At 40.1% G+C, this 141,857-nt stretch overlaps 10 protein-coding genes across 17 annotated transcripts in view; 5 read left to right on the forward strand and 5 right to left on the reverse strand.

Annotated features, from left to right (window-relative positions):
- The first annotated feature begins 1,443 nt into the window (after positions 1-1,443).
- Positions 1,444-11,720, forward strand: ric8b (RIC8 guanine nucleotide exchange factor B). 2 transcript variants are annotated; one of them, XM_086298334.1, is made up of 10 exons: positions 1,444-1,763; positions 2,160-2,207; positions 2,293-2,922; positions 4,924-5,018; positions 7,260-7,410; positions 7,683-7,781; positions 7,876-8,020; positions 8,160-8,304; positions 8,570-8,689; positions 10,418-11,720. In XM_086298334.1, the coding sequence occupies exons 1-10, from the start codon at positions 1,680-1,682 to the stop codon at positions 10,524-10,526; spliced, it is 1,626 nt and encodes a 541-aa protein (XP_086154460.1). In that variant the 5' UTR covers positions 1,444-1,679; the 3' UTR covers positions 10,527-11,720. The 2 variants fall into 2 exon arrangements, with proteins under 2 accessions (XP_086154460.1, XP_086154461.1); XM_086298335.1 differs by having other exon boundaries at positions 1,447-1,763; positions 7,686-7,781.
- A 336-nt stretch (positions 11,721-12,056) lies between these two features.
- Positions 12,057-24,467, reverse strand: LOC147324504 (NAD-dependent protein deacetylase sirtuin-3). Its single transcript, XM_086298336.1, has 8 exons — positions 24,177-24,467; positions 17,664-17,886; positions 14,936-15,154; positions 14,535-14,767; positions 13,242-13,342; positions 12,997-13,158; positions 12,694-12,906; positions 12,057-12,589 (listed from the first exon to the last, which is right to left on the reverse strand). Exons 2-8 carry the CDS (start codon positions 17,876-17,878, stop codon positions 12,401-12,403), a joined length of 1,332 nt encoding a protein of 443 aa, XP_086154462.1. The 5' UTR covers positions 17,879-17,886; positions 24,177-24,467; the 3' UTR covers positions 12,057-12,400.
- A 2,434-nt stretch (positions 24,468-26,901) lies between these two features.
- On the forward strand, positions 26,902-33,340 carry tmem263 (transmembrane protein 263). Of its 4 annotated transcripts, none has more exons than XM_086298341.1 (3): positions 26,902-26,972; positions 28,436-28,506; positions 31,977-33,340. In XM_086298341.1, exons 2-3 carry the CDS (start codon positions 28,440-28,442, stop codon positions 32,270-32,272), a joined length of 363 nt encoding a protein of 120 aa, XP_086154467.1. In that variant the 5' UTR covers positions 26,902-26,972; positions 28,436-28,439; the 3' UTR covers positions 32,273-33,340. The 4 variants fall into 4 exon arrangements, with proteins under 4 accessions (XP_086154467.1, XP_086154465.1, XP_086154466.1 ...); XM_086298339.1 differs by lacking the exon at positions 26,902-26,972 and adding an exon at positions 26,999-27,180; XM_086298340.1 differs by lacking the exon at positions 26,902-26,972 and adding an exon at positions 27,212-27,537.
- Positions 33,341-34,908: 1,568 nt separating this feature from the next.
- Positions 34,909-37,812, reverse strand: LOC147324506 (zona pellucida sperm-binding protein 4-like). Its single transcript, XM_086298337.1, has 8 exons — positions 36,973-37,812; positions 36,594-36,778; positions 36,404-36,501; positions 36,165-36,325; positions 35,885-36,077; positions 35,428-35,590; positions 35,265-35,340; positions 34,909-35,184 (listed from the first exon to the last, which is right to left on the reverse strand). The coding sequence occupies exons 1-8, from the start codon at positions 37,766-37,768 to the stop codon at positions 35,084-35,086; spliced, it is 1,773 nt and encodes a 590-aa protein (XP_086154463.1). The 5' UTR covers positions 37,769-37,812; the 3' UTR covers positions 34,909-35,083.
- A 3,976-nt stretch (positions 37,813-41,788) lies between these two features.
- cax2 (cation/H+ exchanger protein 2) lies at positions 41,789-55,191 on the forward strand. 2 transcript variants are annotated; one of them, XM_086298344.1, is made up of 20 exons: positions 41,789-41,986; positions 44,635-44,787; positions 44,878-44,984; positions 45,077-45,191; positions 46,602-46,718; positions 46,796-46,857; positions 48,172-48,324; positions 48,536-48,727; positions 48,816-48,915; positions 48,994-49,135; positions 49,218-49,401; positions 49,695-49,794; positions 50,190-50,323; positions 50,416-50,447; positions 51,820-51,932; positions 52,055-52,200; positions 52,274-52,368; positions 52,447-52,525; positions 52,630-52,738; positions 54,732-55,191. In XM_086298344.1, exons 1-20 carry the CDS (start codon positions 41,917-41,919, stop codon positions 54,803-54,805), a joined length of 2,277 nt encoding a protein of 758 aa, XP_086154470.1. In that variant the 5' UTR covers positions 41,789-41,916; the 3' UTR covers positions 54,806-55,191. The 2 variants fall into 2 exon arrangements, with proteins under 2 accessions (XP_086154470.1, XP_086154469.1); XM_086298343.1 differs by having other exon boundaries at positions 41,790-41,986; positions 51,820-51,965.
- Positions 55,192-56,143: 952 nt separating this feature from the next.
- Positions 56,144-62,945, reverse strand: LOC147324508 (kelch domain-containing protein 10-like). The gene is made up of 10 exons (XM_086298345.1): positions 62,695-62,945; positions 61,673-61,765; positions 61,226-61,447; positions 59,402-59,556; positions 59,173-59,321; positions 58,969-59,053; positions 58,818-58,884; positions 58,686-58,733; positions 58,471-58,610; positions 56,144-58,382 (listed from the first exon to the last, which is right to left on the reverse strand). The coding sequence occupies exons 1-10, from the start codon at positions 62,777-62,779 to the stop codon at positions 58,173-58,175; spliced, it is 1,254 nt and encodes a 417-aa protein (XP_086154471.1). The 5' UTR covers positions 62,780-62,945; the 3' UTR covers positions 56,144-58,172.
- Positions 62,946-69,349: 6,404 nt separating this feature from the next.
- Positions 69,350-78,121, forward strand: LOC147324509 (ubiquitin-conjugating enzyme E2 H-like). The gene is made up of 7 exons (XM_086298346.1): positions 69,350-69,678; positions 72,741-72,817; positions 72,919-72,993; positions 73,096-73,135; positions 73,324-73,376; positions 75,231-75,359; positions 75,590-78,121. The coding sequence occupies exons 1-7, from the start codon at positions 69,626-69,628 to the stop codon at positions 75,712-75,714; spliced, it is 552 nt and encodes a 183-aa protein (XP_086154472.1). The 5' UTR covers positions 69,350-69,625; the 3' UTR covers positions 75,715-78,121.
- A 17,328-nt stretch (positions 78,122-95,449) lies between these two features.
- LOC147324510 (S-adenosylhomocysteine hydrolase-like protein 1) lies at positions 95,450-110,358 on the reverse strand. Its single transcript, XM_086298347.1, has 17 exons — positions 110,244-110,358; positions 103,608-103,704; positions 103,097-103,234; positions 102,829-102,929; positions 102,497-102,599; positions 102,312-102,406; positions 100,730-100,836; positions 100,527-100,643; positions 100,254-100,317; positions 100,078-100,166; positions 99,883-99,953; positions 99,664-99,758; positions 99,483-99,581; positions 98,986-99,054; positions 98,793-98,871; positions 97,947-98,067; positions 95,450-97,859 (listed from the first exon to the last, which is right to left on the reverse strand). Exons 1-17 carry the CDS (start codon positions 110,316-110,318, stop codon positions 97,853-97,855), a joined length of 1,527 nt encoding a protein of 508 aa, XP_086154473.1. The 5' UTR covers positions 110,319-110,358; the 3' UTR covers positions 95,450-97,852.
- Positions 110,359-114,701: 4,343 nt separating this feature from the next.
- On the reverse strand, positions 114,702-122,909 carry LOC147324511 (muscarinic acetylcholine receptor M2-like). Its single transcript, XM_086298348.1, has 4 exons — positions 122,801-122,909; positions 118,162-118,384; positions 117,082-117,945; positions 114,702-115,699 (listed from the first exon to the last, which is right to left on the reverse strand). The coding sequence occupies exons 2-4, from the start codon at positions 118,351-118,353 to the stop codon at positions 115,376-115,378; spliced, it is 1,380 nt and encodes a 459-aa protein (XP_086154474.1). The 5' UTR covers positions 118,354-118,384; positions 122,801-122,909; the 3' UTR covers positions 114,702-115,375.
- An 11,375-nt stretch (positions 122,910-134,284) lies between these two features.
- The window catches only part of LOC147324512 (guanine nucleotide-binding protein G(i) subunit alpha-1), a 12,203-nt gene continuing 4,630 nt past the window's right edge, over positions 134,285-141,857 (forward strand). For 2 of the 3 annotated variants that reach the window (XM_086298349.1, XM_086298350.1), the window contains exons 1-6: positions 134,285-134,786; positions 137,500-137,542; positions 139,455-139,596; positions 140,491-140,648; positions 140,783-140,911; positions 141,737-141,857. The exon at positions 141,737-141,857 is cut by the window's right edge and continues 9 nt beyond it. In XM_086298349.1, coding sequence (XP_086154475.1) covers positions 134,669-134,786; positions 137,500-137,542; positions 139,455-139,596; positions 140,491-140,648; positions 140,783-140,911; positions 141,737-141,857 — 711 coding nt within the window. In that variant the 5' untranslated portion in view covers positions 134,285-134,668. Of the gene's footprint in view, positions 134,787-134,843; positions 134,953-137,499; positions 137,543-139,454; positions 139,597-140,490; positions 140,649-140,782; positions 140,912-141,736 lie in introns of those variants that run through there. The other variant, XM_086298352.1, reaches the window with a different exon arrangement.

A 141,857-nucleotide genomic window follows, 5' to 3' on the forward strand; every position in this document is an offset into this window, starting at 1 on the left:
CAGTTATTATAGCAACCACATCCCGTTTTGTTTTTAGAAATACATGAAAATTAGTTCCTTGCATAAACCACATTAGACTTCTTATGCAGTCCAACAGTTTGTGTGAAACTCAATCGGGAATACTGTATTATAATTAGAAAAAAACAGCTAATGAGGAGAGAAAACATTGAGTCTATGGAGCCGATGCTGGAGACAAGGCATGCTTTAAACTGAGGTGCACAGTCTCAAAGCAACACAGACTACACATAATAATAATGAAATATAATTTTAAAAAGTGAAACAAACACAGTTGCCAGGCACTTTACTGAGTACGCCTGTTCAACTGCTTGTTAAATGCCTGGTTGTTGGTGCCAGAAAGCGCTGGTAAGAGTATTTCAGAAACAGATTATCTGCTGGGAAAACCACACAACCATCTCTTAGGTGTGGAGAAAATGGTCCAAAAGTTTGAAAATAACGATCAGCAGTTCTCTGAGTGAAAATGTTTTGATTGCATCAGAGGTCAGACTGCTTCAAGTTACATGAAAGCAACAGTAACTCAAATAAACACTCTTTTAAATCAGGGTATGCAGAAAAGCATCTTCTGCATACGAGGGGCGACATCAGCAGAAGACCACTGATGCCACTCCTGTAAGCTACAAACAGGAAACTGAGACTACAGATGACATGGGCTCACAAAATTTGGATGATAGAGGACTGAAAAAAAATGTTGGCTCATCTGATGAGTCTTGATTTCTGCAGCAAAATATGGATGGTAGCATCAGACTTTGGTGTATTCAACATGAAAGCATGGATCTATCCTGCCTTGGATCAGTGTTTCGGGTAGCTGGCGATGTAATGGTGTAAGGCACACTTTAGACCCTTTAGTGCCAGCTATCATATGTGGGTATTGTCACTTATCCGTTATGACCACAGTCTATCTATTGATGTTACAGTTAGACCTAAAATTAAAATAAAATAACTGAGATGACTTTGTGAACTGAAAAAATATTTTAAAAATTAATTGATTGCAACCCTGATGAGGTACTGATGAACATGTTTCACTGATGAGCAGTAAAACCAATAAAATTAATCTAAAACAAGAAAAACTACTTTGGAAACTAAAATTAAATAAAATTAATAATATCAAAACCCGAAAATGACCAAAATGAGAACGAATTTTTCCTCGTTATTATTTCGATGGGAGAAAACATGACTTGAAAATAAAATGTCAGAGACAGAGTCCGGTTTTATGGGGGTTTATTGGTCAGTAAACTGATATTTTTCCAGATCCGACACACTTTGATTGATCAAAATTTGTTTTCACAAATTCCAAATGAATTTAAGAATTTCACGGGGTTTTTTTTAGGTTTTTTTTTTTAGTTTTTCCAGTTTTCTAAATGTTTATTAAAGTTACTTGGATTCATTCATTCTACACGTCTTTGTTTATACGCAAAATACACGTCATGTATCCTGCCAGATAAACTGCGGCTCTCCCTATGACACATTTTGCCATCATCGGACTGTTTACTGGAATATGTGAATAGATAAAGTGGGAGCAGGTCTCTGCTGCAGCTGATGGAGGCAGTCAGGGGAGTTTCCCTGTTGACAGTAGCAGCCCTGAAACAAGTTAGCCTGTCATCCAGCTAGCTGTGGCTGCACATCACTCACCGGTAACTCTCCGAGCTTTTCAGGTAGCCCCCATGGATCTGAATAATATTTTATCTCAGCTTGAAACTGCCAGCGAAGAGGACATCGAGAAGCTCTTGCAGCAGTATAATGTAGAGGTGAGTCGCGCGTTTGCTCGTTTTTCTTCAACCAAAACAAACGCCCGTGCTAACGTTAGCTAGCCACCTAGCCAGACAGCTAGCTCTGGGTGACATGAACATCTTTCTGGGCTGCTGAGCCGAAATGTTTGGCTCCGTCAAATGAAACTTGGTTTCGCATTAGCAGAGAAAAAAGAACACACACATTGAGCGAAGCAAAAGTATGCAATATGGCCTTATTTACAGCGCAAAGAGTAGAGCTAAAAATGCTAATCATGCATCATCCGTGAAAACTTTGCATGTTTCTCTGAGGTTTCCAACTTTAAATCCGTTTCATAGCTTCTAATATGTGATAGTGCACGCTTGACACGAGTCGATCTTGTTTGCTGTCGACACTGAGCATCCTTTCTGTTGCAGAACACCCAAACCTTCACTTTTGACCCAAAGGAGGAAACCCTGCGGAGTGTGAGTACCATCTAGCCCAGCAGCTTCTTATTACATGAAATGTGTGATAGTGACGGTGTGTGTGTGTCTCTGTGCGTCCTTGCAGAAGCTGTGCCACGGTGTGCTCACAGTCCTCGGGAGACAGGTGCAGCCCAGCTGTCAGAAGACATGCTTGGAGACCCTCCGCATCATGTCCAGAGATAAGCGTGTCCTGGCTCCTGTAGCCACCAAGGAAGGCATGTTGACCCTGGCAGGGATGGCGAGGCTGCGGGCTGGAGAGGAACAGGATGCTGACAAGAAAAGCTCTCAGGAACAGACACTGTCAGAGGAGAACAAGAGGGTGGTGGTGGAGGCCCTAAAGTGCCTTTGCAACGTTGTATATAACAGCCCTGCGGCTCAGCAGGTCTGCGTGGATGTGCAGCTGGTTCGTGGTCTGTGTGCCAGCCTGGCCACGGCCCGTACGTGGTCCCATGAGGTGGGCCTGTTCACACTGCGCCTTCTCTTCCTGCTGTCTGCCCTCCAACCTGCCGTGAGGGGGCTTTTGAGGAGAGAGTGGCATGCTGTTAGACTGCTGACAGAGGTGTTGGAGCACACGCTGGATGTGCGCTGGGTTGGTCCGTATGAAGCTGCCCGTCCAGATCCGCAAGCTGTGTCCATGCCTGCAGAGAATAATGAGCGAGCGATGGAAGCACTCAAAGCCATGTTCAACCTCACACTGTCTGAAACTGGTGGTGAGGTGAGTATGCGGTGGTTATACAAAACAATGTTACAGTAAAGGCTCACTCGGTGCTAATCGTTTGTGACTAATTGCACTACAGTCTTAATCTGAACTACAAAGATCATATATGCTGTTCCCAAGAGCAGCCAAATTGCATCTGTCATGAACTGCTGGTTCTCAGGAAGTCGCTCTTCCTCTCAGTGATTTACTGTGAGTGTGTAACCACATTAACTCAGCCTGAGTAAAAAAAAAAAAAAAAAAAATCAGTAAGAATGGCTTTTATGCAAAGCTCCTCTGGTAGCTTTGCATGATTCTCAGTCAGAATAATCCTTATTTATCTCAGGTGCAGCACTACAACAGAGAATGTGTTCATTCACTGTGTGAAACAAGCTGCCCATCCGTTATGCCTGATTTAGACCTTTGCAGGAAATCTATACCATAACTTAAGAAGTAACTGGAAACCCCTTTTAACCCAGTGCTATTGGCCAGTTAAGCCCCGTCGAATCCTCCTGTGCATTCCCAGCTTATTTTTGCCACAGTTTTTGACATTATCAATGAGAGAATAATGGTCATCAACTCGGTATAAGCAATAATAATCATAGCATAAATATAATTACTCACAAAGTTTAGCAGATTCCTGTAAGGAGACTACGAAACTATAAAAATGGATGTGAGGGAATATGCGAAGAAGTGGAAAAACCTGAAGGATAAATATGTTTGCCTCTGTAAAAAAATCTCCCCAAAAACTGATCACAGCTATGAAACATTGTTACATGATCACAGTCTAAAACGGCCCTTAAAGACCATAGTTCTAAAATTGCACAGCAATGTTAAGTCAATATGTTTTCTGATGATTTTGCCCTGACCTTCAAATAAATTTGAGCTGGAATAATATTATATATTAAAGATGTTAACGCCTGATAAAAATCTTATTGGCTTTAAAAGTGAAGCCTATCAGAAAAAGTTTGAGGCTGCCACTTTGACCATCATTAAGGAAAATTTGTCCTGCTGTGTTTAGACCAGTCTGAAGTTAGGCTCATTGCTCCTTTATTACAAAATCAGTAAGTCCTTCCACCCACACACACACAGGCCACTCAGTATGAACATGACTTGAAAAAAGGATGATACTTGGTACACATGCTTTTCATTCATGATGTACTTATTGTATGATAATTTTTGCATCTGATTCACTGTCAAACTTGGTCGTCTTCTCTGAGGAGGCATTTCAAAGGAGAAACGCGACTGCAAAGGCAGCACCTGAGGCAGTGTAAGTCCTGCTGACGCTACGTTTAGTTTTAAGATTCCCATTTGGCCCTGCTCTCCTCTTAGAAATCCAAACTTCCTCTTCCTCAGTCTCACCACAGCCTCTCTGCTCCTGTCACTATTAGACCAGTAACTCCTCCTCGCGTACTCCTGAGTTCTCAGGTTACTTTTTGTTGTTAAACTAGTTTTTTACTTTCAGCCTAGATACTTGCAGCTCTGCGCTGAGCTGAGAATCACCCCATTCTCATATTCAAAATATCATCAGCAAAAGTACCAACACAGCAATTTCTTACTTATTTTCTTGATGTATTGGTGTCAATCTTGATATTTATATTTAGGCACTTTTAACTGCCCTCCCTAATTTGTCACTTAGTGACGTGAATAAAAGTTAATTAAGGAAATAAAGAAGAAACTTGCGGGAGCTAAATGGTAGATGGTGCTGATAGGAGGGAGAAACAAATGAAAATGACACACATAGTGACCCCTTCATGCCTTTTTATTTTATTCCTACTCAGTTACACAATGGCAGCATATCCCGGTAGTTATAGCAGTAGCTACTTTAATATTAGAATAAAAATAGCCACTTTATTCCGTACCACTGATGCGTACTTGCACGGATGATTGATTAACTGAAGGTTTTAGCCTTTGCTTCCAGCCTCATGCCCTTGTAGCGTAGGTATTTTTACCGTACTGCTTTGCTGTGCATAAACAAAACCCCTGGTTGGACTCGGTGTTTTTGTGTGCTCGGCTCGACAGGAAGACGATCACCAGCTCCGGCTCATTGCTGCCATCCTGCGTCATCTCCTGATGCTGAAGACCGAGACCGAGGAGAAAACGGAGGAAGCACACAGGTGGGAATCTGTTCCTCGCTGATCTTCATATGTTAATAATTTATTGTAGCGGACTGCACCTTCGTATTTGATTTAAACCAATATACTTGTTTGGACCTCTTAAACACAAAGAGGCTCAGTCCCTTTGTGTATCCGTGTCCTGTAGCTTTCATGTGTGAATGAGTTATAGCCTCAGACATGACTTGAAAGTGATTTACATAGAAAAGCAGACTGCATCGCCGTGTCTGTGTAGGAAAATCACCTTGTGAGATTTGCGTGTGTCGATAGCAAAGTGCTGTGTAGTTGTATTTTATATTATCTATGAGCTTTTTTCTGTCATTGTGCGACAGCAGTGTTTCTCATGGTAATTTCACACAAGAATGCCAAGAATGTGTGGTCTTAGCCTGAAATTTAAACAGTGTCATGTAAAAGTGAGTGATGATCCTCTTGACCTGTCAGATTGGTGGCTGAATCAGTCGTGGGAGGTTGACCCATTGACCGACCCAGCTGTAATTTGAATGCAGTGTAACACAGAGCTAATTTGAATAGAAAAGGGTAGCACGAAGGAGAGAGTTAGTTTTAAGCCAAGCTGGCAGGCGTTTTAAAGTTTGTTAGTCGGATGATCGTCAGACTAACACATAAATATTTTCAAATGTAGAGTGTTTTGGTGCTACGCGTTTATGACTGACGGACTTCTGGTATCAGACTCAGTAATTCCTACATCTGTGCTCCCTGGTTACGCCATAAAACTGTTGTCTTTTTAAACTAACCGGCTCAAGGATCACCTCATTTCCAGAACTACTCTTACTATTTTTTTTTCTTTTATTCCTACTTTTATCTCTTTGGGTACCAGTAATTGTAAGTATTGCTAACTTGAGAAAAATAAAGTATTTTAGATGATCTCTGGTGAATCTCTAGTTTAGGAGGTATAGATGTTAAAATGCAAACTTACCACATGACAGAGACACGATTTGTCATATTTTTATTCCATGTGCTCTTTTTGAGCTCCTAGTGATTTTTCTCTCCTTCTGGTCTCAAACTGGAAAGCATTAATAACAACAAATGCGAAGAAAGCAGAAACGTATCAGAAAACAAACAGGAAAAAACTCCTTTATCTGTCTATTGCTGTTCCTCCTGGGTATAGGTCAGATTTGAGTGAAACTTGATTACAAAGATCACTAAACGATGCTTCAACCAAATTATCATTTTTGCTGTTCCATTTTACCAGCATAACCTTTCTGGAGACGACTTACAATCTCGCCAATCGCTTGCTCCTGATACACTGAACAATATTCAGTTTCAACAAATTGGCAAAGACAGTTTACTCCAATTCAATTCAAATCAACTTTATTTATATCGTGCCAAATCACAACAGCTGCTCTATATTGTAAGGTAAAGACGCCACAATAGTAGAGAGAATACCCCAATCACTTGGCGACAGTGGGAAGAAAAAACTTCCTTTTAACAGGAAGAAACCGTTGGCAGAACCAGGCTCAGGGAGGTGCAGGCATCTGCTGTGACCGGTTGGGCGTGAAGGGACGAAGAGAGGACAAAAAACAGACTGTGGAAGAGAGCGAGATATAATAACTAACGATTAAATGCAGAGTGGTGTATAAACAGAGTGCAAAGAGGTGTGAGAAGATGAAATGCATCATGGGAAGCTTCCGGCTGCCTAGGTCTATTCCCATTTAACTAGCGGAGGGTTCATACTCATCTGGACCAGCCCTCACTAGAAGCTTTGTCAAAAAGGAAATGTTTAAGCCCAATCTGAAAGTCGTGACATAAGATTCACACGTTTAAGAAGAAAGAACTTTAGAAAGTACCAAATGATAGGAAAGGTTGAACTATTGCATTGCTATGCATTTCACTTATATATCATTAGACTGTGATGATTTCATTGGTGGGGATTAGGACGGAAGGGGTCCTGTGGGTTAACAGTGCCATGACATGCGGGTGCACTCACATATTTTCATGGTTTCTGCTGAGCATGTCGTCTTAATTCTCCCGAACTCTGACACATTCATTTGGTAGTGAACTACAGTGACCTGTCCCAGATGTTGTTATTTAATACAGCCAATGAGTGAGAAGAAAACATGTCACTTTCTTTGTGTGCTTTGCACCTGTGAATTGTGGTGAATCCTGAGCAAAACCTGGTATGTCTTTTCAAAAGTGTTTTAACCTTTTTGTATTTCGATTTTATTCTCCAAATACCCTAAAACCTCTGGATAATTAAAAAAATATAATGTTTTTAACTGTTTGCAGCCATGCCGTGAACCTGCTGAACAACCTGCCCGTGTCCTATCTGGATGTTTTAATTGACGTCCCCGTGCAGGGAGGGCAGGAGAAATATGCCGGAAAAAACATGGACGCGATCGAGGTGTTGCTGGACTTCATGGAGAAAAGAATCGACAAGGTAAAATTCAACTTCTGTCACGATGACGATGACGCGAGAATAACGGTTTAGCATCCATAAAGGTGTTCTAACTCCACCTGGATGTTTTTGTTTTTATTTATGATTAGAAGGAGAAGAAAGCCTGAATAAAGGTCATGTCCCTCAGGTTCTCCTCTGTTATTCAGTGTCTCCGTCATCTTATTTCTATTAGCTGCGTGCTTGTGTGTTAAGGATATCTATCCAGCCCCTGAGTTTGTGGAGACAGTGAAGTTTTTGTGGTCTGTCACTCCAAGCAGGGGTCCAATTACAAAGAGGGTTTGACTCCAGTACTCAGCCTTTTGACTGAAGGATCCAGACACCACAGGGAGATCCGCAGATATATCAAAGCTCAGGTAATCACGGTTTGTGGGCTCAGCTTTAGAGGCGTGTTAAAATAGAAATATTGATGCACTATTAAGCCTTATATCCTTTTTTTTTTTTTTTAAGGTACTTCCCCCACTGAAAGATGTGAAGAGCAGGCCAGAGATTGGCACCACCGTCAGAAACAAGCTGGTTCGCCTCATGACACATGTGGACATGGGCGTGAAGCAGACAGCTGCAGAGTTCCTGTTCGTCCTCTGCAAAGAAAGCGGTGAGTGATTTAAAATGGAGAAGAAGGGGACGAAAAATGTGGCCTTTTCGGTTGAGTGCAGTTTATGAGAATAATTACCTTAACACATCAGGATTTATGTGTAGCAATACCACCTTTTAGTAAATGTGTTGTCTTGCAGTGGACAACCTGTTGAAGTACACGGGGTACGGAAACGCAGCAGGACTTCTTGCGGCTCGAGGACTTCTTGGAGGAGGGAGAGGAGAGACTCAGTACTCTGATGATGAGGACTCAGACACAGAAGAATACAAATCTGCCAAACCTTTGTGAGTCCTCCACACTGGGATTACAATAAGGTGTCACATATTTAACTGTTGTGTGTACTACATTTGTGCTGCACCGATTCAAAAACTGCTGGTCTAGTAGCTGATGTTGATCCTCCCTCTCTCTTTAAAAAAAAAAAAATTATTTCCTTTTATTCTCGTGGAACAAACTCCAGTAATTTAATCCCAGATATAACAAATAGCTGCCATTAGTTGAATTCACTTTGCAGCTATACATTCAGCGTTCTCATCTATTTCTTTTTTTCAGCATCAACCCCATCACCGGTCACGTCGAGGAGCCGATGCCGAACCCCGTCGAAGAGATGACCGAGGAGCAGAAGGAGTACGAAGCCGAGAAGCTGGCCAACATGTTCGACAAGTTGTCAAGGTAATAAACTAGAGAGCTCGCTAACTAGTAGTGAGGCATGCTTCAAAATCTACAATGTGCTGTTTACAACACTTAGAAAAGTACCAGAGGATTTTCAGTTGCAAAGTTTTTGGACCGAAAACAGCTGTGTGTGTTCTGACTTCACCGCAGTTTCTGATGGACTGAAAAAGGTTTAGAGGTCATTTCATGCTCTGCCTCAAAGCGCAAATATATAAAGCAATCTGCTGTCTGGGAATTTGCTTTTTCATATTTTAGATTAGCTTTGGATGCATGAATGTGTTTAAAAAAAAGTCTGTGTAAAATGGAAAATTCAGTATGATAGATGCCTCAGAAGTCTTGTCGAAATATATTTTTTTCTTTTACCACGCCTGCTCAAAATATAAATACAGTTTCCCGAGCAAAGGGTCGTGCTGTGTTTGTGTTGACCTTTCCTCAGCGAGCGCAGAGGCCAACGTTAGTTTGCACAGCGCCTGCACAAAAGTAACACTGAGCCCGCTCCCTGCCAACCGAGTCATCGTTGGAAGAATCTCTTGCCTTTTAGGTGTAGCTTCAATTAGGACTGGACTTTGTGCACGCCGCGTCATTCAGCCGGTGTAAATGGGGGAGCTGCTGCCACAACGCACCAGCGGCATCATTACCTCCGCTCCTTAATTATCACCTAATTGGCTCACACAGTCGACTTGTCGTTTCCCTGTTCCTTTATTCTGGTTTTTAATAACACACGTCCTGACTTTATTCTTCTTTTTATTTGACAAGCAAGCCGGTGGTCAGACAAGGAGTGGACTGAGACAGAAGCACAGCTAGACAAAGCTATTCGGGTGAAACGTGGATCAAGAGACGTAGGTGGATAAATGCGCAGGCATAAGAAAGCCGTCCTCGCCTTTGTTGAGCCAAAAGAGGGCGTTGAGCTGTAATGAGGCACGTGCACCCAGAAGAGGAAGATTCCTTTCCGAGGCCGCATCCCCTTTCTTCTCTTCCTCTGCAATGAAGGAGAGGTGGTCCCTTGATGCCGACTCTAAGGAGATCGGTCAGGTCCTTGCAAGAATGTGCCCCTCTAACTGTTTAACTGGTGCTCCAATTAGCACATACTCTGCACCCCCACCCCACCCCTTACACCTGCCAGACTCCCCCCGCCCAGCCCTCTGTCACTCCCGAGGAGGAAGGAAGACATTTTTCGCCCTCTCTAATTGGAAGAGATGATGGCACATGTTTTTGTTTGTTTTGTCACGCTGGTCTGTATTGTAAATGAGCCAGTGATACCGGGTCACGAGATTCTGGTTCTCTTTAAAGAACTTTAACCTTTAAGAATTAAATGATATTTAATTCTAGGAATCAGAAGGAATTACATGGCCATTTGTGTTTGAGTCTGTCAAATCTTTTGACCGATAATTCTCTGATAAATCATCTCGGAGGGAGTGGTGACACACGGTGCAGGTATAATTGGATTAGGGTGAAGGGGCAGCCGTGGCTTTGAGGAGATTAGGCTGAGTACTGATCCTGTAATTAAACTGCCACTGCAAAGGAGGGGAGGGAGGATGGCCAGACAGGGGCGAGTGTCCATGAAAGGAGGGGAGGGAGTTGTTGAGTGAGGGTCCTTGAGTTGTGTATGCAGAACGTGCAGACGCATGCAATTGAAAAGCCCTTTTTAAAAAGAAAAATGTTCTTCCAGCTTTCCTTTAGCATCCATCCAGCACGTCATATCTGATATCTACTTCTTTGTGTCCGCAGGCAGCACGTGATTCGACCGATGGGCGTCAAACCCGACGGGACGTTGGCACCTTTGGAAGAAACTCTCTGCAGTCCACCTGAGGAAAACTCGGACTCAGACTCGGACTAGTGCTGCTGAATATCTCAGCCACGTTTTCCAGACTAAGCCCGATGGGCCCCACCCCCAACAAATCTCGAGCTGTGATTATTGAAGGTGGGTTCTGTAGCTGGGCTTGAATTTGTGCCTCCATCCTGAATGAGCTGCTGCTGAGTGTAGAGCTGTGTCCAAAAACTTCAGGTGCTGGATGGGAAAGTCCCATTTATCACCTCGGGGGCTGTAACTGGGACAAGTGGTAGTGATTAACAGAAAGCTGAACAAATGGTGATGGTGAAAAATAAAATATTTATGTGTAAGTTTATATCAGGCTTTTATTGCGCTTTGCAGGGCAATCAGCTCCTCTTTGGTTTTTCTTAGTGATATTGACTGACGGCCACTTAAATGCAAATAAAGTGTTATTTTGCAATCATGGACTGGACTCTTAGCAAAATCTTAGCCTCTTTTTTTTTTCAAATAGGACAGGCACTTGCTGTAATAAATGAAATCAAACCAGTCCTGAAGTAGAACGCAGCTAAACATTTCACAGCAGGCTCCAGAGGCTGTCTCGCGCTGAAGCGGAGTCGTGCGTGGCAGGAAGACTGCCGAGGAGGAGTTCACAGTTACTGCTGCATCTTTTGCTTTAGTGCTCCCTGTGGGGAAAGAATATACTTTCTGCTGAGTTTTGCTTCTTGCTGGAAACACTGTTTTGTTTAAAGTGTAGTTTTGGGTGTGAATAAACATTCCTTCACTTCTCTTTTTTAAAAATATATACATATAAAAAATATATGACTAGAAGGTGCACAATTTTAACACGAATCATAGTAAACACTGTTAGCGGTAAAGCTGCTGGTACTGCTGGAGCACAGGACTGATGTGTTTGTGGACGGTTTAAACCTGCAGCTCACTTTGTGTAATCAGTTTTTACCATGGACAAAAGACAAATGTTAGTGGTAGTTCACTTTTTTCTCTCTGGTACTCGATGACGTTATGGAGAAAAGAAAACAAGTTTCATTAAATTTAAGACTTGAGGCAATGCAGCATTCTCCACAGGTCGATGGTGGTTTTTGCCTGTTCGGGCTCTTGACAATGAAATGTGTGAACTACGATGATTGTTTTCTAATCTCTGTTCCTTTTGTCATCTGCATGATGTTGAATCAAAAAAAAGAAACCTATGAAAATGTTGTTTGACACTAAATGTGTGACTTTATATAAACAAAGTAATATATTTTCTGTGTCTTGGTATAATTTAATTCTATGCAGATCTCACATGCTTGGCCGGTTATACACATAATTTAACTGCTTGTTACATCAGCGTTTCTCATTGTTAATCAAATTTGTGCAAGTTGACTTTACTCTTTTCGATTTGCCAAAGTTGGTTATCATTTGCTGGGTTTCTCATGTCTGTATTTTTCCCCGCATCGCTGTAGATTTGTTTTGTGCTCAGCTGTAAACAATTATTCCACCACATTCAAGTTTTCTGTTCGTGTTTTTCTAAGTGGAAAGCATTTATGAAATGGCATCATATCATTTCCACAAAAGTTAATAGACTGAAGAATAAATGTCTTTTTTTGGACAAAGTGCAAATTACACAATACTTTTATTAAATACGCTCTCAAAGACAGTGTTATACTGATTATAAAACATTAACACATTACACTGACTTAAAACACCTTAAAATTAATATTTTTGATACAAGGCTCAAATGTCTACTAGTGTTCTTGATGGGTGCTGTTTGAACTTGATTAACCTTTTGACGCGTTCATATAACCATGATACAAACATCACATTACTGGCTCTTAGCTGAAGAGGTAAGACTCTAATCTGATTAGAGGTTACAGTTAACAGAACAGTCTGCCATGTGAACTATGGATAGTGGAAACTTCAAAATCCTTCAAGTGTCGTAATATTTAGTTGCTTAGGGTGGACGATGCAGAGCTCTTGCTGTCTGTCTCAGAATCTGTCTCCTCGCCACCGCTGCCTGCTGCTCTCTGAGCTCCTGGTATGGACCTGGATGTCTCCGTCCTGCCTTGAGGCTCTGCTGTTGCTCTGATCGGACATGTCTGTGATGGCGGACTGCTTACCAACGCTGGGATGGTCTGCAGAAAGAAATGAAAACCACAGGACTGTGTAACAATCATTCTGCAGCTTTTTTCCTTTTTAACTGAGACATGTATGACCTGTGAGAGCTTTTAGAACCCACCAGTGTTTCCTGGTTCCTCATCAGCTCTTCGATCTCGTTGTTCCAGCCGAGCATTTCGGCAAACTTCCGCACAGTATCCTCCAGGTTTCCTAGCTCCATGTGGTCCCCTCGCCGGAGCGGGACCTTCTCAAAGGGACCCACAGCATGTCGGTTCAGGAGGAGACGTGGCACAGTGGAGCGCACCGTGTTCACCAAGCTGGCAAATGGCTCAATCTGAAACATTTTATTTAACATTTAATGGAATGTGCCTTTACACAAACAACCTGTTTTTACTATGATATCATATTAAATTTTAATGTTTACCTGCAAAGACGTGCCCATAATGATGAGCAGGTCAGCTTTTGGGAAATCTTTAGTGTGCAGGAAATACTTCTGAGGAAGGTCCTCTCCGAAAAACACAACATCCGGTTTGACCGTTGCGGCACAAAATGTGCATATGGGGACGTTGTCATTCATTATCGCCCGCTGTTAGACAAAAAACACGCAGGAAAGATTAACGTGGCATCAAGCGCATGGGATTCATATATAATATAAAGAGGCATACGAACCTTGGCCTCCTCAGCGGGGTAAGGAGTGTAGCACAGGTGACACGAAGCAGTGGCAAAACTTCCATGAGCTTCTACGAGTTTTTCATCAGGGATGCCACACACTGAAGGTTTTCAAATATGATCACATTAGGAGCGAAACAGGAGCATTAATGCAAACAATCTGAGTTTGTCCTATTTGACTTTTATTAAAGTCAGACAATAATGAGGGGGAATAAAAATCTTACTCTAGCTCCCTCAAGACAAATCTTAACATCAGGCGTGCTGACTGAAATCTTTTACATAACAAGATATTCCACATAGTGAGGGTTTATAATTATTGTTAATTAATTGTATTTTTGGTGGGTTTTTAGGGGGATATCTAAAAGCTGTTTTTTTAAGCACAGTGTTGCATTTTGCCCAGATGTCTCTGTGGATTTCTGCTTCTAAATTTCTTTAAAAAACAAAAAAAGAAACTAATTATAACATTGATTTTAACTGCTAAATATACTTTTAGGCCAAAGAATTCAATAACAGCAACAAATTAGCTTGAACCGACTATGACACAGGAGAACGGAGAACAGGCAGCCAGCTTTGTGTCCTGCAGAGCAGCTGTCACCAGTACCTTTGTTTGAATATGAACTCTCAAAATGTGCTGCTTTAGAGCAGTGACGGACTGAGTTCTCACCTTCTTCTGCATTCAGCTACAGAAAAGATGCCATTGCAGTTGAGTGTTGTCTTAATGTTGATACGCTGCTTGTAAAGAGAAAGCCAGTGTTGATGGCGTTTCTTCGATCGCTTATATAAAATCATCCACAGAGCACAGATAACATCACTTGCTGTACGGGGGAAACCTGTTTTTCCTGCACTGGATTCCTTGGCCTTGAAAAAGTAGATTTAGCTAAACTCAATTTTTTTTTTAGCTGCAGCCACTTTGTAAAACCCGAGATAGCCGCTACATTGACAAATCCCCCACCAAAAAGGTAAATTAAATTACACATCTTCTCTGACTAATGCACTGAAGAACTCACAGATAGCGAAGTACACTGAAAAATGAAAGCTACCAAACAGCAGTGGACAGGGAGCCCCTTCAAAGACACCTTATTGTTAAATCGTCAAACAACAACCCTTTACAATTCATCCCTGCTGGCAGATGCTTCAATAAAAAAAAGGCAGCCAAATCTTCCAATCCTGTAGCTGGGTTTTTCAAAAAGTCACATTAATGGTAATGAGGCATCTCGAGCTTAAGTCAATGCACAAACCACTGGGCAGCTTCAAAACAACACTGATGCTGTAGCCCAACTGTTTCTCACTCACATTTCTCCAGTCCGTCGATGTTCTGGGTGTACAATCGGAGCAGGAGGCCTTTGTGATGAAGCATGCGGATGAAGTAGTGTATGTAGTTTGGACGATGGCTGCCAGGATACAGAGCCTTAGCCAAGGAGAAGAACGGCTGCGGGTCATTGGAGAAGTAGTCGATGTTGAAAATGGCTTCTGGGTATGGGATGTTATACTTTTCCAAGTTTGCGTAAAGACCTGTTCCTGGAGTCCTGAAAAATTGGTACATTGGTACATTCTGAAACACTGATTTTCTGAGGTTCAAGTAATGCAGATAAAAGTGAGCCAGTGGTGGATTTCTTCTTATGGACAAGAAGGTTGAGCTGCTACACAGCTTTCACAGTGAAAATCTGCAGATTGGTGAGGTTTTAGACACCAACCTAAAGTCTGGGATCCCACTTGCTGTGCTGATTCCTGCTCCAGCCACCACCACTACGTTCTTACAGCGGCCGAGCTTCACCAGCCGAGCCACAGATGCCAGGCCTCCCTGGGATGATGACTTAACAGCGGGCGAAGATGGAGCAGTCTGATCAGATCTTGGTGCAGAGGGCTGAGGTGCCGGCACAGAATCACTGCTGGCTTTGGGAACCTTTCCTTTACTGGAGAAAAAGACAGTGTGTGCTTTACTTTGCAGCTTTCATTATTTCTTTTTATAGTCTCGTGTCACATGGACCACACCAACATTACTTTAGACAGTTATCAGTCAGGCCATACCGCCAAGGAGGTGTAATCTGCCCCAAATTCATTATGTTTCCGCTCATTGTTGCAGGACTCTCTTCAGCACTGTGAGTCCTAAACTCCTCATGAAGTCCGTGTGTCATTTTTGTTTCATAAAACAGTGCTGAACTTCAGTAAGTGCATGTGATGCAAACACTGGCTGTTAAATCTTTCACCTGGTGGCTCAAATAATAGAGCAGTATGTAATAGTAATGCAGTGACTTCACAGCTAGTGAATGGTCCTACATCCTGCATGTTCTACTCAAAGACCACAGGCACCTCAACCAAAAGGAATCTCAAACAGATCTGTGATCTTCAGCACAAATCCAGCATCCATCAATATTTTATTACAATTATACCTGTCTGAGAAGGCCAGCACGCCTCAGAATGTTAACACTAGGGCTGGGTCATATTATAACGTTCACGGTAATACCGGTATAATGTTAGGCGACGATAGGAAAATGAAATATCGCGATAGAATATGAGTAAAACGCGCACGCGCAGTGCCTTTGTTTTCATACGCACATGGCCGATTGTTGAGTGAAACAGATGAACCAGAATTGGTTTGTAAAAATGGAGCAACTTCAGTGATGTGGAACTGGTTTGGTGTTTGTCCGTCAGATACACAACAAAGCACATTTTTTGCAGAACATGCAAGCGGCCGTCGTTATTGTCGTATTTGTCGGACTAAGATGCTCTTAAATCTGGGAGTAATCTGGGTCCTAAACTCCGTACTTTCAGGTCAAGCAAACACTGCAGCATCACTGAGAGTTAAACTGTCTAAATTCTTTCATCTTTAATAAAACGATCAGCATTGCTGCTTTACCAGGTGTAACTATGAAGTTTAACTTCCAGGCATCCATGAAAACAAAACTAACGGAGTTAGAAGTTAGCAGGAAGCTAGCGGAAGTAAGCTCGCTAGTTTCGCTAGTTGCCTAAGCATGATATAGCATGTTCTGACTGAGAGATTTCTGGAAAAATTCAAAGGTACAGCTCTGCTATCACTTCCAACATAAATGAAGACAAACTACACAGCAGTGAGGTTTGTAGGGTTACTGAAGTTGGGCTAGCTGGTATATAATGATGTGCTACGTTATTGCTAGCGACACAGCTATGTTAGCATAACATAAACAGTGAAGCTGGAGGACGAACACTAACACTTTTACACTTATAAAAGTTAACGTGAAGGTTCCTCATGGTTAGAGACAAATGCAATCGCATGGCAGGATGCTGTAAATGCCCCAAACTTCAGTCACGAGAACAACTGAGATAATCCATCCACAATACGAGGTTAGTCATTAATATACTGCAACAACATGGGAATAGAGCAGCTGCCAGAGAATTCAACATTAATGAATCAATGGTACAGAAGTGGAGGAAGCAAGAAGAATGAGTTTAATAAAGTTTGATTTATCTGACTGCTTTGTTTCGCGTAATGTGCCTTATAATCCCGTGCACCTCATGGTCCGAAAAATACGTACTGCACACTGCAGTTTAATGTTGCAAAGCACCTCTTTTTAACTTCAGTGAATATTATACATGGTTATGCTCAGTATATGTCAGCCCATTTCTACTGGAAATGCCTATTGGTTAAACTTTCAGCAAGGAATTTGCATTTGCACTGTTACATTTTTATAAAGCTTTAATGTACATAAAAACCAGCTTCTTGTTTAAGTGAAAATAAATGGAAGGTTGTCTTTTTGCGCTAGTAATGTTGTGGAGTTGTATTTTGTCTCGCATCAATTATATCGTCAGTTATATCGTTATCGCAAATTTTCAAATATATATCGTGATAAATATTTTTGGCCATATCGCCCTGCTCTAGTTAACACATCTTTAAATGACAAAATATTCATAATTTCATCTCTGTCACGTTTCCCAAATGTTAACCAACAGTAAAACCCACAGAATCAAACAAAAGGATTTAAAACTGAGTGTAAAGAAACCAAGACTCAAGACATTTTGGTGGGCGTGGGCTGAAGCATACTTTTAAAAATAATAATTAGTTCATAGGCAACCATTTCACTGCTAGACAAAAATACTTGATATGAACACTTCTGTACATAATGATGATGATCATGCCTCAGTTTTAAAGCATATTAAGGCCACACTGCTGCAACACTTGCACTCCAATTTCTTGATCATATTATGTTTTTAAAACCTGATTATTTTTATTTAGTGCTCATAGCATAGTGACATTTCTATGTATATATTAGTAAATGAGGGCCATTGTCTTGATGTTTCCTGATGTTCCTGTGGAAAAATGGCTTGAGAGAGCCAAAAGTTCTCCAAGACACTGAACATTTTCCTATTAATTAATACACTGCTGTACTGGACTTGTGTGATGTTAAGTGGTTTTCTTTATACAGGATCACTGTTACATGTCCTTACCCTGTAAACAAAGCATCCTGTCCACTCACACTCATCTGACTGAGGTTCTGAGCCAATGCCGAATCAGTTTGCTTCCTCCTTTGTTTTCCATACAGGCTCGGCCCGGAGTCCGGGGGCTCTATGTGGTTGGTGTGCCTGGCCTGAGAGCTGCGGGTTATCCTGGTGACTGAAGCTTGGGAGGTCTTTTTATCCCAGCTGGACCTGGACCTGTTCATTCCAACACCTGTTGGCGAAAACAATACACAAATTAAACTTCAGTGACTGTTCATGAGCTGTAATTCAAATTTCTTCCCTCTGTCTTATTTGTATGAGATTTGTCTGTGTACTGATAGCACAATGGACATTTTTTTTAAAGAGGCAATTCATAAGCTTGTTTTTTTTTTTTCCAATGCACGTTTTCCTTTCAATTCACATCTTTTTCTGCTAATTAGTTATGAATGTGTATTCTCTGATTTTCCTTCCTTCTCCTCCCATATTTAAAAAGCTGTTACACTCAAATCATCGGGGCATCCTTTTCTCTTCAGTTCCTCTACACACTGAGAAGCTGAAATGTTTTAAAACTGTCAACTCTTGAACAAAAGGTAATGACTGCAATATATTTACCCCCCCAGCAGCTATGCCAATACAACCCACAGCTGTGGCAGCTTTACTGTTCAGTCAAAGCAGAGAGAGGAGCTGCGAGGTGGGGGGTGAGAGTTAAAAAGAGGGGGAGCAGAGGTGAAAGAGAAGCGTAGGTTGACTGTGTGTCAACAAACCCAGCTGGGAGAGAAAAGAGGATGCCCCCTAACAGCCCCCACAAATGGGCAGACAGGGGTGAGGGGGTGTTCAGAGATAAATGATACAGAAGCAGGATTCAATAAAAGGTAGCAGAGGAGAAGAAGAGGACAGAAGGGAGGAGGGGGCTTCTCCTCAAAGCTATTCTAGGCCTTCAAAGAACTTCCACGAGGAATGACCACAGAGAGGTTGTGAACAAGAAAACAAAAGATGTACAACCCATAAAACAAGTCCATTTCAGAAAGCAATGGGAGCAGCAGGGAGATACGATGCACCCTCCTCCAGAAGCTCTTTATCACCCTCCAGAGGTGAGAGGAGAAGAGACACCTCTGCAGGACACTACTTTGCTAAAACTACTTTAACATTTAAAGGCTTGAAGCAAAAAATAAACAATAAAAATTGAGAAAAAAAAATGCAACTTTTTCCCCCTCTTAAAATAATGCATTAGTGATAAAGAACATGTTAAAGTTCACATTCATCAACCTGCTTTATATTTTAGACACATTCTTTCCCTCCATAAAAGACTGAAGCTCCCACATTACCTAAAGAACTATTAAAAACAGCAGGAGGCCGAGGGTCTTGGCTTTGTCTGGCCCCCTCTCAAAAAGACACTGCTGAGTACAGGCAATATATCACCAGCCCAATTATTAAGATCTCGCACAGACCGTGTTGTGTTGCAGCACTCAACTCAACAACATGATATTAACTCTTGTAGCAGAATCACATCTGGAGATGCTGCACAAACTGCTGTAGTGAATCTTAAGTTGAGCAAATGACTCTAGCAAAAAGTCTAAACGTTCCACAGATGCCGTTATCACTCTTTAATGACAAATAAATCCCTGAATAAATGACAAAAGGCTTAAAACGGATTTGAGTGCCCCCTTCTCTTTGCTTGGCCTTTCACTCTGCTTGTTCTCACTCTCCCTAGTTGAAAATCTGAGCCCAGAGAGTCCCACTACCAGACCACCAGGCCTGTAGCTGCTCATATGAGGGTTACAGTCATCTAATTAGGTTTGAGGACACCTCACTGATCACCACGAAACCCCCCTAAAAGAAAGTTAGGCTGATTGATAATCCTTTTAACATATAAGAGACTGAGAGCAAAGGCCAAATGCCAACCAAGAAGTTTGTATAAAGGGAACAAAGGCAACAGCATCCCCACGATATTTACTGATCAGTAGGTAAACAAGTTCTACCTAAATACTGTGTTAAAAAGGAACACAAATAGAGATAAATCAAAGGAATAGTAGAGTAATTTATATTTTAAAAATAAAAAACAGCAAACATTTCCATAAGGAACAGGATTAAGAATGTTAGTTTCGTGTTTAGTTTTGACATTCACAGTGCAATAATGTTAAAGCTGCTTAGGTATGTTTTTATGATTACATCATCGTAATGGTGCTGCAGTTTATCCATTTTCTGTGAGCGGTGCAACTGAAACTTCAAAGAAAGGCTCAGGTGTCCCTTTGATTAAATTTAGGTATGTTTAATGAGGGGCTTCCCCCTGCAGCCCCGGCATTTAACCCTCCACTTGCAGCAGAGTTGACAACTGCCGACTCTGAACTCTGCCCCCTCCCCAAGCAGACACAGCAGCCTGGTCTCCATAGAAACCACTTCATTACTTAATTGGAGAGGCAGCAGCTATATGTCCTCCCACCCCACCTGCTCACTAATGACATATCACTCTATGTAGCATCTTTGTTGGACTCTCAATTGACACAAAGCAGCAAGTCCTAATTTGTGCTGCTATATTGTTTGCATGTAGAGAGGAAGGTGGGCGGTGGAGAGCTAAATTTGCCCAGCAGGTCGATGGCTGAATAATGACTCTTGCCTTGCTGCTCCTCTGAAGACGCACTCGCCTTAAATTAAGAACCAATGAGCTATCAATACAAGCTTATAGCTTGTACCGAACAACCTACATTCTCTTTAAAGTCACTGCATCACTTTAAAATTCAAATGACATTATTTTCACAATAGTGAAGCTTAGTAATAAGAAACACTTTCTAATTAAACAGTTTAATTCTACATTATTTTCACTCCATATGAGAAAAAAATAATAATTTCAATAATTTGAAATATGTCCAAAAATGTTTGAAAAACAACGTGTGGTCACTTGAAGGTGAATCTATGAAAATGCCAAAGACAACACAATTTGACAGACATAATTTTATTTATTTATTTTTTTTCCAACAAGGTGAGTCACAACAGGAAACCGGATAAGTGAAGAACCAGAGAAGAAGTGGCTAGAATAAACATGATCTACAACAGTTACACAGCATCTGAAAGCTGTGTCTTTAAGAAATAGGGAAAAAGAAAAATCCAGCAGACTTTACACAGGACCTGAGATGTACACCTCTCACCTTAGCTGATTCGTCTACTGTTCACTGAAGTCTCACAGAAATATTCTCAGAAAGGATAGCTGTCTAGAATCTATTCTTAAGGAAGGGAAACAGGGAGAAAACGCTGAGGTAGCCAAATTACACAAGAACTGCACTGAAAATCAGTGGCAACAGGTCTTAATTAATGTAAATTTGAAATTTCTGATTAAAATTGTCGTCAATATGTTTGAAGAACCTAAAGAGAGAGGTACAACTGTGTGTCTACAGTCATCTGTAAAACATGGTGGAGGCTCTGTTAGTGCTGTGTTACACACAGTGAGGGTACACTGTCACCTGCTGGCACTTCTCAAGCATTACACATAACATTTTAGTAAACAACAAACTAACCACAAACTAGGACTGTGCAAGCACCAAATTTCTATCTCAGTTAGAAATTTGGCTTCAGTTAATTATTAAAAACAAAACAATGCAAAAACAGTGACAAAAATTACCAAGATTCTTGCCATAACAGAGAAGCCCAACCATAAAAATGAATGAAGAAACCGTGATTGTGGATAAATGTTAGACCCCCAAGTAAAGGCGGACACATATGGCACCAACAACATAGGGATAATTTCAGCTACACTGTGGTAAGTGCATTGTATTGACTACAAACCTCTGTATTCTCCAAGCTACATCAGTACAAACTGATATAGTTTGTACCAGTGGGCTAGTTTGGATCTGCTGTGGTTTTATACATTTAAACAATTTTAGGGTGCAGACTAACACCTGCACCAAGTGCAAACATTACTGGGGGTTTTTTTTTTGTTTTTTTTTAAATATTTCACTGGAGAAAACAAACAAAAAAACAAAGCACTTTGGGTAAACAGTCAAGGGTCATATGAGCATCACTTTCCCCTACATTTAGATATACATGAATCTGTTCTGTGTCAAAATCATTTCTGGCAGTCACATTTTTAACTCATGGCTATGAAAACACTGATGTTTGTGTGTTTTATAGAATAGTTTGGTGATATCACAATGATCCAACAACTTCAGATTCTGAGGAAGTTCTCCTAGTCCAGGGGTGGGCAACTCCAGGCCTCGAGGGCCGGTGTCCCTGTAGGTTTTAGATGTGTCGTTAATCCAACACAGCTGAAGCCTGTCCTAGTCCATGAATGCAAAGGATCCACTGATCCAGACACCCTTCTGTGTTTTTTTATTTTTTTATTTCAAAGCCCAAATACTTGTAAGTGTTAAAATGACAGGAAATGGATGTATAAGATGAGCCTGGTGTCAAAAATGATATGATCCTTGAAAATTGACCCAGAAATATGTTTTTAAACGTTTAACAGAAAAATTCTAGTCCAAATTTGTTTATGAAACATATTTAAAATAACAAAGTTGACCAGTGTTGCACATGAAGCAGATAGTTACACAATAAAGAAAGATGCACCACGCACACATGCCCACACTTATCAGTAATTAACACAAAAATGCAAGAGACAATACATCAGCTTAAATATCTAAGCTTTCACGCAGACTTTAAAGTCAAAGAATAAACATGAGTTTGAAGGCATACTAAAGGTGGGAGCCAGTTTAACATGAGGTGGGGGGCAACTTATTCAACAATTTAGGGACTATAGCTGAGAAAGTTAGACTTCCCCTCCCTGTTCTTAAGGCTAGTGTTTATAGCTGGTTAGCAGATCTTAGGGCCCTTGCAAATCAAGTTTGCAGATGACACCACCGTTATTGGACTCATCTCGGACGGGGATGAGTCTGCCTACAGGAGGGAGGTTGAACGTCTGGTGTCCTGGTGCAACCACAACAACCTGGTGCTGAATGCCCAGAAGACAGTGGAGAATATTGTGGACTTCAGGAAGCACACAGCCCCACTCCCCCCCCCATCATCCTGACTGACACCCCCGTCACCTCTGTGGACTCATTCCGCTTCCTGGGTACCACCATCACCCAGGACCTGAAGTGGGAGCCCACCATCACCTCCGTCATCAAGAAAGCCCAGCAGAGGATGTACTTCCTGAGGCAGCTGAAGAAATTCAACCTGCCAACACGGACGATGATGCAATTCTACACTGCAATCATCGAGTCCATCCTCACCTCCTCCATCACCGTGTGGTACGCTGGAGCCACTATCAGGGACAAACAGAGACTGCAGCGTGTTGTGCGCTCTGCTGAGAAGGTGATTGGCTGCAGACTCCCATCTCTGCAGGACCTGTACACCTCCAGGACACTGGGGCGTGCACTCTGATCACAGCTGACCCTTCACACCCTGGACACAGTCTGTTTGACCTGCTCCCCTCAGGCAGGAGGCTCCGGTCCATTCGCACCAGAACCTCTCGCCACAAGAACAGTTTCTTCCCCTCTGCTGTTGGACTCATGAACAATAACCGTATGACTGTTCCCACCACTAACACATGACTGTGTTCACTGCATCATTCCATGTTTGGCACTGATCACCACCTGCACTCATGTATATATCTATCTACGTAGCACTTTTAATTCTTATTCTTATTTTCATTTTCATGTCTATTTTAGCGTAATTTATGACAGTATGTTTGCACTGAAGCACCGCAGCAATTTCCTAATGTTATAAACCTGCTCAACATTTGGCAATAAAACCCTTTCTGATTCTGATTCTGATTGGAGGCACATAAGGTGTTAAGAGATAAGCAATATATGGTGGGTTCAACGCAAAAAATAAATCTTAAAATCAATCCTAAGATGCAGGGGAAGCTACTGAAGAGAGGCCAGATCAGAGGAATAAGTTGCATCTTATGCTTTCTGTTAAGAAGGTGAACAGCAGCATTTTGGACCAACTAAAGGTGTGAAAGGGAGGCCTGATTTACACGAACAACAGTTGAGCTGTAATAAAAGCACATATAACATCCAGGGTGCCAATGCTTATTTCGGTTTCTCTGTCACAGGTGTTGATTTGCTTTTTCTGGACAAACCCCGATGTATTTTGAATGCTTGTAGCTCAGAAAATCTTTACACTGTCACTAAAATGATGGGTGAGACATGTTAGCGTGAAACTTTCCACATTTTGGAAGCAGACATCTAGATAGGCCTACCACTTTCTCAGAGAGGAAAATCAGCCCTTTCTTCGACTTAGCATAAGTGCAAACTACGTCAGATCACACTGAAAATGTGGGGTTTTAATTCACTTGAAGGGCCCATGGACTCGTTTCATGAAACTGTATGTGGATCCATTTAGTAAAAAAAAAAAAGAAAAAAAAAAAAAAAAAGCTTTCCCTAAAATCAATTTGACGTCATTTCGCTTCATTCTGCAGGAAACCATGGGAATTGATATTAAAAGATGGAAGTGCAGTGGTAGCACTAACAGTAATGCCACTGAAAGGTTATAAGAGGGCTTTCATTTCATTTGCATGTCATTAGCTACCTGTGTCTTTCCAGACGGCAGAGGTTCTGAATGACGAGCAGACGACGACGACACACTGCAGACTTTTGTTGAGCCACTCGTGATGTTTTACATCCAAAAAAATAAACAAAAACTTTCGAGCTTCCCGTAAAATGTTAAAGCGTAGCCCTCCAGCTGCGGCAGCCAAACAAACAGCTGTTTAAACTGTATTAAGGGTGTCTCCTTCTTCTCAAAGCCATACAGTGAGGTTGCACGCAGCCTGAACGGGAAGTTTTTACAGAGCGAGATGTCACTCTGCTGCCGTTTCCGGGTACTAAATTACTGTGTACGAATACAGGCGGGAAACTAAACAGGAGTCACGTGACACCACGTTTCCGGTAAAGTCCTATTCAAATTAATAGTAGGTCTAAAAGTCACCCAGCGATACATTTTGGATGTTCAAAGAGGTGTTTGTAATCTTTTTGGAGGCTGTAGCTTGATTTGTTGATATCATACAGAGAGATGTTTCCTTTATTTAGCCTGTGCTCACAAACATGTGACAAGACCAGTAAAGACACAAGCAAAAAAAAAAAAAATGGCCCTGATTAAACCCCCATATTATAGTACTGTAATAGTTAAAAGAAATAAAAAAAAGAAAAGAAATTAATTTAAAAAATGAACCAAAACTAAACATTTTGTAAATATAAAAACTATCATGATTGACTACAACAGTAGTTTCTCTTTGCCAACATAGAAAGGCTGTGTTTGACAGCACTCATTGGATTGATCGATACGCAGAAAAATGGGAAAGTCCAAGGAACTCAATTAAGATCTAAGAAGGAGAATTATAGATTTATACAAGTTGGGAAAGTCTCTTGGAGCCATTTCTAAACAGATTACAAGATCATTAATTCAAGATCAACAATTTAAACATCTTGTTCTGGCAAGACAAGGCCAGGACAAGATATTCAGATCTGTCATCTGTTTGTAATGTCTGGAAAAGAGCCAAACTGTTACCCTCAGACGACAGGAAAAGTTTAGGAACAACCCAGCAGCCACCGAGGCTCAAACCTGCCATGACCTGGAAACTGCTGAAACATCAATGTCCTCTGCCCACAATTAAGTGAATTTTTGCATCACTATGGAACAAGATTGTGTCAGTCAAGAAACAATCCCCTGCTCTAGAATCAACATCTTCAAGCTTGACTGAAATTTACAGCTGTCCATGCTGTCCAGCTGTCCTCTGAAGAAAAGTTTTATGGTCAGACAAGGAAAAATCTGAGCTCTTTGGCCACAATGACAAGAGGAATGTTTAGTGGAGTAAAGGTGAGGCTTTTAAATCTGCAAAGTCTGTACCAGCTGTCAAGCATAGTGGTGGTAGCATGTTGTTTGCAGCTATTTTGCTACCAGGGGTACTGGTACATTACAGAAAATGGACAGAATAATAAAGGAGAACTCCCTTTAAATTCTTCAAGTTTACCTCAAATCAACAGCTTGATAGTTGAAACTTGGACAAAATTGGGTGTTTCAAATGGACAATGATCACAAAGACACATCAAAACTGGTTTTGGAGTGGAAAATGCAGGCAAACATTAAGCTGCTATAAACATCTTTCCAAACCTTTCCAAACCATAACTCTATTGAAAATGTGCAGACTACACCTGAAAGTTAGGTCCATGTATCAAACCAACAAATTTCAATTAACTACCAAGCGTGAAATGAAGAGTGAACAAATATCCAACGGAAGCTGTAACCAAAGCTTTTTGATGGCTACCAAAAGCATCTGGTCAAGGTGCAACTTGCTAAAGGAGATTTAACCAAGTATTAGTGAAGGTCTATGAATATGCAAGCCTGTATGTGTACTTTTGACCAAGTGTGGATTAGACTACTCCAGGGGTACGCAACTCCAGGCCTCGAGTCCTGCAGGTTTTAGATGTGTCCTTGATCCAACACAGCTGATTTAAATGGCTAAATTACCTCCCCAAAATGTCTTGACATTCTCCAGAGGCCTGGGAATGACCATTTGATTCAGGTGTGTTGAAACGGGGTGATGTCTAAAATCTGCAGGGCACACGAGGCCTGGAGTTGCCTACCCCTGGACTACTCTTATCTTAATGTTGTGATAAATGTTTGGATAACTTTCACAAACTCTGTGACAAGATTTAAAATACAGGACCTATACCCTTATTCACTTCAGTTCGGTTGATACTAAGTTTTTAATGTGTATATTTCTAAAATTAATAGCTTATTATCATATTTCATACCACCTTTCACCTTTAACAAATTTCCCACGTGTGGGACTAATAAAGGTTATCTTATCTTATCTTATGCCTTTACGCACAGAGGTTGCATTTGTTTTCAGGTGAGACGTGACCATCTATTTAAGACAGACGATCTCTGGTAAACCTAAACATGTACGTCACTTCCGCCTCGAAGGGAGGAGGCGGTCTCGAGGTATTTATGTCCGTGTCCCATCCCACCAAAGTCTGGTTGTGTTTTGAGGCTGCGTATTATTTAAACCCATTGTTTCTACTACATATAAATGTATATTTCGAAATACGGTGTTCCCAATCATATCCAAAATAAAAACATTTTTTAAATGTGAAAACAACCCCCTGTACACTTCTTAACCGTTTAGATATAATCGGAAAACACTGTTTAGGTTCTTAAACGTAAGGGCCTCACTGCATTATGAAATTATGCTAATTAATTTCGGAAACATGTCAAAAAGTGGACTAAAATTATAAACAGGAACAGTCTAATTTTAGATCCAGTATTTGTGAGCCGTGTGTTTTTCTCACACGGAGAAGCAGCTGGGGATCCATCTGCAAACAGTGCGTAAGTCTGTTTTTTTATGGGTGGAGACTGAGGTCCTCCTCCTCCAAAAAAAAGAGTCAGACAGACAACACAAGCTCGCTTCGCCATCAGCAGCTTCATTGTTGAGGATTTTGGTCCTTTTAGAAATAACTGTGGTCATTTTTTTTTAAAGAACACAGCCTTCCCCAAAAGTGGGTCGCTCTCTTTGCTAGCTGTACGCTCGCGCAAGGTAAGTGTTGGGTTAGCTGTTTGGGATTCAGTTTGTTTGATGACAGTCAGCCATGAAAACTTCAGCAGAAGCACGAGCGTCACTTTTGAAAAGAAAAAAAGGAAAAGGAAAACACCTCAGCCATATTTCCTTAAAACAACTCCCGAGCGAAAACACCGCAGACCCTTACTTTATACGGGACGGCTAGTTTAGAAATGACGACGCACTGTCGACTATTAGCGGGAGAAAGCTGCTGAAAGTGGCGTTTCCCTGGGGAGAGATGTGACGTTTGAGCTAGAAGATTCTACAAAATAACATTAATCAGCGCGTGACGTTCAGGCTCCGCGTATAAGTCACACAACTATGACGGTTATAAAGGTTAGTAATACAAGTTAGCGTACTCTTCGAGTACTGACTGGAAGTTACTGTCGCATTTTGCACGTAGAGCTCGATCTGTTTGAACCCTATACAGAGTTGTTTCCACGACAGCTTTCAACCGTTATCCGTCGTTATGTTTACAACCCATTTAAAGAAGATGTCTTTTGAGCAGGTTTTTATAAGTTCTTAATGGTCTGTTTTTGAAATGGCCCTTTATTTATTATGTTTGTTGTTTTGGCCAACGTCTGTTCTGAAATAGGCTTGTGCAGACATGAAAATGCTTTAAATAGTTGTGCACAAATTAACTAACGAATTCAACAATAGAATTGGAGTGATTTGGAGTGAAGGTGTACACAGTTCATATTTTATCTCTTTGTGCTTTTTTTTTTTTAACCTGCTCTGTGAGAAACACCTGAACAGGTCCGCCTTGTTTTAAGGATACGGAGCACGCCCAAAGCAAGCTCCTTTATTTTCTGTACACATTGTGCATCCAGCAGCCAGTTATTTACACTGACGTTGTAAGTTAAAGCTGTCTTTGTAGACTGTCTTACATACATACATATTTTATTTGGAAGAAAGGCTTTCAGTAAGCTCAAAACATTGTCACAGACGTCAAAACTTACACCAACGTGTTTGTGGTGGAGCAGTTTTGCACTATGTACTTTGTTGTTCATAATGTTAAGGACATAAACTGAAAATACAGCAACTTATCACATTCAGCATTACAGCTAAACGTGCTTCAACATCCACGGAAACACTTCAGTCAGTAACAAGATAACTTTCAATAGTTTCAGTGGGATTTTCAAGTTAAGGCAGTCTCTGTTTAGCTGTAGTTCAGTACACTTCATATCTGCGTTGCTGTGTGACATGTTGGTAATTGTGTCACTTATTTTCCCAGAGAGATGAGTCAGGCAGAGCAGGCGCCTTCGGACATGCCTGCATGCCATGAAGATGAGCCAGCAGCTGCAGGTAAGTATAGCGGGACACCTCCTTTGACGTATGCTAACACGTCTTTTAAGCTTAGCATAGTAGCACACTGTTTGGTTAAAGATGTACACGTGGGGGAAATTATATGTAATTAGGACCGTTTTTACCACAGTGATTAGCTGTTTCTCCAGGAATCAGCTATTAAGGGCACTGTAATTTTATTAAAATTTGATTAGCGGGTGTTCACAGGGTAGCCTGTATACAACAAAGAGATTTTAACTGCTCTGTTTGAAATCCTCATGTCCTTTTGCTACAGTTTGTCAAAACTGGGAAATGTTATAATTAAATATCCCGTATGAAGGGGGAAAGTCGTAATGGCTGTTCCACACCGCCAACATGTTTTCTATAATAGCATTGCTGTACTGGGCAACAGTGTTGTCTACATTTATACTCTTGTTGGTGCGTCACCATTACTCTGCCAAAGTCCAACTCTTTGTATTGGACTTTTATCTAATAAATCTTGAACAGCGGTTACTTTTACAGAAACACAGGTAGGGCTGTGCGATATCATTGATATTGTCGGCAATAACAGTGGTACAAATTTTTAAAATAGATAAAAATATCATGTTACGATATATTTTCTATGTTTCTTGGTACTCGCAAAGAGACTAGCCAGGGATGCGTGAGAGCAAGAGCTTCCTTTTAGCCTCCAGTGACAATTTAGTACCTAGGAAGGGAGGTACTCCAACCGCCTCTAAAATATCACAGTACTTTGCAAAATATGCAAGAAACCAGTTTCTGCTAAAGCTGGCAACAACAAACTTCTTTCACCACTTGAGGCAAAAACACACCGTTGAGTTCAGCCAGATTATGAAAGAGGAGATGCTAACACCTGTGGATGTGTGACCCAAATGTCAACATATGACTCCACTGAGCCTTGCTAGTTGCACTTCATATGACAGGAAAAGCAATCAGTAGATGGAAATTACTGATGTTGTTACATGGTGAAATAGCAGGTTTTGAAACAGCTGGTTCATCCCACGTATAGAAAATACTTCAGTTTTCATTTATTTTTTTATCATGTGACATATTTGTGCAGGTCCTAAAGAGTTATAAGGTTACATTACTTTAGTATTTGTTTGTTATTATTAGCTATTTGCTTTGAATTTCCAGTGAAAAGCACAACCTAGGCTAATTTTGGGCTAAAATTTGTCTTCTGCTCTGTCACTGAATACAATGTCGTGTCACTGCTATAGTGCTGCTGCTGCTGCTTGTGCCAACTTGTTTCAGTAGATTTACATTTTAAATTAGGAAGTGTGTCATTAACTATAATAGCTCGTTGGAAAAGAAGAATGGAAAATGCCTTTTATTTACTTATACTTATAAATTCTGCTGGATGTAAGCGTCAGTAAAATGTTCACCTTTCTTTTTCTTTTCTTTTTTAAAATTTCATCAGAAATTTTATTGCAATTTTTACCCCAAGTAGGACTGGTACTTGGGGTAGAATGGAACTGTTATACTCTTAACTGAGCACTCAAAGCACTTTTCACTGAAAGACACACACACTTATACTGCATTTTTTGTCACATGCCTTCAAGAGCTTTTGTAACAGTCACACACGTGCAAGCGCACGCACGCACGCAAAGACATGCACAAGCACACGCACAGAGACTCCAGCAGATGCATTGGGGCAATTTGGGGCTCAGTTTCTTGCCCAGGGCCACATCAGCATATGGACTGGAGGAACTGGATAACCTGCTTTATCTCCTGAGGCCCAACCACCAGTTACAATATCATTATGGCTGTTGATTAGATTGTAATTTGAAGGTTTCAGCCTGAGCTCTGGGACATCTTGATTAAATGATTATATATTTAAATAAACAAAAATACAAAAATTAATCATTAATAAACATGATAGTTTTAATTTTATATATATATATATATATATATCTCTATATCACCAAATCACGAGCAGTCACCTCAAGGCACTTTATATTTTTAGGCAGAGGAATCTACAGTAATACAGGAAAAAAACCCAGCAATCAAATGACCTCCTCTGAGCAGACACTTGACAACAGTGGGAAGGAAAAACTCCCTTTTAAGAGGACGAAACTCCTTCCTCAGCCATCTGGTGCAATTTAGGGCTGCCACGATTAGTCGACTAGTCACGATTACGTCGACTATCAAAATCGTCAACGACTGATGTCATTTGAAGCTTTGTAAGATCACAAAAGACGCAGGAATAAGTAGTAGGATTTAAGAGTGTAATAACGGACTGAAACAGAAGCACTGCATGTACAAGGATGCCAGCTGCCGTTAAACCCCGAAGAAGAAGAAGCTGTGTCCCAGAATTCATAGCGCAGCCCAGCTCAGTTTCCAACAATGGCGGCAGCTACTTAGTTTTAATATTACTCTTATTATTCTTTCTGGGTCACAAAATAAACGTTTAACATATTTTCAAGCGAGGATGTAGCTGTGTAAACCTCAAATATCTGCTCAGTTCATCAAGACACCACATATTTTCAAAAGCGCTCCGATGTTTTCGGAGACATCTGTTACCCACTAGCTCGATAGCTAGCCGGGGTTACAGGCTCACTACTCAGGTTAAACATACATAAGTCACTTAGATAACTTAAAAATGTTATTGTTTGGCTTTTTTAGTATTTTATTTGTTCCTGAGATTAAAGTTATAGTTTTTACACAGCTGAATAAACGTCAAGCAGACAGCTGGTTATCAGAAGTGTGAGACACTCGAGAATATACTCCGGTGTCCTGTTATATTTTAGATAGCAAGGAGTTTATTAAACTTCACCGAAACAATCTGCAAATTTCATAAAAATTTAATAAACTATCTTGTCTTTATTTTTAGTTAGCAGTCTTTCGCTACTCAGGTTAAATATATGGAAGTCACTTAGATAAGTTAAAAATCTTATTGTTTGGCTTTTATCAGTATTTTATTTGTTCCTGAGTAAATTGGTTTGGCTGAGATTAAAGTTATAGTTTTTACACAGCTGAATAAACGTCAAGCAGACAGCTGATTATCAGAAGTGTGAGATGCTCGAGAATATACTCCGGTGTCCTGTTATACTTTAGATAGCAAGGAGCAGACTGCTGAGTTTATTAAACTTCACCGAACAATCTGCAAATTTAATTAAAATTTAATAAACTATCATCTTGTCTTTATTTTTAGTTAGCACATATCTTAAACACTTAAAGCTGTAAACTAATGATAGTTATATAAGAGCAAATGCATGCTGGTGCAATAAGCTGTACGTTTTACGTCCAATGGATGCATGATCTGATTAGTCGACTAATCAGTGACTAGTCGACTATCAAAATAATCGTTTGTGGCAGCCCTAGTGCAATTATGTCACAAATAATTTAGATTTATATGTGAAGCAAGAATTGTTGCTGTGGGTGAAGTGTTATTTTGTATAATATAGTTCAGGATGGCTCAGAGGATTTAAAAAAAAAAAAAAATGTAAGATGATATTTTTGATGTTTCTAATCAGACAACAAGGACCATCCAGTGGCTCAGCCGGGCATGTTCGGCAGATTGGCGGGGGGCTTATACGGTGCCACCAAGGGAGCTTTGGGAGCAACAGTAGGCGGTGTGACCTGGATAGGAGGAAAGGGTCTGGACCTCACCAAAACTGCTGTCACCTCCGTAGTCGCCGTGCCTGTGATGGGAGTAGGACTGGTTAAAGGGGGAGTGTGTGCTGTTGCTGGAGGAGTAACTGCTGTCGGCTCCGCAGTAGCCAGCAAAGTTCCTATAGGGGGAGGCAAAAAGAAGGACAAGTCTGACTGATGCAGAGACGCTCAGCTGAGTGGTAACGCTGGCACGGCGTTTCACCTGATTCAGCACTGTTGAGCAGGAAAAGAGCAACGTGGGACTCAGAAGTTCAGTGTGCACGTTTTGCTGTTGGTTTTGTTTTGTTTAGTTTCATGTGTGTGTTTGTTGGTAAAACCTACATCCATAAAATTAAATGGCTTTTTTTGTATAGAGCGGCATAATAAACACTCCACTGCTGCTGTTAAATGCAAACACCAGACCTTTCGGCTGTGCCAATAAAATGTTCGTATGATGTTCAGTGATGGTCCGCTACACTGCTTCCATTAGTAACTTTTGTACGGGAGGAAAACCAGCACTTATGAAGTCAAATTTACTTGCAAGACAATCAGCGATCTGTGATGATGTGTTTATTCATATTTTACTGTTAACTGGCAAACACTGTTACTTTATGTGGAAATTCTTAGGTTTCCTTCATGTCCTTTCATTTACTCAGTTGTTCACAAATCAGAAGGTATGTCTAATCAAAGATATATCAGACCTGTAAAAGTCATTGCTGGTTGTTGATATTTCATTGGTGGGTTTTTGACTGATGTCTTTTTTTCTGTATTTTTCAGCTTAGTGAAATGTTTTGTGCTGTCATACCGATCCTGATTTATTATAATAAATACAGCATTACAGTCTAAAATTCAGAGCTTGTTAATTGCAATGAAACCTTTTCCTGTTTCATACATTCACTACTTCTGTTATTTAAACATTTTTCCACACACTGTCTGCAGTCCAGTAAAGTTTTCATCAGTGCTTTGTTTGTTTTTTGTTTGTTACTTTGTTTACTGCTGTGTGGTAAAACTCTGACAGCTGGATTTCTTGGAATTACATTCTCAGTTTCAAGTGTACATTTTAAGCTGAAAACCTGTGAAAGTGCATACCTTTGAGCTCCAGTTAAGTAGCTTTCAGGCTTTGTATCATGGAGAACTGAGGTTCCACAGCTTTTGTATGATCAGTGTTACAGATTGTTAGAAGCCTTTTCAAACATGGCAAATATATACTTAGAATTTGTTTTTGTAATAAAATATCTGAAAGTCATTTGTTTTCTGTTTCCTCTGTTACTAAATAAGATTTAATATATGTAAGACCAAATTATTGCATTTACTAGCGTTACACTATTAATACATTTGTGATTTAAATTCAGAACTGCACCAGCATCTCTGAACATTCATCAATATATTTTGTAAAATTCATGTCACAGTTTAAAGCAGCCTTATTCCTTCATGTTTTTGTTGTAGTCTACTAATGTTACTTTAAATACAGGGCTTTAACATTTATTTTATTTTTCTTCTACCAGTATTTGTTCGTGTGTTGTTTTTTTTTTTTTTGTTTGTTTGTTTTTTTAAGCACACTGAAAAGGCACAATTTTTATTATTTATTTTTCAGTTTATAACATACACTTCAGTAACTATACTTTGCTAGTATTGGGTTGGACCCACTGTTGTCATCAGAACTGCTGTTTCATAAGGTAAATTCAATGAGGTGCTGAAAATTACTCCGGGATTTTGGTCCGTATTAACATGATAACATGACGGAGTTACTGCTGATTTGTCAGCTGCACATACATGTGTGACAGTCTCCCATTCAACCACATCCAAAAGGTGCTTTACTGGATTGAGCACCTTAGAATCTCTCACCTTATTATCTTATCCTACTGGCATCTGAATGTTACAGCCGACATCAAATCTCTCTCTTCATAATTTTTCCATGTAGTCACTGGATTTTTCCAACCATTTTCTGTAAACCTGAGAGATATTTGTGTCCAAGTAAGTCAGCAGTTTCTGAAATACTCTGACGAGCGTGTTTAGAACCATCAACTATGCCACATTCGAAGTTTCTTAAATAATCTGTCTTCTCCATTGTGATGATCAGTTTGAACTTGAGCAGACCACCTTGACCACTTGCACCTGCCTAAATGCATTGAGTGGCTGTCATGCCATTGGCTGATTCGATTTTTTCATTAGCGAGTAGTTAAACAGGTATACCTCACAAAGTGACTGGTGAGTGTGTATTACGCTAATCTTTCTGAAGATTTTAAACTTTCTGCACAATTTTCACCTTAGTTTATAATTTGGAACATAAATTACGTTGCAAATTTATTTAATTTCTGTTTACTTTTGATCTCCCCAGTCCTGTCCGTCTGGTCTCTATGTGTTCTGCCTCCATGTTGCCACGTTCATCTCATCGTCCCTGTGTCTCCCCAATCTGTCATGTCTCAGGATCTGTTGTTTAGCTTTGGGTTTTTGTCACCTGTTTACCAGTTATAATGCTGTGATTGTGAGTTTAGTTCTGCATTCTGAGTCCATATACCTGCTTACAGATTTGCTGTGAACCAATATCTAATATCTTGTTTTTTTGTTTTTGTTTGTTTGATAACAGACACCTTCCCAAAATCATTTTGGGAAGGTGTCTGTTATCTGTTAATCTTTTCTAAAAATTTTCTTAAAATAAAGGGATGTGGTTGGGGAAAGATGACTTTTTGTATTTTATGTAGGATTCATTATAAAGGCATGACTTGGGTACTACAGAAATTGGTTCTCCTTTTTAGGAATGTCACTGGTAAAAAAGGTATAGTACAAGCAAAAAACAAACTAATTTGCATCATGTTGGAGCCAATACTTCTTTAATATAAATCTCAATGACATCATTAGACATATTTCTTCCTACAGCACACTTGAATTCTTTTCTCCTACATTATAATCTAATTTCCACTTCATACTACTAATAACCGTTTCATGTTGCAGATTTTTTTTTAACTTGTTCTCAGCAAAGTTCTTGAGGTCAAGCTGTCAACTGCTCGGGAGAAGTCATGATCAGTGGCCCAGAGGAAACCACAGTCTTTGGTTCATTCGTCTTTTGGTCTTCAGCCTCGACATCTCTCCCTACACATGGAAATAGAAACATGATCAGATTGAAGGTCATTTTGCATTTGAATCTTAGAGACTATGAATTTATATCTTACTTGTCCTGTGGCATGCTGGCTCACAGCTGACAAACTGTCCGCTAACACACACGGCTGTGCTACAGTGAATGTACAGCTGAAGGAATAAGGATAAGCGTGTTGGTTAAAAGGGAAAAATATTTAGTTAGTGCAGAAACACTGCTCAAACTGATGTACTAATTACCTTTTCATGCAGTGGGTCCATTCCCTTCTGGTCCTTTACTGAGGAACCCACAAAGGTGAACATTTTGAAAACGAAACGCCGGTAATGACTGGGGAAGTCCAGGCCAGAGTTAGCACTCACTGGTACCAGTGAGGACAAGTAATTATCATCCCGGTATGGACATCTGGATGGAGTGCATGGAGAACAATTTTATTTAAGAGAACACTAGCCAACAGTTTTTTTGTCTTCAGCAATACCAGCTACGGGTAAGATCGATTATAAATAATATACTGTGTGTCCACTACAGACGAACCTTTCAGCTTATTAGATTATTGGATGATTTATCAAAACCATGTCTTTATTTCATTCCCAAATATTAATAAAATTATTTTCTTCAAAAATCTAGCATTAAATACATTTTGATTAAAATTCTACATGTTGTCACAAACAGGACTGAGCACACTGGTATCTTAATTACCCGTCTATCAGAATGTCCCACTGGGGGAAGGAGTGAGGGAAAGGGCTTGTGGTTACCCAACAGCGACCAAGAGTCAAGACAAGCATCGGATCTGTCTTTTTGAGAAGCTGAACCTCCACGTACACAGGGTCCCTCAGGACTTTGGTCACAGGGTAGTCTGCTTCCGTATAGAACGAAGTATAGGCCACATCCACTGTGAGAGCAGACACGTCAATTATTATTACAAGATTTTACATTATCTTGCAAACGAATGGACTCTTTTAAGTTGGAATACACTTACATTCATTACAACCCTTTGTAAGGCATCGTCCATTGGCCAACCTCAAGACTACATTAATGGGTCCCATAGCAGAAACTGGCAGAGGGGGATTTTGTAACGGTAGGATTTCTACAATCACAGTTTCAACATCGGTGCCGATGTACCTACACTGGAAGATGAAGCTGAAAAAGAAAGTGATATCATGCTACACAGTCCAAAACTTTAATTTAATGTCAGGACACTCTAAAATGTTTACTTACTGAAAGTGACTGTCTCGGGTAATAGATCCACGAGGCCCAACCCCCACCTGATATGAGGAAGTCATTCTGTTCTCATAGATTATTACACCAGGCTCCTCCTGCAAAAGGTTAAACGTGGTTGGTAAAATAACAATATTTACAAATATACCCTGCCTGACTGGTGGAAAAGTAGGAGAATACACTGTTTTACCATAAAGGTAGTGCCACAGGTAGTAACAGGAAACTGATATATGGCAAAGGCTGAATTGGAGTCAACATATGAACAGCCAGGACCACCTGTTGCCAGCGAGGTTGTCTGGAGGTCAAGGTGGGGTAGAGTAACATCTTTGGCGACAACAACAATGAATTGGGCATCCCGAGTGCACTGGACAGTCACTGGTGATAAAAAAAAAAAGTTGGCAGATAAAGGATTTGATGTTGCTGACAAACTGTAAACAACATAAAGATTAAGAACACCACTTTTACTTGAATATTTTTAGTGTAATCAGACTTCAAGGTTTTGTTGACAACAGCTTTGGATCAATTAATATAAGCCATTTATTAGATAAAACAAACCAAAGAAACCTCACCTGCCTTTCCAAAGTAGCACTGATTGCCATCAAAACAGCATTTTATGGATTCACACTGAGCACCTGAAATACCAGTAGTTCCGCATGGGACTCTCACACTTCTTTCCACATCACAGCTCTGAGCAGGTGGCAGCGTCGGAGGCAACTTTTGATTCTGTGGGACTTTTGGTTTTTGGGGAAAGTAATCATCGGATACTTGAGGAAAAGGTGGGACTTGCCCTTGAGGGAATGGCCGGGGAGGTGGTCGAGGTTGCTGGGGATTTTGTGGTATAGGAGGGATGTGCGGTGGAGGTGGAGGCGGAGGTTGTTTCTTGGGAATCTGCCACGGAGGAGGCTGATATGGCGGTGGAGGAGGAGGTCGAGGCTGTTGAGGATCTTTTGGTGGAGGAGGGCGGTATGGTGGAGGGATCTGAGGGTTCTGGGGCTTTGGAAGAGGAGGAGGCGGAAATGGTGGAACTTGGGGGTCCTGGGGTTTCTGCCGTGGAGGAGGATTGTATGGCGGAGGTGGAGGAGGAGGTCGAGGCTGTTGAGGATCTTTTGGTGGAGGAGGGCGGTATGGTGGAGGGATCTGAGGGTTCTGGGGCTTTGGAAGAGGAGGAGGCGGAAATGGTGGAACTTGGGGGTCCTGGGGTTTCTGCCACGGAGGAGGACGGTACAGTGGAACTTGAGGGTCCTGGGGTTTCTGCCACGGAGGAGGCACGAATGGTGGAACGTATTGAGCCTCCACCTCTGTCCCAGCTAAAGAGCCTAGCCAAGCTAGTGCCATGAAAAATTTGGCACTCCAGAACTTTGCCATGGTTTCTCAGCTGTCTGATCTGGACACTTCCAAAGTGCACAGTTTCAGTCAGCTGTACCATTTATTTGCTACCAACCCTAAAGTTTTTTTTTTTTCTTATAAACCCACCTCCTCGGGCAAAAAAACCACCAATCAGAGCTTAGCAACTTTCGACAGTCAGAAACATTTAAATATCTGTTGACAAATCCAAAATCTGGGTCACACAAACCTTTTAAAGGTCTTCATAGCCTCAAATTGTATCTGTCACCAAATGTTTTTAAAACTAACACTGCATGGATCCAAACTGATAGCATGTCAGTGCAGCCTGATTTCGCAGTGACAGTTAAGTCCATAAATATTTGGAGAGAGGCTACTTTTTTTCTAATTTTGGTTCTGTACATTAACGCAATGAATTTTAAATTTAACAACTCGGATGCAGTCAAATGGTAGACTTTCAGCTTTAATTCGCTGGGTTGAACAAAAAAGACTGCATAAAAATTTGAGGAACTAAAGCATTTTTAACACAATCCCGTCATTTCTGGGACTCAAAACTATTTGGACAAATGAAATAACTGAAAATAAAATGTTTATTTCTGGTTTCAGGCAATGACAACCTGAATTCTTGAACTCATGGACATCACCAGATGCTGGTTTTCCATCTTTTTAATGCTCTGCCAGGCCTTTACTGCAGCAGCTTTCAGTTGCTGTTTGTTTGCAGGCCTTCCTGTCTGAAGTTTCATCTTCAACACGTGAAATGCGTGATCACTTGGGTTGAGATCAGGTGACTGAGTGTGTCATTCAAGAATATTTCACTTCATTGCTTTAATAAACTCCTGGGTTGCTTTGGCTGTATGTTTTGGGTCATTGTCCATCTGTATTATGAAAAGCCCCCAATCAGTTTGACTGTGTTTAGCTGGATTTGGGCAGACACTATCTTTGAAAACTTTAGAATTCATTTGGCTGCTTCTGCCCTTTGCCATATCATCAACAAACACTAGTGTCCCAGTGCCATCACACTGACTCCAGTATGTTTTACAGGTTATGTGGTATGCTTTGGATCATTAGCTGTTTCACACCTTCTCCATATGTACTTCTTAACTGGGTGAATGTGGCTCATAAGACAGACTGGGTCGTCTACCAATCGGAAAGTCTGTGGTTTGTGCCCCAAACTTCCTCATTCTGCATGTTGAAGCATCCTTGGACAAGATACTGAACCCTGAGTTGCCCCCAGTACATCCACTGGAGTGTGTTTGTTAAACAAGGTTCTTATCTATAGAAAACAAGGACTTTGCCATGGTTTGATCCCAGTTTTACCCAAAGAGCTCTAAAGTGAATGATTTATATTTGCTGCTACATTTACATGTAGGCATGAGATCTCAAAAGCCCCTTCCTATGTTGTATCAGCCTCCTACTCTTCATTTTTTTTTGGTTATGTGTAATATAATTTTGAGAAACTTGATAAGAAGTTGTATTGGTGGGAAAGGAGATGAAACTACAATAAAAGATCAGTGTGCTGGTCACAGTTTGAGATTAAAGAGTTTATTTACAGGTCCAACTCTGGGTCACAGAGACCTTTTTAGGGTCTGCGTGGCCTCAAGTTTTATTTGCCAGCAAATGTTCATTTTGCCAGAACGCAATAATCCGGACATCTCACATTTGACCTTGTCAGCTGTTTATCTTACTCCTCTAACAGTTGAACATTTACACAACATCGACATGTGAAGACAGGCCAACACAGTGGATATATGCACAGAATCTTAAGCTAAGCCAAATGTAATGCCAAACTACACATAAGATTAGTCAAATAATAGATTCTTATTTTGAATGCAAAAGATTAGTTAAAAACTATTCCCCCCCCCCCCCCCCCCCCCCAAAAAAAAAAAATTCTTAAGATGCTAAATATTTTTTTCACAGTAAGCAATCTTTACAGATGAAAACTATGTTTGACTTGAACACAGCAGCTGAGGTTGAATAGTTTGTTTTCATACTTAGTAACAGTGAAATGACCTAGAAGTGGTAGATGAAATGAGAGCCAGTTTTTAAATGTAAAGGAGCAGTATTTCCCAGTACTTTCTTTCTTATCTTCTTCACCATACTGGACCAGCCTCCATTAGAGGAGAAAAAGGAGATAATGTTGACCCAGATTAAGCCTAGCTCACATAAAATGTGCAAGAGTTTTCAATCATCAGTCTCTAGTTTTACACGCTGGTGAGTTTAAGCAAATTTTCTGTGGGATCTTTTTGATTGCACCGTCTCTCATTCACCAGTCAAATCAGTGTGCACTGCTTTACTCTGAGTCTGCCTGAGTGCGACCATTTCCTTCTGAAATGCAAAGGTCTCTAACTTTACACTACAATGTAAAGCTTGTTTATCAGTTGCGGCCATGTGGCCAAAATTCAAATTCATGATTCCTCTGATTAAGTTATAACACTAGTTAAACCTGCTGCAAATGATAACAGGTTTATCCAGTGGAGGAGACGAGGACTGACAGCACTGTGTCTGTTGGGGACACATTTAAAAAATTGCCTGATAGATACAAACTAGCTCGTCAGGATTTCTATTTCAGGACCTCCAACTTAAACATCACTTTGACAAGAATGTTAAAGGATGCATATTAAATATATCAGATAATACTGAGACATTCATTTAAGCATTTATTTCTGAAATGTATAAAAGCACAAGTGGATAATTATAGAGGATCATTATTAATTTGAGGGGCCGTTCAATAAATTATATGAAGACTAAATGTGAATTGGCAATTGCAGTCACCTCTATAATGGACATCTATAATAAATATCAAAACAACTACAACAGCCATATATGTGGAGTGATTTTCATTGAAAAATTGTGTAGGTTTTTTTTTTCCTAACTCCAAAAAACTAAAGTCTGGACAGCTCAGATGGTTTCTGGAGCTGTCTGATCCTTAAACTATTCTGGGACAGTGTGCAGTATAGTGAGGGAGTTTCTGTGCTACAGTTCTAAATTAATTTATTTAAAATTTATTTAGATATATTTATGGTAGCAAGAAAGAAGCTGATAATAAGGCACTGACTTTGCAAAGAACCTCCTGTCTGGATTTAGAATGTAACCATTTTAAAAGTGTGTTTGGTGCTTATAGTACGAAACCTCTGCTAAAACCTAAAAACAGGACAAACCGCTTCATGTCATAGCTACATGTGACCATATCGTGGAGCTATTTGCTGTGTTTCTGCTGGCCTACAGTCATTTTCAAGTCAAACGCACCACATAACTGTGCAGTTTTGTTGTTTAGAAAATCTACACTCTTTAACACATATATACAACTAAATTGGCCCAGTTTATTATTATTTTGTTTTTCAGATATAGCAACCGCGGTCGTTTGTATGCCCACTGGATGTGGAGCATGAATAACCAAGAGAAATATATTGAGTGAAACTAAGCTGAAGGATGTGACCTTTTTAGTGAAAAAGAGCGATAAAAACAGAAAGAGAAACAGCTGTTTGTTGGTCCTTGGTATTAACGACCTGGGTTCTGATGCATTTCATAACATTTAGTAAGTTCAGTGCTGTCATTTATCTCGTTTTCTATTTACACCAAATTCTGTATTTTACCAAGATTCACAAACCTAAAATAGTCTCGTTGTATACCACACAAACCATGCGATATTTATGAAATACAATGTTTAATTCACTAATATGCCAGCATCATTATATAATTAATAAGAAGTGTTTGTTTCACGACTTGCACCGGACACCGGGAGTCCTTTGAAATGAATTAACTAAACTGGCAACACCTTCAGTACCAGCAACAGTTCAAGAAGGGTAAAAGACTCCATACCACTCACACTTAGCCTTTTTAATAACAAAATGTAATTATTGTAAAGTTAAATAGCTGAAATAAAAACAAATATACGTATATTAAAAATATATTTATTTATTTAGTCAGACGACTTTGTATTTTTATTTTTCAGTTAACAAAGGCTCGGCTGAGCTGAAGTGAACAGTTGTTGCGTTTTATTGTGGCTTTTCCCTTTAAGACGCCAGAGGCCTACATTTCCCATAATTCCACGCTCCATAACACTCATTAAATCAAGTGAGTCCACGCGACAGCGACAGCAGCATCCGAGGAGATGATCCGGCCAGGCTCCGGTAACACACTCAGCAAACGGTGAAGTGTTTTTACCGGCGGAGATGTCTCTGTCGTCCACGGGGAGCCCGGACACGACCAGCCGGAGGAGGAGGCCGGCTGAACACGCGCAAGGTGAGCGGCACGAGCTCATTATTTAGCGTCTTATAACTTTATTTGTTATGTGTCGCTAACAGCACCGTTATTACACTCCCCATTTTAACTGTCTCCGCTTTATTTCTGTCTGCGTAGGCTTTGTTTACACTGATATTTACAGGAGCTCATTATGGAGTTATTGCACGGTTGTGCTCTCAACTAATCAATGATAGCGCTCAACTAATTAACATATATTTCAGTTAATTTTTAGATTAATATAGACCTATAAATGTCATAAATAGTGCCCTCCTGTCCAGTGTCTTTATATGTACCTGACAAACGTTCCTGAAAGCCAAATATTACAACAGCCAATGTCCAGTTTTCACGCCATAGAGGCTTACACAAAGAAATAGAAAAGATATTAATTCATTACTGCATATTTAAAGAATTCTTCCATTCTTACTCAAGCTTCTCTGTTACTTAAAGATAACAGCATTTTTAGTTACTTGTATTTGATTTCACAGGAACAAGGGTGATTTCTTTCTTAAAAGGCATTCTCAGTGTTCTCAAATACTCATGCACACTAAAGAACAAAATCACGATAGTGTATCGAGGTGATGCTGTGTGTGTGCACAGTCACTAACACCATCATATAACACTGCAGCTGCTGTATTTGCAGACACACTTAAGGAAGCCAACAAAAAAGCAGAACCAGGATAACAAAACAAGACTACCTAAAAGTGTGTGAGCCAATTTGAGCTGTTGAAAAAGGGAAGTCAGGACCGATGTGCCCACATTGCCTTTGATGCATCTGGTTTGTTATGTATCCATTAATTCATCAATCTTCTGTATCTTTCTGAATGGCTGCAGGCGCTTTCCTTGCTTTAATTGCTGTCACAAGTCTGGTTTCACTGTAACAAATCTAGCTACTTTAATCAGGTCAAGTTAAGATAGATAGAAAGCCTTTTATGCCCCTCAGGAGATCTATGTACACGTCTCATCATGTCATTGAATAATAATAATAATGAAAAATTTAAGAGATGAGGCGTTTTGTGTGCAGCTTTTGAAGGGACATAGAGGGAAGGCAAATCAGAATCTCCTCAGCTACACTGACAGGTTTACAAAGCCCCTGTTTGTATGGCATGAGGGGGTCACTTAATGGTTCAGTTAGTAGGAAAATGATGACAGTCACATGATATTTCATTTGAATTCACCAGAATCACCAAGGCCAATATTTAAAGCAACAGATGAGGGGATATCTTGCAAAGAATTGTCTTCCAATCCTCCTGTACTCTGTGGTCCTGGAGGACGAGACAAGGGAAGTAGAACTAAATACAAAGCATATGAGGCAAGAGACCATCAAAATAAAACAAGAAGTAACTAACACTGAGAAAAAAGACAAACACATGGAGACAGGAGTGAAAGAACAGAATGGGGAACACAAAAGGCAAGTAACCTATTGCCAACAAAAGCTAAGCAAAGGACTCAAGGTGTAGAATAACCAACAGCTCATAAGAACAAGGGGCACATAAAGTCTAATCATTAAAAGACTAAAGAGCTCAAACATAAATCCCTTTTAAAAAGCAAAAAGAAATCATGAAACCACAAAAACCTCAAAACCTGGCGTCCACTGTGACACAGTGTATCTGATTCTATATGCACATCATACTTTTTGACCCAGATGCAATATGTGCAAGTGGGGAGCAAGATACTTAAAAACTGGCCTTCTCTGATTACTGTTTTAACCAGTGTGTGAATGTGTGTGTGAATGGGTGGATGACTGGATATGTAAAGCGCTTTGGGGTCCTTAGGGACTAGTAAAGCGCTATATAAATACAGGCCATTTACTTTGGAGAATCGATTGAGAGTCATGCTATTTTGATTTTTCTTCATGTGATGATTTTCTTGCTGAAGTCTTTTACAGAGTTGGGGTTACGGTGATTAGTGACTTTTGAAACAGTTTCCATGTGATGTCTTTATTTGTCTTATCAGTTCATAGGAGCGAGTGTTGGAATAGTTTGGCACAGCTTAACTGTTCGTGACATGCTGCGTTATTCTGCTTGAAACAGCCATCAGTGATGGGTGCTGAGGGGTCCTGAGTTTGTACTGAACCATTAATACACAGCAGGATGGATCCATAGTTTTCATGTTATTTACTCTAAATTCTAACTGTACCTGAATGTTCGCAAGAATTACAAATTGTAATTCTGCTTAGCTCAGATGTAACGAGTGGTTCTTTGAGATAATGTTGCCTTTCTGCATTCTCCTGTGATCTCTGGGCAGTGGATGTTTTTTTCAGACCATTCTCTATAAATCTGGAGATGGTTGTGGGTGAAAATCTGAAATACCATGAGTTGCTGAAATTGCTTTTTTCCCAGATTGCTCACTTCCAAATTCCAAATTGTTGTGATTCCGTGCTATAAAAATACAATTGAAATTAAATTGTCTGATTATTCTAAAAGTCATTGTAAATTCACTGCTGTGCCACAACAATATATTTGATTAAAACCTGATTGAACACAAAATGCTGCCTATTACCATATATTATGGGATGTCCTTTTCAGGCCCATGGACACCTGGCAAAAACAGCTCATGCTAAGTTCCAGTCTGGGTCTTTTTAAGGATGGCACTTGGTGTATGAATGCTGTCTTTGACATCTTTCAGTTTTTGTTTCTTTGGTGTTACAGATTCTTCAAGCGAGCATGATCCTCTGTTAGGTTACAGTAATGAACAGGCCCATGATCGACTGTGTGGCGCTCAGCACGCAGACTCCTCCACTTCATCTTCACAACACTCCTTATATTCTGCAACAAAATGCACTGCTGCATGTGCATGTGCATGTGAGTGTAGTTTACCAGTCTTTATATCCATATTCAGCTCTCCTGTTAAGAGATATTTGCAGCCATTTCTTGGTTATTTTCTCATTGTAGGTCCGAGCCATCATGCATGCGAAGACAGCTGGGAGGAAAGCCAAAATAAGAAAACCATCAGAGCCGAGAATGAAGTGGAAGCCAACAAACTGGTCAACAATTACAGAGTAAGAAACTGGAAGAGTTTTGCACAGGAAAAGAAAGTGAGCCGAGTTGAGGACACTGGAGTAATTGCTGTCTGTGTGTGCGTTTTTATCAGTTTGGGTTTAGAAAGTGGAAGAGCCACGTGACGGAGCGGCCGTTTGAAGGCCGGTCAGATGTTGTGAAAGAACTATACTCTGAGCTGAATGTCATAAAACCGCATTCAGGTCCAGGTATGTTTTGTTAATGTTTTTGTTTTATGTAAAGTTTGTGTTGATGCATGATATCAGTCTGTTAAATCTCGTGCATTATTTGTCATGTTCATTGAAGTTGAGCACAAAGATAATTGCTGAGAAACACTACAGCTAAATTACTGTAATGAAAGGGTAAATGTATTTAAAAAATGTATTTAAAAACTAAAATGTTTTCTTGTCCCTACGTCTCGGTTTAGAATAAGAGAAATAATAATAGTGATAGATTTGAAAGTTTGATGTCATAAATCGGCTGTGTGCAGGCAGGAGAGGACCCAAACGCAGACTCAATTGAGGCGAAACGTGAACTCAAAATGCAGCTTTATTGCAGAGAATTTAAAAAAGTGATAGAAAACGATACTGGGAACATAACTAGGAACACAGTGAAACACACGCAACTATGAGGGAGATCACGACACAGAACTGAGGGAGACGCTGACATAAATACACAGAAGGAAAACGAGGGAAGTGAGAACGCACGGGGAACACAACTAGACAAGAAAACATGGGACCTTCACAATAAAATACGAATCGAAGGAACATGACGCAAGAGTGGAGGAGAGGGAGCGAAGAAACATGAGGTAGAGAGAGGAGACATAACGAGCTGGGGAAACATAGAATAAACATGATGGAATAAAACACAAGGAGGGGAAACAAGGCACAAGCAACCACACAAAGACACAGAGGGAGACACAGAGGGCAAAAGCACAGGTGGGAATCTAATAAACGAAAGCTAAACAGAATAACCAAGGTACTATAGAATAAACCCTTAACAAAGTGGACTTAAACATAATACAAAATGAGAAAAACACAAGAAACCTCAAAATGCTGGGTCAAATGACCCAGGATCATGACATTTGATCAAAGATTCAAGTCAGATTTAATATTGTAAAATAGCATCATTCTCCTTGGAAAAAGTGAGGAGTGAGTCAGAGGGAGTAAGACAGTTGTTACCATTTAACCAATTTACACACATTTTTTGTGCCTCGTTTTAGTTTTTAGTTGAGAAAATCTTTTATGAATGTTACTTTAAAAAAACCTTTGAAACCATCTTTGATATGAATTAGTTGTAGAAGATAAAACTGGCTGTCAAGTTCTTTTGAACACATTACATGTAACAACAATGAAGAAACTGATAAGACTTACAAATCCTTACCTGAACTAAATCTGATGACAATAGAATTTTTTGTTATTATATTTTGAGGCTTTAGTAACATTGTTAATAAAAAAGTGTCTGATAATAATAATCTGGAAGTGAAATCTGTCTATTTATTCTGTTCTTTTTTGCATTAATTAATGAAATTTAAGTTAAATTATATTCATAAATCCTAAAAGCGTAAAGATATTTCTGCTGAAACACTTCTTTCATTCTCTGTGTCCTTCTGCTGTCAGGTCATTTCATCACATGTGGAAACCTAGCCTACGTGCTCCTGTTTGGTTGGTGGGTTTCTCTGGCATATTTCCTGGTTGGCACACTGATGTTCATCACTGTTACTGGGGTACCGTATGGTAGGTGAGGTAATAGATAATGATAATAATTGATCATCTGCAATTCCCTTTGTTCTTCACTCTGTTTCTGTCTTCAGGTAAACTGTGCTGGAAGCTGTGCTGCTACTTCCTGTGGCCGTTTGGCAACCCAATCCACGAGGTGCTGTTTGGGTTGAGTTAATATTCCTGCTGTTGTCTGTGGTTCTTTTCATTTAGCCGGCATCAGACTGATTCACAGTAAATCCGGTAGTTTCTTCATTGACTCGTGGTCATTAAAGCAGAAGTCGTGTTTTTCTGAATGATGTCACAAGTCTGCAACAGTGCATTTGCAACAACTTGTTATGGCGACACGTTCAGGGTGCAAGGGCGACTTTGAACACCCTCAGTGAGTTCCCTCAGTGTGTCCCTAACGCCTCCTTCCTCTGACTTGTTATTCTGTTTTATGTCCCTGTCCTCCATTGCTTCTTTGTATCTTTGTCTCCGTGTTTAGTTTTTGTTTTGGTACTTCCTGTTTGAAGGTTTGTTTTCTGTTGTTTATGGATTAGTTTTACTCCTGGTCTAGACGTTTTCACAGCTCAAACTACATATCTCTCAGACTTATACTTTGATTTATCCCTTTGATTAAGAATAAAGTTACTATTAGCAAAATAAGAGTTTCAATTATCACTCCAAAAATGAAAGTGAAGATTGTGAAAAGACTGGATTTTAACCCTTTTCACCCTCTCTCAGATGTAATGAGAGGTAAACCAGGAAACTTCAATCTCTCTCTGTCCCACTTTTCTCGACAGTCCCCTTAATTTTCCTGATAATCTTCACTTGTATGGGATTGTGCTTGTTATCCTCCTGTTCGTTATTCCTTAATCCCCCCTCTCTCTCCTTCTCTTAGTCTGTGTCACAGCATCTGTATTTGTTCCCCATACACAGAGAGGTGTACTGTGAAGTGAGATTAATGGCTCAACGAGCTTAAAGTCAAAGTTTTCTGTGTCATGAAACTGTCTTTATATATTACCTGCTTAAATCAGCATGGTAGCGTATGCCGAACACATAACCTGGGCCCTATACTACGAATTCATTCAGCATTCCCAGGGTATCTTTCTGTTATCTGGATTTACTTACCCTAAAATTGGAAATCAGGATAAACAGTCACATGAAGCTGGTCATCAGTTGAGATGTCATCACCTGAATCAAATGATTAGTTTATTACCAGGCCTCTGGAGAACTTCAAGACATGTTGAGGAGATAATAGCCATTGAAATCAGCAGTGATGGATCAAGGACACATCTAAAACCTGCAGGACACCGGCCCTTGAGGCCTGGGTTTGGACACCACTGTTTTAAGTACATTGTAGAATCTTTGCTGCAGGAATACCTTAAATGTGTGCATGTTGTTAAGTTGTACCTTAATAAAACCACTGAATAGACCTGAAGCATGAAGCATGATTGTAAAAGACATCTTTTTGGTTGTGTTCCTCCAGATGGGAAATACACTGAGGCGATGCTGTGAGCGCGCACCAGACTGTGAATGCAGTATGGAGGCGGAAGAAGATAACTCACCATTTCTGCTGCCATCACCCACAGAGGTGCCAGTCCCAGAGATGCCAGACCGACCTCTGCGCACTCCTTACTGGGTAAATGTTCACACTTAAAAACATATATATAGATACCGGAAATTCACAAGTAAGACTTTGGCATTTAGTGCAGAGGGTGTTGCTTGCTGTAATTTGCAGTACTGGGTTATAGAAGTAAAACTGACCTAGCACTGAATACATTGCATGTTTAGCAGATTTTTTGCTGCAAGTGTAACATATCGTTATACAATGTGCCCTTCTTGTTGTACAGCGTCGTTTTGCCACCTATGTGTGGCTGCTGCTGGGATATCCTCCTCTGGTGGTCGTTCACTCTCTGGCGTGCTTCATCTCCTGGATCCTGGTCTTCACCATTCCAGTTTTCAAGATGAACGCACGAACTCTGGGCGTCATCCTCCTGCTGCCTCCTGAGGATGTGTCTATCTCTGCTGGCTCACAGAGGAAGGTACAGGTGACACGTAGTGTTTATTGGTCACTGCATAGTCCTGGGGAGTTCCTAATGCACCATTTTCTTTGGTTTTCTTCACTTTTAGCATCAGGGCTATGAGACCAGAGCGCTACTGTGTTGCTACCACGCTGCCAACTGGTACTACTACAAGTACACGATTGATGGGATTAATGTGTTTGCTGCCAGTATCCTTTTACACATAAAATGTGTGTGTTTCCTTCTGTGATATAAAGACCTGTTATTATCCTTGACTCCTGTCTCAGACCTCCTCCCTCTAGTGATAGTTGCCCTGGTAACTGGATATATTGACAGAGAAAACAAGTACGCCAGCTCCGATGTCAAATTCACCATAGCAGTTGGCTCCATCATACCTCTGTCATATTACATTGGCATGGGAATTGCCAGGTAAGTATTTTTCATTAACCATTAACACCTCGAGAAGCAGAACAGAGTCTCTGATTTTTATATTTCGTTTTTGCATTTGCAGCATTTCAGCTCAGAGTAACTTTGCTGTGGGCGCTGTGGTCAACGCCACCTTTGGTTCCATCACAGAACTGACCTTTTACATCACAGCCCTGCTCAGAGGTCACCAGAAAGCTAACACCTGTCTGGAGGAGGTTGTTAAGGCTGCGCTGACTGGGACACTGCTTGGATGTATCCTCTTTATTCCTGTGAGTCAAGCTTCATCTTGTTTAGCTTGCTTAGGTTTGTTAGTTGGTTAGTTAGTAGGTAAGACTTACCTACAGCCTTTTGGCACTGCACTGCTGTGCACAACAACATGAATGGCTAATATGTTGGAAAGTCTACCTGTACAAAAAAAGAAAAAATGCTAGTACGTCAGTTTTTAAGTAACACAGTTAGTGCCAGCACCAGTATACTTTATATATATTTTCAAGGCGTAGGTTTGAGAAATGTGTTAAATAAGCATGTATGAGTGAGACGTCATGTTTTGTTTGCTTTTCAGGGCATTTGCATGATAATTGGAGGTCTCCGTCACAGTGAGCAAAGGTTCAACAGCCGTTCTGCCGGAGTGAGCTGCGCGCTGCTTTTCATCTCTATAGGAGGCACGTATTTGAAAATCAGCACACGCAGAAGGCTGCAGAAGCAGTTCAGACTGCCACATGAAAATATGTGAATAGCATGTATGTGCCACAATCAGAAAACAAATGTTTATGCCTGCGATAGTTTTATTTCATTGTTTTTGTTAGTAAGTAACACCCGCAGCAGATGTCGGCCATTATAATCTCTGGATATTAAATAATCAAATGCAAATACCATCGAACTGGTGCCCTTAAAACACCGAATACAAGCTAAGTCTAAGAGGATTGTCTTCATGAATCAAGTCAGCTGAAAGCAGCACGAACAGTTTGTTTTTATTCTCCCCAGAAACATCTTATAGTTTAAAAACATTACAAACAGTGTTAAACACTCACTTCCCTCCTCTGAATGTTATTGGCAGGTGTGTTCGCACCCACGCTCTTCTCTAAGGCTTATGGGAACTTGGTGTGTGACTCCTGTACCAACTCTACCGGGGCAAACAGCACAAGCAACAGCAGCGGGTCGTTTGTCTGCCACAACTGCCACTATGACCTGGTAGGTATCATTAGCCAGGAGGACACCCTGTCCGTATGCACTGTACTGCACATGTACAATGTTTTTATTGTTGTTGTTGTTGTTTTCAACAGAGCAATGGTACACTGTTTCACAACCATGTCCAGTAAGTTATTTTTCAAATTTATCTACTAATAAAAATTTGTTTTAGAACTGCACAGTTAATTTTCAAGAACTTGCTTGGACCCCCTTTTTCCTTCAGTTCAATAGGGAGAAATCATTTGTAAGAACTGAAAAAGATTTTTGAGATACAGAATTAATTTAAGCCATTTGGCAATTAGACTCCGATGTCCCATCATAGCAGAACAAAGCCCAGCAGTGAGGAATTATGAGAGGACACCTGGAGGATAGGTGAAGATGAAGATGAAGGCTTAGATATTGAGCTGGATATGGTGAGGAAGTGGCCTGTAGGAATGAGACCCAAAAAAACAGAATGACAAAAAAGGATGCAGGCTGGAGAAGGCGAGCAGCAAAATGATTGGACTAAAGCAATGACGTCTGCTTTGAGCGCAGGGAAAATGGAAGCGATGTAAAGAAAGGTTAGCAGCTGAAACACCCGAATGTTGTTGCAGAAATTGAGACTCATTGGACCATGGGAACAACCATAGTGTTGCTAATTACATATTTGAATTAATAAGCAATTAAACGGGTGTACCTATCAAAGTGGCCGGTGAGGTGTTCTAAGCGGATTCTCCAATTTAACGTACCAACTTAACTTTTTATTAAAGTGATCATTGTTGGGTGGTGCAGTGGTGAGCACCGTTACATCACAACAAGAAAGCTCCTGGTTCGGACCTGCTGGCCAGCTGCGGGGCTTCTGAGCATCATCCCTGTGTCTGTGTCTCACAGTTCAAAGACATGCATGTTAGTCCGAGTGGTTATTCTGAATTGGCAAAGGTGTGGACGGTGTCTGTCTCTCTTTCCCAATGTTACTGGGATTGGCTCCAGCAGTTAAAAGTATAGATGGATATAATTGGGAATTACTTTGACATTGTAATTTGAAAGTGACTATCTGATGTTGCTAAATCTAAATATTCCCTAAATTACTTTTAGGGCTTTTCTCTTTTCCTAGCCATCCATTTTCTTGACCTCTATCCCAGCAGATCCAAGATTAGAGGCAGGGTTCACCATGGATAGGTGCCCACTCTGTCAAGGGACCTAAACCGCAAAACCGTTCAGGCTCCCATCTAAACCTAAAGTCAAATTAGAATAAACAGTTCACCTCTGCAGGACGCGAGGAGAACACGCAATCTCCACACAGACAGTCCTGACCCCACCAGGAGATTCAAACCATGGACCCTTCCACTGTGAGGTAGCAAAGCTAACTGCTGCACCAGTCTAATGAAACAAATCTTCCTGGAGAGGAGTAAGTCAATCTGAAGCTGTAGAAACTGTGTCTAAAAACCACACATTAAGGCCTCATTCATCATCATTTTGCTGCACTTGCTGCTCATTAATTGTGCAATGTTTGTTTTTAGGCCTTTGGTGTACACCGTGTGTGCCCTCCTGCCCGTTGCCTACATCATCGGTCTGCTCTTCACTCTGAAGACGCACTCCCACATTTACAACATCCACGTAGGAGAAGTACAGGGTATGAATCACTCTAACGAGTCACACTTAACAGGTCAGCCAAAAATTTCATGTTACATTTTGCTATTTTAGAGAAAAGTGAGCTGTGTTTGATGCTTACTTACAATACTATAATCTCACCAGTGAGTGGCCACCACGGGACGGTGGTCCACTGGTCACGCTGGAGGTCTCTGGTCATCCTCATCTTGGCTACGGTGCTCACGTCTGCTTGTGCCGATCTTGCCACCGAGCACATTCAGCCCATACTAAGCCAACCAAACATCTCTCAGGTAAGTACACGGATCTGAGCACGCTCAGGCTGTTTGTATGTTATAGCTTTAATGTTTTCTTCTCTCCCGGCAGTATTTCATCGGGGTGACCGTTCTGGCTATGGTTCCTGAGATCCCCGAGATTGTTAACGGGATCCAGTTTGCACTCCAGAACAACATCAGTCTCAGGTACATCCCGTCTCATCAATAAGCTACAGGAACAGTTTGAAGAGCATCATTTGTATCTACTTTTCTTTTTTATTCCAGCCTCGAGGTGGGAAGCTGTATCGCTGTGCAGGTCTGCATGCTACAAATACCAATACTGGTCCTATTTAATGCTTTCTATGTAAGCCTTCATTTTAATCCTTCATTTATTCATATATAAATACAAGTCATTCTGCTGCTTTACAGTGTTTTATAATAGACACAATCTATCTCTGCCTTTCCCAGGATGTGGGATTTGTGTTGATTTTCAGTGACCAGCACCTGTGGGCCAGCATCTTCAGTGTGATCTTGGTCAACTACATCTTCATGGATGGCAAGTGTGATTATTTTCAGGGTAAGTTAAAGTTAGTAAGTTTAAAAGATTTTGGAGCTGAAATTGTGGATAGCTGGCTCTTGTATCATATACAGTGGGATGCAAAAGTTTAGGCAACCTTGTTAATAGTCATTATTTTCCTGTATAAATCTTTGGTTGTTACAATAAAAAATGTCAGTTAAATATAACATATAGGAGACACACACAGTGATATTTCAGAAGTGAAATGAGGTTTATTGGATTGTGTGCAATAATTGTTCAAACAAAATCAGGCAGGCGCATAAATTTGGGCACCACAAAAAAAGAAATGAAATCAATATTTAGTAGATCCTCCTTTTGGAGAAATTACAGCCTCTAAACGCTTCCTGTAGATTCCAATGAGAGTCTGGATTGTGGTTGAAGGTATTTCGGACCATTCCTCTTTACAAAACATCTCTAGTTCATTCAGGTTTGATGGTTTCCGAGCATGGACAGCTCTCTTTAACTCACACCACAGATTTTCAATAATATTCAGGTCTGGGGACTGAGATGGCTACTACAGAACGTTGTACTTGTTCCTCTGCATGAATGCCTTAGTGGATTTTGAGGAGTGTTTCAGGTCGTTGTCTTGTTGAAAGATCCAGCCCCGGCGCAGCTTCAGCTTTGTCACTGATTCCTGGACATTGCTCTCCAGAATCTGCTGATACTGAGTGGAATCCATGTTCCTCCATGCATAACGCCCCTTGTTATGCACAAATAACTCAATTTTAGTTTCATCAGTAGCTCTTTGGTGCTGGTCTGTGGGTTGACTCTGACTGTTCTCACCATTCGTCGCTTCGGTCTATCCGAGATTTTTCTTGGTCTGCCACTTCGAGCCTTAACTTCAACTGAGCCTGTGGTCTTCCATTTTCTCAATATGTTCCTAACTGTGAAACAGACGGCTTAAATCTCTGAGACATCTTTCTGTATCCTTCCCCTAAACCATGATGGTGAACAATCTTTGTCTTCAGGTCATTTCAGAGTTGTTTTGAGACCCCATGTTGCTACTCTTCAGAGAAAATTAAAAGAGGAGGGAAACTTACAATTGACCCCCTTAAATACTGTTTCTCATTATTAGATTCACCTTTGTATGTAGGTCAGGGGACACTAAGCTTACCAAGCCAATTTGAGTTCCAATAATTAGTTCTAAAGGTTTTGGAATCAATAAAATGACAACAGTGGCCAAATTTATGCACCTGCCGGATTTTGTTTAAACAATTATTGCACATTTTCTGCAAATCCAATAAACTTCATTTCACTTCTCAAATATCACTGTGTGTGTCTCCTACATGATATATTTAACTGACATTTTTTATTGTAACAACCAACGATTTATACAGGAAAATAAAGACTGTTAATGAGGTTGCCCAAACTTTTGCATCCCACTGTATGTGCATTTAAGAAACAGAATTTTTACAATGTGCTCCCCCTTTGTGAAATACATCACATAAGACTATAAAAGGGGTCCATGCACTGTATTTTTGCATTACTAATGGGTGTTTTGAAATCTAAAACTTTAACCAAAAACAAAAAAACCAGAGTGAGCTGTTTTTCCCCTGAAGGGCGGGAGCATGTAAAAATGTGTAAAATGTAAAAATAAAAACTTTATACTGCCCAGTTTTTTTTATGGATGGTCTTAAAACTTCAAAACAATATACTAGGCCTTGGGGGACAGGAGTACCCTAGTTGGCTAAGCTTTTGACCTTGAAAGTTGGTCATTGCCAAAAAAATTTAAAGTAACCACATCAAGTCATATGAAATTCGATACGACTCCCTACAAAATCCCTACAATAACGGAACAACAGGCTGACATTAGCATATTGTAATAAAAACATCATGGATATAGCCCTTGCCCTTTGGAAGGAGTTTTGCTCTCTAGTTGCTCTTGTTTACTCCTTAGGCATATCTGGGATCTGATACTAATGGCAGCTGAAAGACCTGAATCTTATTTTAGGGTGTTTTGATCCAGTGTGGTTTGGTGTTTTTTTTCTCCCAGGTACAGCTCTGGTGGTCGTCTACCTCATCCTCCTGGCTCAGTACTACTTTGCTCCATCTCCAGCCGGCTGTTGAACGTTGGATGGGGATTTTTTGCACAAATTGCCGATTTTTTTTTTGGCAGGTTCTTATCTCGTCAAATTATGCATAAATGTCGATGGGGGAAATCCCAAATGGAACCTTTAATTTTTTTTAATCTATTTTATTTCTTTTATTGTAATCATACTTGAGACAAAACTAAAAATTGTAAGCTCAGGATGGTACTTTTGTGACTAGTGCTGTTAAAAAAAAAAAAAAAGTATATTTTATAAACTGACATAATTAACAGCAATGAGAGATCAACTATTTTTACTGTACAACAGGAGTTTCTGCACTGATCATACTTTAAAGCAACAATTGTGATGAAGTCTGTATATTTTAACTGCAGTAAAATTTTGTGTGTGTGATGTGACATTTTTAAATGAGTCGTGTGAATTATGTTAGAAAGTTTACCCTCTTTTACATCACACAGTGCTTAACAGATTTTATGATTCAAACACAGCCTCAGATGAACGACAGCAGCATGAGATATTACACAGTGTCATTATTTAACCAAAGCTACGCCAAAACAGAAGCAGTGTGTGAACAACTACCACACACCCCGTTTGTTCATGCACAGCTCTCAGTCCCGGGACAGGATTTCAGTTGGATGCAAGTCTGGAGTTTGAAATGTCATTGCTACACTTCAATTTGCTGCTGTGCTTCAGATCATTTTGTTGCATTACCCAATTTGGCCACGACTCATCAGTTAGATGGCCTTGTATTCGACTCTAAAATACTTTAATATTCAGAGTTCATGGTCGACTCAATGACTGCACGTGTCCCAAGTCCCGTGGCTGTCAAACCACCATCCCTTGGAGACCCCTAGGGGGTCTTACCACACATTAATCCCTAGCATTTAATTGTGACTGAGTTTTATTGTACAGCACTTTAGTCAACCTGTGTTGTTTTTAAAATATGCTTATAAATAAAACAGACTTACCAAAAGGAGTTCTTCCTTCCCACCATCAAGTACATTTGATTAGCAGCATCTGGCTTGTACTTAGCCTCTTATAGAGGCAGTAAGATGGTACCTAGCTTTTCAACAAACTGCTTCTACATTTTTTTTTTTTTTTTTTTTAATTTGTTTTTGTTAAATAAATGACTGTATTATTCTGCCGTTTGTTCATTTTAGGTTGTATTACCCAATTGTAATGTTTCAGATGATATTTTAAGGTACACACTGATACGCAACACCTTAGACCTGAACGCTCGTGTACTGAATTTTTCAAAAGACTAACTGGAAACCAGGCATGGCAGGCTGTGCCAGCAAAGATTTGTTCTCTATGAACAGGCTATGGGGGGGGGGAAAAAAAAAAGTGAGTCAATACAATGTTTTGAAAAACCAGCTGCCTGCGTTTTTAATTGTTTGTACACAGAAATTACAAAACATATTGCAGCCATATTTGCCTTTTATAAAGACATTCAACTTTTCTCCCAAGAGTTTAAAGTGACATGCACACCATACCGACATGCAACAGATCATTGAGCTTTCATTAACATCAAAAAAATGATGCAAATATTGAACATGTCAATCTGAAGCAACATCGTTACTAAGTTTGAGCACGCAGTGAAGCAGAATGCTTCAAAATAGAAATGAATAAGGCCATGACATGATTAAAGGAACTGAGGTGTGGCGCAGTGTACAAAAGGGATCGTAGTAGAATAGCCGTCAGATTAACGCAGCTCGAAATCGAATCAGCACAGTTGCAGTTAACGTGAATTCAAATGCTCAATGCAAGGCAAAATGTGTTTTTAAAAAATAAAATAATAATAATAAATTGCATGAAAGCAACTAGGAGAACCACAACAGTATCAAAGATTTACAGTCCACAGTAACTAAAACAAAAAACAAAGCTGCTGGTGTGCCTAGATCTGGTTTCACACTGAACCTGCTGATGTTTCAATGATGAGTGTCTGCACGGCTCATCAGACTGATCACAGTATTTCACATCCTGAGTACACCTTCCACACCTTGTTACTAGTTTGTTAATGTTCCTTGCCAAGTACCAAAGCACAGCATCTCTAAAAAAACAACAATGTTGTAGTAGTAGTAGTAATAATAATAATAATAATAATAATAATAATAATAATAATAATAATAATATCAACAATGCATGTTGCAGTACAAAAAGTTGAAATGGATTCTTGGCTTTAAAGTGGAAAAAACTGAACGTGACAGAAATGTTGGGTTGGGGTTTCTGGGGAAGTACAGCTACAAGTAGGGTGCAGTTCAAAGATTTCTAATAGAATAAAAACAGCAGCACAGTGATTTAAATAGTAAAAATGGCTTCGTGGGTTTAAAATAACAGACTAGTTAAGCATACATAGCTTGTGAAGAGCACCGACTAAAACCTAGTGGGCGAATAACAAAACAAAACCAAAAAAAAAGAAAAAAAAAGAAAAAAAAAAAAAAGGGCTACACACTGAGTGAAATAAACTTGACTCTTGCAGACCAATTTGTACACCCCACTTTTTGAAATTCAAAAGGCACTAAATAAATAGATACTCTGGAGCTACGGGCGTTCAAAGCAGGTTTTTCATTTTTTCCCCTCCCCCCCCCCAAAAAAGAGGAATAAAAATTGAAGAGGCATAAGATATTTCACAGTGATGCCGTGTCACATGTTTTCATCTGATCAGAAGGCCTAATTGTGACCGGCAAGAGGAACATTTTTCAATTTGAACGGTCGAGTTTTAATCGCAGCTCCAAATCAGCACCCTAATCAGTGAGTCTTTGAGGCTGAAATGTGTTACTTAAACTGTGAAAAGCAATCAGAAATACAAGTCTGCTTTTTACTGAGAATCTCGAAACTTTCTATTTAAATGTCAGGGCCTACAAACTGGTGCCTCTGCTGGGTTTGAAGAGGGAACAGCAGGACTGATTGAGGGTAGTGCTGCACAACCTGTTCCACTTCAGGATTGGGAAAAGAAAGAACAGACAAAAAAGTCTTTGCCTCTAAATAAAAGCTAAAACTTCACTACTGTACCAACATTCATTTGGCCTTTTAACAAGTGGTCTTTGGAGTTTATAAAATATCTCTCAGGCTCCACAAGTTTCCACGACCAAAAAAAACGAAGAAAAACCTGAAGAAGGCAGAAGTGAAAAACAAACAGCATACAGTAATTTCTATTTTCTACACAGTTTGATGGATGCGTGCACATATGACACACTGGGAAACTTAAAAAAAAAAAAAATTGCACTTTTTTAAAACAACCCACACTTTTACATCAGACTAATGTAAAAAGGCAATCAAAGTATTTTCATAACTATCTGACATCATCAGGCTTACTTTGTCCTTTCACCCTAAATCGTCAGACATCTTAGAGTCCGTGCTACACCATCACATACCGCTGCATTCAGTCTTTATTTGAGCCGCTGGATTAACGTGTGCGTCAGTCCCAGGCTGAGCAGCTGGAGGGTGGACAGCTGGGATAAGTGAGGGAAAGTTTTCAGCAGTTTCTCCCAGGTCATTTCCAGCAGGCTGGGAACCACCAGCCACACTTTATACAGAGAGCCAGTCCTTCGATTCCCAGACATGTTGACGACTCCGCCGTGGACGTACATGCAGCCGGCCTAAAGGAAAAGGAACACCAGAGGATGAAATCTGAGTCTACTCTATGACGATTTAGTTTTTGTTCTCTCAGTGTGCGATGGTACTGACCGGAGTGACCGCAGCACAGTGAAAGTAAGCCGGCTCCGGCATGATCGCAGGAAGCTTTGTCCACTGAAAAGTCTGCAGGTTGAGCTTCCAGAGGTCTGACAGGATGCGCTCTCCGTTATAACCCCCACATATAAAAACCTCTGCACATAAAAAGAGGCATGAAGCAGAAACATTTCAGAGAAAGCCCGTTTGATGATGTCGTGTGAAACACTCACCCTCTTTGACCTGTACACAGCTGTGACATCGACGGGCGGCAGGATATCCTGTGAGAAGAAAATGAAATGAATTTGACTTGTGGCAGTCAAAACGCTTTACCGCTGTAAATAAAAGTTGAACATGAGTCAAACCTATTTTTTCTTGGGGTTTTGTCATGATATCCTCCCAGTAGTTTGTCTCCAAATTATAAGCATGAATCTGATGAACACAAATAACCTTAATTTAAAGACAGGACGACAACAAGTTTGCATGCAATGGTGGTTAAGTGCCAGTTACTCTCACCTTGTCTAGTGGATATGATGTCCAGGAAGTCCCGCCTCCAAAAATATATATTCTCTGCCCGTCATGAGCTAGCTCATGTCTATATCTGCAAAATTATTGATTCATTTTCAGAAAATCTGGAGCCACATGTAGAGAATTCACTGTGTGTTTAACAAAGTGTGCCTGCTGCTTTTAGCTGTGTATGAATGACCTAAGGTGACTGACCTCTCCTCAGGTAGGTCTGAGGGCGCGTTATTGGGTTTGATGTGGGTCCACTCCCTGGTGGTCAGGTCCAGCCTGTGCAGGTCGGTGCTGTAAAGGTAGCCCGTCGTCCCTCCAAACACATAAAGGTAGCCATTTATGATGACCATGGCCTGGAAAAGGAGGATAAATGGTTGTAACAGATGGGATGGGACAGAACATTCAAAAGGACCTCATACACAAAAACAGTTACCTGTCCATAGATCTTGTTGGGCTTCTTCCCTCTGCAGCTGAGCAGGTTCCATCGTTTGTACTGAACGTTGCAAACGTGGACGTCGTTGCCGTTGTTTTCACCGAATGGAATCCCGGTGCCACCGAACACAAGCAGGTTGTTCCCATGTAGGACAGCTGGGGAAAGATAACAGCATCAAACTCAGTTTTGTTGATTAGGAGTGAAGTTTGGGAATAAAAAGAAACAACAAAACCCTGAATGTTTTGTACAGGAGTCTTCTGTTATAAAACCTATAGGAAATCTGAGGCAAAGTGTTTTCTAGATCTCATCTCGCATGAATGATGTAAAGTCATGTTGAGCCAGAAAAGAATATTCCTGTCACGAAGAAGCTGCAATCAGTTTTTGGCAAAGTGACTTTTATATATCTTTTATGTATCCAGCCAAAACGTTTCTATGATATTAAAAATGTATATTTTTTAAGAGTGATCTTGCCAGGAGGGCAAGAGACAAATAACATAGCAGTTGTATAAAAACATTAAAGTCGATACAAAGGACTGATTATAATGTAGGTACAAAAAAGCCAAGTCACAAAGATACTTGCAAAACGGGTCATTTCCTTATTTAATACATAACCTTCATAAATCCTGAGACTACACTACAGTTTATTTACCAATAGAAGCAACACACACACACCAACACACACACCAACACACCGAGAGAGAAAATGCATAAACATTGGAAATCACTTTGACACAAAACCAGAAAGACATTAAAGTGCAGGGCACGGCAGCCGCCGTCAGGTCATTTTTGGCTCACGTCCGTTAGTGAGACACACTGGCGCACACAAACCAGGCTCAGTGGTTCTCAGGCAGTCTCATCTTGATGCAACACAGTGAATCATCATGCAGACTTCTGTCCTCTGAATACTGTAGTTTTTTGGGGTTTTTTTATCCCAGAAGAGACACCTCTGCTAGCTTTGCTTTCTCTGCTAGTGCCACCTAGTGGTGAGGCTACAGATTTCAACCAACTAAATGGCCTTCACTGCACACTTCTGCCTATGCTGTGGAAACATGACAACACAATGTAGTGTGGAGGTGGACCTCCCTCTTATATGGACTAATTCTAAAAATAAATCCGAATACATTTATGCCAAAAGGTCCCCCTAAAGTCTACACAACAGTCAACTGTGACTACACAAATAATGAATTACAAACCAAAGAGTTGAGTTTTTGCAGGACTTTGCATCTGTTTGTTGACTAAACAACGATAAAACTTTAGTTATCAGATAAAAGTATGAACTTGAGAAATATCATTTAGAGCAGAATATTTTATTTTTATTGCTAAAAAAAAAAAAGACATTGCTATAAAATGCCAGAATTCACACCTAAATTAACTGAGCTGTAAATTGCAACCAAAAGTCTCACAACTTGCTGAGAAATGCAGGCCAGCTTCTAGCCTCAAATGTGATGCGTCCTAATTTATTTGTGTGAGTTCAAGAAAAAAAAAAAAAAAAAAGTGTGCAGGGGTGAATTTAGAGCTGCTTTTCAATAACAGCTAGACTAACCACATGTGCTCAGTGTGTATTGCATAAATGAAGGCAGGGGTGTGCATACAGCCTTTAGAATATGCTGATAAAAATACTGGAATAAGTCAAAAAATATTTTCATCAATCCAGCAGAACCACATCACATCATTTGAATACCATCCATCCATCCATCCATCTTCATCCGGGTCGCGGGGGCAGCAGCCTAAGCAAAGAGGCCCAGACCTCCCTCTCCCCAGCCGCCACCTCCAGCTTGTCCCTTATACCAAGGGAATAAAAATAAAAGCAGCATCAGTCCTTACCTGACATAGAAGCCAGCTCCGTGGGCATGTACCCCTCTGTGCGGACCTGCTGCCAGGATGCTGTGGCAAAATGATACCGCCAGAGCTCCCTGAACAGAGGGTAGTCTTCGTTCTCTGAGCCGCCTGCCTCATCAAAGTCTGGGTTGTAGCCTCCAAACACATACAGGTTGGTGCTGTCTGCTACACAGCGGTGTCCACTGCGGGCAGGAGGAATGCAGTGTCCTGTGGGGGGAGGAGGAGTTGTAGACAGACACCATCAGTCTCATCGCCACACACCACCATGTAAATCATCACGCAGACTTCTTTCTCCCCTCTGAATAGTTCTATTAGGAGCAATATAACACTTCTAGCTTTGCTTTACAGGACATTAACTGCAGCTCCTGCACTTTGAATTCTACTGTTTATGAGTTTAGACCGTCCAGTGTGGTGTCTGTGCAGGTTTAGTACCTTCTCTCAGAAACCTGTTGGGGATCCGCAGGTTTGGGCAGGAAGGGGAGAAGATGCGCCGGGCCTGAAACCACCGTGCTCGCTTCTTAGTGGCTGCAAGATATACAGAGAAAAAGACAGATTCATAAACCAATTCTCTCATGTTCTTGTCAGGGGTTGAACTAATTAGCATCTACCGTTTCATTTTAACTTCCAAAGGGACATTTCTTTCCCCTTTTCACTACAGACCAATTACAGGATCTCACAGATTGCTGTGAGCAGCTGGTGTTGTCCACGATCCTTCTGTCATGGAAAAGATTTTCTGGAGCTCCTGGACGATCATTTGATAGCTCCACCGCCGTCACACCTGTTTATTTTACTTCAACCACACTGCAGGCTTTACAAATGTTGAACAACCACAGTCACGTATATTCAGCCAAGCGTCACACTTCCAGCAAACCGAGGCTGATGTTTCTGGGACGATCCCAGTAAAAACCGTAGAAGTATATGAATACAGTCATCGTATACTCCCATAGTTTTTTTTATTTTGTTTTTAAGCCACAGCTATTGTACTTCCTCGGTGAATCAAGATACTCTGTGCACTGCTACACTCAGAGAAATCAGGATTACAGGTGTAACCGCTCTCATTTTCTATTCTTAAGTATGCTTTGTGTAACCGAGAATCCACTTCATGTATGGGAGAGCTTACAGAATATGAAAACCATTGCTGTGCCTTTGTCTTTCATTTCCATTTAAATGGGAACATAAGCAACAATAACACTGAAATATTCCGTGGCTGATTTCTGCTGGCTTCCGTAGCAACGTTAGCAACATTTGGCCTGTGTAGCTGCTGTAGCGATGCAGAATGCACACAAAGCTAGTATGGCTAGCTCACAGACAAAGCCCAGCTAATGCAAATGAGCAGCCAGCTCTGCCCAAAGAGGCAGCGAGCTCTGAGCAGCATTACCAAGTATTTACATTAACTTCTCAGGAAGGCTTGCTGATTGGATCCAGCTGCAGAGCAGTCGCCTGTGTTTACAAACCTGAGTCGCGGATGGAGGGCCTCCACGACAGTTTCTCAAACTTATTGAGCTGACTGAAAGTTTCACCGTGCTCAGGCGAAGACATGATTAACCTGGGACACGCCGACCGAAGAGGCTCACACCCAGACCCGGACAGGAATCCGCCTCAGTACAAACAAACGGCGCGACATGAAACCACCAGCTCTGGCTTCAGAGCAAAATAAAGAAATATGCTAACTCCTCCAACTGTCCACAGCTGCTGCTGTCCGAGACGTCATAGCCACGTGGTCTGAACTAACCAATCAGAGGAGAATAGGACGCTCAAGTGGCGTTCAAGAGTCACATGGAAATGTTTATAGTTTTGTTAAAGGGCCTCGCCGCAATAATCTAGCAATAACAAATAAATAAAAGAGTCGGTAACAACTGACGTGAACGTCAATACCCTTTGTTTTGAATGAATATGGCTTATCAGAGATATATGGATAATGACATGTATATGTCAGAGATACAGCTTCTTCCACCAGGCCATCAGACTGCTGAACACGTCATAGACACCTCAGCTTCACTACTGGAACTTTAACATTATGCACTCCATACTGTACAGTAATGCCACTGTTTTGCACATGTCTCAACTCTGTATATTTTTATATATTTTATTTATTGTTTACTCTATTTAATTTGTAAAATATGTGTACACACACACACACACACACACACGTAGAAAAATATTTAGTATACACATCCAGAAATGCATATACTATTATATATTGTACATATATTTATTAGTTTCAGATGTAGCCATTCTTGTATTTTGCTTGTTTACATTATTGTATTTTGCACAACTCTGTTGCTTGTGAAGCTCGCACACAAGAATTTCACTCACATGTGCTATACCAATGTACCTGCACATGTGATGTGACAATAAAAGTGATTTGATTTGATGTTTGTAGATTTGCATGTTTACCTTATATTATATACTTAATGCACATACTAGCCATTAAAAACAACTGTGATTTTAAACTTGAGGGATTAATAAACGGCTATCAAGTGAAATACAGACTTTTTTTCACAGTAGTGTAATTTTTTTATGTAAATCCCCAGATATTCAGAGGTTCATACGTCATTGGAGAAACTAACATATTTTGGATTTTAGAAATACAGTTTTTAGTTAGATGAAACTCCTGTGTCGGAAATCATTTTTGGACATTGCAAAAAGTCGTCCTTTGGGATGCTCTGATAGGCCTTTACAGCAGCCACCTTCAAATCCTGTTGTCTGTGGGTCTTTCAGTAACTGAAAAGCACGCTCCATTGAGTTGAGATCATGTGACTGACTTTGAGATTGAAGAACGTTTATATCTCGAAGAAACTCTTGCTTTGCTTTTGCAGCATACTCTAGGTCATTATCCATTTGCACCGTGAAGCTTGGTCTGATCGGTTTTGCAGCATTTGGCTGAATCTGAGCAGAAAGCGTAGCCCTGTACACTTCACAATCCTGCTACATTTATCAGCAGTCATGTTATCAATAAACACTGTCTTACTGTCTCCATCACTAACAGATTCTGTGGTTGTTTCAGATCATGAGCTATTTCCCTCCTTCTCCATACTTTTCTCTTTCCATCAAGTCAATTTTAGTTTTATCAGTCCAACAATTTGAATCAGTTTTCACTTTCCTGTAAACCCACTGTGTTTCTATTCATGAATTTAAAAAATAATGTATCAATATAAGGAGCTAAAACAGATGCAACACCTAAACAGTTACTTCAATGCTTTTGTTAAAGGCCTTGAATAAAAGCTGAAATTCTGCATGTCAATCATATATTGATTGCATTATTTGTTTGTCAACACATGGATCTAAGTGTATTAAGAAATTAAAAAGTGACAAACTTTGTTTATGTCTTCCAAGCTACAAAGGATAATTAACACACAACTTAAATAAGGGATATTTGAGCCAAACACGTGGTTGGAGTAACTCCTTTTGATCAGCTGTACCATGAGTCAACCTTTCGCCCACATCTTTGGGAGCTGCAATGCAGACATGTTATAATCTGGATTTGAAGCTCACTGGGAGTTGCAGAAGGAGCAAAACAAACGCATGACTAGCCACTGTTGTTAGGATGCCTGGGTCGTTGACCCAGGGTTTTTGAGTTTATTATATTATTTATCATTTCTAGTCTTTGGGTTTTTGTTAGAGTCATGTCTTATGGTTTGTCTCTGTGTAATCCTTAGTTGCTGTCTCCCCTGTCCGCTATATCCCCGTGTCCAGTCAGTGTCTGTGTCTGCCCTGGTCCCACGTCTCTATTCCCTCTGTTGTAGTGTCTGCATGTGAGTCTGTGTCTTTTGTTCAGTCTGTATTATGTGTTTCCTGTTTTACTTTGAAGGTCTCTGTCTTATCTCAGTGTGTTCAGTTTACGCTTCCTTGTCTCGTCAGTTCTGATTTGCCCCAGCTGTGTTTCCCTCCTGTTGTCCATTCCCTGATTGCTCCCTCTATGTATTTAAGCCCTGTGTTTCAGTTTTTCATTTGTTGTGATCTATGCTTATCTACCCTTATCTTGCTGTGTGTGCTGGCTGTGTAGGTGTATTCTGTATTCTTAGTTTTGTTACCCTTTTGAGTTCAGCATTAAAGCTGTTTTGAGTTACTTTCTGTCTCCGGAGTCTGCACTTTGGGTCCTTTTCCTGCCTGCACACAGCCGTCACATAACAACTGTAGCTTGTTTACATGGACCATGTGTAAATAAACAGACTTAGAATTGTAATAATTGCTAATTCTCACAGTGAGTAATGATACAGCAGGCATGCCCAAACCCTGTTAAAATGCAAGAACCTTTTGAGACAAAGGTTTTTACACCTGATCTCTTTTTATGGGACAGCTACTCCCAATGCAACAATTAATCAAACAATCCTTCTGCTGGTGTTTTACAATGTTCACTCGTTTACAGACACGTTTTTTCTCATCTGAAGCTAAAATATTATCCCAAAGAGTACATTCAGAGCTCACCTAGAGGCAGAAAGATTCTCAGCCACTGTTGGTCTCATAATGTAACACAGACTGTCCAAATAACCCTTGAACAGACTGGCGGCAGGTAGACAATGAAGGGAGTCTGTGAAATGTCACAGACAGTAAGAAATTCCTGAACAATGAGCCACTGCTGTGTTAATGAGATCAAACAGGAGATGAGTCGGCAGCTTTTTGTTGCTTGCTGTGATCTACTTATTGACTTACAGAGGTCAGGACGTGAGATCAACCAGCTTGAAAACTGATTAGACTTACTGGAAGATGCACCACATTGATGACATTTCTATGTTCCTCCATGTAAAGATTAAAGATAACTGAACTATCCAACTGGATGATGTTGTCAGAGTGTCTGCTAGTCTTCTGAATAAGTCAGGCTAGACAAAGTGCTGCTTTATTGTGTTACACATGAATATGTCATATGTATCAATCATAGATGAAGTTTAATAAGCTTCTATCAGAGCATGATTTCAATGGCTTACTTCTCTGTTTCACATGATATACAACAGACTTCAATGATCTGTAGTTCTGTATGCAGATGCTAAGAAATATAAAAATATAGTAACAATGAAAGTATAGTCTAACTTAGATGAAAGATTTATAAGCACATCAGAAAACATGACGTCTGCGTGTCTTTATCAGACCCTTGCATCGTTGTGGAAGAATTTTCGCCCACTCTTCTTTACAGCTTCTTTCATTTGTGCAGAGCTCCCTGAAGCTCCTGCCAAAGCCTGCCTTTTCTTTTTCAGTCATTCTGTTGCAGATTTGCTGCTGCTGTGGTATCCAGAGGAGTTCGTGGTCAGCTCAACGACAGCAACCTCTGGTTTTCTTGCTGGAAAACAAGCCTAAATAAAGTTTTGTTAAACAAATAATGTGTCATATCCTGGAGATCCTAGAGAGGGATAAAATTATCTTTCAGTTTAACCTTTGGTAGGGTAGCTGAAATAAGTCAAAACATATAAACCAAAACCAAAAGTCCACTACAGAGGAAATAAATGATTTTAGGAGGATGTGCTGTTGTTCAGTTGAGGTTGCATTTAAATAACCTTATAACCTGGTATGGAGGAGATTACTTTTTAAAAAATATATTAAACCTTAGCAACCTTTCTCACATCACTATATTAAAGCACAGCTGGCACAACACATTTGTGGTGAGGTGTTACCAATAATGGAAACAATGAGTTAATACAAAACCAGAATGAATCAGTGATCAACTTGATATTCAAAGGCATCTATGGATAGATTTCTGAGTGCAGATGTCGCTGTGCAAATACGTCTCACTGGTGCATAAAGACCCATTTTTATCTCTTTTATGTCTGCGCTAGATGTCTGCACCTTTTTAAACCTCACCTTTGACCATCTGTGTTTACAGCGAGTGTGCTGGCCTTCGCACAAAATGTCGTACATGCCAATCTTTAAAACAAGAAATTATGGACAAGCTGATCTTTGTTTAGCACTGCTTGAAAGGTTTCATGTGCAATGAACGTTCGTGAGAGTGCAACAGAATAAAGTCAGATTCTGAAACAAAAACAAATGGTGCTGCCATATTTTGTGAGGTGAAATATGGCAAAAGTAGTTGTGGGTGCTTATGAGTCTAGTAAGAGACTGAATAAATCTAAAGATGGGCTGAATTTGCAGACAGTCAACTGTGCAAGTTTAGTCCAAGAGCAGACAGTTTAATGCAAGAAAAGTGCCACCTAAACCTAATAACTGTTTGTACCATCCTTGGCAGAGGAGTTTTTGTGATAACTGCCAATGGGTCTTTCACATGATCGTGGAGGGATTTTGTCCCAATCTTCTTTGCCTAATTGTTTTAATCCGGGTACATTAGGTTTTTCAGCATAAACATCCTGTTTAAGGTCATGCTAAGGCATCTCAATCAGACTTAAAACCAGACTTTGCTGAAACTACTCCAAAACCTTTTTGTTTGTTTGTTTGTTTTTGTGTTTTTGCAGCCATTCAGAGGTGCAGTTGGTGGTGTGTTTCTGGTGGTTGTCCTGCTACATAACCCAAATGTCCTTGACCTTCAGGGCATAAACTTTTCTGGTGGAGAGCAGAAATCATGATTCCAACAGCTAGTCATCCCGAAGCAGCAAAGCAGCCCCGGAACATCACATTACCACCAACATTTTTGACTAATGATGTGATGACCTTTTTATGAAATGCTGTGTTAGTTTTACACCAAATATAACGGGACTTAAACCCTCCAAAAAGTTCAACTTTTGTCACAGTCCGCAGATTATTTTCCCAAAAGTCTTGGGGATATTTTCAGGATGTGTGATGAGCCTTTGTGTTCTTTTTTTGGTCAGCAGTGGTTTTTGCCTCTGTGCTCTCTCATGCATGCCCAGTCTCTTTCTTATTGTTGAATCATGGACATTTATCTTTACCAACCTTAGATGTTGTTCTGGGTTATTTTTTTGATCTGTTGGATGAGTCGTCGATGGCTCCTGGAGTAATTTTGGTAAGCCAGTCACTCCATACGTGGATAATGACTCTTTCTGTGGTTCACTGGAGTCCCAAAGCCTTAGAAATGTGTTTGTAACTCTTTCCAGACTCATAGATAGTCAATTTGTTTTTCAAATTTTTCTTTAGATCATGTGAAGTCAGAAAGTAAAATCAGCTTTTCTGAATAAAAGTTTTAATCACAGTTAAGCCATGATTGAACAGAGGGAGAGCAATTTTTTTTCAGAAGCCAGGTAGGTTTGATCACTTTTCCCCCCTTAATAAATAAAATCATCATTTGAAAAACTAAATTTTGTATTTATGGGGGTTATCTGTGTCTGATGTTAGATTTTGTTTGATGAAATACAACAAAAAATACAATACAACAATGCAACAAAAAAAACTAAGAAATCTAGAATGGAGAAAATACTTTTTCATAGCTTTTAGGACAACCGTCAAGCCTAAAACAAGTCTACCTCTTGCCTTACTTCACTTCCCTGGAAACGCTGGATGGATTTTAGTGAAGAGAATGCTGGAAAAGGGTAAAAACCTGAGCAAAGGAAGAACAATACTAACACAAGCACGGCTCTGAGGAAGACTGCATTACAAATCGGATTTGGCTTCTTTACCTGTTATATTGTAAGTCTTTTTCTTATTAATAAATCATTAGTGTTTCGTGTTCTTGAGCCTCTTTTGTAGTTTGTGTATTTGTCTTCTTGTTAGAAGTCTGCAATCCATTTAACTGTACATATCAATAAAGGAATATTGATTTCAAAACAAATAGAAAATCCATTAAACACCAAGGTGCATTACAGGACGGCTGTGTTGGATTGCGTCAGTCATTAGCTGACTTCTTACTAACTGTTTAAAACCTGCTGGATGTCATAGCAATGTGTGTGCAATAAGCACCTTGAATTAACCTATATCTACTCCTTTAAATGATTCATTCAGCGCTTCAAGAAACAAACAACTTCGGCCTAATGTACTTATTGCAGCCCCTCAATAATGAGATTTTAACATAGATCTACACACGATAGAACAGCACGCACTTTCTTTTTGAGTTTTATGCGAGCAGACTCGTTAAAATGACCCAGAAGTTAATGTCTCTCCTTAAACCTTATCTCCTCCTGATCTCCTGTCTTTGCAGAAATGCTCCACCGCAGTAAGTTAAAGTGGTTGAGAGGCGGAATGCTGACAGTATGGCCCTGTCCTTCGGCTGTATTTCTATAGCTCAGCCCCTCCTCTGCTCGCTCTAGTCGCTGGAGGTTGATGTCACTGGCAGAGAGTCTTCAGGACAGGACACAAGCTGGTCAGGCAAGGAGCCGCTGATAGAGGGAGAGGAAAAAAGTGGGCGATGTTGCAGCTGGGATATCGTGTATGGACATTGTGGAAAGGCTGCTGATAGAGACCGGGGAGCTTCTCTTGGTATTTTCAAGCTGAGAGGTTGAGGTAGCTGAGTAGCCGCAGTATTTTTAGCTCACTTCTGAAAGGAATACAAAAATGTCGTCTCCAAGTCCGGGAAAGAGGCGAATGGATACCGACGTGGTGAAACTGTATCCTTTACAGTATATAAACACAAGCTGGTGGTTTTTTTTCTTTTATCTTAATGATCAGCTGTTAGCTTTGTGGTAGTGCTTAATTACATAATTTGCTCTCGATGGGTGCTCTGTAAGTGTGTATGTGTATGTGTGTGTGTGTATATATAATATATATGAGGTGGCTGGCAGCTGTGTGAGATTGAGAGATTCTGAAAAAAAAGTATGAAGACTTTAACGTTAACAGACAGCTCTGTGTCTCCACCGAGTCTGGACGTTAGCTCGGTTAGCAGAATGGCGAACAGGACGCTTATTTAACGTTTTTTGAGTGAACTCCACCGCCTGTTGTGAAGCGTTAGCTCGCTGCTACGTTAGCATTATCGTCCTGTTTGTATCGATAGAGAATTAGCAGCGGAAACTGTCGCAATACAACGCTGGCTGCTAACTCTTGTGTTAGCTTTGGACACTGTTAGCGTTAGCCTGATAGCGTCTATAGTTAGCCCACTGGCTTCTAAAATGTGATTCCCACAGGACTGACAGCACACTGGGAAGTCATGGCGAAGGGTTTTGTACGTTTTGGAAACAAATATATGGAAGGACACGTTCCTTTATTTGTGATTTGGTAGCGTTGACGCCGAGGAAGCTAGCTGTGTAGCATGCTATCACCAAAGAAAGAACAATTAAGGTCGATGTGGAGACGATCTTTGAAAAATGCAGAGCCGACAGCTAACGACCTTTCGCTCTTTAACATCAGAGAACATAAAACAATACTTTAATAATTTTTGCTTATTTATTATTTATTTATTTAATTTGTTGTCCAAATGAAAACAATCCTTCTAACTGAAGACAAATCACAAATGGTACACACAGTAGTCACGGATGGCGTATTTGGCACAGATTCTCCAGCAGGATGTGAAGCAAAACTAGTTTAATTTCAGTCTGAATGAGGGGGAAAAAAAGGAATACAAACCAAAGTGATCGTGATCTTTATTTTTACATAATTACTCCCCCTCTCCCCCCTCCGCATTTATCGACTTATACCTGCGTTTCTTATATTCGTATAAATGCTTGTGTGGTTTAGTAATTGTTTGAAGTGACCTGCTGAAGTTTCTGCTTGAAAGGTTTTTCTGACAGCGTGAGGCTCAATTGTTTTGTTTTTGTCCTGCAGCTACATGCTGCGCTCTCATTGGCCACCTTGTTACCATCCGGAACATGGTAGAGGGCGGGGCTTCTTTCACACAGCTGATCGAGGATCAACAAGCATGCTCTGTGTGTGTTGGGGGGGCAAAGGGGGGTGGGGGCTGGGAGCAGGGACAGGGCTGCACTCACTCACACTCATCTATCACCTCCACAGACACACACCTCGGGAAGTACATGACTCAGTATTGAACAGCGTTCATTAAAAAACCAAACAAACCGAAAACATCTACTTTTCCATTTAAAGAAATGAGGTCGCCATAAAGTTGAAATTTAACAAGGTTTTTTTGTTTTTTGTTTTATGGGTCAACAATGCCTTTTGAGGGATGACCTGTGCATGTAAGCTCAACTGATCCACAGATAGTTAAGGCAATAAGTCTTTGTTACTTTATTTAGCAGAAGTGTGTATTACATGTGGTTTTTGTCTAATGGATAAACAAAACCATTTTATATGCTTCATTTTTTCCTTGTGGTCCAAAAAGTTTTCAACGTACATATTTAGAGGATCTAATAAGTTCTTATTAATGTCAATGCCTACAAAATAAGATTCCTGTGTTTTATTAGCTGAGTGAGATGAGAAATTCAGTATTGGATAATAGGAGTCACTGAGGAAAAACATGTTGGGACCCATCAGGTGTTGCTGCTGTGGATCTCGTTTCACCAGTTCCCAAACAGAGAGCGCCGCAGCAGCAGCGTGTAACAGTAGATGCCTTTCATAGTTTCACGCTGTGTCTTTAAATCGAATATGTAAGACTGAATCACTGTGACAGATTATATCATTCGAAATGTACTTCCACATGTGCTGTAGGTGAGGCGATTCTGTATGGCTGGTGTCAGGTTTAATTGTGCCAGTGAAGATGGGAAAGATGTGCTTGGTGTGATGAAGAAAACAATTAAAAGAATAAATAAATCCTTCATATCTTTGTGTCAAAAGGAGCTGATAAGGTGCTCTGCAAGCTTCTGTCCAAATATAGGAATTGCCTTGTGTAATAAATCTTGGTGAGGTTTCTATGGATAACCCTGTAGGGGCTAAAAAAGCACAAGAGTTGCTCTGCTTTGCTGCACAAGCGTACATCTACAACAGGTTTTATTTATAGGAGCTGTTCCCTCGGATCACATTTAGAGCTTCCCTGTCTTGGTCAGTGGTTTTTTTTTTTCCGTTTTTTTTTTTTTCTAAACCACCGTCTGCTCTGCTGGATGTTTAGTCTCTTTGCTTCTGGCTATTATGCATTCAGGCCGTGTAGCTCTATTTGTGCTTGAGAAATGTAACTAAATTAGCATGTGAACATTGCCTTGTTCAGATTGTTGGAATGGTGAGGACAGGAGGATTTACGATGAGGTGATGAAACAGGGCGCAACTGTTACTTTTGTGGTTTCTTCCTTTCTGTTTTTCCGTCATTGTGTCACATTCACACAGTCACTGAGATTAAACCCACTCCACCTTTCTGCACCGCTGTCAAGACAGCTGACTCAGTCTCTCGCTCTCACCACATGCTGTGATTATTAACTAAGCAGAACGTGTCACAGGTTCGTGTTTGTGCCTTTCTCTGCGCTGAAAGGATGTGTGCAGTAGAAAACTTTCTGCCCTTGCTAGTATCTTTCCATCCTGTCTCACCGTGAGCCTGTTTTCACTTTAGAAGCAGGCTGCTTGTCTGACAGAGGCCGCTGCATTATTGATCTCATTATTACGGCTAATGTTATTGAACCCACGCGTGACCTCTGCCCAGACAAATTCACATGGAAAGAGGCAGACACAGCAGCCCAGCTGGGAAAAATAAACAGAAAACAACCATATGTGATCATGTGTGACTTTTCCAGCTTGTTCGCTGTTGTTTTTTGTTTGTTTGTTTTTGTTTGTAGCATTTTCCTTAACCCGGCGTCAGCATCGAGAGCAAGCACGAGGTTACCATCCTTAGTGGACTCAATGAGTTTGTGGTCAAATTTCACGGACCACCTGGAAGTAAGACCCAGCGTTAACCAGCTTTTTGTCATTTCACTTATATTAAACATATATTAAAAGCTTCATGTGACATGTGGATAATTAATATGTTTTTATTTTAGCGCCGTATGAAGGAGGCGTGTGGAAGGTCCGGGTGGACCTGCCTGATAAGTACCCCTTCAAATCACCTTCAATAGGTATAAAACATTTGAACTCACCTTACACTGTAAAAAAAAAAAACAGTAGACAACTTAAAAACGTGGGGAAAAAATCTGCATTTTTTTTTTTTTTTCTTTCAGGATTCATGAACAAAATCTTTCATCCCAACATTGATGAAGCGTAAGTAGGACAGATTCAAACATCAATGATCATTTATCCGGTGAATATGGGGAAGATTAAATGCACGGCCTGACGGTTATGTGATAGGAAATTGTTTCAGCACACAAACACTCCTACATAAAATCATTGGTTCTATCTAACGATTTGTGTGTAGTTTATTCACTGTTTTGTCTTTTTTTTATTTTTAGGTCAGGAACTGTATGTTTAGATGTCATTAACCAGACGTGGACAGCTCTCTATGGTAGGTACACACATACTCTGACTGGTGCCAATAAAAACAATGACCGAGCGGCCTGTGCTGCACCTCTGCAGCGCGGTTTCAGGCAGAGCGTCTCGGTTTAATCGGCTTACACTTCAGTGATAACCGCTGCTGCTATTGAGGTCATGCATTGAGCACCAGTAGATGGGTCAGGTCTCGAGACTAAGAGGTCTTTACACACACTCAGCTGGAGTGGAGTTGTCTTTTATGTGAGAGTGTAAATAAACTCAAAGTTTAGGTCAACTGTTTCATTCATGGACACAAGGTACATTTCTGTTTTTCAGTCTGCTTGTGATCCACAGCTGTGTTTGTTTTCTAGAAGTGCTGTATGTGTGAAAACACCTCTATATGCGTTTGAGTGTTTTCCGTGGGTGCTGTAACACCACTGTGACGACAACTCCACATAGATAATAATCTTAAGCTGTAACTGACTCAACATCTACACAAATGGAAGGTTACAGTCAGTAGCCCCAGTTGAAGCATTATCATTGTAGCATTACAGTGACGTCTTTGTGCCTCCTTAATACTGATTATACTGGCTTTCAGCATGTATATTTAATGGATGTTCTCACTGAGAACAGTGCTTGCTTAATTATGTATCTGAGTGTAGTTTTAGCCTGACGGCGTGAAAGAGGCTATCACAATGACATAATAAGATATTAAATTAGCCAATAATTGGTGTTACATCTTCAGTCTGTCCTAAAGTTTCCTTGGCTGCTCTAAAAATACTTCCTGATGATGATAGAGTTGTAATATAGGGTGCTGTGATGTGACCTTTTGACCTTTTTTCTTTAAATTGCACAAGCTGGTGACAGTAGCTCCTGTTCTGCTCTGAATCCTTGGAGTAAAAAGCCTGAGGTTCTCCACCTGTGGCAGGTTCTGGTTGGAGAACTCACAGCACTTCTACAGAGCAGAACAGAGGCTGCCGTCACTGCCTGCAGTTGGAGTTTGTCCGATCAAGTGGAAACGGAGAAAGAGCTGGTTTACATTCAGTGCTGTAACAACAACCTGACCAGTCTGCCTGCAGGGAAATGTTACACGGGAAGCTCCAGAACTACCTGGTTAACAGCAACTGAACTTTCAAAATAAGAGCCAGTGTATTGTCCAGTAGTGGCCACTTTGGACAAATGAAAAAATAAATTGCAAAATATTCTAGGTAAAGACTTTTTTGTAGGAAACACTGTAATTTAATATCCATATAACTTATATGTGGTTGGTTTAGTAGATTAGTAAATGAGAAAAACGCCTCACCCTGTGCAGTGCTGTATGTACAGTGAGCTGAATGCTGCTATAAAGGTCATTAAAGGCTGAGCAGTTCCTTCGTCATCATCCACTCACACTTTGAAGTGAAGGTTGCTTATAACCAGAGAGGAAACAAAACAGCTCTGTGAAGTGAACTTTTCTTTGCAAGGGAGACCCCTAGTGGGCGTTTTTATAGGTGCACACATAATGGACGGACTGCTTCAAATAAAGTCTGCTTTAGATTTCCTGTGATTCTTTGTAGCACGTACAGCCCAACTTATGTAAGTAGCTGATGTAATTATCAGCATTTAATACTCTACATGTGCTAATTACCGTGTAGTAATTTCCTCTTGTTTTATACTTGGTCCAAAGCATTTTTTATGTTATCTTTTGCTCCTGGGAGTCAGTGGTCTTGAACAGGCCAATCAGAATAGTTGCACTGCACTGATGTGACGTGTAGTTGCATTTCCAGGGAGGTTAAACACAGAAGCATAGACGAGCACTAGTGAGGAGTGCTCGTGCATGTTGTTGGCGTTTCTCTGCAGCTTTGTTATTTTCTGGACTGACTGTAATTTTTCACCTCACATCCACCAGACCTCACCAACATCTTTGAGTCGTTCCTCCCTCAGCTGCTCGCCTACCCCAACCCCATCGATCCTCTGAATGGGGATGCAGCCGCCATGTACCTGCACCGGCCAGAGGATTATAAACACAAAATCAAAGGTAGTTTGCGCACACATGATTGAAAACACAAATGTTCATACAGCGCTGTAACATCAAACTACGAATTTTATACCCAAAATGTCAGATTTGTACGTCAACCTGCACCAGATTTTCCAAAATTTTGTATTTAAAATCATATTTTATCAATGCTTAGCTTGAAAATGTGCACGGAATGGGTTTGTGCCACGTTTGTCATCATCAAGTCTGCTCGACTTGTGCGTCTCTTTCAGAGTACATCCAGAAGTACGCCACGGAGGAGGCGCTAAAGGAGCAGGAGGAAGGAGGAGGCGACTCATCTTCTGAGAGCTCCATGTCAGACTTTTCGGAGGACGAGGCTCAGGATATGGAGTTGTAGTGAAGGTGGAGCCGCCTTCACCTCACAGCAGACTGTCATTTCCTAAAAAGAGCAGAAACTCAGTACTATATTCATATTTAAACAAGACAATTTTTTTACAGCAACACAAGGATTTTTATTGCTACACGAGGATTTGCAGTATGATATTGCAGAATATTCACTCTTACTTAGGAAGTCATTGCCACCTGCCCTTCCTTCCTCCTTCATCTTCCTCCTCCTCTTCTTCTTCTCCTCCTCCTCCTCCTTCGTCCCAAGCCCCAGTTTAGACCGGGTTGATCTTTTGTGGCTCGAGCCGACGTTTATACATTGCTCCGACCGCCGAAACTGAGCTGTGAGGCCGGCAGAGGAGGAGAGCCATCAGCACAAAACTAGACTGTGTACCACAGGCCTCACCTCGCCACCTTTCGTTCTAAAACGCTCAAGTTTTTCTTTTTTTTTTCTTTTCATGAGGCATTTTTTCCACGCTGACAGAAGACTGCCAGGAGGACATCCATGATTCAGAGCAGTCTCTGCTTCTAAGGAGAGAGGAATCCTGTTTTTGTTTTTTGTTTTTTCCTTTTTTTCCCCCTAAGTTACCTGTGCCCCATCTTCATCTTTTTGACACTGCCACGATGAGGAGTTGCCATTAAAAGCATCACTTTGAAGGAGCAGAAGGCCACAAGCGTGCGGTCATGTGTACAGACCCGTGCCCTCTGTGCAACCTGCAGGCACGTCACACACTTAACAAGCAAGCGGCACATCAACCATGAGCCACACAAAACACCACAGCATGTGCGTGTGTCTAGATGTGTGTATGCGTGTGTGTGCATGCATGAATGTAATCCATTGATAATCTGTGTTGTTTTGGCGCCCCGGCTCCCCCTCCGATGCTCAGGAGAAACCAGAAGAGGAGGTTCAATAATCCCGACACTTCTTTTGTTCAGCACCCGTCTCCTTCTCCTCTTCCTCCTCCTCTTCCTCTCCGTTTTAGGAAAGCGTTTGTCATTCTCTGAGTATCTTTGTATATTGTGGCATGACACAGTTAAAGTTTGTGTAGGGCTTTGTGGAGCTGTATCGCTATAGACACGAAGGGGACGCCTCTGTGAGTCACGTGTTATCCGGGTTTTCTCGGTGAATCGTCGGACTTCTTAACTTTGCCTATTGCTTGTGTTGAACTATAATAGGTGTTTGACTTGCGTAGGGATAGTTAGTTTTTCGCGGTTGGTGAATCCTATCATAATGTATGGTTTAATACTTACACACTAGTTTAAAAAGACTTCTTGTCCTGATGAAGACGGGGAGAATTGCAAGTCTTTAGAGGCGTGTTGCAGCCCTGCTCCTCTGCACCCCCCCCTCCTTTTTTTTCTTCCCCTCTTACATAAACATCTCAATCAAAAGCAATTTCTGCTGCCAGACAGAAGCGCTCTGTTTCCAATTCACTTTTTTATGCTCTTGGTGGCCTGTTTTTCCGAAAAATGGTGGGACCAAAATCTAATGAATCTTACAGGCTGTAGTGTCATGCCCCCCCCCCAGCTTAAACTGGGTTATGGATAAAGAGTGAAGCTGAGTAGATAAAAGTTCCTCAAATGGTCAAACTCTCAAGTGGTGAATCTCAGATTAGTTTAAACTTCAATTTGGACACAACACTCTTCAGAATCTTCTTCTTCTTCTTGAGAGGACACTTTCAGCGTTTTTCCTGCTTTATGAAAAGCTTTATGTGCCTGCTAGCATTCGTGTGGCGGAGGTGTTACCAGAGCTGTGATGGCACCCTGATCTGAAGTCTGACACTTGTTTGCAACCTGTGCTCATTGCATTACAGATCAGTTTGCTGTTTTGTTTTTTCCCTGTGAAAGAAAACATAATTAGAGTCATATCACCATCAAAAGGAGCCATTTCTCGTTTTTTGAGTCAAAAATTCAATGAATTTAAAAACAAAAAGAAAGAAAGAAAAAAGATCCGTTTCTCTTTCGTGGTGTCTTGCAAGAGGGTGATACCTTAATTAAGGTGGTAAAAACTGCATGTCAGACTTCTTCTTGATATGGTGATTTTAAAAAGAAAGGTGAGAATTGCTCTAATTCGGCTCGATAACCAAATATATGAGGGTGTTGGTCTTAAGATGACATGATGTCACAGTTGGTTTTCATTTGCAACAGAAAACAAACCACTTGTTGTTTGTCAGCCTCTGGATTCCTTGTTGTGTTATGTATTTTACTGGAACGCATATATTTGATGCCTAAATTTGTTTGAATGTGTATTTTTATTTTTTGTTTTTTGTTTTTTTTGTTTGGTTTTTAAAATACTTTTTTTTTTTTAGTTTCCTATGCCCTGTTTCCATGATACAGTTCAAGATATCCCAAAATTTTAAAAGGCAAAAAATGAATATATGTGCTTCCCTTGTAACTTGAAAGAAATAAACAAAAAAATTATTGTTTAGTGTGATTTATTTAAAAAAAAAAAAAACTTTTTTTTTTTTTTTTTTTTTTTTTTTTAAATGCTTCTGTGGATGGTAGTTTTAACGTCTGGATGCATGTAGCGTTTTCAGTGGGAGAAACGTTTCGTCACTCATCCAAGTGACTTCTTCAGTCTCAGCTGACTGCAGGTGACCTCCCAGCCCATTGTTCCTTCAGTGGGCTGGTTTCAGTCATTATGCAAATGTGGCGTTTATAAGATTGGGGAAACCTGCAGTAAGCTGAGACTGAAGAAGTCACTTGGATGAATGACGAAACGTTTCTCCCACTGAAAACGCTGCGTCCAGATGAACAGAATCAACCTTTGGAGATGGTAGTTCTATTTTGATTTCTTGAGCATTTGGGGAGCGATCATGGAAGTGAAGTGAGTGTGTTATGTCATCTTAACCTCATAAAGTTCAATATTTCTGTGTTGACAAACAAAACGTTTGTCAACACCTTTTATGAGCATTCAAATACAAACAAAACATGAGCCTCAAACTATGAAACTCAGTGCAACAAATGAGAGTACAGTTGTGACCGCTGTGTGTGGAAAAACTTGCTGAGACTTTATCCGGACTGTTAAAGGAACAGGGAAGATCAAGTCAACAATGAAACAGTGTTTCAAAAGTGGAAACAAGCACCAGAATTTGTGTGTTTGTTCCTGTGGCACACTTTTTTTGGAAATGATCCAACTTGGCAAACACTTAAAGTTTAGGGAAAAAGTATTTTACTGCAGCATCTCTGAGTTAAAAAAAAAATCTGTGTTTTTGACTATATTAAAGTGAAACTAGTAGCTGGACTGGTGCTTACACTACCCGTCAAATGTTTGGACACACCTTCTCATTTAATGTTTTTTCTTTATTTTCATGACTGTTTACATTGTAGTTTCTCACCAAAGGCATCAAAACTATGAATGAACACACATGGGGATTATGTAGTAAACAAAAGTGTTGAATAACTCAAAACCTGTTTTATATTTTAGATTCTTCCAAATAACCAGCCTTTACTTTGAATATGGCTTTACACACTCTTGGAACTCACGTGATGAGCTTCATGAAGGAGTCACCTGAAATGGTTTTTCTTGGCTCCTCTTTTCCACACTGTAAAATAACTCTTACACTTACGCTTATCTCAGTTTAATTAACTTAGATTTATTAGTTAATTCAAATGCTTTTACAGTTTTTAACTTTGAGAATCAGTTTCAGGTTAATTAGAACAATCTGTTGATTAAACTCTTAACTTAGTTTAGTTGATTAAGGTCTGTTAATTACCCAAACGTCTAGTGTGAACTTGTAAATCAGTTTTATTTGATCTATAAAGGTTACTGGACCAAGATGTTTTTTTTGTGTATGAACTTAAGATCTTTAAGCCTTCAACATCAACTTCAGCAAACCTGTTAGGTTTACCGCAAATCTTACATTTAAATTTGTGTTTAAATTGATTTTTAGTTATTCATACATTATAAAAAATGAATAAATAAAACAGATTCAAGTTTATCTCATTATTTCACGCATCAAGTTTGTTACAAGGACTCAACAATTATTTCATTTATTGCTCCATCTTACTCATGTTAGAAACAGATATCAGAAAAATCATTAATGTTCCTTTTTGGGTTCACAATCCATCCATTTATTTACTCATTAGGTAATGGCTTTGTGCATGTTTAATTAAATTCTGACCAATACTCCGGGAGGAATAACGATTCTTGTGAACTGTGGACAGCTGGACAACAGAACCTTTACCATGGCATGAGCTAAAAAACTGCTGCATTAAAGTTCACAGCATAAACACTGTACTGCAGATCAGTGTGTGAATATAAACCATAAAACACCTCAAACTCTGGTATGTGACTTCATTTACAACCTCAATAAATTCCAGAGAACCAATTGCTTTGAAAATGAGTGCATGCTTCTGAAGCATAGCTTTCAGTGTGCTCATATGCAAACAAAACCCTATGAACTTGCATGAGATGAGCACTTGCAGAGTCCACCATTATACTGTTTTTCACAGAAGTACGTTTCTTAAACCATGAACAAATACGTAAAGGCATTTGCTGTGGAAAGGCAAACAGTAAAATTGGAATTTAAGAATTACAACAATCAGTGTTGATAAGAATCTTCTGAATGACTTCAAATGTGTACCTAAGCTCCTCTGGATAGTCTATGTTGAGGGCAAAAATAAGATCCATCAGCATGGCAACGGAACACGGGACATCACTCAGATCACACAGGATTACTGCATCCTCGAGACAACCAACACATCAATGATGCCTTCTTCTTTTACCATCACAGTGCAGAATTCCATCCCCTTGATTCAATGTGTCTTCATTGTCTGTGGGCTGTAGAAGATTTCGAGGACAGAAAAACTAAGCCTTTAGCACTTACCATCCTTGTGCTTAAATGGTTGCATCTTTATGTGAGCCTAAAGGGAAAAAAGTCTGGGGTTTCATCTGAGATTAAAGTGTAAACCTTTAACAAATCTTTCTTGCATGTTAATTCAAATTATTCTGGTTGATTTAAAATGTCTCTTGACATTATTTTATTTTTTATTAGCCCTCAGCTGTAAAAGGCTGACTAACATAAATTGTTTGTTTTAGCTTTGGAATGTACTGACCAAAAGTCAATAAGTGGGCTAAAGCAGTGATGTTAAGTTTAAGAGCCCAATTTTCATGCCCATTGCCCCCAACAGTTTCACATACAAGTATTTGAAATTGAAATTTTCCGTGTACAGTTAGTTTTGTCAGAAAATTTATAGGGGAAGCATTTTATTAAGTAAAGTATGTAAATGTAAAGTATTTCTTTCTAATAACATTTTTCAAACACAATCAGAGCTCCAAAGGTACAATACTTTCTAAAACATCGTGTCAAAAGTACCTTATACAGGAAGTGCAGAATTATTAGGCAAATGAGTATTTTGTCCACATCATCCTCTTCATGCATGTTGTCTTACTCCAAGCTGTATAGGCTCGAAAGCCTACTACCAATTAAGCATATTAGGTGATGTGCATCTCTGTAATGAGAAGGGGTGTGGTCTAATGACATCAACACCCTATATCAGGTGTGCATAATTATTAGGCAACGTCCTTTCCTTTGGCAAAATGGGTCAAAAGAAGGACTTGACAGGCTCAGAAAAGTCAAAAATAGTGAGATATCTTGCAGAGGGATGCAGCAGTCTCAAAATTGCAAAGCTTCTGAAGCGTGATCATCGAACAATCAAGCGTTTCATTCAAAATAGTCAACAGGGTCGCAAGAAGCGTGTGGAAAAACCAAGGCGCAAAATAACTGCCCATGAACTGAGAAAAGTCAAGCGTGCAGCTTCCAAGATGCCACTTGCCACCAGTTTGGCCATATTTCAGAGCTGCAACATCACTGGAGTGCCCAAAAGCACAAGGTGTGCAATACTCAGAGACATGGCCAAGGTAAGAAAGGCTGAAAGACGACCACTACTGAACAAGACACACAAGCTGAAACATCAAGACTGAGCCAAGAAATATCTCAAGACTGGTTTTTCTAAGGTTTTATGGACTGATGAAATGAGAGTGAGTCTTGATGGGCCAGATGGATGGGCCCATGGCTGGATTGGTAAAGGGCAGAGAGCTCCAGTCCGACTCAGATGCCAGCAAGGTGGAGGTGGAGTACTGGTTTGGGCTGGTATCATCAAAGATGAGCTTGTGGGGCCTTTTCGGGTTGAGGATGGAGTCAAGCTCAACTCCCAGTCCTACTGCCAGTTTCTGGAAGACACCTTCTTCAAGCAGTGGTACAGGAAGAAGTCTGCATCCTTCAAGAAAAACATGATTTTCATGGAGGACAATGCTCCATCACATGCGTCCAAGTACTCCACAGCGTGGCTGGCAAGAAAGGGTATAAAAGAAGAAAAACTAATGACATGGCCACCTTGTTCACCTGATCTGAACCCCATTGAGAACCTGTGGTCCATCATCAAATGTGAGATTTACAAGGAGGGAAAACAGTACTCCTCTCTGAACAGTGTCTGGGAGGCTGTGGTTGCTGCTGCACGCAATGTTGATGGTGAACAGATCAAAACACTGACAGAATCCATGGATGGCAGGCTTTTGAGTGTCCTTGCAAAGAAAGGTGGCTATATTGGTCGCTGATTTGTTTTTGTTTTGTTTTTGAATGTCAGAAATGTATATTTGTGAATGTGGAGATGTTATATTGGTGTCACTGGTAAAAATAAATAATTGAAATGGGTATATATTTGTTTTTTGTTAAGTTGCCTAATAATTATGCGCAGTAATAGTCACCTGCACACACAGATATCCCCCTAAAATAGCTAAAACTAAAAACTACTTCCACAAACATTCAGCTTTGATATTAATGAGTTTTTTGGGTTCATTGAGAACATGGTTGTTCAAATTCAAATTCAAATTTTATTTGTCACACACACACAACCATACACAGTATGACATGGGGGTGAAATGCTTGTAGCTGTACAATGCCCGACCATTAAATGACAGAAGAAAAGTTTTACAATATTTACAGTTTACTACAAAAATTTACAAATTAACTTAGGAATTTACAGTAAAGAATGTGCAAATAGCAGAAGAGATTATAAAGATAAGGATTATAAATTATAGGATTATAGGAAATGTGTGGTGGTGCGTGTGGTGACATGTGTGAGAGTCCAGTCTTATAGTGACGTGTTTGGGAGAGTCCAGCCCAACACCTGGTTCAGGCCCCGAATAGCCTGGGGGAAGAAGCTCCTCCTCATTCTCTTTGTTTTGGCCTTAAGGGAGCGGAAGCGCTTCCCAGACCTCAACAGTGAGAAGAGTCCGTTGTTGGGATGGGAGAGGTCCATCATAATCTTCCTAGCTTTGGACTTGCACCGCTTGGTGTAGATGGACAGCAGGTCAGGGAGCTCTGATTGAATGATGCGTTCGGCCGAGCGCACCACCCTTTGCAGGTCTCGTCTGTCCTGCTTGGTGCTGTTCCCAAACCAGGTGCAGATGTTTGCCGTCAGGACGCTCTCGATGGTGCAGGAGTAGAAGTTCTTGAGCACCTTCAGTGGCAGATGGAAGTCTCTAAATCTTCTGAGGAAGAAGAGATGTTGACGGGCTTTCTTAACCAGGGTGTTGATGTGACAGGACCATGACAGGTCCTGAGTGATGTGGACACCCAGGTATCGGAAACTGTCCACTCTCTCCACTGGCGTGCCACTGATGATGAGGGGTTTGTAATTTCTCGCCTGCTTTGTAGTGAAGTCCACGATCAGCTCCTTAGTCTTGCTGACGTTTAGGAGGAGGTTATTCTCCTGGCACCAGGTCTCCAGGTTCCTAATCTCCTCCAGGTAGGCCGTCTCGATGTTGTCGGAGATCAGGCCCACAACAGCAGTGTCGTCAGCAAACTGTTGTTCAATAATAAAATTATTCCTCAAAAATGCAACTTGCCTAATAATTCTGCATTCCCTGTACAATGAAAGCAAGACAACCTGCTGAATACACATTTATTTTTCACCCCGTCAGCAGTTTGCATTTTCACATTTTGTCTGAGCTTTGAAACACTGACATTATACAACTCTTTGGTTCTCAGTGAAAATGACCCACTTTGCAGGGGACAAACAGATCCGACAAAATTTATCAACATTAAATGACTCCTGAAAACCGACAAAGGAATGTGCTCCTAAATGATCAGATAACACATACAACACTGTAACCATAACACTGGTTCCCAGTTGTAGGGTTCCCAGAAGTGGGTTTACAATCTTCTGTTATTGCCTCTTGTCAATAACATCATCCTTATTTAACAATCCTTGCAGAATTTTTAGAACTGGGACATAAACAGTTCTAAATATATTCAACTGGGTCTACAACACCAAATTTGTCTCTGAAATAAGACAACCTTTTCTGTTCTGATCCTAGACATCCACTCTTTAAAATGCAGCAAAGTTATAGTGTCGTGGGTGATATCTGAAACCTGCAGCACACTGGCCGTTGAGGCCTGGAGTTGGACACAAAAATTATTTAGTCAGCCACCGATTGTGCAAGTTCCCCCACCTAAAATGATGACAGAGGTCAGTAATTTGCACCAGAGGTACACTTCAACTGTGAGAGACAGAATGTGAAAAAAAAAATCCATGAATCCACATGGTAGGATTTGTAAAGAATTTATTCGTAAATCAGGGTGGAAAATAAGTATTTGGTCAATAACAAAAATACAACTCAATACTTTGTAACATAACCTTTGTTGGCAATAACAGAGGTCAAACGTTTACTATAGGTCTTTACCAGGTTTGCACACACAGTAGCTGGTATTTTGGCCCATTCCTCCATGCAGATCTTCTCGAGAGCAGTGATGTTTTGGGGCTGTCGCCGAGCAACACAGACTTTCAACTCCCGCCACAGATTTTCTATGGGGTTGAGGTCTGGAGACTGGCTAGGCCACTCCAGGACTTTCAAATGCTTCTTACGGAGCCACTCCTTTGTTGCCCGGGCGGTGTGTTTTGGATCATTGTCATGTTGGAAGACCCAGCCTCGTTTCATCTTCAAAGTTCTCACTGATGGAAGGAGGTTTTGGCTCAAAATCTCACGATACACGGCCCCATTCATTCTGTCCTTAACACGGATCAGTCGTCCTGTCCCCTTGGCAGAAAAACAGCCCCATAGCATGATGTTTCCACCCCCATGCTTCACAGTAGGTATGGTGTTCTTGGGATGCAACTCAGTATTCTTCTTCCTACAAACACGACGTGTTGAGTTTATACCAAAAAGTTCTACTTTGGTTTCATCTGACCACATGACATTCTCCCAATCCTCTGCTGTATCATCCATGTGCTCTCTGGCAAACTTCAGACGGGCCTGGACATGCACTGGCTTCAGCAGCGGAACACGTCTGGCACTGCGGGATTTGATTCCCTGCCGTTGTAGTGTGTTACTGATGGTGACCTTTGTTACTTTGGTCCCAGCTCTCTGCAGGTCATTCACCAGGTCCCCCCGTGTGGTTCTGGGATCTTTGCTCACCGTTCTCATGATCATTTTGACCCCACGGGATGAGATCTTGCGTGGAGCCCCAGATCGAGGGAGATTATCAGTGGTCTTGTATGTCTTCCATTTTCTGATGATTGCTCCCACAGTTGATTTTTTCACACCAAGCTGCTTGCCTATTGTAGATTCACTCTTCCCAGTCTGGTGCAGGTCTACAATACTTTTCCTGGTGTCCTTCGAAAGCTCTTTGGTCTTGGCCATGGCGGAGTTTGGAGTCTGACTGTTTGAGGCTGTGGACAGGTGTCTTTTATACAGATGATGAGTTCAAACAGGTGCCATTCATACAGGTAACGAGTGGGGGACAGAAAAGCTTCTTACAGAAGACGTTACAGGTCTGTGAGAGCCAGAGATTTTCCTTGTTTGAGGTGACCAAATACTTATTTTCCACCCTAATTTACGAATAAATTCTTTACAAATCCCACCATGTGAATTCATGGATTTTTTTTCACATTCTGTCTCTCACAGTTGAAGTGTACCTCTGGTGCAAATTACTGACCTCTGTCATCATTTTAGGTGGGGGAACTTGCACAATCGGTGGCTGACTAAGTACTTTTTTGCCCCACTGTACACATATTACCTGATTATTGCAACTTTGAAGAAAAACGCCCACTTGTGACTATTAAAATGCTCACAAGTTACACCAACATAACCCAAATGGAGAACATGCATCAATTATTTGGGCGAAAATGAAGGAAAATATTTATTGAAACTTTTCCACATTATTTCTGAAACATAGGAGAGCCAGACACGAGGAAAATGAGTGGGTAACAGGAGCTGGTTAGTGGCAGACCACACAGTTTATCTCATAAAAAGTCATTTAATGCTGATCTGTAGACCACATAGTCTTACTCCTCAATGCACTCTGGTAGAGGCAGTAAATAACAGAAGTGATTAGATAAGGGTGAAAAAGGGGACAACAAGAATAGCAGTCCTACCAAGAAAGATATTTTAGGACCCAGTCAGTTATTAGACACGTTGCTGAAATGAACGTCCACCAAATTATAACAGCCTGTGAACTTAAAAGACATTTTAAGAACACAGACGATATGAAAGTTATTATTAGCCAATTATTATATTAGTTAGCCGAGTTAGCCTGTTAATATCGTATTAATTTCTTTATAAATACAAAGAAAAAGGTTGCACGGATAATAGCCCTACCATAAGTACGAGAAAAGTTGCGCAGAGTAAAATAGAAACTGTCCTTCGAAAATGTAGTTGTAGATCTGTGTCCTAATCCGGACCGCACTCCACCTATTGGTGACCTAGGATCTGGGCTGAAAAGTGCTATCTGTAATTACAACCCTGCATCCCTGTTAGTACTGTCCTGTTGACTCACCAGCTAAAACAGTTATATTTTCCTCATCTTCATTTTTCAATTGCGAAGGGACTTCATCAAAAAAAGAGTAAAAGTTGCATGTGCCATTTTTGGTAGTTATATCCATCTCTAAAAGATTTTGAATATGAAGTTATCTGTTTTACAGTGAAGTTCAGTTGTAAAAATAATCACTAGGTGTTGATAAAAAGAGCCACAGTCTGGCTTGGAATAACAGGTGAGTATTTCAGACTTGGCACAAGGATTATCAGTGAAAATCAGCAAGAGAGAAATTCCGTACAGCCTCTGCAGTGAAACAGGGAGGAGATGATGGAGTTGCATCAGCGAACTCATCACAATACTGAAAATGCTGGCTGTCATGAATGAAGCTCAGCGTCAGAAGTTTATTCCAGTTTATTCCAATCCTGGGATTGACACTGTTTTCTAAAAGAGAGGTGATCATTCACACCTGTGCTGTTATTAGAAACATAAGCTGACCCAATATGCACTCTGTCACTCCTGTGTTATCCCTATTATATAAATTTTAATTCTTGATGTTCTGTAAAGTCTTGAGGTTTAATAAAAATGGTCTTATTTTGGAGGAAACGTCTCACACAGAATAACCATTATAGCGTGTGTCCCTCCTGTGTCCACTGGATGGCAGTAAACGTTGACGTGTCTTCACAAAAGAGCACAAAAAGAATTCTTTTTTATTCTTTTTATCGTAACTTTGGAGGTTTATTCTTTAAACGGGTAAGTATGACGAAAGCTATTAAAATGCCTCTGCATGTATATATATAAATATATGTTCCGTTTTTATATTTTATTCCTGTTCTATGTCATTGATGGTTGATTTCCTTTTCGATGCTTCAGGTTCAGGGAGTTATTAACTCCTGTGTCTACTGCTTGTATAAGGTGAAGCTTGAGAAAGTGTTTGTTTGTTGTTGTTGTTTTTGTTTTTTTGGCAGATAAACAGTTTTGATCTTAACCATTATCCCGGGAATTCGGCTAAAATACCTCATCATATATACACATTGAGCCTGAAAAACTACAAACTTGGAGGTATTCTTTTTAATCCGATCATTTTAAGATTTTCAAATTAAAGACGAAAACAAATACCCGAAGATGGTCCGTGTGTGTGTTGAGGAGATGCTCTGAAGACTAAGGCCGAACGTATAAGGATCCTATGAAATATTCATCGGTTTTCGGACAAGTAGCTCGCTTCTGAGCTCATTCTGGTTTCCAGTTCCTACATCGGTTTAGTTTGGGCGTTTTACCACACGCAGTATTACGCAGGTTATTTTGTTATGAATTTATTTTCTATTGAAATGTGTTACATAAACAAATGAACAAACCAACAATAAACAAAAATGAATAGTTTGATGAACTATTCAATTCTGGTCCTCGATTCTGGGGGATGAATTTCGCAAATTTGACTAAACTGATCCTTCTGTTCGTAATCCCGGTTTGCAAATGTTGCTAAAAGGGGCGGGGGGGAGCAGGTAATTATAACAGTAAAGTAGTAAAGTTTGGTTAGTTAGTTCAGGGTAATCTGAGCAGCAGGGGGAGAAGGAGAAGGAGGAGATGCTGCTGACCGGCTGGGCATCCTTCATAATGTATGGAGAGGACAAAGGGCGCACGGGTGGATTTCAGCCTCAACTTTGACAGAGCCGTAACCCAAACCTGTCTTATCCCACTCCAGTGGACTCGCGTCAGCTGAAAGGATGATGACACTTTTTCCACTTGCAATCTGTCTAATAATCACCGACAGCAGGTAAATGAGCTCTGGAGGGACATCTGCGTGCTGGTATAAAACAAGGAGTAGAGGAGGCCTAGGTTAGGAGACACTTTCGGACCTGTGCAGGGATGAGAGCGCGGAACTTGAGGCCTGGCTGCGGCGGTGAGCCACACCCGCTGGATGCTGGTAGGTCTGATTGCAGATATTACGACGGTTGGAGTTTTATCGGACACTAGAAGGTAAATAAGAGCCAAAAAAATACTCGTTTTTCTTGTTTGCTTTATATATTAATTACACAACGAAGCTTTTGTTCCTCTGTGGTTTGTTTTTTTTAACCACAACACATATTTTGTTAAAGTAAATATGGGCAGTGTTGGATTACTAGTCCTGCTTGACCTCATCATTCCCACTGCAGTGCGCGTCCAGTGCGTAAAGGGCGCAGGGGAAATTTTCCGTAGACCTGCGTGTGAAGGCGGCAGAAGGAAAGGGAGGAGGGCATAATGGATTACTATACTGCCACTGAGTTAAGATGCTTACCAACTAATTACCTGTCCACTAGAAAATCCTCTGCTGCCCCAAACCAGCAAGTATCCGCGAGGGAGGGAGACGTGGAGCCCAGGAGAATAATCTGATCCTGTTTGGACTCTGAAGGCTGAAGAAGTACAAAAAAAGTCCATCACATGCTGCCCAGTCGGGAAATTTTGGTCACCTTCATTACAGTTTAAAAATATTTTGAAAATATTTTACTCCTGGATTGTTTGAAGGGTGGGTTCAGCGAAGAAGCTTCTTCAGTTTTTCTAACTGATGGGGTTTTGAGCGCTATAAGGATACTACATGATCAAGGTAAGGAGCAATGTCCGGCGCAGGACTTTAATAGGCAGAGTGAAATTTAAAAACAAAACAAAACGGGGAACTATGGTCTGTAGTCAAGTTGAAAATGACAACTTAATGATTTTTCCCTCCAGATTACTGCAAATTTCATGATGTAAAGATGTGAGAATTTTGCATAAAGACACAGTTATAACACAAGGCTCAGTGGACTTAGCTTTCACTGTGGTCTGATTATAAAAACATGAATGCATTTTATTCCATTTATAGAAAATCAGGTTTTTTGGAAATGTGTGACCTAATAATTATTATTGTTCAGTTGTGAGATACAAACTAAAAACAACCAGCTAAACAGAGTAACTTCGGATGTTTTGATCTCTCTCTCTCTCTCTCTCTGTCTCTCTCTGTCTCTCTCTCTCTCTCTCTCTCACTCAAGCTTTTTACAGTATCGATCTCTCCCGGAAACGGGAATATGAGCCCTGCTTTGGGACCCATTGAAAGCATCTCAAAAATCACTTAGCACATCATTCCCTACAGCCAGAATCAATTCGAACAGCAGACCTTCAGACCGTGTTCAGGAAGGCTCTCATGGAGGCCATAAATGCAGTGCCAAGACCTCCCCCCCACCCCAGCTACCCAGTGCTAACATTTAGAGCTCAAAGACAGTGGGTGAACTGGGATAAACAGTCCGATCCAGTAGCCCAGCAGCAGATGGCATAGCTGGATTTACTCACTATCCTGTGAGCTATAAACAAAACAGAGATGAGGGAAGGACACTACTGATTCTGATACAGACTCTGCATGTGACTGCAAAACCACTGGCACCAAAACACAAAACTTCAAAAGGTTAGTGGTAGCTTCGCAGAAAAGACACGGAGGTCCAGTCAGGATTCACAATTGTGCTGTTGCTCTATTGCAGAATAGTCAGACTTCACTTCCTTCTCCTCCTGTTCTGTGTATGGCACTGGTAGAATTCACTGTCACAGCACACTATCAGTGAATTACCATAGGGCCATAAACAGAGTAGAGACAGAACCACACAGCCTACGTTGGTGTCCTCATTCTGATTCTGAAGTTTGTGATTGATGGATCTACTCTCGACCTCACGCCAAGTCTTCTTTGCCCATTTTGGCACTAGCACATTTTTGCTTTGTTTCTCCTCTTTTGAGCAATCATGTGTGGTGCCAATATAGGATGAGACAGACGTGCAGCTTTTCAGATTAAAGGAATCCAAACTTTTTTCTAATGCCTCCTGTGTACTATCTTTGTGCAACAGTGAGAACCACAGAGAGAGGAGAGGGAGGGATGGGGAGGTTGAACTGTGGATCTCATCGATTGGGTCGTCTATCTCAGATGTCGCTGGTTGCCATGGAGGCTTTATCTCTGAGATGCTGCTCCATGTAACAGATCTGGTGGTGGTTACCGGTGCACTCTCCCACAGTGTTTGGCAATGGTAGAACTCACTCTGGTGAGTTGGAAGGATCCGGTGGTTCTAGACTTGCCAACAACTGACTGAGAGCTTTTGCCCATTCACCCTCCACAAGGGGACTCACTGCAGGACAAGGTGCTTGGAAAAGGGCCATAACCTTTTTTTTTTTTAAAATCCTGGTGTCAAAAAAGGTCAGCAGGTTCAGGTGTCGCTTGTGTGAGTGACTGCAGGCGGAGCAGCATGGGGTTAAAACTGATGATCCCCCCCTGAGCGTTCTTGCAGTCTCAGAACACTTTAGAAATCTGCAAGGATGGAGAAAATTTCCAATATTTGGAAGGAACAAGACACAAGGACAAACACTTCTGAAGTCCACCCAGTCTGTCTCTAAACCTCCTGAAGCTGCGATGCTTCTCAGAGTTTTCTTGAACGCGGTTTGTCGATCACAATATCTAACTCTTCTGTAATCTCAGGCCTTAAACACTCAAAGTACGAACCAAAGGACACTTTGATTATCAGGCCATGAGACAATAATCCATGTGCAGACCATTAAGCTTTGAACTGACAATCATTTGCCCTGATTGAGAAATCAGTAGTGCTCGTTTGTCTGAAAGGAGCAGCTGTAAATAGCTGTAGCTGCAAATCTGCTAACAGCAGCAGCAGATACAGAAGCTGTGCTGATGGTGCAACCAGATCTTTCTCAGTCAGGAAAGAACTGAAGTGAAGCGGTGCAAAATGATGTTAAACTGAGGCTAGATGCATTTGTTACATTCACAGGGTTGTAACTATCTTTGAGGGCTTGCAATAAAATCCTCAGTTCTACTTTCGGGAAGTTAAAGAGACAAAAGGTGATGCTTACAATCTGCAGTTTAACATACAGTGCACATAGTGATAGTGACGTTTGATATGTACACTTTTTGAGACCTCTACATGTTAAAATAAAGAGTTTATATTTCTGAAATTATGATTTTTTGGGAGACTTCCAAGTAATAATCGAACCTTTATGTAGAGATAGTATGTTTAAACAGTTAAATAAACGTCCAAAACATAAAACAGGTGTTTTACAGCTTGGAAAATTCCAATAAAATGTATCTAAAATCTGTTACGAAATGAAATTTGTCTTTAAATGTTTCCATCATTAAACGTATTATGTAGATTTCAGTGTTTCTATAATGTAAGTATGCAGATGTACAAAAATGATTTAGCTAAACACCTGAATTTGAATAAAAATGAAGTCAAAACTAGGAAGAACACATGGTTTAAGAGTGATGTGGAGAAAAGTGAAAAATCTGTGTTCTTAATTTAACACGTCCATAAAGTAGCTTAAGATTATACTGAAGTACAGCGCATTCATAAAAGGACAAAACATATAGCTGGCAGGGCTTCATCTGTGCAGCACCGCCGGAGCAATGAGCGGCTGATGTATGTTCATCATGTTTCAGTCCGAATGCCGTGAGAGTCCATTATGGCCGACTGCAGAGGACCTGAGGTTAAGTGGTGCCAGAAGAGAGAGGAAAGAGGGAGGCCGACATGCTGACAGCTGGTACGAGTGATTAGACCGTGCAGTGATGCAGGGAAGGCATCAAAGCTCTTTAGGGAGAATCCCTTAGTGGGAGGACACAATGATACACACACACACACACACACACACACACACACACACACACACACACACACACACACACACACACACACACACACACACAGAGAGAGGAATGAAATCCTGATACACAACTTCCTGGTTGCTAAAACTGCTTACAAACTCAGCTTACCACATCCAACAGCATAGGCTGCACTGACCATCTGTCTTCTGCAGATGCATCACCAACCAATGGATTATCAGCAGCTCTGCCCTAGGACACACACCCCTCTTTCACACACATACTAACCCCCCTCTGATTTCGAGAGTCTGGTAATACAACAGAATGAGTGGTATCATTAGATTAGATTGGGTGTGGAAGTTATGGAAGGATCTCCTCATTAATCACACGCGCTAATGGCAGTTTAATAGCTGTTGTCTCAACTGCTTCTTTCCGTTGTACATCACTGTGCAGCTCCTCTGTTACAATAAAAGTGTTTTAATCTCAACAGGATGGTAAGTGTTGATTCATTTGAGATTATCTCACAATACAAACGACCAAAAAATGCTTGAGGAAGTCAAAGAAAAGCTGGGATTTGGAAGCAAAACTTGTTTTTCGGGTAAATTTTATTGTTACGTTATCAGAGTATTAGATGCAGCATTGTGAGCTTTAGTCTGCTGCCATAAAGAATCGTATTATATAGTTAAAGAAGTATAGAGGCTATGCACTATAAACACACACGCGTACAAAGAGGAAGACTGGATTACAATAATCCAGGGACTGGGGGTATTTTTAGGACTACATGACCAGAGGCAGACACTTGAGGAAAACAGATAATCACTGTCATATGACCAGCTGGATTTTCTGGATATACAGTTAATTACGTAGTGTCTGCGAGGAACACATGTAGAGCGAATGATGTCAGTACAAAATTATTTTGACTGCCTCAAATTATCTCAGGGAAAGAGGTTGTTAACCCATCTAACTCCCCAGAACTTTAATAACAGAACCAAATAGTGTATTTATTGGTTTTCTGATTCAGCCGATTAATTTAAATTTAAATTCATGCAACCTCATATTGTATTAGTTTACGCCTAACACAGGGGTGTCAAATATTTTACCGGTGCTTTTATAAATGTTATTTTCATACTGAAAAAGGCCTCCCCCGTGGCTATTCATACCACACAAAATTTATTAACTAATAGATAAACAATAAAATGACAGAAAAGGTTTTGTTTTTACACAATCTATTAAAGAAATTTGTATTTTTTACAATGAATCCACATTAAAAAAAATCTGCAAAGCAACAAAATTTTTATGTGTTATAATTACAGGACAGATTGAGCAACAAACTACATATAGTTTATTTATAGTTAAATATGCTATATAAGAACAAGTCCATTTACCATTAACCTTTCCAGCAATGCTTCTAATTTTGCTGGAAAGCAACATAACCCAACTTTAAGACAGTCTACAGCAAATATTTGCGTTTTATCTTCCAACAAAGGCTTTTGTAAATGGCAGTGCAAATGTTTACATCTCCCATTCGTTATTTCCTCTAGGTCTACACCTGTGGGAATGGGAGGCAGAGCCTTCAACTTTCAGGCCCCTTTTCTATGAAAACCAGCTTCCAATTTGGATTTTGGAGAAATACACCCTCTCTACTTTTAAGATTAATCTTAAAACTTTCCTTTTTAATAAAGCATATAGTTAGGGTGACACTGAATCCTCCCTTAGTTATGTTGCAATAAGTCAGGGCTGCTGGGGGCTTTATATTAGCAAGCCAAAGTGCTCATATGGGGTCTAATTGTTGGGGTTTCTATGTTTCCCATGTTTCCCAAGTACTAAGTAAATTGTTACACTACTCACTACAGTACTTTCTCATTAGTCCATAAAATGACCTCAAATGCAATGTCTCATAACTATCACGTAACAATATAAAACTTTAGGCTACAGTCCCACACACTAATACCAACATGAATCCCTATCCTAATGAAGACACACGTACAATCTTTCTTTTAGTATTTACATATGAACGTGAAGGTGTGACAACAAAAGTAAAGATTAAAAAAATCTTTACTTTTGTTTGAACTTATTGTGATTGTTTCTGTCCTGGCAACAGTTTGCCCGTTACCATCACACTTTTGTCCCTTTTCTGGAATAAAAATAAAAGTGCTGTCTATATTTCTGCTCCTGAAAAGCTGTGTCTCTGTACTGCGCCACAATTTTCCTCCTCCAGCATACGAAATGAAAGCATCTGAGTGCAGTGCAACCGTGCAGGAAAAAAAAATGCATGTTTGCTTTATGATTTTTTTTCTATCGACCTGGCGTGCAGATATCTGAAGAATCTTTGTGGCACAAGTAACAACATAAATGCAACTTTAAGGTAATTACTGAATTTAGTAATACATTCCATCAAGTTACAGTACTGCACTTTTACCCTAACCTTTAGCAAAGCCTTCACCTTAAAATTTGGTGATATATGTTATGGGGACTTATTGACCTCACAATGGAGGTAGCCCACATATTGTGACTGTGTGGCTTCATGTCCCCAAAGCACAGTATTAACACACACACACACACACACACAGGTTTCAGATACATATTGTGACTGTGTGGCTTCATGTCCCCAAAGCACAGTATTAACACACACACACACACACACACACACACACACACACACACACACACACACACACACACACACACACAGGTTTCAGATACTCCATACAAGGATAGCAGCACTGAAGGCTCTGACAGTGACACATTGTTGTGTCCACACATACTATTGCATTTGTTCTGTAGATGCATTTACCAGAAGCGCTAGAGGGCGCTAGTGAGTATGTTGTTCTGGTTGTGGTTTTGAAGAAGAAAAAAGAAAAATAAAGAAAGGAGTCAACTCCGGTAATCCTCTGTTCCTACCTGCGTGTGTGTGTAATGCTTGCTGAACTAACACCACACAACACACATACAAGCAATTAGGACCACAGCTTACCAAACGATAATGTTACTATTCCTCCTCCTAGTGGGTGAAACTCACAGTGCACAGTCTTTGTCAAGCTCTGGCTAAATTGTTAAGCTGGTAGTGCAATCCCTGGCAACTAAAGTGTGAACCCCAAGTTGCTCTCAGATGCATTTTTTTGGTGTGTGAATGTTAAACAGAAAGCACTAGCGTGAAGGGGAAACATGGCTTTTGTGAATGAGGCAGAACCAGCCCATTTACTATATATTTTAATTCTTGGAAACCAGAAGTAGACCTGAATATACAAGGTTGTACACAACTGCAACCGTATCTATCAATACAAATAAGTCAAATAGTGTTCATTAAGTTGTTCTATGGTTTATAAGTTAGAAAGTTCATTGGTGGTTTTGGTGTTTTCAAGTTATAAAGCAGAAATGCAGAAAGAGTAAAATGTATTTTTTATTATAATAATTATTTTATATTTATATGTACAAAAGTCTAACAACTTGCCTGTTAGTTAAAATTAATTTATCTAAATGTTAGAAAAGGATGGGGGTTTTAGGTGATGTGACAAGAGTACGTTTTCAGGTACTCCATTCAGCTGATAGAAAAGCAACTCCGTCCCATTCAGAACAGTTTTTCATTTCCTCCCTCTTGAATTAAGACATCATACTGATTAAATTCTGGTTACTGTGGACAATGTGAAAATCTGGAACAGTGTACAATACATAGGAATACAGAAAAGTCAGTCTTACAGTTTTTTACAGATGCTAGGACACATTTCTCAATACTTAGGTCACGTTTGCAAAACTCCTCACACAGTGAGCACAACAGAAGTCTATGTGGGCTAAACTGAGGACCAGTTATCATTGTTTTGGCACAAAATGCATTCAATGACTACATCTCTCAAATTTCATGAATTATTTTCTCACTCAGACACAACAACTGCCAAAAATCTTTGTACGTACAGGACATTTTGCATGTGCTTACATACTGTTTTCAAAACTGTTAAACTCATGGCCAAAACAATAACACAATGCAAAACTTGAAAAGACAGCAAAATGCAACAGCAATATTTTATTGAAACATATTTTACAGTTTTTCTCAGTCGCTTTGGCGCGTTTCTCAGAACACCATTAACATTTGCACAGCAGTTAGTGCATTTCCCAAAACAATTAGTGCAAACTGCAAAACCTAGTGGATAGCCTGCAAAAGCACGTCACATGCACAGAATTGATTATCCATACCTCAAAAGCAAGTATCCATGTCAATGAAACTGTCAGTGCCATCAAAATGAAAAGTCTTGACACCATCTTTATGAACAAGATAGTCAAATGGCATTGTCATGTTTCCACTATGACAGTTTATAATTTCAGTGTTTCCCATTGCAAAAACAATTGGTGACACCTGAAAATGCTGACGACAGCACTATGGCCTACCTGTACAGCCATCTGAAATGTGCAGTAAAGTCACTGTAGATGTTATGGGAGTCTTGGGAGTAACTGAGACACTGAATACGTACGTTTCACATTTCCATTGTGTAGAAGTGTTTGTAATCCTACAGAATTGTGCAAAAGAAAAATATGCTACAGTCACTTGTTCACTGTAGAATACATGTAAACATAAAATCACCAATTTGGTAGAGCCTCCTCATGAGTGACAGCTGTAATTCACCTGAGATCAATTGTTCAATTTCGGAGACATTTCCAGGAAAAATGATACAGAAAGGTATAGGATTTGCTTGACAGATGGCCAATATTTGGCATGTGATAACTAATTCAACAATTTTGTGTGTGATGACTTAAGCAATGGATGTATGACTATTAGTTTTATTGGGAACGACTATTCAGCATCCATAGGTATGATTACTTTTGACTGACATGACATAAGCAAATGGAAATGTCAGAAAGCAGCAGGGAAATGTATGGAAGCAACTGATTCATGTCCAAAATCATTTGCAGTTTGTTCAGAGAGAGGAGAAATTGCTACTATGATGTGCACAAATGACTGAGTGTTGTGGAGGTTGAACTAATAGTTATGAGAATTTCAATTCTGATCTGAGAAACGCACCAAAGCGACTGAGAAAAACTGTAAATCTAAAAATGCAGTTTAACCAGCCACAGCTGATTCTCATTGTAGATGAACATCTACACAGGTGTTACTCCTTCAATTTTTCAACTCCTTCAATTCTGGCAGCCAGAAGATTCTTTCCTAGGTGTGTTGCCCTAGATGACATGAGATGTGATGTGGATGAGAACCTGTGGCCAAATGGAGAAGACCGAGTAGAATAGCATTACTATTGTATGTGTATCAGTGGATGGTGTGTATACAAATTCTTGTATTTTGGGATTACTTAGTGCAAAAAAAAAAATATACAGAAACAAATATTAACGAATTCTGCATGATGTCTGATTCATTCCAGTAACATATATTGAAATTATAAACAGAGATGTGTCCTTGTTTTACACAAGAAAACACTGTGTAATGCTACATGTTGTTAGTGTTTTTTAGGTCATTGTTTTGTGGGTGACAAAGTGTGTTTGTCGGCTGTCAACCTTTGCTAGTGTTCTGGAAGAATGAGTTTATTTGAGACCTGAATGAAGTGTTTTGGTAGTTGTAGTGCATTTTGAATGTGAAATGAACTGCTTTGCCAAGCTGAAGGTCAGTTAGGAGGATTGTGTGAAGAGTTTTGCAAAAGTGACCTAAGTATTGAGAAATGTGTCCTAGCATCTGTAAAAAACTGTAATATGCTGTTGCTTCAGATACACTCTGTAAAGCTTCAGACTGTAGAGGGCGTCAGCGCTCCTGTTTTCACAGCAGCTTTTCTGAAGATCGTCTGTCCGTCAATTTTGTGAGCAAAACATCAATACCTGTTACAACAAAAACAGAAAAAGATCAGAAACATTAAACGTTAAAATGTGTGTTAGTGTTTGTCTATGTGAGAGAGAAGTTTATGCCTGTAATAGTTTGGTTTGAAGGGTCCGTGTTTGCTGATGCCCATGTACTTGGCCTGATCATCTGACAACTCTGTGAGGTGTGCGTCAAATATCGGCAGGTGAAGGCTGGCCACGTATTCATCTGAAAATATGGAGACACAAAGATTATCACACCTTAATTTTCTTCTTGGCTATACTGATAAAACAGGAAAAAGAATAATTAATGACAAAATACAATTATAATGGTCTATAAAACATTTAATATGATTTTCAGGCTTATGTGCAGCCCTGAGACCCATTACAAATGTATTATGTGAATGTTTTCAAGCTTGATTTTGTGTTGATAGTGCAAAGTGCAAAAAAGTATTTAGACTTTTTTTTTTAACTTAAATTAAATAAAATCCCCTTTAAGTAGCTTAATAATTATCATGCTATATAATATAAAAAACATATTTAAAGTATCTAGTAACACTAAAGTAAATGTAGTCATTATGTAGAATGGCACTTTTCCACAATCAATACTTTATATTATTAGATCATAATTATTAATTCATTTATATGCATTTTAATTTTGTAACTTTTTAATGACTGTATTACAGGTATTCACTTATATAATGTAGATTTCCAATACAAAATGGTAAGTAACTAAAGCTTAGTATCGAGTACAAGATACATTAACAGCTGTGGGATAGAAAGAGAAAGTAATTAAATTAAATTCAGTTTTAATTGTATAGCACCAGATACAACAACAGTCCTCAAGACACTTTATATTAAAAGGTAAAAACCCTACAACCAACATGTGCAAGCACTTGGCAACAGTGGGAGGGAAAAAGTCCTTTTTAAAATGAAGAATGCATTGTAACTTGCCCATCTTCTTTGGCAGCAGGTAGACATCCTTGTTGTATCTTCCTTCTGGGGCATTGTACAGCTCTATGAGAGCCATGGCCTGAAACATAACAGCGAACGTTAACTAAAAGTGACTGCGAGCAGCCTAATGACTGACAGAGCTGCTGTGATGCATTTAGAAAAGAATAACCACTTTGTAAATCTGTTTTCTTACCTGGGTAGCGGCAGTGATGGAGAGGACAAATGAGGGCACGGTAGAGCAGCTCAGATTCAGCAAACGACCCTGAGAGGAAAGTCAATACTAAATGAAAACAAATCACGTAAGAGCGGCTATGATTACAACCATTTGAAATAATATTTCATCCCAATTGAACTGTGGTTTGTATGTACTAAACAGGATAACGTTATGATTAGTGTAGTATGAGCCCCCAGTTTAAAGCACAGCGTACACAAATGCTCTTCCTGTGCTGTCTGATGTTATTATTTACTTTTGGAGGATACACACCTGGTCTTTATATCATAATTGCTGCTTTTCTTTTCTGAATTTCTCTCTATTTTTATCTCAGAATCTCTCAGATTCATCCATCTGTTCCTTATAATACATTAAGAAGAGCGCATATTTCTCTTGCTAAATAAGCAGTGTACTTTAAGGTCACACATTTAAAGTCCTTACATGATTTGGGCCTCATTAGAAGAACAGAGTATCCTCACCTCTGCCAGCAAGACAATTCTCTTGCCATCAGGCCAGATGACGTGATCCACCCGAGGTCTCACATGCACCCACTTCAGATCTAAAGACCGCAGACCAGCCTGAGACATAGGAATCTATAGTTTAACGCCAAATCATTCACATATAGAGGCCTATACACGCACACACAACATGTGTCTTTACCAAATCTATCTCACTGCTGGAGTGTCCCATGTTGCAGACTATGCAGCCATTCTTCATTTTGTCCAAATGTTCTCTCATCACAACATTTTTAATCCCTGCAGAGAAGCAGTGAGTAAAAAAAAAAAAAAAAAAACAGGTGAAAAAAAAAATTAATTAAAAATAATATTTTGATTGTTTTGTTTAAAAAAAAAGTATTAATCATAGGATGACAGCAGTCACCTGTGCAGGTGATGACCATGTCTATATGTCTGACTATTTCACTCAGTTTAATTACTCTGAAGCCATCCATGCTGAGTGGAGTGGGGGATAAGAGGACAGGGTTAAAACAGTATTTCATCATGTTTTTTTCATGGTGTGGCGTAAGAGGAGGGAACACTTCACATCTTGGTTGATAAAAGCTTCTTCTATTCATACCAGGCCTGAAGGGCACAGATAGGATCCACTTCTGTGACATACACTATAGCACCCAGTGCTTTTAGGGCAGCGCAGCAGCCTTTTCCAACCTACGAGAAAAAGAAATTCAACACAGTCTGGCCGAGTGGCTTAAATGTGGGTTATTTCACGGGGCAAACACTTTATATCCCACTAACCTCGCCATATCCACACACCACCACCTGCTTTCCTCCAAACATGATGTCAGTGGTCCGCTTCAGCCTGGAAGCAGAGTTGATCATGGTCAGTTTGCTGCTATGCTGGTGTTTTTATCTGTTTATTCACTGGCTGGGCCCATGACCTCATTTTAGGTTTGACAGACAGTTTGTCAACCTATATAGATGACAACCGGAAGGAGCGTGTTTGGAGGCGTGGTCCTGCTCCTGAAATTCCGATACATAATCTCCAATAGTCGCAACAGGATTAATTACCCTTCCAGTACAGACTCCTTGCAGAAGTACAGGTTGTCAAACTTCTGTTTGGTCACCGAATCGTTGACATTCATAGCAGGAACAGACAGTCTGCCTGCCTTTGACAGCTGGTACAACCTGAATCAGAGGCACGGAAACACCCACGTGAGCTGCAGATTGACTTTGTAACCTTAAAGTCATTCGAGCTTCGTGTTTACACTCACCGATAGATCCCTGTGATGCTTTCCTCCACAACACCTTTGAGATTCTTAAACAGTTCCGGATACTTCTTATAGATCCAGTCAGTCAAGTCACCACCGTCATCGAGGACCTGGGAATAATAAGAAAAACAAGCTCGAGGCACCTTCATGGAAGCCTTTGTAGATAACACACTGAATTGTAGGTCAAATGGTTCTTGGCCCACATAAACATGAAGCAATAATTTTCAATAAAATGCATCTGAAATATATAAAATCAAAGGTTCATGTACTCAAATAATTATTCATTAAGATTCCAATAAATTCCAATAAATTGCGTTGAAAATTTGAGTGTAAAGGAACAGTTTACCAAGTATTAATTATATTTGAAATACTAATGGTGTTTAAGATCTGAGGCTACAAAAAGTCTTCAAACACGAACAGTATCTTCTGAAATACCACGGAGGATGTGAGTACAAATACACTCCTCCTGAAATGTATGCTTAAATATTACATTAATCTCTCTTAAGAGAATCTGCACATGAAGCTATCAGGTGAAAGCCAACATTTAGGAGAAAGTTAGCTCAAAGAAGTTTATTTTAAGACTCCAGATGAGGCTGCAGGAAAACATAGCTAAGGATATAGAGCTGGAAATGTGCATAATAGACCTGCTTTGAAAAAAACAGGACACATTATGCATACAGTGAGTAAAAATAATTATTCAACCTCTTGTTGAATTTGTAAGTTTGCTCACTTAGAAATAAATGAACAGTGTTTAATTTTCATGGTAATTTCATTTTACTGGAGAGAGACCGAATATCAATAAAAGATCAAGAAAAAATAACAAAAAACCCCACACTGAGTGAAATGATCCCCTACAACCCTGCTGTAATTCATGCTGGTTGTGAGTCCATATAGCACACAGATTATAATCAATCAATTACAGATAATTCTGATCTTAAGAAGTATCTGCACAAGTCTGGAATGGCCTACAAGTCCATCAGCAAGAAGCGCGGTTCGAAGACAACAACTGCTGGCTTGATTATTCGAAAGTGGAAGAAATATAAAATGATCACTAGTTGCTCTCGGTTTGGAGCTCCACGTGAGATCTTGCCTCATGAGGTGAGATAATTGAAAAAGGTGGTGAATCATCACAAAATTATATCGGAGGAACTTGTTAGTGATCTGAAGTTAGTAGGAACCACACTCACCAAAAACACCATTGGTAACACACTATGGGGTAATGGACTAAAATCTTGCAGTGCCTGCAATGGTCCTCGTGTTCAAGAAGCCACATGTGCAGGCCTGTCTTTTTAAACGATACAGAAACGTGCTGTGGTGTACACAGCTGGTAACCAGCTACAAGAAACACTTTACCACTGTGTTTGCCAACAAAGGGTTCTCCACCAAGTACCAAATCTCATCTTGGTTATGAAATACTTATTTCACTCAATGACATGCAAATCAGTTTATAACTTGTATGTATTGTGTTTTTTCTGGTTCATTTTTGGTTGCTAGCCTGTCTCTCTCCATCAAAATGAAACTACCATAAGAACTGTGTACTTCTAGGGGAAGCTATGTGACGTGTAAGCAGAGTCGATCATCATACCATGTTGGGCTGCCAGGTCTCAGTGCCGACACAATGGTCAATACACCACCAGAACTCATCCTCCGATTCTCCTCTCCACGCAAACACTGAGATGCCTGAGAAGGGAAGTGGCATGAAAAATGTGTGATGGTCAAAAAAGTAAGAGGGAGGAAGAGTAAAACCAGGAGCTTGTGCAGAAGCTGTACCTGCTTTAACCAGAGCAGCCGCCACAGCATTCTGAGTCGAGAAAATGTTACAAGCCGCCCAGCGACACTGCGCCCCCAACGCAGCCAGAGTCTCAATCAGCACCTGCAGGACACCATAAACACACAGAGGCCGGTTCTAGACACTGAAGTAGTGCTAATGCAGAATTATATGATGCACTGTGGATAATATGCAATATAGAAATAAAATAAAATCTAAATAGTGATATTCTTCTCTTTATTTAAAGAAACAAACCAGATCTGTATTTGGCACTTTGTAAATCTCTGTCAGTGCTTGTTTCTTTATTTGACAGCAGTGTGTGTGTTGAACTGACCGCTGTCTGTGCAGTGATGTGTGTGCAGCCCACTACTTTGGCTCCAGCCAGCGGTTTCTCCCCACCTGCCCTTTTCCTCAGGTTCATCAGAGCTGGCATTTCTAAATATCACAGATGAGAATCAAGACACAAAAACCAGGACAGTCTTAGATCCTCCTCTTGTGCATTTCTCTACAGAGCCTCTTTAGATGGGCAGTAACATTCATTTTACTGTTATATTGTAACTTCTGCATAAACTGTGGTTTGAAGGCCGTTGGTACTGGCGTACCTTGCTCTGCCATTTCTATTTCTTTGCGTCCAAAATCAGCCTGACTGATGTTTTTGATGCAGAAGTCAGACGGGCCTTTGGTGGATTTCTGAAGCTTGTCTCGAGGAGAAGACTCATCATCAGAGGTGTCACTGTGCACTGCAACACATAATTTAGACTATGTGAGACAAATCATCTGGCTGACACATGAAGGAGTATTACAGAAACACATGATTCTTTGGCTCAGGTTTTCCAGCCTTTATCTTGTTGATAACTAGGTGATTCTTTTCTCTGATCTCTTTGAAGTCTGCACATACTCTGGCAGTGACTGACATTTTTGAGAAAGGCTCATGGAGCAGATTAGGACCAAATTAATGAGACCTAATTCTGCAGAAGACTTTTCACTTTAATTAAGGTTTGGCCTACAGGTTAATCCTCAGTTTGCGATGCTGGGATCAAAAAAACAGCTCAGTTTATATATCAGAGACATGTGATTAGACTTCACAGCGAGTCTGTTTTCATGTTTCCATACCTGAAGCGAAGCTATCCGTAGATGACTGAGACATGGACCGAACAGTCCTTGTGGGAGGTCTGTTGAATTCTTGCTTCTGGCCAGTGAACGGTATTTGCTGAAGAATCATAAAAGGAAATCACAGACAGGCTCAAAAAGACAGATACCAAATATTTCAGTTTTACCTCTCAGCAGGTCACAAAGGTTTTTCCTCTCTGTTTGAAGCAGATAGATGCGGCAGTCAAAGCAGATACATTTGCTCATAAAACACCAACTTTCTTTTAACTCTCTTCTCACAGCCTATCTGTGTCATTAATCTTTCTATTTCTCTCTTTTATCTCTGTATCTGTTGCAATCTCACCATCCAGTGTGGCTGTTTGAAGGCTGGGCTGCTGCCACAGGAATCCCACTTGGCCATGTCTGCTCCCTGGCTGCACGCGTAGACTTAAACCTACAGCTCAGCCTTACTGAAGGCTCACCACCTGTCTTCAGCTTTTCTGTGGATGGCAGATTTTTTTTTCTGCTTTTGTTCTTTCTCTTACATATGTGCACACCCACCAAGACCAACACGCCCACACGCTGACCTCAAGTGTTTGAAGCTTTGCATTTAAGATATCATTTGATTGCATTCTGGAAAATGTAACATATTTCTGTTTTTTGCAAACTTGATCCTTAATAAGCCTCAAATGGGAACATTAGCACCTTGTGAGATGCATTACAGGAAAGGAGAGGGTGCTTATTTTTTGTAATGTAAAAAATACAGTAACATATAGCTCCTAAAGTAATGGGGGTTTGACTAACTTGTTTCAATTCTGTTATTAGCTGTCATAACTCGTCAGCTGCTTTCAAACCCCACAGAAGGAGAAAACAACAACTGTGAGCAAAAAAGAAGAAAAAAGCAAGAAACTGCACTCATGGCTGAAACACAGCAGTCATGCAACTAAAAACAACAAGACAGAAGCGATTAACACATATGTTTGAGGCTTTTTTATGACACAAAGCAAAGCAATGAAAAAGATATTATGCATGGAAAAGGTGTCTGCCTTCAGGAAAGCTTAGTGAAGCACGAGTTCAGGTTTCTAATCTCATCTCAGAACACCTACAGTGTTATGCAGAATTGATTTGGTTTGCCATGTATTTAATGATGGTAGCCTATGGTTTTTATATTGCACATTTAAAAAAGCATTGGTCTGGGTTTACGTTCCTGAAAAAATCTTTCTTTTCATTACATGTGATACAGTTTACTTCCAGGTATCTTTAAGTCCAGGCAGGGTAATATTTTTTAAATCCCCCAACTTAACCACACATTTAAACTAGACCGAGGGTGCAAGAAGAAATCTAGAATCCAAATAAATTTTATAATGGCATAAAATACTAAGTCAGGGCAGGCAGTCATGGAAAGAGACTGGACACCCTGAGGTCCATTAAACTAAAGTAAGAGAGACAGACAGACAGGCAGATTATCGATCTCACAAGGGAAATTACTGAGGAAACTACAGGAGCTGCTGTGACAGACTGTCCACTCTCACGATGCCACTCCTCTACACGTCAAATTCTTCAATGAATGAAATACAGTCCACATACATGAACATTTATTTCATAAACCTGCTGATTTAAAACAGCCCAGCATTGTCAAGTTCCTGGTCTGTTGACCCAGCGTTTTGAGTTTTAGTTTATTTGGATGTTATGTTTAAGTTCTTTAGTGTAGCTAAGTTCATTTGTTTATTAGATTCCCTTTGTGTTTTCTACCCCTGTATTTAAGTTTCCCTCTCCCTTTATGTGTTTCATGCTGCGTGTCTTATGTTGTCAAGTTTATATTGTCATGTCTGCGTCTCATGTCTCCTGTTTTATTTTGAAGGTCTGTGTCCTATGTCAGTGTAGTCAGATTTGCTTCCTTTGTCTCATTATGTCAGACTAGTGTCAGCTGTTTCCCCATGTGTGTATTTAGTCGGCGTGTTTCTGTTCATTCTTTGTCAGGTCGTCTGTTGTTCACGTCACGTTCTCCACACCATGTTTCCAAGTTTCATGTCCAGGTTTTTTTGTTGTTGTTTGTTTTAGTTTGTTCACTCCATACAGTCTGCCTCCGCCAGACTGTGACAAGCATGCCTCATTTAAATACTTTGTTTGGCAAAGGTCTCTTGTCAACATTAACAACATTAGTAAACTTTGCTGATCTGGTTTAAATATACACTTTATGGGCAACAGTACTGGGTCACGCCTCATAATCTCTGAAATTAGGTATATAAAATCCAGCACCTAGCCGTGCGCTCTGCCTGTGCAAACATTTATAAAAGCATGAATTGTTCTTAAGAGCTTGCTAAATTAGGGTGTGGTACTGTAACAGGATGCCACCATTGCAACAAGTCAGTTTGTGAAATTTCCTCCCGCTGAGATATCCCACAAGTGGTATTATTGGAAAGTGGAAGTGTTTAGAGACCACAGCAACTGAGCCATGAAGTGCCATGAAGTCCCAGACCAAGTAAGGACACTCTAATGAATGGTGTGAAAGAGAAACCAAACACAGGTCTCTGAAGCGGACAACAAAAGAAAAACAAAGGACGAGCTTTGTTACATAAGGGGCAGCAAGCCCAACCAAGTGGCAACCAGAGATCCACCCAGGGAACACAAGTAGGACACAGGACGAGTATGCAGATGCTAAAACACTGATTCAGAACTGTGGGTTTTGTGGTTTTTAACTTTGAATTAACCCTTTGAGGTCAACACCAAGAAAAAACAATGGATTTTTTTTTGTTTGCATTTCTTATTGATTTGGGTGAGTAATAACCACAATCAATATATATATTTTTTCAATAGACCCTGTAGTTTTTAAAATATTGATCTCTAACGGTTGAGATGTCACGTAATGGTAAAAGTATGAAATGTCATACAAATACATTAGATAATACAATTATAAAAAAAGGCCAAATTATAATTAAATTGATAACAAAAACTATCCAGGGCATTGGATACAGTTTATTTCTAGTAGCATGCCAGTGAACATTGCTGTTTTCATTCCATCAAAGGAAAGTATTATATCAAACAACAAAATACATCGTTTTTTTAGTCTGCAAATGTGAAAAATGTGCTGCAGCACAAAATACTCCCATTCAGGCCATTTCTGATTGAATGCTACTGTGCAAAATCAAAATCAAATAAAAACAGTGCAAATCAAGCACACCTGCTCATGGTTTTGGTCGTCGGGGTCTTAGGGTGTAGCATTGATTCTGTGGTCTTGGAGAGCTGAATCATGGTCCTCCAACTCTAGATGCTGGCTTGTTAACTTGGTTCAGACACAGCCAGGTGGAAACCTTTTGAGAGCCATCGGTTTCTGGTCCAGTAGGGCACAGTCCCTCTTGTAGACCAGGTATTCAAGTCAAGGATGTATCCGAACAGTGGAATATGCCATCTCCTTAACTTGTAACTTATAACTTGTCTTATACAGGTGTAATATCATATCAGAAAGCTTAATTCTTCCCATATGCTAATTATATACAGGGATGAGTGATGGGCATTGGTCTTTGCATTGGGCTCTTTGCTCCACCGTTTGACCAATGAAAGAGGCATGAACCCACAGGCATTGTTTAGAAGGTTAACACATTTCTTGTCAAACCATTTTATTGCAATCATGGTAAAATGGTAAATGTCCTGTATTTGAATAGTGCTTTACTAGTCCCTAAGGACCCCAAAGCGCTTTACACAACCAGTCATCCACCCATTCACACACACATTCACACACTGGTGATGGCAAGCTACATTGTAGCCACAGCCGCCCTGGGGCGCACTGACAGAGGCGAGGCTGCCGGACACTGGCGCCACCGGGCCCTCTGACCACCACCACCACAATCAGACCTTCATCAGACCTGTAATAACAGGTTCCATGGCCCTTCTTCAACAGGTCTTTGTCTGCCATCAGGGGAGCTCCACCGGTGCAGTTTGGTCATACATGACCAAAACTGAGTATACATGAGTATCATGCCACAGGACTATGTGATTTTTAGCCATATAATTGTTTAACGTCCATATAGTACTTGTTAAACATGAAATTATAATTTTGAGAACTTAGTAATATTAATTTACCAGATACTGTAATTTGGTTAAAAGGTAATCAGTTGGGATATTTGTGATTTCCACATGTTAGTCTTGATTTTTACAATATTTAATAATATTAACTCAGAAAGTTACAAAAATGACTTACTGAGGAAATTATTTCAGCATATTCTTGCTGTGCTAACACTTAATGTGATTTATCAATAGCAATGGATAAAGAAAATGGGTCTAGTGGTAAATTTAAAAAAATTTATTAAACATTTAATTTCACTTTTTTAATGCTGTCAAGTGAAATACATCTGTTTAGTAAGTCCTCTAACACTGTCATATAAGAAAAAATTATATCTTCCTATCTTAGTTTCATCAAAAACACTCAAAATATGTTGGATGTTTTTTTGTTTCTGACTTCCTGGTTGGGAGGGGTATAAGAAGAGCCAACAGTTTCCATTCACAGTGCCTTCTGGTGGACTTTTTTGGCATTACAGATGTAAACCAATTGGTAGAAAAGACTCAACATGGTAGGTCAATTTCAGCAAAAGCCTCAGTTAGATAGGGCCTGAAAATGTGCTCTACCAATTGGTTGAGCAGAACGCTAAAGGGTTTGATATTAAATATTTTCTGTTTGGTTACAGTTTTAGTAACACTATTAAAGTTAAATTTAGTTCAGGGTTTTTTTTTTTTGTTTAGAATTTTTAGTGGGTGGTTCAAGTTTTCATTTCTGTGATGAATTTCTTGTGATGTTCATATTTTCTTTTGCCTTGGCCTCTGTTTTATTTTATGGTTTCTAGTCTTGTGTTTAGAGTGATATGTGTTACTTTGTGTTTTACTTTGTAATTCTCCTATAGTCTCTCGTATCTTGTTAAGTATTTGTAAAGTAAAAAAGTCAAGTAAAATCTTATCTATATAGCACCTTTCAAGATAAAAATCACAAAGTGCTTCACAGGAGCTAAAACATAAAGATAAAAATCAACCAAAAGCAAGTTAAAAAACATGAGAGTTAGGTGTTAGGAGTTTCTCTGTCATGTTACCTCCTGTTGTATTTTGATAGTCATTTGTCTCTTGTGGCCTGTTTTCAGTTTGGCTCCTGGTCTAGTTCAGCTGTGTTTTGTTACCCACTCTGCCGCACTTACCTACTATGTATATAACTGCAAGATAATAATTGCACTGCAAGGCACTACATGTCTTGGAGTATGGGAGAAGCTGGAGTGCTCCTGACCCAGGACCTTGCTTTGAGGCAACAGTGCAAACCACCACACCATTGTGCTGTTGCAATAGCTCCCTCAGTATAAGTGAATGTGTATATGCACTGATATATCATTAAATTCACAGTAAAAACTAACATAACTGTGCACTTGTGTCTTCAAGACAGCTGTGGCGGACGATGGGCAGTAAGGGCGGATTATGACAGCACATGTCAGTTTGATGACAACATTATTGTATGGTGCTGTTTGCCAGGCACTGCAGGGTATAACGAGGCTTTCAGTCTGTTCAACTTGTCTTAAAATGTGCCTCTGGAGCTCAGGAAGATTTTGAACTTTGCTATGAATTCTTTGGATTTTTATCCTTCACCTAAATAAAGGTTTTGTTGTTTCTTGAAGTTTGCCTTGAGATTTCAGCATTTGATTAAAGACAAGACATAGGAGACAATTAACTAGCAAAATAAAACAGGCAGTGAACATCGATAAGAAACTTGAACAAACTGTACAAGAAAAGACACATGAGGATGAGATGGAAGTAAACTCTATAGCAGACTGGGATTAAAGCATAATCAGAGCTGAATTGTCTAAAACACGAGTAACTAAACTCCACAACTCCTAACCTTGACCTAAAATATGACATGCTGAAATAAACATGAAACTAACAGGAATCAAAAAGCAGCCTAGCAGTAAAAGGCATAAAGGAAACTAGAATTTAAGACGAAACACAGATAACAGAAGTCCACAGCAAATCCCACAGACCGTGACAGTCACAGAGCAGGATCACTGCTCTACTGAGGCACATAGTGTGTCAACAACTGCAGAGTTCAAACCTCCCCAGGCATTAACATCACCATAAAAACTGACCAAGCACTTCCTGTAAGTGGCCCAGGGCTTTTGTACATGGGGTGTAGTAATACCAGGTACAAACAAAAATAAATTATATTAAAAAGTCACCAATAAATATAAATAAAGCTGTATTTTAAAGTCTGGGGGCTTTTTTTTTAAACACATGGTTATAAGAAAACCTTGTGTTTCGTAAAATCACTTAAATACTGCCTTCCAAAAATAGCTGCCACTTACACAAGCCACCAATCATTAACACAAAAGCTATTAACCTTTGACTTGGAGCAGTGTGAAAGTTAACTTAATGAGGTACAGGTGGACATTCAAATTCAAAGCAGCTACTGCACAGATACTCTTCAAATAAATCTCAGAATTACATCTTAATGTGTAAAATATCTCTCTCTTTGTGTCCAACCACACATTTCCTCTATGCCAGTGCAATCGACAAAGACCAACATAACCAATGTAATGTTGCTTAAACCCTCTAATCTTAAAAAACCTTGAATTGTAATTACACATCAAGTCCTCGACTCGCTGCCCTCTGTAAAAGAAAGAAAAGTTGTGATACCTTGATACAGATGGACTGCACCGCCTCCTCCCTCTTGCCCTTAGATATATTCACTAGATTATACGCTTTCTTCATGCTAGCACAGTGACTCTCATGAACCCTGCAGAGCTGCAAGCCGATGTTGTTCAAGTGACGCTTGATGCCACTCCCTCACCAAACAGGTGACAAAAGAAGGTGGAAGTGAGAAATGTGACCTCTGTGAGGCTTTCTGTGTGTGATTCTGAGAAAATACAGACAGCAGGAACTACAAAGATGAAGAGCGAGATTTAAGGAAAGAAAATCTCAGTTGAGTGCTTTTTGAGGCCACAGATGAAAATAGTTTAAAATAAACAGACAGCAGGGAGGTGACAGTTTTGCAACGTAATGACAGTTATTGCAACATAAAGAAAAACGACAGAAGAACTGGTCACGAGGAAAGAACATTATTCTTAACAAAAGGGTTACAGAGGTAAGCATGAGAGGCCATGTGACAATAGAGCATGAATTCATTGTTTTCTGTCCACAGAATGACCAAGCAGCACTGCAGTGTTACTGAAGTCTCTTAGAGTGGCATTTGACTGATTTAAACTGTGACGGAAAAGACAAGAGCCTGCAGAAACAGTTGGTTATTGTTTTCTGTGGCTACAGGGCAGCTCTAAGTCACAGGACCTAAAACAAAACTGAGGCCATGATAGGAACTTTGGGATTCAATATTTTTGGAGCTTGATCGGCAGCAAGAACAGGATATATTGCCCATTTCTGATTGTACATAGGTGTATCTCTGATAGGCTCCCAGGTTTGTGGTGACACAAGAATGAAATATGTATGTATATATATATATGCTTTTTAAAAGAGACATTTGGATATGTCAGAGCAGGGAAGGGCCAAATGTACTAAGTAATTGAAAAAGATCTGCCATTTTTATTTGCCCACACTTCCCACGAGTAGTTCCCATAAACGTTAAGATGTTTTATCCTTCTTTCACAAACATTTATTCAGAGGTCCTGCTTTTAATGCTGCAATCATCAGACATGACACGAGTCAGTTTGTTAGCTCTCTCGTTTTACATTTTCAGAAAGGGAAAGCAAGTGCAGTATTTGCGTGAGCGTACTGGTCAAACATTCATGGCGACTAAATATCATTAACATCTTGAGTAGATGCACATTCACGCTCCCCGTGGTGTAGTCACAGGTGCATGTGTGATGTTATGTGGGCCTAGCACTTTTATAGTGATAGTGAAAACGCTGTCTCTGCTCACCATGGTAGTCTTCAGCGCTTCAGTAACCGGTTCTTTCGCCATAACCTTGGATACCTCTAACCTGTCTCTGTCCCGACTTTGCTGCGCCCTCCTCCTCTCTGCTGCTTTTAGCATCTGCAGCAGGTTCGGACTGCCTTTGCTTTCCCTTGTTCCACCATTAGCACTCTCCATATCCTCCCCATTAAGTTCAGCTCTGTACTCCTCTAGTGGTTTCAGATACCCATCAGCTAATCCCAGGATCTGGTTCTTTTCCATGTTTCCTCTGATAGTAATGTGTTGAATTAGCTTCTTTCTTCTTCTTCTCTACCCACATATATCTGATATTTCCTCCTCCATAGAGTGTATTTACTCTAAACAGTAGCAGTTCTTGGTTACTTTGACTAAATGTAAAGCAGATAATTGATTTTGGATGCAGTGTGTACAGTGTAAACAGAGATATGAGCACTGCTGCTCGACACGAGGCAAACGTAACCTGGAAATGCAGGAGTGTAACTCACCTCCATCAATAAGTAGATGTCAGTTTGTGCCGTCATACAGTCTTTCATGCTAAAAGGACACAAGGAAGCCCTTGCATTCAAGATCTGAGTCATCTGGACTTGCATTTCTTGTTTTTGTGTTGCCTTTGATAACACTGACTCAAATCCCATTAAGGCACATGTGTAACTCGATCAGAGGGTTACATTATAAACAACCAGGCATGATGTCATGTTTACATTAAATGCCACCAGCATCAACAGAGGCCCTGTGGTTCCTGATCACCTGCTCCAATGCCAGGCTGAAAGACACGAGGTGGGATTTTGCATGTAGGTATGGGCAGAAGTGCCTGGGTTTCTCAGATAGGCTGATTTTTGTATATATAAGGGGTTTGAAACAGTTATAAATCGCACTTAGTGTTCCCCTGATGAACTGCACTTACAGAAAGAAAAAACTTTGCAGCAAAACAGCAGAAACTTTGGATGATAGCCAGTGTACGGCGAGCTAATACATAATGGCCACTGTGAACCAGACGAATAAATATAGCAAGACAGACAAGTCTTAATGTTCATACAGGGGCACCTGACTGGTGTTTGAAGACAGATTTTATTAACCTTTGTTTTAAAAAAAAAAAGGTCCTTTAACTTTAGTCTGTACAATAGTTTTGTTATGTCTGGTTAAATAGATCGCAGTAGGAAGGTCCCTACAAACAGAATAAAAGGTTCTTCTGTGCAGTATCCAGTGAACTGGACAGAGTTGGTCTTTTCAGGTTTCTACCTTTTAACCTCCAGGTACATGTTTTTTTTTTTATCCACTAGAGGGTGTAACAGCTCTGCAGGTGTTGGGAGGTGTTTTCCCATCAGCTAAGACAGAAAAACCCTCTGAGAGAGAAGACTTTAAGATGATGTTCAGGACGTGTTTGCAGTACCATGATCGGAGACAAAGCGCCTGGATCTTTCTCTATTTTGAATGATAATGTTATCAGATTTGTAATCTTTTTTTTAATTGTACACTAAATACAGATGGAAATACATTTAAATTCTCATCTATAAAATGGTGTACTGTTTAAACATTTTTATTTATAATACTGAGTATTGTCAAATATAACCTAAATACTCATTTGGATATCAACTTTCAAACAAAGTATTGCCAAATAAAATATGTCTGTCCTGAAACCTGTGAAACTCAAATAGGTTTTAATCAGTTTTGGATCACTGAAAACTCTCTCACCACATGCAACAGTCCCAGGCAGTGTACAAAATATAAACAGGATAGGTTATAATTATAATGTATTATTATAACACAATAAATAAGTCTGTAGAATAAAAACCTGTCTCCCAAACCTCTTACCGCTGCTGCTCGGCATCAGCTAGGAGCGCGTGCATCTGGACCAAACCAAATCAGGGAATTAGGAGGGGTGAGGCAGTCGGAGGCCACGTTGTTGCCAAAACCAAAATAAAAGTAATGCCAGGAAACAAACATGTTTCTAAGGACCTTGAGGCAAACATTATTTTATGGAGACAGGTTAATAATGTTTTTTCTGCTGTTTTCTAGGGCCCCCGTCAGTCATGGGCTCTTAGCCAAAATGATCGTCATCATTTTGATTATACAATTTGAACAATATTAACCTACTAAGCTTCTACCTAAGTAGGATTATAGTCTATATAGTTCAAGTAGAAAGTCTATTTACTTCTTATTTTTATGTCTAAACTCTTTTGTGGGAGCACTTTTTGAGTGATAAGTCTGTAACAGGACAGAGGACTGCACACATCCTAATGCTTACAGCAAATAACTCTTCTCGTTAAAAATGTGAAGTAAATTGCTTTTGGCTGGTAAACTGGATTACAATCTTTCAAACACTTATCTGTATGTGACTTAAGCAACCTCAGCTTGCTGTCTAAGGCCGTGTTCACACTAATATGTTTTTGTTTGAAAATGCATCTTTTTCGCTCCGTTTTGGCCTTCCGTCCACACCGAGACGTCGTTTTTGGTCAAGGAAAACAGACCTTTTTGTAAACGCTCTCCAAAGTGGATACATTTGAAGACACCGTTTTAGCGTTGCAGTCATGTGATCAATTCAACTAAGATGGCGGACGGCATTGTGCAGCAGTTGTTTTGTTTGCTCTCAATTTTGACAGCCTTTATAAAGATTAATATCAGTTTGTAAATGCTCCAGATAGCTCCAGATAAAACTCAGCACTTTTCCTTGACTTTTCAAAGAACCAGAAAGTAAATAAATGGCAGACAGAAATGACCCAGCTCAATCGTATTACTTTTCACACATGCACAGTACAGGAACGTAGGGTTTTCAGTGTGGAAGAAAACAACTGAAAAAGATAGTGTGGACACGGAGCGTTATTAGACCAAAACGCCGTTTTCCAATTTATCTGGATTAGTGTAGACGTAGCCTAGGACTCCTGCAATGGTGTTCAGACCCAAAACCTACAGTTCTTCTAGTGAGTCTGGCTCTAAAAACAAATTAGTCCCTAAAGACTCCCAGCATAAAAAACATGACTATGTTATTTACAGCATCTAAAACAAAACAAACAAACAAAAACAAATGGGTGACATCATCATGGGTGATGGCTACCTCTTTCTTTCGTATACAGCCTGTAATCTTGTGGCAGTAATTTGGTCGGTTTGGTTAAGTTTTTTTCATATCGGATGATAGCCAATGGGAAAAAAATAATATTAGCAGAAATGAAGGAAAAAAGAGGACACCCAGGTTATGACAAATAACTCTGATTCCAAACTGTCATCCTTTTTATTTACACAAATCAGAGAAAAAGAGGGAAGACACAGGCACGTTTAATAGTCGCACACGTCTCACAACAGCACAGATTACAGGTTCCATTAATGTGAAATGTAAGTTTAGCACGACACACAGGACACGCATCACTTCACAGCTGCTAATTCTCTTTTCTCCCGTGGATTTAGTATAAAGACATGGTTCATTTTTAGAGCTTAGCTCTAATGCTCTCATAATAGTATAATTTTCAATCACATCTTTTTTAAACTACCTTCACAAAACCATCACAACAAGCACATTTTAAACAACAAACTGCACAAGTTTGTGTAGAAGTAGCAAAAAGAGGAAATAAAAAAAGAAATAAAACTCCAAGTGACTGTTATGCAAAAGTATTTTTCAGACAGTCAGTAAAGCTCATTGAAATTAGTTCCATTTAAGTCTTTGAAAGTTTGACTTTATAATATGATTATGAGTTAAATCACAGTTTTATTTTCAGTGGAAGAAGGGGGCTGGGGGGGATTCTACCACCGAAAAGCAACATGAAGTAATTGCACAACAAGACCACACTTTATCTATGTATCTATGTTTCCAACTTTCGAAATCATTCTTTAAAAGATTTGTCACATTATTCAGATTCCACCACAAACACAGTAAAGCATTTGCACCCCCTGCTCATCGTGAAGTGCGTATGTTCTTGTACTGGCACAGAAGCAGCTGCTTGAAGGTGTTCTTGAAGGTGGCGTTGCAGAGGGCATAGCAGGCTGGGTTGATGGTGCTGTTGATGTAGCACAGCCAGTAGCCAATGGTCCACAGCGTGTTGGGGATGCAGATGGAGCAGAATGTGTTGATAAGCACCATCACGTTGTACGGCGTCCACGTGACGACAAATGCAACCAGGATGGCCATGATGGTGCGTGTGACCTTTTTCTCCCTGGAAGAAATTCCCCTCTTTTTCCACTTTGCCACAGCGTTTTCACTCATCGCGCGCATTGTTACCTGAAAAATGACAGTAGAAGAAGAAAAGAGTTCTATTGTTTCTTTTTAGTGTGTTTGTGTGTGTGTGTGTGTGTGTGTGTGTGTGTGTGTGTGTGTGTGTGTCACTCCTGTGTAAGTCCAACATAGCCTTCCATACCTGTGTTGGTACCAAATGAGCTGTTCTGAGTATTTCACAAACTGCTGGGATTTTCCCACAACACCATCTCTTGGGTTTACAGAGAATGGTCCAAAACAGAGAAAATATCCAGCTAATGCCAGAGGTCAGAGAAGAATGGCCAGACTGTTTCTAGCTGACAGGAAGTCATCAGTAAACAAAATAACCAATTGTTGCAACAGTATTCAGAAGAGCATCTCTGAATGAACAACAACACAGAAGACCTCACACGCTTGTCAGCTAAGAACTGGAACCTAAGGCTCAAATCATCTCAAACTCATTTTTCGAACATAATGAGTTCACTGTATTCAAATCTCCTCCACAGTCACCAAAACTCAATCCAGTAGTGCACCATCTGGATGTGGTGGATCATCATGGATGTGCGACTGACAAATGTTAAGTGTCTGAAACAAGTGTGTGATTAAAGAAAATCTGAAAGTGTATCAATTTCACACTGAGATCAAAGAAAAGTAAGAACGACCCAAAACAACAACACGGAGGTTTCAACCACACAAAAATGCTTCATAGAGCTGAATGAATGCAGTCATGCTAGCAACTCTGTGAGGCTGCCATCAGGCACAAAGATCACTTAAATTAAATCTAATATCATTTTATTCCTTTTTTTTCTTCACCATGGTTACCATCTTCATTTATATGGTTACCAGTTTACTTGAATAAGTAAGAGTGGTATTTGGTTAGCTGCTACCTATCTGCTAAGTTACATCAACGGACAGAACATATCGACTATGTTTGTGGTGTTTAGTAATTCATTTTTACTAAAAATTATCTGACTAATAATATGTCCTGTTGTGCTGTTAATTACACCACCTAACTACTTTCTGCTCATTTGAGTTAAATTCAGTTATTTTGTTTAATTTATGTTTGCTGCACCCTTAGCACCTCTTTGTGTGTACATTAGCTAGCATTAGCTTACAACTCAGCACTGGACTCTCTTGTCCTAATACTTATTCCAAAAAAAAAAAAAAAGATTGTGAACTTCTAGATATTTTCTTTATGGTCCAGATTATAAACTGTTCCAGATGTATTCTTTAAACTACAGGCACCAAACTTATGATGCCTCTAAAATAAAGACAACTTCTGCTGAGCTATTAAATGTGGTGATAAAAAAAACAACTTTTAATTAACAACAAACTTGACATGACCAAACCCATGACTGCTTTAAATTGTAATAAATCTGGCCAATTAAGGATGAATATCTTTTGATTACCTTAAACAGAGTTTTCGTGACTAGCATTTGAGCGTCAGCTGCTGAGTTTTTCCGAGAAGATGGTTGGGCTTCATTTTTCCCAATATTTGAGTTTTTCCGTGACGAAGGTGGAATCTCAGCATCCTTGGATGTCGAAGCCTGAATGCTATCTGATGTGGAGTCCACCTGGTTGGTTCGGTCTTCCTTGCACGGACCGATTCCGTTCTGTTGCTGTTTCTGCTGGAGCATTTCCTTCTCCTTGCCATCTGCAGCCTCTTCCTGAACCTTTTTTGTTGCAGTGGTGTTCTCACCTCCTTCCTCCTGGCTGTTAGAAGGAGCTTCTCCCAGACTAGTGCCTGAGGTCTTCCTGCTGTCTTTCCTCATGCGGCTGCGACTGGCCTTGGAGATGCGCCAGTAAAGGTAGATCATGATGGCCACAGGTAGGTAGAAAGCCGCGATAGCCGTCCCGAAGGTCACCGCTGGGTTGGAGAAGAACTGGATGTAGCACTCATTGGGTTTCACAGTCCTTCCCCCAACTATGAACTGCCAGAACAAAATTGCAGGAGCCCACAGGATGAAGGACAAGACCCATGCTGCTGCAATCATCAGCCCTGCTATTTTGGTGCTGCGCCGCACTGGGTAGCTAAGCGGTTTGGTGACACAAAAGTAACGGTCAAAACTGATGATGAGCAAGTTCATGACTGAGGCGTTGCTCACAACATAGTCGACAGCCAGCCACAGGTCACACACCACTGCTCCTAGGGGCCAGAACCCAATCACAATGTAGACGGTGTAGAGGTTCATGGAGCAGACACCAATAATCAGGTCTGCGCAAGCCAGGCTGAACAGGAAGTAGTTGTTGACGGTCTGCAGGTTCCTGTTTACCTTTAGAGGAACAACATAGAGGAGGCTGTCAGATGCTAATCTTTTTTGTGCAATGTGATGTGTGTTTTCTCGTTTCTATTAAATTACCACTCTGTGCTGGGTTGCACATGTTCAAGTCTTATCTGTAAGTCTGGCTGTGCTGTTCAAGGTGTCCAGAGATGGATGTTTGAATCACACTCATTAATCATGAAGGATCAAAACAGGAAAACCCCAAACCTTTATAGAGAGCATGACCAGGATGTTTCCGATGACAGTGATCAGACTCAGAGATCCTGCAACGAGAATGATGAGCACTATCTCCAAAGTCGTGTACGGGCTTCGAAAGAAGAGGCCAGTGCCATTGCTGACACTGATGTTGCTAGCGTGGGATGAATTGAGAATCTCCATGCTGTCCAGCATCCTTTGCATGCTTCAAGCGTCGTTCACATATGTGCAAAACCTGAAAAGAAGAGAGATTATAAAACATAAGTTTTTAGTACTATAGGTTTGTTTTTGGTTTTTTTGGGGGGCCGGGGGTGTTCAAATTATTCAGTATCTTTCTATGTGTAGATGCAAAATCATGCAAAATTGTGCAGAACTTGCAGCATGTAAATGATTCGCAGGTGTTTTTGTGCTAACAGCTTGCTCCCGGTGAAAAGAACGGACAGGTGTGCAAATAAAGGTCACAGCAGCTTTGTTTACAAAGTCACAGCCACATCTCACAAACAGGAATAACATGTTAAAACGGCTTTGATGCTAATGGAGATGCTGACATGTTGATTCTGAAAAATGAACAGTTTCAGTAGAATTATTGTGTTAATTTACTTTTTTAAGAACTCTTTAAAATGGATATGCTGCAGTCTTTCCCAGCCTTCACTGTGCGACAAGCTGGTTACATACTGGAGTTAAACATGCTTGTCTTTGGGCTTTAGGAAAAATATGGACCACACTGAGAAAACACACACTGTCAGCAGGTTTGAAGCCAGAATCCAGATAACAGACCACTGTAACAGATCGCTGTAAAGCACTGCAGCACCACGGAACAATATCAAATCTTTCATGTTGGTTAAACTTTGCTACATTTTATCCTTTGCTAATATTTATTTTCCCTCTTTTTCTCTTGTATGTTTAAACTATGTAAATCTCAAAGGATCTAAAAATAGCGTGTGTGCCCACAAAACAACTTTCAAATGCCACAAAAAGAATGCATATGCAAGTGTGCATGAATCTCCAGCTTTGAGCTTTGTGTGTCTGGCTCCCAGAAATCTTAACCAATCCACTCTTTCCTGGGAGCTTGAACGAGGACATCTACAGTTTACAATTTTCAAAAATGCCCTGAGAGAGTGTCTAATCTTTGCAGGAGAGTCATTTCAAAAAGATCAAGTTGGTCGCTTCATGCTGCAGGCGTCATTTTCTGCTCCTGGATATGTAAAAGGGACTGCCTGGCATATTTGGGTAAATTCAAACATGTGTGTGTCCACATGAGCTTGTGTGTTTGGCTCTTTCAGACAGATGTCCAAGTAAGTCTTAATAGAAGCTGCGGTTTTTATGTTAAGACAGGACAGATTCTCTGAGGCTAAAGAAGTGTTATCCGCAGACTTGTGTCTGCAATGAGAAAAAAGGGAGGATGGGGGTCTTTTCTTTGGCACTGGAACTGCTTGTTCTGCGAGTTATGAAAGCCTGTTTGGGTGAGCGTACAAACAGATTTCCACTGGGGCCACCCACGCTCGAGATTCAGGCGCTCGTGGTGCTGTCAGGTGATTTAGATAAAAGCATTCAGTAAATAACAGATGATATGCATATGGGGATACCGCTTCTTTTAAATTACTACCGAGCCGCGTATTTAAAATGATCCCGGGCAGGCAAAACATACCAATTATGTATCTCAATTGTTAAGCATCATTACTGTTACTATTATATTAAAAATGAAGAAACATCAGAAATAGTGGCAAAACAACGTGATTAACTAGTCTGTTCTGATCAGAGAATCAATAAAAAGATACTTAGTTGAGACCACGAGGGTTGGTGCATACTGCTAAAACCCTGTAAGTGACTCCATTAGGCCACATGATAACATCATACTGTACCTGAAAGATGTTTCCTTCCTGCTCTTACAGCCAGATTAAACTCTATTACGGCATGTTGAACTCCATTGCTTACTCATTAAAGACCCATTCCGGGTCTTTTCAGTCACAGATACAAAAAGAGTGTGTGTGTGTGTGTGTGTGTGTGTGTGTGTGTGTGTGTGAGAGAGAGAGAGAGAGAGAGAGAGAGAGAGAGAGAGAGAGAGAGAGTTCAGAGCCTAACGGTGATGATTTGTAAAGTCAGAAAAATGTAAAATTGATGCACATCAAAGGGAGGACAACAAAAGGTAGGATGTTACATTTGAGTGTTAAGGACTGACTTTGGCTCAAGGTCAAATTTATGATCATATATTCATCAATCACTTCTCATTAATGAATTGAGAGCAATGAACTGACAGTGGCCCTTTTAAGTAAAAATACTTGTACTACGGTACATAAATATTATCATAAAAGTACAGTTTGCTTTATGGACATGCTGATGGGAGCCTGTTCTTACTTTGTTGTTAAGTCAGTTATATTCATAACAGCACACTGCATTTTAAAAGCAGTTCACGTGTTTTTTTCTTTAAAGAGTTTTTAAAGAAAAATATAAAGTCTCTTATATTTACAGAAAAAGCTGCACGAAATGTGATATTTGAAAGTGAAAAAAGAAATGACAGCTTATATTAAAAAGAAGCTGCAAGCAGCCTGACTCAATACTCATTTCTTTATGGGCCCCATGATAAAGGAGCCCATAAAAATTTTAATAGGTCAGCTTTATTCTATGAACAATAAAGATATCTCTATCTATAAAAGGGTATTTTTGGCTACTGCTTCATTTCCTAAGAATAATAAATTCACATGTTTGATTTGGCACATGCCCTTCCTGATGTGATCCTCTTATATGTCCGGGTTTGGGACCAGCATTAGGACACACTAGCTTGTAACACCCCGAGGCTGGCTTTGTGCCTCGTCCCTGTCAAACTGGGGGTCTGTTGCTGTAAAGCAGTTGTGTCAACCACTACACCTTGTAGCCACAACAAATGTCCTGTATCTATAGAAGAGCAATAACACGATTCTTGGAGAAGAAACTCTCTCGACATGCCAAGCAACTGGTTGTACAAAGGTTCACAATACTTAAAATAACTGGATGCATTATTTTAAGTAGGTAGGTTTTGACATTAGGTATTCTCTTGCAGTTGTACTTGAATGCAGCACTTATGTGTCAGTCAGATGTGTTTAACTTTATGTAGCTGTTCTAGTGACTTTACTGATAAACCGAGTAAATTATCTTAATTATCAAGTTGCTCAGTGGGCTTCGCCAGAGATTTTCCAACGTGATGTAGAGTTCGCTAAGGAGATTGTTGCCTCCTCTCAAGGCCATCCTCACTTCTTCTCTCTTCACACTAATAAGACCTACATTACTGGATCTCCCTAATTGGTATGCAGGGCTACTGGAAAGAGTCACAGAGGCAAACCATATTTCTTTGACAGGCACAGAAACATAGTAATTAGATCCAGCAGATGCTGCCTGCAACAGCTGCACCGGTAATATGGTTCTAGGATACAGTCCTCTGACTGGGCGAGCTCGGTTTAAAAAAGTCTTTGATACCATGAACGATACACCGGGCGGCTGCAGACTTACTGCCGGATGAGACGTGGGAACAGTAGGTTTGTTTGCAGAGAAAAGAGCAGGTATGGAAACACGTCTGCAACTGCAGATGTTTCACAGCGCTTACGGGATTTAATGGCTATAGGGATCAAAGTGTGGTAGCTCCGTTTTATATTGATCTGTGCCGTAGTTTTATTGTTCAGTTCTTTAGAAGACAAACATCCGTCTAACTGTAAAATGCAACACCACACTGAATGTTTAAACAGGATTTTAAATGAAATAAATACGTATAGCACAAACAGTTTCAGTTAGTTTAATTTGTAAGGTTAACATTTCATGAATTTAAAAAGTGTTTTTTTTTTTCCACCGTCACGTTTCGCAGCAAATGTTCCTTATGTTATGGCACTAATTCATACTTGTTTTTTTCATCTCAGAGAACTGTGTCTTGAATGTGAAAAGTGGGAAATTTCACATCAGCCTGAGCTTTGGCTTCACAGAGCGGTGCAACTGAGAGAAGAGAAAACCACTGAATGCCCAGTGTAGCACTGAGAGTGAGAAAACACAAAAATACCACAGCAACTAGAGAGTGAAGGTTTATAAAAATAAAACTGAGAAGTTTCAAGTTGGTGAGTTAGAGGAAATTTCCCATTTAAACAATTTGTTTTTTGTTTTTTTTTTTGTAATAAGGGGATTCCTCGGGAGCGGGGAAACCAGGGAATCCAGAGTCTGGATCTGATGCTGAGTGAAACCTTTTGTGTCAGGAGAGAAATTAAGATTAAACATCTCCTAAAAGGTCTCAGGGGAACAATAGACGCCAGGTTTACTTTGCTCTCAATTCAATCTTTATCAGGAAACTGAGCTGAACAACAAGCCACGGATAAAATGTCAATCAATATATTGATGTATCATTATAATGCTTTAACATTTCATGTGAGACTGTTTCTTTAAAGAATATCCTTAGCTGACTTTGTTTCCTTTGAATCAAAGTGGTTATAAATTTTTTTTACATACATTACATACAAAGTTCCCGTGGGAATAAAAATTTAGGAAAACATTTCCCATCTTTTGACTCTACCGCTGCCTCAGCGAGCAGACATTAAATGTGTTCCATGGAAGTTTTTCCAAGTCTGCATAATTTTTCTAACAGAGTGTTCTTACCTGCAGGAGTTTGGTAGAAATCTGCAGAAAAATCTTATCTTACCTCATCTGCAGAGAACGACACAGGTGAACTGTTTTGAAGTCGTCCATGTTACTCTCTCTTCTCCCGACACACTGGAGCGGAGAGCAAAGCAGAAAGTAACCTGACATTCATGACACTCCTCCTCTGACAAGAACCAGTGTGTGTGTGTCTGTGTGAGAGAGACAGAGAGAGAGTTTGTTTGTGTGTTAGAAATATAGACGGATAGAGTAGGGAGGGGTTTGTGGGAGCTATTAGTGACTGTGGTGCTGAATCCCTCAAGCTAGGGTTGCAAGTTTCAGTAAGCAGGAGATGGAGACGGACGGAGAGAGAAAGAGAGATGTTTGTTTCAGGACCATGGAGAGCACTTGCCTCTGTGGCACAAACACATCATATTCTCCAGAGCTGTAGGCAATCAAGTGGAGAGAAGTATGAATGGATCTGGGATGAGATAAAATGGTAAAGCACTATTAAAAAAGAGGACAAAGAGAGAGGTTCGCTCTGTTACTCTGTTGCTGCAGGACGCTAACCTTTCAGACTGTTGTTTTGACCTTTTAACCAAACTGGTGACGCAGACTGCCCCAGTTGGTAGATGACCTTACTTTGATGGAATTACCACTGAGGATAATGGTCCCTCTCCACAAAACAATACAGTAAATGAAACAAGGACCGTGCTATCAAATAAACCAGAGTCCTGCATGTAACATAATTGCTATGAGAAAATATCAGATGATTTATTGTGGTTGTCCCATCCAGACTTTGAGCACAACCACAGAACATTTGAAATTCTGAGTATCATCACAGATGTATTTTTGTTTGTTTGTTTGTTGTTATTTTTACAGTAATATCTTTGAAAACTGCATTGGTAAGGACATAAGCGCCACCTCTACTATTTCTTCATTTGTCAAGAACACAAATCAATATCATTGTCTGTCTGTCTGTCTGTCTGTCTGCAGTTGGGTGTGTTTGTTTCCTGTCTCCTATAAGCCAATTTCTCCGGTTTCCAAGAAACTCTGGCATGTCTTATTATCTTGAGTAATTTTAAATATTAAAAAATATATATATACGGTGGTAGGTATGGATCATTTCATCTTTCATCTTTTACAGCAATAACAAATTTCCTCAAAAAGCAGATCTTAAAGAGGATGTGTAGGCTAATGCTAATTTTCAGCATCATAATTTTATCCTTGGCCTCAACTAGAGCAGCTATGCATGAGTTACAGATCAAAATAATCCTTCTTGCTTGTACAGTGGAGTTTAGTGCACCTGAAACAAGTCATTTGAGTTCCCATCTCATTCCCTTTAAGCTAACTTGTTTCTTATTAGCTGCCACTGAGAAACAGAAGGTTTGAACAGCAGGTAGGTGAGACTTTGGTTTTCACTGAGTTGCGTGGCTGAGATGACCATACTAGGGATATCTTCACTCTGAATGAATAAATTATAGTTAAGATAGAAAAAAATGGTGAAACAAAGCCTTTAGAGCTCTCTGATAAATGTTTGGCTCATATGGATAGTTAGAAAAAGACACAAGTAAAAGCGTGAAATATAAACATTTATCCATTTTTATTATTTTTATTAATTTCAACAAAAAAAAAGTAACTTTTTTTGTCATTAATTTTGACAATATTTAATCTTTATTTTAAAATTTTTTTATTTTTTCAGTATGACCTGAATACAAGCAGAGACATTATATTAATGATACTTACAGGAAATTATTATTTGTAACTATAGCTGCATATTTTTAAACAGTGCATTGATTTTTCTGATTTGAAAAAACTGATGAAGACTCAAACATTCAATTCAATTTTATTTATATAGCATCACAAGAACAGTTGCCTCAAGGCACTTTAATTTTGTAAGTAAAAGCCCTGGAACAATACAGTGAAAACAGAGAATCATGTAGAAGGAAAAACTCCCTTTTAACAGGAAGAAATCTCCAGCAGAACCAGTCTTAGGGAGGACAGCCATCTGCTGCGACCGTTTGGGGTTAGGTGAGGTAGACAGGACAAAGACATGTTGTGGAAGAGAGACAGAAGTAAAAAATAACTAATAATCAAAAGCAGAGCAGTGTATAAACACAGTGAGTGAAAAAGGTGGCATTTAATGTAATTTACATTGAAAAAAATTTGAGCTATCATCAAATGCTAACTTGACAATATCAACTAATGATTAGAAACTACATGTAGTTGAAAACAGCTGATAGACATTTATTGAAAAGCTGGACTTGGAGAACAATACATAAGAAGACAACACTTTCACACATGTGCAGCTCAAAAACGTAAACGAACACACCAGATCTCAACAGGGAAAAAAATAATGCTCTATACTGATATGGAGTGGTTGATGTGAATGTGTTTGTAAAGACTTGGCACATTTACATACGCTTGGAACATTGTTCTGTTGGGGCATCTTGGACTAGAACTGGGCTAACTTTAGCTATGTGTTCATCTGTTTTTAACTAAGAGGATCTAACGTTCAGTCCTGAGAAAAACTAAGCACCCCCAAGTACATGGTAGAACTGCCTTAAGCACTAATGACTTGAATTAGTGGTTTTCTGGATGACTTTATTAGCCTCTCCAATCACAGTGGAGGAATTTTGGTCCACTCTTCTTTGCACTTCAGTTCACTGAGGTTTATGCACAGCGCATCGTTCCAATGAGGTGAATTTATTGTGACGTCAACTCATGGAGCAGTTGTGTCACTTTATTAAAATGGAGACAATAGGGAGGTATTGATCTTTTCCCCTAACACTGGGCAAAACTATCCTGGCGTGTGGTTAATTTGGACCTGAAACACAGACTTGAACTCAGCCTTAATAAACAGGAAATGAACCTTTGTTTGGGTGCAGCAGAAAATCCAACAGGCAGCTGAAAACGTATTCCATACATATTTTTTTTAAAAAGTGGGAAGGGGGTTTAAACAGAGCACAAAGAAAACAGCAACAATATGACACAATAAGTACTGAAGCCTTAAATACATGCATGAGGTAATCAAGGGAAGCAGACACAGGTGGGAAAGAAGACAGAGATGAAACTAATTAACACATCAATGCCTGTACATACACATTAAATAAAAATAAATTAATAAATAGAAATATTGGTGTATTTTACTGTATATAGTAACCATTTGTACATATTCCAGTATTCTTGTTTGTCTGTGTCTTCATTCAAAAGCCCAATATTCTTTCATGAAGTATACATGTATGAAAGGAGGACAGAAAGAAACCATAGTGGATCTGCTGCTTTAGGGTATATGATATATATTATTACGTAACAGCATGTGTGATAAAAGCTACATACATTGTCCTCTCGCTCTCCCTTCTCTTGCCAGTTCCCAAACTTCTAAAAATGTGAACCTTGCTATGAACCACTCATGCATGCAGTGAAAGAACAGAAAACAATGAGGCTCCTCTCTCTCCTCGCCTCCTCACAATATGACGAAAAGCTCTGAGACAGCAGGGAAACGAGGTCATCTACTTGGAGCCCCAGCAGCTATTTGAATGGAGAAGGGTCACACACAATACCATGCATTTCCTACTGCATTCCGCTCATAGCAAAGATGCAGAACGTATGTTTTAAAAGTCGAACGGACTCGTGATCTCTGGTTAATTGCATGCTGCCTCGTGTGCTAATAGCATAATGTTCATCATGATCCGCGGACATTTACTGTAAGTCTTCACCAAGCCCCGAGCAAATCGTGACTTTCTAATCTCCTCTGCTGATTCATTAAAGAAAGGCTATAATTCATCAGTGCGTTTGGGCACAGTTGAGATTTGGGCCACTTGGATTATTGTCAAGCGCTGGCACTGATATGACCTGTACATAAATTAGTGCTGGATTGCATATCTTGTTCTTTACCATCAGCTAATGGGACAGACAAACAGCTACACACAAGATGTCCTAAAACAAATAAATGCTTCATGAATTTAGGAGCTCTTCCCTGTCTCCTCAAAGTACGATCAGATCCCTCAAACACGTGCCCATGATTATTTTGTGTGAGACTAGAAAAGAAACAAAACAACAGCAATATGTAATATTTAGAATCACACGTGTCATTCGGTTTTACCGCAGAGATTTCTCTTCTGGCTATAGAATTTTTGGGGGGTCACGATGGAGGAGCATGTGACTCTTATTGTACAAAAGCCTTTTATTGTTTCTTGTTTCTTGTTTGAGAATTCTGGAAATATCTTCTGAAGGCTTTGCACTGTGACACTGTTATTGTAGCAAGAGAAGCAGAAACTTCTCAGATAAATATCAGTTCAGAACTTCCAACGTGTCAGCAGCATGTAAACACAGAATATATCAAATGAATGATGGGAATATTCTGGCTCCATGCTCACAGCTGCTGTTGACTTATTCCAACATTAAAGTCTGTCACTGTCCTGTTGTTGAGATTTGGTTTCTGCTTTGATTTTATTCTTGTATTCTTGTGTTCCCTGTGGTTTACTTCCCGCTATCTTGTCATCATGTGCTTTTGTCCTCCATTTTCCTGTGTCTTTGTCAACTTATGTGTCTTGTTCTTGTTTTACTCCCCTCATCATATCCGCTGGCCTCCTTAAACCTTTGTTATTTCTCAAATTTGTGCCTCCCATGTCTGCTTTGGCCTCCTGCCTGTGAACTGGAAAGGAAACTTTCATATTTGAGGATGTGTCAGTTCCTAAAATGCATCAAGAGGACAGAGGAGTGACGAGGCTTGCCAGAGGAGCTGTAATTGAGGATGCATAGGTGTATCCTTTGTAGAAGTGTTTTTACCTTCAACGTGTAGAAGAGGTCCTGTACAAATCCCATATTTTATTCACATTAGAAAATACGAAACATACCAAATGTTTAAAAGGAGAAAATGTACAATTTTAAGAAAAAATACGGTGCCTGTGAATTTGATGGTGTAAACACGACTCAAAGCTGCTGACAGGGCCATGTTTACCACTGTGTATGTGCATCCCCTCTTCTTTTAGCCTGTAAACATCTGGGCACTGAGGAGACCAGCTGCTGGACTTCTGGGAGAGGAATGCGGTCCTATTTTTGTGTGATGTAGGATAATAACTGGCCCAAGTGTTATCAGTTGGTAAAAGGTCTTGACTCCAGGCAGGTCAGGTTCTAATAGCTCCAGTAGGCAGTTTAGCATTTTCTTGCTGAAATATGCAAGGCCTGAAAAAGACACTGTCTGAATGAGACTGTAATTTGATCCAAAACCTGTATATACCTTTCAGGCACCAATGGTGCCTTTCCAGGTGTGTAAATTGCCAGTTCCATGGCCACTAATACACCCCCATGTCATCAGAGATGCAGGCTTTGAGCTAAGCACTGATAAAAGGCGGATGGTCTCTCTACTCTTTAGTTTAGAGGACACAGCATCCACGTTTTCTAAAAACATATTTAAAATTATGATTCATATGACCAAAGAACAATTTCCACATTGCCTCAGTCCATTATAAATGAACTTTGGCCCAAAGAAGACAGCAGTGTTTCTGGATCAAGTTCACATATTGCTTCTTCATTATATGACAGAGGCTTAAACTGTATTTGTAGATGGCACGGTGAACTTTGTTCAAATACAGTGATTTCTGGAACAATCAAAGGCATCCAATATTGATTTGGGGTTTTAACCCTTGCACACGCATTTTCTGAAATGTTTGACATTAGTATGTACTGCAGATAATGAGATAATTCATTAAGGAGCATTATTTGGAAATTCTTTGAGGGTTGGTGAACATCTACCCATCTTTTCTTCTGAAAAACTCTTTCTCTCTAACAGAAACTCTTTCTATAACCAGTCATCTTACTGACCTGTTGCCATTATAACACAATTAGCTGCAGAATCTTCCTCCAATTGTTTCTTTTTTGTATCACCTACCTGTCCAGTCTTTTGTTGCCACGCCTCAACTTTTGTTTTGTTGCTGTCATCAAATATCAAAATGAGCTGATATTTTTCATTGGGTCGTAAAGAAAATCTCAGTTTAAACATTTGATGTTTCCTTTGTTCTACTGTGAATAAAATGGGTTTATGAGACTTGTAAATCGTTGTATTATTTCCATTTTAAACAGTGTTCTAATGTTTTTGCAATTGGTGTTGTGGATGCTCAACTTCATCATCAAACGTTCTCCCATTTGTTGTGTGTGTATGTGTGACAAACAACTTTCTAAGTGATCCTGAGTAATCTTCATAAAAACACAGATGAAAGTTTTTCTTTCTATTTAAACACTCACCAGTTCTGAGCTCCTGCTGATGAGTTGTTTCTTGACTCTGGTGCCACCTGGAGGGCTGAGTGTGGAGGGCCAGCAACTCCTGGTTCTGCCCCCTCTGCCTTCTTGATCTGCAGATGACTATCATGTAGAAGTGGGTGAACCATGCTTCACCTTTTAATAATAATAATAGATTGCATTTGTATAGCGCTTTTTGAGACCCTTAAAGCACTTTACAATTCCACTATTCATTCACTCTCACACACTGGTGGAGGCAAGCTACAGTTGTAGCCACAGCTGCCCTGGGGCAGACTGACAGAAGCGAGGCTGCCATATCGCGCCATTGGCCCCTCTGGCCATCACCAGTACGCGGTAGGTGAAGTGTCTTGCCCAAGGACACAACGACCGAGACTGTCCGAGCCGGGGCTCGAACTGGCAACCTTCTGATGATTAAGGTGAACTGCCAACTCTTGAGCCACGATTGCCCCAAATTGTCAGCAAAGTCATAACACACAGAGCAAAACCAGAAATATTTGAACATTTAAGTTTGTTATGGTGTCTTGGGTTTGTGATTGAAACTTTCACAAAACTAATTCATGACTTCCTCCTATTCTGTGGCACAATTATGGGGTTAATAATGTGGTTAGCAAGAGGTGAGGGTCTTTCTTTGGTTGTGTGTGTGCGGGGGGGTTGTACCACCACATGCAGATTTATGACTGCCAATGAAAAGCTTGTGGTGTTTACATAATACCAATGCAATCCGATGTTGTCACCAGTACATTAGGTAGTTAGTGATTATTTTGCCATTTATTCTTGATATTTAAGGCTCTTTGTGCAAAAACACAGAAACCCATTTAACACATATACGCATGCAAACACAATAATAGTCTCCCTCAGAGTCCCTGATCTCTATGGAGCAAAGTGAACGTGCTGACACGCTCACTTTGCACTCAGTTTAAAAAGTTCAAAGACTTCCTGTTTCTCGCGAGTTACACTGACAGGAAGAAAAAACATGCCACACCCTCCTCTGAGAGCCTGACATATGTTTTCTGACGATTATTAAAACCAGGGGGTTTTCCTGTTGATTTTTGCACATTGTACATGCAAAAGGGGAATCTTTCCATGATTACTCAGTGTAGACTGAAAAAATGATGGTGCTAGTTTGCATGACATAGCCATCTCCCAAGGAAATCACATGTAAATTGAGGATATGAATTCTAACCACATCTGTACCCTGTCCCATCCTGTGTATAAACAAAATGATTACGCGTACAATGGTTCACGAAAGGTCGAGCTGACATTAGGAGAGCAGGATTTTGATTTCATCGCCCTCCGTATTCACAGGTCTATGCGTGTTTCAAATTATTAAATTCAAAATAATGGCCCATAAAATAAACTCCTAAACACGACTAAAATCCTGTTTTCATACTCTACTTTTTTCCCCTTTTTTTTTAGCTGCACAGATTTCAGGTGCTTTGGTCACAACACTCATTTGAATTCTTGGATGTGGTCATTGGGAGAGGTCAACCACAGGGTGTAGCCCTCATTTGTGGACCTAAGCTTATCCGTTCACCACCTGACAGCCGCACAAGAGGCCTGACGGTGTCCCAATGATTGTCCCATTGTCCCAATAATTTCTAACTTATTTATGGCGAAATCAAATCGCATTCACAATTCAAATGCTGGTTATTCAGAAATACTTCAGACTGTCATCGACTGTCTCCGCCTTTATCACCTGTAAGACCTATAGAAACTAGTAGGAGGAATTCATATATTGTGTTTTTAGGTTTTTGAAATGTTGTTTTTATGTTGGAAGAAAAGACTGTAGTCTTTATAAATAGATTTGACATTTTTCACTGTAGACCTTTTTCATTTTGACATGCAGAGTAGGGAAGGCTCACGTGTGATAATTCAATTTGATTAAGCGTCCTAAAGGGCCATGACCATAAACCACGATGCACAAATCCAGGACCTACCCACGAGTAATATACCTGTGGGTTCCCTATCATGACCAGTCAAAATATTCGTGGTGAAAATGATCTCTAAGGAATACAACTGATAATAGAAATTATATGGACAAAAGTTTATGAAAGGCAAAAATCTATATGTGAAATACTCAAAATGAGCAAACTTTTCTACATTAAAAGCATGTCACAGCTTTTTTTCTCACAAGCTTCATATGCAAACATGTTACTGAATGTCCAGAACTCACGAACAGAGGCTTGCAATGCAAAACAGCCCCGACATCACAGGCAAAGTGTGAATTATTCTGCGCTCTCACACACACAAACACTTCTACGTTGCATAGTTCCACAAAACAAACAAGTGCCACCTAATTGCAGCTGATTTGCCTAAATTATCATGTGATTTTCAGACACTACAGATGTTTGCAACATACCAGAAAAACTCTCCAGCTTCTCTTTTTTAAGACCTGACATGAAATCAAGAGCTTTTCTGTCAGCAGTGTAAATGCATGAATTCATTTCTAAGAACATATTTCACTTCATAATACAACATGAAGTTCTTTGTGTTAGTAAATTAGTATTTGCTAGTTTCATTTGATAGTAATTCAAATTAAGAAATGTTATTGTAAGCATGCTATCAAATTCGTGCAAAGATATTGTGGATGTCACACTCAGAGGACGTTTATTTATAAGTTGTTTATCCTTGCTCATGAAAAATGCACAAGGTCATGGGAGAGTCTGTTATCAACAGTCAGGTCACAGATGAGTGTGACCTCACTAAGAGTGCATCCAAATGTCTGCAAACTCTACATTGCACCTACTCTGGATCCTAGCAACATGACCAACATGCCTCAAGAACACTGCATGAATGAAGAGCAGCTGCTTGAACATTACCGAGATACTCGTCATACAGAGTCCTCGTGGCATACAATATGCAGAAATGTTAAGATTTATCTAGCAAAACATGTTTCCTAACCAAATTTTAGTCGTTATTTTGACATTTTTTAACTGAAATATTTGCACTCTATTTGCAATAAAAATGGTTGAGCTACAGCTGGTATAAAAAAATTTACATACACTCATCATAGGCATGAATTTCATGGTAATTTGGAGCTATTTGTAATCTTTAAACAGTTACTTTTCCAGCGTGGAATGATTGTAGAAGAGACATCTTTAATGACTTCAAAAAAACAAGAAGTGAAATTTGAGTTTTCCCTAATCCACATGGTCAAAAATACACAAACAGGCTAATATAATTCCATACACTTTAGATCTGGATGAATGTCCTTTAGCGTTTGCATCTTGCACCAAACACGATCAACAAGCTTCTGCCATAATCCTAGATGGCTATTTGATCATTCCTCTGCTACCAGAATTGGTAGAATTCATTTAAACTGGTTTGTTTCTTTGCACATACCACACTTTTAGCCTACTTTATCCATTCCAAAACCAGTTTTTTGTGTGCATTTGGGACAGGGGCGTAACTTCCAGGGGGGTTATGACACCCCCCTGGAAACCCCCCCCCCCCCCCCCCCCCCCCCCCCAGTAGTCAGACCCAACCAATATAACCCCCCCAATAAAATTATGAATTATCTTGCATAAATGGGCTGCTGATTTGCTTTCTAGTTGCGTGTTTAATCATCTGGGAATTTACCCAGATTTATTTATTTATTTAGACAGAGATCTCACCAAGCAGGAGCAGCTTCCCCCCACCCCACCATACACTGATGGTTTGGGAACACTGTCCTCTTGCAACTCCCATTTGTGTCTGAGTTTTAATCCCCGAATGTTGATTTGAGGTAAATTTGAAGAACTAAGATGTAGTCGTCCTTCTTTGTTAGGCCATTTAAGTGCATTGTACTAGTACCACTGGCAGCGAAACAACCCCAGAATACAATGCTACCACCGTCATGCTTGAAAGATGCCACAGTGTTCTTAGGTTTGCAAAGCTCACCTTTACTTCTCTGAACATGCATCATTGTGGCCAAATAGCTCAATACTTGTCTAACTAACCATAGTACTTTTGCCCAGAAGGAATTTGGCTTGTCCGTGTGGGCAACTGCAAATGTTAGTTAAACTTTAAGGTTCTGATTTTGGAGCAGGGGTTTCTCTCAGTTCACAGTGATGTAAAACTTGCTTCGCTGTGACCAGTGACCCTGGTTTTTCAGCAGTCTCCAGTTCATGGCAGGCTTGAGACATGGTGGTTCCTAAGTTGTACTTGAACATCCTAACCCATTTCCTCTCATGTGAGGGTGACAGTTTGTCTTTTTCCAGACTTTGGCAAAGTGGTAACACATCTGAACATCTTGTACTTATGTACAGTTGTTTGAACTGATGATGTTAGGATCTGCAGTTGTCTGGAAATGGCTCCTAGAGACTTTTGTGACTTGTTTAAATCTGCTATTGTGTCCAATTAGTGTTGTCAAGCAAATCCTTTTTATGCTGCAAGAGGAAATAACAGCTGTATTCAGTCATAAGCACAAATAAGACACATTTTAACCTTTAGCACCACTTATTGAAAGATTTAAGTGAGTGTATAAGCATTTATTTGAGCCTCTATGTATAATTTTGAACCTGTATGGATTAGAAAAAAATTTAAGTCATTAAAAATGTCTGCTGTACAACATGGAAAAAGAAAAATTCAAAGAAATCCCGAAATTGCCATGACATGCATAACCATGATAAGTGTAGACAGATAACCACAAATGTACCACTGTAATTTATATTTCTACTTTTCTAATTCTAAATAAACGTTTTTTGTTTTCTTTATCTAAATAAATGGTAAATGGCCTGTATTTGTATAGCGCTTTTCTAGTCCCTAAGGACCCCAAAGCGCTTTACACAACCTGTCATCCACCCATTCACACACTGGTGATGGCAAGCTACAATGTAGCCACAGCCACCCTGGGGCGCACTGACAGAGAGGCGAGGCTGCCGGACACTGGCGCCACCGGGCCCTCTGACCACCACCAGTAGGCAACGGGTGAAGTGTCTTGCCCAAGGACACAACGACCGAGACTGTCCAAGCCGGGGCTCGAACCGGCAACCTTCCGATTACAAGGCGAACTCCCAACTCTTGAGCCACGATAATAATAATTAAGCAAATTAGCAATAAAATCTGTAAATTCACATTTTGCCTTAGTACGTGTTGAATTAATTTTGTGTAATCTGAATTTAAACTCACTTAGGGAACGTTTCAAAATTGTTAAACTGTTAAGCAATAAAGCGTGAATGCTTTCGAGTTTTGACTCTGTGTCTCGTGGTTTTCTTTCTTTTCCCACAGTGGTCACTTCCCAAAAATAAGCTTTCTGCTTTTTAAAAGAAGAAGCTTGTTGCGTTTCGCGCATGCGTAGTTTGCAGGTATGTGAGCGGAACACAGGAAGCGAACGTTTTTCGGACTGCTCCGCAGATGGTGCCGTCTGTTTTGCTTTAATGTGACTGACTCCACCTGCTTGACCAGTCGACTACTTTAAACCCTAGACGAAGATATCAGAAACGCGACACTTTGCTTTTTAACGATATCTGAGAAGCCTCGGCTGATAAATCCGGAGCTTGAGTGCGAGGTTAGGGCGTGTTTGACTCTTAACTGTTAGACAGACTGCCCCCTCCTCCTTCTTCTCCTCCTCCTCCTCCCCACTGGATGCTAACTCGGTAGCCTTTGCATGTCGTTGCAGTCGTAGTCAAAAGTTGTGTTTTCGTGTGCGTTTATTGTATTTATTCGGAGGTCCGTTGAGGAACAGACAAAGATGGGGTGTACGCTGAGCACGGACGACAAGGCGGCGCAGGAGCGGAGCAAGATGATCGACAGGAATCTGCGAGACGACGGCGAAAAGGCTGCCCGGGAGGTCAAGCTGCTCCTGCTTGGTGAGAGAAAGATGGACGGACCGAGGGAGGGACGGGGACTGGGTCTGTGTGTTTCTGTGGGACTCTGGTTGCCCAGGCGTAAAAACAACCCGATAAAGGTTTAAATAAGTTTTTGTAGCTGCTAAAATTCAAGTTTTACCCAGCCTATGAAGCAACAGAGGCAAAGGTGGGGAAATGTCGGGGCTTTATTTGAATGTTACGGTGGTGTTAGCTAAAAAAAGTTTGAGCTAGTGGAGTTCCTATCTTTTATCCCTTGTTGAATTACCTCTAATTGTAACTGTGCTGTTAACTAACACTAGATAAGAGCACACTGATTAGTTGCTTCCACAGAAGCAAACCGCTAATACCCAGCGGTAAGTCGGTAAGCTAATTTAACTAAGCAATTAGCTGCTTAGCTAGTGTAACGCCTCGGTGCTAGCTTGGATTTGTTAGCCGTCAGAAAGCATCAATAACTTTCTGTAATCAAGTGTCTGTGTTGCTGTCTTTCGTGACTCCGACTAATAGCACATCTTTTAATATGGCTTAAAGTACAATAGCTAGCTAGCTCCCTTCCTGTTTCTTCGTGACGTAAATAAAAAAGAAAGTAGACGTGCCCTTAGATCGGTTATCTGTACTATCCAGCAAATATTTGAAACTAACACTTGTGAGCAGTGTTAAAGTTGTTATCTGTTGGAACAGCATTAAAGTATGTGCGAGCTCCACTATTCAACAGGTCTCGAATAATACGCCCCCCCCCCCCCCCCCCCTCCTGCGAGACATGTTTGCTCTTCTGAAGCGTTGTACACACAATTTAAACCCTCTGTATCTATACCTGTTTGTATCTCTGTATGACTTGCTCTTATGTCATCCAAAACTGCATTATCCAAATGCTGTGTGGGGGAGCATTAGTGCTGCCATTTGAATATGTTGGCCTACCATGCAAATATGTTCAGAAAATTGCATACTTAAACTACTAATGCTGCCTAAAAAATGTTATGGCCCAGCTTTCAAATTATGGGATGTAAACCATAGATAAGCTTCCAGTTAACATAACCGCATGTCACATTTCTCCAGGATTATTTCACAGTTTTAAGGAAAGCTGCCACACCTCTCCATTCTTCCCATTACATGACCACTCTCGCCTATCTCAGCATGGATAGATGGGGTAGAGGTTGCATAGCAACCTATGCAGCCGGGTTGACAGTAATGCACGCACGACAGAAACGGTTAGTGCGTGCTAATGGGATGCCTGCCACAGCCATGCAGTCTGCAAGCTGTTTTTGAAAATGCAGTCTTATTCTGCATCTCGCAGCTAATCTCTGCTCAAGCAGGGCTGTGGCACCAGCTATTCTCCAGCATGGCTTCACAACCCCATACGTCCTGTTGTCAAGCCTGTGCGTCATTTGAGATGAAACCTTATTTGAATTTTCATGGTGCTTTTACCTGTCACGATTCCCACAACCACCTGCATGAGATGCAAGTTTGGTTTGTGGATTCATCATCTAATGGTCTGGCTAATCTGTTTAAACACAAAGATGTTTTACATCCACATTTGTGACGTTGAATATCTGGTGTAATGTTCACGTCTCTGAGGGAGACTGATATGTTCTCACTGCAGTTTGCTGCTCTGTAATGCTTCCCCGCTGGGGATGTATGCAATAATACAGTAATCAGCAAATGACAGGCTCTTGCAATCACTGCTTTGAGTGGGAGGGCTGTCTTAATTGTAGAGTTTTTGCAAGCAGCTTAAATGCAAATATGAGACAGGTTTTTATTTTTGTGTAGCATTATTTTTGCAAACAAATGACAGAAAAAGCTGCATAGGTGCAAAAACTGCAGAGATATCTGCATTTTATAAGTGTGTATTTTGTTTTCCCTGTCATCTCGTCTCTGTGGCAAAACATTAACCATTTTACTCCACCAGTTTTTGTCATAATTGGTTTCTATTATCCCTTCAATTTCAGCAGCTCAGTCAGGCGCAAGCGTGTTTGCAAATTAAATTTAAGTGATGTTTTCAGTACTGGTAGCTCTATTGTGTGTTGCTGTTTTCATATGGGATGATGAAGTGGCAAATCGCTCCAGCCACTGGGGAACTAAAAGTCCCGGGAGGGGCAAGCTAATTAAAATGTTGTGTGCTCATCTTAAAACATGCCTTAATCTCAGATGGAGTTGTTGAGCTTTATGTGAAATGAAACAGCATTGTATTTTTCTTATATTTTGATATGTGTCACCTAAAAGGCAGTAGTGGTATCACGCTGCCTTATATACTGTAGTGTTGTAGTCATACATAAATCATTGGAGATGCAGTTCAGAGTCCTGCCAAGCTGGTATGGGATGAATTTCTTACACAAGGAAGTTTAAGCTGTCTATAATCTCATTGACGAGACGATCCAATTAATTAATCCAATTGCGCTTTGTGACTCAACTAAATCTGACCTCAGACACCGCTGTGGGTGTTCATACACCACAGGCAGAACTCACTTAAAACTTGAAAAAAGTGCATTTAACAGAAGCTAGTCTGGCACCATTAACTTATCTTAGTGTTTTAAATGTAGGGCTGCACAGATACTCGAAATGAATCATGCAGTTTGGTGTTTAAAGGTAAACTATGCGTGTTTATTTCACACTGGTTGGCATTTAATGTAATTTTGTAGGTTTGAACTGTACCCGCTTCTGTTTTGAAATAATTAACACAATTGCTGTAATTTTCTCTAACTTCTGTTCTGTGTTTCAGGTGCTGGGGAGTCTGGGAAGAGTACCATTGTTAAACAGATGAAGTAAGCATGAATGAATCAGTAATACAGTTTAGAATACATCAAGCACTAAGATACTTGATGTATTTTTTTATTAAAAAGGGTGATCACAGTATACCAGTGCCAATCTCAGTGAATTCCCTTATGATGCATTAAGAGTATGGATTATCTAACGCAACTGTGATAATTAGAAATTATCACATGACACTCAGTTTTTGTTTGTGATGGAAATATTTGTTCTTTTTAATGTTAAACATACAGTATAAAATACACCATGTGGTGAATAGGCAATATGTGGAGCACAACCATTTCCTTCCCGCACAGGCAACAAAAAATGTTCTATTTTAATGGGCATGTCATCCTCATTCTACAACAGGGGTGGGCAATCTCAGTCCACGAGGGCCGGTGTCCCTGCAGGTTTTAGATGTCCTCGAACCAACACAGCTGATTTAAATGGCTGAATTTGCTTCTCAACATGTCCTGAAGTTCTCCAGAGACCTGGTAATGAACTAATCATGTGATTCGGTAGTGTTGACCCAAGATGAGATCTAAAACCTGCAGGGACAGCGGCCCTCGTGGACTGAGATTGCCCACCCCTGTTCTACAACATGAGAGACACACACAGTCAAATCTGAAGAAGAAGAAATAATCTACTCTCTAAATTATTCCCCATTCTTTCAGGGCAAAGATGTTTTAACTCTAGATTTAAATATCTGAGACTTCTTTTTTTAAAATAAGTGCAGTTTAAATGATACACCTTTGTTTTTCTACACTGTAAGGGAATGCAGGTGTAGCAAATCTAAGAAGCCTTTTTTTGACCATAAACTTAAACATAAAACCTTAAAAAAAATACATAAAAAGCAGCAAGTCATTAACCAGATTGTCCCATAGTTAATTATTTTTAATTCCCCCAAAAACATTCAGTAAAAAGTAATTGAGTAGAGGCTTACTCAAAAAACAATTGAAAGTTGTTCTGTTTTTATTTTACTTAATATCTGTCATATATGCTGCCAGAAGCTCAGGCTTCAGACTGCTCCAGACACGCAGTTTAAGATATTTATTCTGCTCTTGGCTCTGTATGATGTCAGAATGGGTATTCCTAATATTTTCATCTCAAGCACACCACTCTGGCTGTGAATACATAAGCCCCACATACCTGTCGTTTAGACCTTCAGTTTGTGAGGAGCAGCCAGTCAGAGATAAATGTCCTCATAGGGGGAGGAGCTACAATGCTTAAGATGATCTGAGAACCTGCATCATATCTCATCGAAAAATAAATAAGGATTATTTTCAACTGGAAATGATGCGGTACTACTCTAAAAATAGTCTAAGAATAAACACTAAAGAAAATAGAGGCATAAGAGCTTGAATTAGAATTTGATTTTAATAAGTACGGTTAATCATTCAAATTATACAAGTGATCAGTAAAAGTATAACTCTCTATATATTTTTAAGTCTGTTTGACAGAGCTTTGGTACCAACTTTCAGCCCATTGTTTAACTGAGAAGGCTCCTCCACTAGGTTGGTTCATTGTGTCATTTCTATTAAAACAAAAAAAGCAGCCACCAGGTTCACTTAGCTGGTGAACATGGTGGAGTATTAGGCAACTAATGAGCCAGACATTTCCCTCGGGAGCTGGGAGAGACCTAAAACAGAGCTAGAGCAAACGTGACTCCAGATGAGCAGCAGCATTTACTTGTATCTCCTGGATTTCTAAAGCAGTTGATTGCTTGTTTGGCCTTGTTGCAGATTTTAATAGCAATCTCTAACATGAAATGGACCATTATTTATACATTTTATAATCTATTTTGATATGTTAACTATCAACCAGTTTACCAGCATTTAAAGAACAGATTGAATCCCATTGTTTGTACTTATTGTATGAAATTAGAATTAACTGTGGCACGCCTGCTAATGTTCTCTCTTTGTGTTTCAGGATCATCCACGAAGCAGGCTACTCAGAGGAGGAGTGTAAGCAGTACAAGGCTGTGGTCTACAGCAACACCATCCAGTCCATTATTGCCATCATCAGAGCCATGGGACGCCTCAAGATTGACTTTGCTGATCAAGCCAGAGCAGTAAGTGACAGAAAACACAGCATCCAGACAACCTCACAGATTGTCTGTGGTAACAGCGGCTTAGTCATTTGCCTTATGGGCAGGGTTCTTTGCATTGCAACCTTCTAGAGAAAAAAAAGGATTAAAAAACTAGGTCTGTGCTTAATATCACATTTAAAACATTTAAAAATAAGAATATATCCCAGCTATCTATGGAGATTAAGAAATATTTAAAGATTATGACCAGGACAGTGGGGTGGGAGAGGGGAGTTTAGGAAATTTAAGTAGAAGATGTGCAAAGTCCATGTAATAAATCCAGTGTACAAAATTATTATAGCCTGATTTATAATAAACAGGCAACATTTCTGTTTTTCTCTCTCACTGGAGACGTCGTGGCCATTGTTTTATTTCTGTTTTCACAAGTCTAGTTTATTAATATCCTGTTTGGCAGATTTTTTTTAAACAGACTCCTGTTTCTTTTTGCAAATCTGTTTCTCCTTTTTCTTTTTTTCCCCTCTTGGCATAACAAAAGAGCTAGTCATTGTGTCTGCGTGACTGGCCTGGCTCTCTCATCGTGACCAAGTTTAATCCTGAAGCCTTTCTTTTCTGATTTTATGCTCTCTCAAATATCAAGGTTTTTGCCTCTGGCGTTTAGACACTGTGCCCCTTTTGAAATCTAATTTTATGTAAAGTATAACAGGTGAAAGACTGGGAAAAACACAGTTAATTAATTATTAATTTATCACTTTAGTTTGCACGGCCCGTTCGGCTAAGGAGTAACGACAATAGATGAATTGTGATCTTTCTAAATATAGAAAAAAATTAGCAAAACAAATCTAGTAAATCTTTGTTTCTATTTGATAATGAGTTAACCTTCTTTAGGCTGTTTTCAGTTAAGTGTCTCTGTGTCTTTAGGATGACGCGCGGCAGCTGTTCGTCCTGGCGGGCTCAGCAGAAGAGGGCTTCATGACCAGTGAACTGGCTGGGGTCATCCAGCGGCTGTGGAAAGATGGAGGAGTTCAAGCCTGCTTCAGCCGCTCCCGAGAGTACCAGCTCAACGACTCTGCAGCATAGTGAGTAGGATGCACGGACACGCATACTTCAAACAGTAGGGGACTGTCCTTGGAAGAATAACTCCCGCTCTTACGTCAGTGCTTTAGCTTGTTGCCAATCTTTCTTTCTCTTGTTGATTTTTCTCTTTCCAAAGTTACCTAAATGACCTGGACAGGATATCCAACAGTGCTTACGTTCCAACCCAGCAGGATGTGCTGAGGACCAGAGTCAAAACTACCGGTATTGTGGAAACACACTTCACTTTCAAGGATTTGCACTTCAAGTGAGTATAGCCACCATCATTGTTTTAGTTTTGTTTAAACACAGCAGTGTCTCGTGGTGCTCCATGTAAAGTCTACACTGACTCACATATGCCTGCCTTTATTTTTCATTTATGACGGTTAACCTTTAGAAGCCAAAATGGCTCATGGCTTTAAAAAAAGATAGTATTAGTGCATCTGAAGTTTTCTAAACAATTTAGACCAAACACTGTGACAGGAGTGCCTCCAAGAACCGAAATGTGACATGTAGTAGGTAATGGTTTATGGCTTTCTTATAGCCATCAATTCTTTCCTCATTTTCATAGCTCATAAAATCATTTGGTGTCAAAGGTCTCTCATTTGCATTGTTATAGTTTCAGAAAAAGCTGAAATGTGTTGCTTGTCATGTTTTAAAATAAACACATGGAGACCCAGCCACCAGCTAACATTTATGCATAAATCTATATTTAAAAGTAAGAGAGAGAGCGCATATTGCAAGGATCAGAATCAGCAAATTCAGGAGTTTGCACTTTGATAGAAGATGTCCTGCCGTTCCTATGTGAGGCAACCACTAGTAGTTGATGCCTTGTTCATGAAAAAATGAAAAGCTACGAGTGGTCGGACAGCATGTAGTCTCGTCACCTAATATCACACTGAATGCAAGAACACAGTAGCTTCATACTCTTGAAAACTAACTGAAAAAGCGGCTTTTAAAAGCTCTGACAGCTGTCCACAGTATTTTACACATTCTGAAAGATTTGCGTGTGTTTGTGTGAAAATGTCATCACCCAGATCATGTGAGTGTGTGAGAGTTGCATTTATTTAACAATATCTTTCTGTGATCTCAGAATGTTTGATGTTGGTGGACAGAGATCAGAGAGGAAGAAGTGGATTCATTGTTTTGAGGGCGTCACTGCCATCATCTTCTGCGTGGCTTTGAGTGACTACGACTTAGTGCTGGCTGAGGAC

The sequence above is a fragment of the Aulonocara sp. 'chitande type north' Nkhata Bay genome, linkage group LG7, assembly GCF_057382095.1.
Source record: "Aulonocara sp. 'chitande type north' Nkhata Bay isolate Kocher_YH1m ecotype deep benthic linkage group LG7, A_spYH_male_GT1.1, whole genome shotgun sequence".
NCBI classification, from domain to species: Eukaryota; Metazoa; Chordata; class Actinopteri; order Cichliformes; family Cichlidae; genus Aulonocara; species Aulonocara sp. 'chitande type north' Nkhata Bay.

Coding starts and splice junctions, on each gene's coding strand:
- LOC147324504 (XM_086298336.1), bottom strand. CDS start 17,878: ATGAACAGGTCCAGGTCCAGCTGGGATAAAAAGACCTCCCAAGCTTCA. Junction 15,155..17,663: donor CAGGATGCTTTGTTTACAGG/GTAAGGACATGT, acceptor CTTTTTCTCCAG/TAAAGGAAAGGTTCCCAAAG. Junction 13,343..14,534: donor CATCGACGGACTGGAGAAAT/GTGAGTGAGAAA, acceptor GAAAACCTTCAG/TGTGTGGCATCCCTGATGAA.
- LOC147324508 (XM_086298345.1), bottom strand. CDS start 62,779: ATGTCTTCGCCTGAGCACGGTGAAACTTTCAGTCAGCTCAATAAGTTT. Junction 61,448..61,672: donor CAACAGGTTTCTGAGAGAAG/GTACTAAACCTG, acceptor CTCCCCCCACAG/GACACTGCATTCCTCCTGCC. Junction 58,734..58,817: donor AAAACCCCAAGAAAAAATAG/GTTTGACTCATG, acceptor TTCTTCTCACAG/GATATCCTGCCGCCCGTCGA.
- cax2 (XM_086298343.1), top strand. CDS start 41,917: ATGTCTCTGTCGTCCACGGGGAGCCCGGACACGACCAGCCGGAGGAGG. Junction 46,858..48,171: donor TTGGCAACCCAATCCACGAG/GTGCTGTTTGGG, acceptor GTGTTCCTCCAG/ATGGGAAATACACTGAGGCG. Junction 52,201..52,273: donor GCCAACCAAACATCTCTCAG/GTAAGTACACGG, acceptor CTCTCCCGGCAG/TATTTCATCGGGGTGACCGT.
- LOC147324509 (XM_086298346.1), top strand. CDS start 69,626: ATGTCGTCTCCAAGTCCGGGAAAGAGGCGAATGGATACCGACGTGGTG. Junction 69,679..72,740: donor GATACCGACGTGGTGAAACT/GTATCCTTTACA, acceptor ACCCGGCGTCAG/CATCGAGAGCAAGCACGAGG. Junction 72,818..72,918: donor ATTTCACGGACCACCTGGAA/GTAAGACCCAGC, acceptor TTTTTATTTTAG/CGCCGTATGAAGGAGGCGTG.
- LOC147324511 (XM_086298348.1), bottom strand. CDS start 118,353: ATGCAAAGGATGCTGGACAGCATGGAGATTCTCAATTCATCCCACGCT. Junction 117,946..118,161: donor TGGTCATGCTCTCTATAAAG/GTTTGGGGTTTT, acceptor GTTCCTCTAAAG/GTAAACAGGAACCTGCAGAC. Junction 115,700..117,081: donor TCACGAAAACTCTGTTTAAG/GTAATCAAAAGA, acceptor GTCATTTTTCAG/GTAACAATGCGCGCGATGAG.
- ric8b (XM_086298334.1), top strand. CDS start 1,680: ATGGATCTGAATAATATTTTATCTCAGCTTGAAACTGCCAGCGAAGAG. Junction 8,305..8,569: donor TACAAATCTGCCAAACCTTT/GTGAGTCCTCCA, acceptor TCTTTTTTTCAG/CATCAACCCCATCACCGGTC. Junction 8,690..10,417: donor ATGTTCGACAAGTTGTCAAG/GTAATAAACTAG, acceptor TTGTGTCCGCAG/GCAGCACGTGATTCGACCGA.
- LOC147324506 (XM_086298337.1), bottom strand. CDS start 37,768: ATGGCAAAGTTCTGGAGTGCCAAATTTTTCATGGCACTAGCTTGGCTA. Junction 36,502..36,593: donor CCTGTGGCACTACCTTTATG/GTAAAACAGTGT, acceptor AACCTTTTGCAG/GAGGAGCCTGGTGTAATAAT. Junction 35,185..35,264: donor GCCAGCATGCCACAGGACAA/GTAAGATATAAA, acceptor TTCCATGTGTAG/GGAGAGATGTCGAGGCTGAA.
- tmem263 (XM_086298341.1), top strand. CDS start 28,440: ATGAGTCAGGCAGAGCAGGCGCCTTCGGACATGCCTGCATGCCATGAA. Junction 28,507..31,976: donor AGATGAGCCAGCAGCTGCAG/GTAAGTATAGCG, acceptor GTTTCTAATCAG/ACAACAAGGACCATCCAGTG.
- LOC147324510 (XM_086298347.1), bottom strand. CDS start 110,318: ATGAAGAAAGCGTATAATCTAGTGAATATATCTAAGGGCAAGAGGGAG. Junction 102,600..102,828: donor ACATCACTGCACAGACAGCG/GTCAGTTCAACA, acceptor GGTGTCCTGCAG/GTGCTGATTGAGACTCTGGC. Junction 98,872..98,985: donor CCATCACTGCCGCTACCCAG/GTAAGAAAACAG, acceptor GTTATGTTTCAG/GCCATGGCTCTCATAGAGCT.